Below are 144,179 nucleotides of genomic sequence, written 5' to 3' on the forward strand. Positions count from 1 at the left end.
GTTGTTAACAAAGACTTTTTTTCCACCTCTTTGAGAAAGCGGCCCGGGGGGTGAATGCTACGGCAGCGTGCGCCGGGTACCCTCCATGGCGGAGCCACCTCTCGGGGCTGCCCGTCCTGAGGAGCGCAGAGCTGGGCTCCGTCCGTCAGCGCCTCCTCCCACCGCTTATCGCTGGGGACGCCGCGGAGCGCGGTGGCCCGCTGCCGCCAGCGCTCCCGGGCAGGGTTTTGTTTATTTTAGATCCCCGTTATTAGCCGATTACACACGGTTATTAGCGCGCCAGCCCTGCGGGCCGTTCAACAAGCGGCTGGCTGTACCTGTGGGAAGCTGGGGCCGGGCTGCCCAGAGGGCCCGGCGCCCAGGGCCGCCGGGGAACCGCCGCCCTGCCTCTGGGAGGTGGGCGGTGCCGCCCCCTGCCCACGTGACCAACCCGCTGTGGAGAGGAGGGCACAGGGAGGTAAAATGGCCGCCGCTGCCGGGGGGAAGTGAAGAGCTGTTCGGGGCTGCTGCGTCTTTGTCAGTCTCCGGCTGGGCCCGGGGAGCCGAGTCCCCCTCCGATTGTGGGGTGAGTGGCGAGAGGAAAGGGGAGAGCGGAGACGACGCCGGCCGGGCACGGAAGGACAGGGGAAGGGCACGGCGGAGGAGGCGCTCCCGCCTGCCAAACAAAGGGAGCCGCGGAGCCCCTCGTCGCCGCCGCGCCCGGCGCCCCCTTGCAGCGGCGGGGTCCCAGCGGACTGGCCGGCGGAGGGGGATTAACGGTCGCGGCGGGCTCGGGGACCTGGTTCCCTTTCCGCCCCGGACCGGGCTGGAGGGCGGCGGGGCTGGGAGCAGCGGCGGCGCCCGGGCCGCTCCGCCCTGGCTAGCCCCCGGGGCACCGGCAGCGCTGTGTGCGACGGGCGGGAGGGGCCCTCTTTTGTGGGTGGCGAGGACACCTTACAGGAGACAAAACGGCCCGTGAGGTGCCGCGGGCACGGTCTAGTGTCGCTGTCAGCCCCGACCCCGGGGGCGGGGGAGCCCGTTGTGGTACTGTTTTTCTCTCCTTTTGTTAACTCGGAGAGATGGGTGCAAGCTCGACACGTCAGGAAAGTTTGGCATCTAGTTTCTAAGGTGAAGAATCACAGACTGGTTGAGGCAGGGAAGGATCTCCGCATGTCATCTGGACCAACCCACCCCCTTTAAGCAGGGCTACCAAGAGTAGGTTGCCCAGACGACTTTTGAGTATCTCCAAGAATGGAGATGCCGCAACCCCCTCTGGGCAACCTGTGCCAGCGCTGGCTCACCCTCGCGGTGACAGAGTGTTGCCTGATGTTCAGAAGACATCTCCTGTGTTTCAGTTTGTGCCCATTGTGCTTCTGGTCCTATCACTGGGCACCACTGAAGCAGTTGACTTTGAACAGCAAAATCCCTGAAGGACAGGGCTTTGCTAATTCTTATACATGCTTAAAAAATTACCGGGGAAAGTGCTTTCCCATCAGTAACTTTTGATGAAAGAGTGATGCTAGAGTAATACAGTAATATGTTTTTTTGTTGGAAAAGTGTTTGAGTCATGGGAGTAATTATCTGACACCCACCACCCCCGCATTGTCAAATAATAAAGAAATTGAAAGATCAAAAGGCGTTTTTTATCGGGTCAGAATGCATAAGAAAACCCATGTATTTGTCTGTCAAATGGACGTTTGTTCTGTGTTCTGCAGTAGTGGTTATTTAAAGTAACTTGGTTATCAAGAAATTAAAATCTACTTGAAATAATGTGTGACCACAGCTTCTGAAATGTGGCTATATTAATTTTAAAATCTCTTTAACAAAAAAAACTTAATCGCAACCGACTTATTCCTTAAGTGAAAATACTCTAAAAGTTAGATTTTGTCGTAGACCTTGTGGCTGTGACTAACAAACCCTTGATCTTATGATACAGAGAATGCGTTGCTTTTGTGAGACAGTATAAGATCATATTGTAGACTTTCTTCCTGAACTCATGTGTTTTTTACAGGTTTTGACAGAATTAATTTATATTGGTTGGTATAATTTTTTGAAAAACTTAATATTGATAACCTGTTTGTGTTTACTTCTTTTTAAGTATTTGAAACCTCAAATAGTATTTTGTATGATCTTAGTGTTTTGTATTTTGTACATGAGTTGAATTTTCTCTTGCAATTCAGATGTGCTTAGCAAAACTCTATTGTTTGTTGACCACACTTAAATTCAGTCTTAAAGGTAGACTAGCCTCTCTGATAAGGTTTAAATTCCATTACCAGTTACTTCACAAAACCGTTATTTTAACCAATCTTTTTAACCAGGACAGAACATAGACATATTTGATAGTTGCTATCAGATGACAGTGGTGACTTTTTGTTTAAATATCTCTTTGTGTCTTTCCAGTACTTTGGATGTAATCTCTAGTTTTGATTTATTAAAAAAAAAAAAAATTCCCTCACTACAATATTTAGAAATGGCTGTTGCCTAAGATGGAAAAGAATTACTTGCGTGTCTCCAGTTTTCTGTTATTTTTTAGTGTACTGTAATAATGGTTACAACCATCTTTTGTGCAAACCTTTTTTAATTCTATTTGTTATGGGTTTCAAAATAAGAATGTCTGTGTCTCTATCTATAGTTACCTTTTTGTGTCTTTCAATATTTTCTAGTTACACTACTTGTTCTTTGATGTAGAGTGACGAAAACACAAGGTACTCTATTCAAATGTTTCTCATCTGGATAACAGGGGTGTGGCTAAGAGAAGTAATATAAATGTTCCTAGATGAATAAGGAAAAGCTGAAAATCATCATAAAGTCATTAATCATACTGGATCTTCAGGCATTGGAGAAGAGGTGTGGGTGTAGACTACATATAAAAACTTAGATTTGTTATTGTCTTCTGCCTTCGAATACCAGGAATTAATATTTTAGAGACTTATTTCAACTGTTTTGAAAGTTTGTTTTTTAAACAGAATTCTGTTTGACTCAGTCCCTATAGAAAGACTAATTAAAAATATTTACCATTTCGTGTGATGCCTGACTCTTAAAGTTTATGAAGTATGTCCATTTAGCAAGTATTGCAGTAAGGTGTCATAAATGACAGGTAATGCTTATATTAGCAAGATTCTCTGCAGCATGAGTAAAGGTGATGTTCCAACTTGTTTTTCATTTTTCATGCCATCATAAAGCATAAATATATGTGAGAGTATGAAACTGACTTATGTTAGTCTTTTGTAATAAATTTTATTTGTGTAATTCTTCTGCATTCCATATTTCTTCAAATTCTGCTTTGGAAGGATGGCATTTCCAGTTCTTAAGGGCACAATACTGCGTGTTTCTCTATCTGATTTGTACATGCCCAGATTTCAGCAGCACTGTAATTATTTCCTTTTACAGTTAACCGAAAGATCTGCCACAGCGTTGCATGTTGGGAAGGTAGCTTTAGTATCTGGAAATAGAAGGAAACATTAGAAAGAAGGCAACAGTTTTTTTCATCTTATGATGAAAGGAATGAATTTTATTGAAGTCACTATGATCTTTACCTATTGAAAACAAAATAAGAAAAGAAAGTCTTCTCAATAATGCTAGTGTTTGACCAATTTTGATATTTATTCATAAATTATCACAGGTCCCACAGTTAAAAAAATGGGGCAGAGCTATGAAAAAGATGGTGATACTTGGAAAATTTAGTGTGTAGTAATACTTTTTTTTATGTAATTAGAAACTGATACAAGATTCGAAGAGTATATTAAATATCTGCAGATTTGAGTTACCGGGACCTCTGCAGTCAGTATTGGTGCAGTTGAGAGAAACGAGATGTTGTAAATGAAAGAATTTTTGCAGTTTTTCCAAAACAGTGATAACGTCTGCTTCAGCTCAGGATGTGAGCGCCTTACAAAACCAGGTTAATCCTTGTGCAAACATTACCTTCGCCTGAGCATTTGTGCCCTTAATATATCTTTTCATAGTTCTTGGTGTGTTGTTAGTCTCCTAAAACACTGGGATTTGCTACCCGAGGGCATTGTGAGATTTCCAACCTTGGAAGTTTGTGTTGTGAATGAAGAGCTGGTTTGTGGGTTGGGAATGGGCTGGCTTTGGTGAGAGGAAAAAAAAAACCAGCAGCATTAATCCTTATTGGAAAGGGGATCCATTTCCAAATGGGTTTAAATTGAAAGTTTTGTTATATGTTGTGAAAATACTTCTGTTGTGTCAAGGAACAAAGTAAATACTGTTAATTGAGCAATTAAGGACTGTATATGTATTTGATGCTCTTGAAGGGTACTGGTTTTGCACTAGATCTATGAAATTTGGCAGGGATTAAGTTCTTGTTCTTTATTTTGGTAAAGGATAAACTATTGAGGTTTTTGTTCTAGGGTTGTTTGTTTTGAAAAAGTGTATAAATACGTGTTTCAAGAGGTTTTCCATTGGAGGGGCCAGAATAGAGTTACTCATCTAGCTAGAGACTGTACCTCAGAGTCTTGGTTTGAAGCACTTAGGGTAATTTAAAATAAATGTTAAGCACTGGAATAAATCGTGCCTTAGTGTCCAGCACCCATATGGACTTTGAGTACAGTGCTTAATTTTTATAACATAGTAACATAAATCTTATTTAATGAAAAGTTGGATTGTGGCTGTGCTCAATTTATATTGACTTGCTGTTATAAGTGAAAATATCATGAATGAACTACAGCCTAATTTCAGGCATGTTTATTGTTCTTGGGGAGGAAAGGGGAAAAGTAAAGCATCCAAAAAACTTAACACCAACCTTTTTTATGTATTTTTGTTGGCAGGGTGGTGTGGGTTTTTGGGGGTTTTTTGCTTGTTTGTTGGGGGGGTGTGCACTTTTTTTTTTTTTTTTTGCTTTATTTAGCTGGGTTTATTTAAGGATGAGAACACTGACACATAGATTAATATGGTGCATTCAGGTTGTATTTTAAATGGAAATTTCTGTTACTGACTCCCTAAACAGTGTTTTCCCATCCACCAGTGATGTTAATCTTTTGGATGCTCTAAGAAGCTTGCCTGAAAAGTGGCAAATGAAAGCATGAGAATATAAAATCCATAATTATAATATTAGATGTTGTTGCTCTTGTTTTTATAAAAGAGATTTAATAATTCTAAGAGAGTATTACATTACACTGAAGCATAGGTGACAAAGAGTATTAACATACTTGGAGATGGTTCACCCCTACAAAGCTTTTACCATTTAAAAAAAAGTAGCATTAACATGGAGTTTGTAAAAAGAGCTCTATATGTGTTCTTCAGCATCAGGTATTGTGCTGTTAGTCAAAGGTTTAAGTTGCCTCTAAGGATTCAGACTACATTAAGGCAGAAGCTGCGCTGTCTTGGTAACTGGGACTTCCAAGTAATGATTTCTGAAGCAGGATACTTATCTACAGTGCAGCAGGGCTGCCTTTGCCTTTTTGAAGTATGACAGTAGGGAACATCAAGGGAGGAATCTTACTCTGAGGAAGAAGCAATGCTGAATGCCTTTTTTTCTTTTTAGCACCAGCTAAAAATTAATTGGTGAAATTTTGATAGCACCTGCAGAGTATAATTCTCTTGGTGAGACATTGTAGTCATGTTTTGCTGATGATTTTTAGTATAGTTTTCAATTTCATATTTGAAATGTACTGTGTAGTATGGAAAATAACGTTGGTATTTAAGGCGCAGCTACAGGAGACAAACTGGAACGTTGCACAGGGAAATCAGAAAATATCTGTGGTAGCAGTGGAGCTACTGACAAGTCATGTTTCATGAATTTTTGTTGAAATAAGTAAAAAATGATGGGAGGCATTCACGTGCCTGCATGTGAATATGTAACATCATTTTAGGTGCCCAAGAACATCTGGGCAATCTGTAATAGGGCTATAAGATACCAGTGCAGGTTGTAAGGGAGGTGAACTGTTCTGGACTGGCAGCTGGATGCCAGGCAAGATGCTGACTTTTCTGCTATTTTTGTATCTGAAATGCCTGTGTGTGGGCACAAAGTCACTTCAGTTACTGTTTCTTTTCAACCTTTCATTTTTGGTACGGTTTAGTGGTTTGGTGGTGGGTTTTTTTTTTTTGTTGTGGGTGGTGGTGGTTGTTTTTTTTTTTTGGTGTGTGTTTTGTTTTTTTGTTTTTAGTTTGCAACCTCTCAATTAGCTCTTCCTCCTACTTAAAAAAATAAAGACAATTATATGATACCACTGTTGTACTGCTCAGCCCCCTTTGCATGATGGTTCTTCAGCTGTACAGTAAACATGACAGACCTTTTGTTCTTAGTTTATTTATAGCTTTCTTGTGGGAAAGATTGGCTATTTGTGCAGTGCCTAGTAGAACTTTTGCTGGGCTTTGTGTGTCAAATCTAGATTTTAAAATTTTTTTTAACTGATTTTAGGTTTGGGTTTTAAATGATGCCTGAATGATAGGATTTGACTTGTGTATTTTTACATCGTGTGTGGACATTTGGAGTATGGACAGTTCAGATGCCTAACTCCTCTTTGGAATTTGTCCTTTAAACTGCAACCTGAATTTTAAGCCCAAATTTAATAGTGGGAGTCACAGTCCCTCCTTTGCCTCGTTTTTCTTGGGTTCTTCTGCTTGCATACCAAAATGTACGTAGTTTATAGTTTCTTTAGTCACTAGACATTTGTGTGTGCATAAAGTTCTTCTCCATGTACCCAGAGCTGCTGTTGTCTTAACTGAAGTGGGCATGTTGGCTTCTTTGCTGGCTTTTTTATATTTCTGTATGTTGGTCATCTGATGGCTGTGGTGCTGTAGGTGAGCTTAGGTTGTGTCTAACGTATCCCGACAAGACTGTGTTTGTCTATATATACTTACTTGATAAAGCAGAAAGGATGGTTTGATACTTGTTACTATGTAAGCAATTTAAAGCGGTGCTACATTGTTTGATTTAAATCTCTAAACTAACTTCTTTGCCCTAAGGGTAGTGAAGGTCGGCTGGTTTCCTCTCGTTCTAACTTCCACCCTCACATAAAAGCAACCAGTGAGTTTTTCTGCACCCCAAAATGAAGTGGAACATTAGCCAAAAAGAGACATTTGCCTGGGAAAGCCACTGGTCTTTTGTTTTCTGCCTGGTAGAGAATAACTTAACCAATGGGCTTTAGCTATCACTAAACTGGAGTTTTTCCTCTGCTGTTACACTGCTGTCACATGAGAAAAAGCCAGAGAGAGCAATCGTGTCATCTACTGGTGAGGAGGAAGATGGCGGGCTGTGTGTGGAGTATTGTCGTTAGCCCCACGACTTGTTCTGCGTACGATGAAACTTAATTTAGGTGCAATGAATAATTCAGCTTCAGGAGCAGTATGCGTACAAATTTGGCACAGTAGTACTACTGGTTCTCTGAACTTACTAGACCACAACTTTTTAGGAGGTCTTAAATGGTTCTTAATGGTGTGCCTTAACCAAGAAAAACCTTTCCTGTCTTAGAAGTTAAAAACATATAATCAGTCAACAGAAGCTGTGTTTGACTAGCAAGTTAACAACGTGCCATCACATGCAGGCATGTCGGGATAAAGATGGTAATAACTGATTTGATAAATGGTGTTTCTCAGAGTTCTGTATGGCTGCAATTTAGATATCACTGTGTTTCATAATGCTGAATAGTCTCGATATTCTGCTTATGTACATCAAGGATAAGGGTTATATTGTAACTAACTAGTATATATAAAGTATGTAACATATACAGGTATTCCTATAATGTTATATATGCAGAAAAATTTATGCAAATGAAAGATTACTATGCATTCCACTCAAAATACATATTTAGACAATACCTAAAAATTAGAATAATTCATCTTCTGTAAAATTGACTTTTCATTGAAATGTAGTGTATTTCAAAGCACGTGTCTTCACAGTGTTTTATTGAGGAGAATGGTGTGTGTTCGTACACAACCAATAACTTATTGGCATATACAATTCGTGCTTTTTAATATCAAAGTTAAATCTCATAGCCTTTGCTTACACTTTGCTTTTTTTCCTTTCCTGAAATACAGATAAGCTTTGTTATAGAAGCATTTTAAATACTGTGTGAAGATGGCAAGTCTGATGAGTCAGAGTCTGTTGACCTACGTAGAAGAAGGAAATGTTCCCGCTCTGAAAGCGCTTCTTGAGAAATGCAGGGATGTAGATGAGAGAAATGAGGTAAGATGATTTTTTGAAAGGTCAGTTTCATATTGCAGCTTACTAGCTACAGAATGAATAATTAGTGAGATCACACTGGTTATTTAACATGCAAATTTCAGTTTTATTTTCAAGTGATTGCTTACCTTTGCAGAGACTAACACACAGTATTCAGTGTCTGTTATCACCTCGGCATCTTTTGTTGTATTTGTTTTCTGAGTGCTCTTCTGAGCTGGAAAATGCAGCTCCATCCTTACTTTTTGAATTGAAACTATACCTGTATTTCTGTGGCCAGGAATTGTTTCGCAATTCACAGATCCAGCTGCATGTGCATTCTTACCCTGTCTGTTTTGGGGTGAAAGCTGGGATGATAACAACTCTTCCCCTGCATCCTCGTTTCCAGGCAAGAGAAACTTTGTTATATGATCCAAATAGGAGCAATTTACTCTGAGCACATGTGCATCTGGCTTAAAAGATATGTATCCAAAAAGTAAGTCTAGGTGTAACCAGAAGGATTAAATGACTTGACCAGGATTACAAAGGAGGTCTTGATACGCAACAGGGAGTTTAAATGTGGATTATTCGGAATCCTGGCATAGTGTGATAATTGTTAGCATCTGCTTTGTCATCTGATTTAGTCTGATTTGAGCATATCACCACCAGCAATTCAAGCAAATGTGCTGTGGCTTCATTATACTGCACTAAAGATTCCTGAGAGTTTCTTTTGAGGTTTGATTCATGCAGATGTTGCTAGTGATGTTTTACATTGTTTTGCACAATATTTAAAATTCAGCTTATTTTGATACGCTATTAAGTCTTCTGTGTATTTTACAAATAAGTTTAGATGATTTGACTAATTTGTTTTATCTCCTGTAGTAGATTTTCTGTTTTGTAAGTGTCTGGACTTTACTTTCATCTGGATGTACAGTTTGTATCATCTATTTTTATTTTAGCTCTGATTTCCTAAATAGCGTTGTAGAACTGAAACCGTGTTGACTTATGTAGTATATTCAGAGAATCTGATTCATAGAAAAATTCAGCATAGAAAGGACCACTGGAAGTCATTAGATTCAGTCTCCTCCTAATAGCAGGACTAATTTCATTGTTACGTCATATTGCTCAGGGACTTAACAAGCAAGATTTGAAAGTCCTCAAAAGGACGGAGAACCTGCAGCCTCTCTGGGCAGCGCTCCAGTGTTTAACCACTCTTTGTTTAAAAACATCTTCCTTACGTTTTATTGGAATATCCTTTGTTGCATCTTGTGACTGTTGCTTCTTGTCTTCTTGCATGTCTCGGAGAAGAATCTGCCTTTGTCTTCTAAGATTCCTTTTCTGTCGAGGTAGTATAAGGCTGATGTTGATGCCCCCTTACTCTTCTGTTTTCCAGACTGAACAAATCCAGCTCTCGGTTTCTGCTTGCATGTCTTATGCTCCAGTCTCATAAATGATTGAGTGACCCCATTGCTGGACTCTGCAGTTTGTTGATGTCTCTGTTTTTGGGAATCTCTCTGTTGGGAGCCCAAAATGGGTCATTGCGTTCTGGATTCAGCCTCACCAGTGTTGCATAGAGGGCTAGTTGTGCTCTTGTTAATGCAGCCCAGTATTTGATTTGCCTTTGTTGCTGCAGGGGCGCACTGCTGACTCATGGCCCTCGTGTTCATCAGGACCCAATGCCCACTTCAGGCAGGCAGTCCCTAGCCAGTACGGTTGCATGGGTCAGTCTGTTCCAGTCTCCGTGTTTGCCTCTGTTGAACTGCGGGGGAGTTCTCAGCCCATTTCTCCAGCCTTTTGGAATTTCCTCTGAAGGGCATCCCTGCCCTCTGGCACAGCAGCTGTTCTCCGTAGCTTGGGCCAGTCCATAAACTTACTTTCTGTTTTATGGTTCTGGGTGTTGATGAAGATGCTACAACGTTAGCCCCCAATCAAACCCTTCCAACTGGTCACCAGTTACTGTGAACAGTTGACCATTACCCATTGAGTCTGATAGTCCAGGCAGTTTTTTTACTCACCTTGTAGTGTATGAAAGACTGGCTTTCCAATTTGTTTTTTTTTTTTTCTTTTTTTTTAAGCAAGTCTTGGAAAACGCATGTTCTGTTGCGTTATTTTTTTAAATATGCATAAGATGGAAAGAATATTTTTGGAAAGAAGTCAAATGGTATATATTACTCAAAATGAAAAAGCATCATGCAAATGTGAAAACAATGTACAGAATTTAGCCTCACTGTAATTATTAGGTCTGGTTCCAATTAAAATAGTTCTCATTTATTGTTGACACGTTCATTTTATGCTGTGTATGCGCATATGCTGTGGTATTTGAGATGGGAGAATTTTTACATTTTGGAGCATACACATGAACCTCACCACCTGGCATGATGTGTATTGGTAAAAAGGAATAGTCTGTTCCCTCTGCTGGTAATTCCTCTCAACAACATGGCTGAAATCAGACTGATAGTCTGTCTTTATCAACAGTGTCAGTGCCTTCACCTTCTTTTCTAAATTTTTATTCTTTTCTTGATGGGACTGAGTACACTCCTGGGTTTCAGTGACTGCCTTTTTTGCAGAGATCATTTCCCTGATACCTAATTTTTTCAGCCTTCTCATATATTGCATTGGAGAAGGTAATTTCTGGAGACATGTATGGTTTGCATCAGTTTTAAACCCATGATATGAACACATGATATGAACAGCGGCGCTGTTCATACATATCAATGATAGGAGTTTTGTTTAAGTGCTAGCTCTTCATTGGAATTCAGTGGCATTGAGTGCAGTTCTGTTTCCGGTTTTGGACCTGCCAAGACATCTGTTCTTGGGTGAAAACAAAATACCAAAACGGGAGTGCCAGCAGAGTAGGTCTAAAAAGATTGCTGGCAAGTCAAGGTTTGCTAGTGCCAGGACCTCCCAGGCTGCAGTGTCTTGTCCAATGGTAGGATCACCCAGATTGTTAGCAACCCGTTGTATCACTGACTGTGATCAGTTGCCAGAAAAACTAGGATGTTCCAGTCAGTTTGTGTATGGATGATTTTGTTGGGTTAACATCAGCAGTTTCAGTTAAGTGGAGCAAGTCTCAGTCTCTCTGCCTTTTCCCTGCACGTCCTTTCCCCTGTGTGCACTCTTTTCTCATAGCAGACACATTGATTACTTAACAGCTAATGATAGATGCTTGCCTTGTGTGACACACTTCAATCCTAACAGCCTCCAGTTTCTTTTGATGTGCCTTCCTTTCTGCTCTTGATACTGAAGTACCTTATGCATCTTCAATTCTGAATCTTCTGTTCTCTCACGGACTGTGAGAGAGAACTAATCTGTGAGGTAACATCACTGAATGATTTCGCTAAAAAGGTACAGGGGTCTCCCTTTATAATTTGGATATTCCAATGTTTAGACTGACGTACAGATGTACGGTACTTGAGGTGCTTGTGAGAAATATGAGCATTTAGTTGTTGTGGAGTGTCTAGACTCTGGGAAAACTTTTGAGAATTAATCTGGATGTCACAGGCATAGTAGTTAGCTTTTGTTTCTGTGTTGGTGAAATCTTCATGATGTGCTAAAACATTGAACCTGTGCTTGAAACTCTCCTAGCAAAAAGGGACGGATGTTTTCAGTACACCCTTAGAAAAGCTTTAGATATGTCTAAGAAAGAACTCATGAAATATTTTTATTAATCTGTTAACTGTTTTCATAGAATAGTGTACAATGAGCAGGGATATCTTCAGCTAGATCAGGTTGCTCAGAGCCCCGTCCAACCTGACCTGGGATGTTTCCAGGGGTGGGGCATCTATCACCTCTCTGGGCAATCTGGGCTACTGTTTCACCACCCTCACTGTGAAAAATTTCTTCCTTCTCTCTAGTCGAAATCTACCCTCTTTTAGTTTAAAACCATTACCTTTTGTCCTATTGCAACAGGCCCTGCTAGAAAGTCTGTCTCCATCTTTCTTAGAAGCCCCCTTTAAGTACTGGAAGGCTGCAAGAAGGTCTCCCTGGAGCCTTCTCTTCTCCAAGCTGAACAACCCCAACTCTCTCAGCCTGTCCTCACAGCAGAGCTGTTCCATCCCTCTGATCATTGCTGTGGCCTCCTCTGGATGCTCTCCAACAGGTCCATGTCTTTCCTGTGCTGAGAGCTCCAGAGCTGGACACAGGGCTCCAGGTGGGGTCTCACCAGAGCAGAGTAGAGGGGCAGAAAGGCAGAATCCTCTCCCTCATCCTGCTGGCCATGCTGCTTTGGATGCAGCCCAGGACACAGTTGGCCTTCTGGGCTGTGAGCGCACATTGCCAGCTCATGTCCAGTTCTTCATCCACCAGTACCTCCAAGTCCTTCTTGGCAGGACTGCTCTCAAAGCAGAGATAGACAACATCAGTACCTCTTCCCTTGTCCACTGATGCAGTCGCTCCATCATAGAAGGCCACTAGGTTGGTCAGGCAGGACTTGCCCTTGCTGAAGCCATGCTGGCTGTCGCGAATCACCTCTCTGTCCTCCATGTGCCTTAACATAGCTTCTAGGAGGATCTGCTTCATGATCTTCACAGGCACAGAGGTGAGGCTGACAGGTCAGTATTCACCAGGGTCCTCCTTTCTACCCTTATTAAAGATGAATGCAGTGTTACCTTTTACCAGTCACCTGGGACTTCACGTGACTGCTGGAACAGATATTATGGAGAGTGTCTTGGCAACTGCATCAGCCAATTCGCTCAGGACTCTGGGATGCATCTTTGTCACGTTCCATGGACTTGTGCACGTTTAGGTTCCTCAGGTGGTCTTGAAGATGATCTTCTCTTACAGTGGGAGGGACTTTTCTCCTCTAGTCCAGTCGTGCAGGCCGTCCACTCGAGAGATGTGGCAAGAGAGATTGCCAGTGAAGACTGAGGCAAAGAAGTCATTGAGCACCTCAGCTTTCTTCTTATTCATTGTTACCAGTTTCCCAGTCTTGCTTATCAAGGGGTGTACACTTTCTTTGACCTTCCTTTTCTGGCTGACATACCTGTAGGAGCAGGTTGTTATTCGTTTCATCGCTTCTTAAGTTCAGCTCCAGCTGTGCCTTGGCCCTCCTGACCTCATCCCTATACAAGCGGGCAGCCTCCCTCTACTCCTCCCAGGATACCTGTCCCTGCTTCCACTGCCTGTGCATTTCCTTATTACCCTTTAGTTTGACCAGCAGGTCTCCACTCAACCATGCTGGTCTCCTGCCTTCCTTTCATGATTTCTTACACCTGGGGATCGAGAGCTCTTGTGCTTTGTGGAAAGAGTCTTTAAAGATCTGCCAGGTCTGTTCTGCTTTACTAATGAAGATTAGTGATTTTACTGTATTCTGAGTCTGCATTAATTTTTATTCTTTTCAGGGAAATCGCTGGTGTGTAACTCCTAACATGTAGCTTTTGCCTTAGTTAGAGACTAGATAATTTGAGTTTTTTACATGATACAGAGAAAAGGCAGAAGAGCAGTCAGAAAAAATTCTCTTCCTTTATTAAGGTTGTTGAAATTAACAAATTTACTGTCAAATTTAGCAAGTTTTACTTTTTATCATGCAGAATAGTTGTATCTCAGAAGTTTGCTGATACAGAAATAGGACGATGGAAGGTTGACAGATTGTAACTGACTTCTAAAACATCCTTGAAGGCAAATAAACCAGCTTTTCTATCTTTCGTCTTTCCTGAGATGAGGCGCTCTAAGAACCCGTGTTGGACAGGACAGGAATGATACCTGTATTTAGTATACTGTCAGGATGAAAGTATGGTATATAATGACTATTTTTCCTAAGACTTCAGCAAGGCTGTTACTCTGAATCGGTGTGCATGTTTTAATGGCTATTGTGGTTCCTAGGCTAGTTTTATGTATTTATTAATTTCTAAACAATGTGACTGAGTTACTTCAAGATGTAAAGATGTAACAGGCTGTATTAGAGGTGTCTTCAGTGGGCAAATAATTCAGAAAGGAAGTTATTTAACAATGTAATTTTTTTGGTAGCCATTTTTAATGTCTGAAATGTTTTGGGATTTTTTCTTTGGTTTGGGGTTTTTAATCTCTTGTGGGACAGGGTTTAATATTATGTTCTCAAGTTTACTGCATGGTTTGCAAACAAGTCCTTCTCACTTGCTTCTCACTGGCAATTAAAAACTGGAAATAACATTTCTCTGTAGTTTCTGGCCTTTTGTTGTTGGTCTATGTGCATCATTTGCTTCGCTTTCCAATGCATCACTTTTCCTATCATTCTGATTTCAGAATGGCCAGACTCCACTCATGTTGGCTGCTGAGCAAGGCAATTTAGAAATTGTCCAGGAGCTTCTCAAGAAGGGAGCTAATTGCAACTTGGAAGATGCAGTAAGTATTAGTGCTTTATGTGATAGTACCTAACAGTAGAGGAAGAAGAAATTTCAAGAGGCAGATGAAGAAAAGGAATTTAGGTTAGTGTTGAGGGAAGGAAAAAAAAAGGTGGAAAATTATGACATATAAGAGAAATTTAATCCAAAATTGCTTGGCACTCTATTCCTCTGATTTGATTCCTCAAAGAATAGGGTTATCTAAGATATTTTAAATGTCTGAGAGTATCTGCTGAATGCTGCTGCTGTTTGTTTTGGAAGATTAGTACTTGGAAGTGGTAATAATAGGATTGTCAGTAGTGGGTAGGAGCTACAGAGAAATACAGTAGCAAAGATGAGGTCCATGTGATTTTGCTTATCTCAGTGAAGTTGTGGTATGTTGGGATTTTTTAATTCTTTTTTTTTTTTTTTTTTGCTTGCTTTTGGTGTTTTTCAATAAATACTGAGGGAGAATTTAGGTTAAAGGATTATTTCAGGTGAAAGCCAGAACAATGGCAGAGAAGGGTTTCATATTTATGAATTGTCTTCCTGCCTTTGCGGAAGAGGTTGACTCTAGGTGAAAGATGCCTAGAAAGTGTGAATAGGACAGAGGTGGTGTTAGAAAGTTTTGAAAGGTCTGTATATTCCAATGAAGAGTGATAAACAGTAAAAGGATGTTTCTTGTGGGTTTTTTTTTTCGTTTGAACTTCGTTTAATTGTAGCAGTGTAGACATCCAGGAGAGGTCTGTCATTTGCTTTAATGTTACAGTTCCTATACTTACAGGAAGAACAGTTACTATATAAACTGTTGCTATATTTATATGTGTATAGCACATAAACAGTAGTCCACACCTGGACATGGCTTGAGCAGCAGATGGAAGGTACGTGGAATGCAAGAGGAAACGTGTCTCTGAAGTGATCACAAATCTAAGGAGCTGTATTGGTCCTGGCTGAGATGGAGTTAATTTTCCCCATAGCAGCCCTCATAGTGCTGTGCTTTGTATTGGCAGCTAGAAGGGTGGTGGTGTATAACACACCAGTGTTTTGGCTGTTGCTGGGCAGTGCAGGCACAGTATCAAGGCTGTCTCTCCAGCATTCGCCCTATACCAGTAGGCTGGGGGTGAGCAAGATCTTGGGAGGGGACATTGCCAGAACAGCTGATCCAAACTGTCCAAAGGGATATTCCACATCCTATAATGTCAGCTCAGCAATAAAAGCGAAGAGAAAGGCGGGGGGGGAGGGCATTCATTTTTGTCTTGCGGAGCAACTGCTCTAAGTCCTGCTTCCTGGGAAGTGGCTGGACATCGCCTGCTATTGGGAAGTAGAGAATAAAAGGTTTTTTTTCCTTTGCTTCTGCACATGGCCTTTGCTTTTGCTTTATTAAATTGCCTTTATTTTGACCCATGAGGGTTTTTTCCATCTATTTTCTCCCCTGCCATCCTGCTGAGGAGGGGAGTGATAGAGTGGCTTGGTGGGCACCTGGCATCCGGGCCAGGTCAACCCACCGCAGAAGCTGTGATCAAAATTCCCCTGCATATTAGCCCTTTGGGTGCTGTTACCCACTGTATGTGGAGACAGACCGCCACCATTTTCTGGGGTCTTGGTAACCATCTTGACCCCACCCACCAGTTCTCAATGTCTTGACCTCATGCTCTAATCCTTTGTAGGTGTTGCTTCCTCCATAAATTTTTTTAAGAAGTTAATCTGCAGTGAACTGAGGAGTAGACAGTGATAGGTATTGGGTAGGAGAGGGGATAATTAAAGGGAAGATTGGAGCAGTTGCTGGTCTGTACTTTCATGAGTATACCTGGAAAATAGTCTAGGAGTTTATTACTTTTTTTTTTTTCCCCCCCCCAAAGGACAGCTTTTTTTAAGGGGTTGTGGATTTTATATTGTAGGTTAAACACTTGAAAAACAAGGTAATTGTATTGAAATATTGAATATCGCTTAAAAATGTTTTTTCCTTTTTCTAGGATAACTGGACAGCTCTTATTTCAGCAGCTAAAGAAGGACATGCAGCTATTGTAGCAGAGCTACTCAGTTACAATGTCAGTTTGGAGCATCGGGATTTGGTAGGTATTGTCCTAGTGTAAAAATAAAATAGTTTTTAGTAAGAAGAACAATTTTGAGAGTTGGAGATTTTCAGTATTGTAAAACAAATCAAAGGTCTTTTATTCTTAAATTATGTATTCAGTGTTATTAAAAAGGAAAGGATTATATATTTAAAGATTGTTTTTACAGCAGCAAAATAGTTGTGTTAGTGTTAATAAAGGCAACTTGTTTTCTAAGACTACTTTTTTCCTCTAATTTGCTTTGGAAAAAAGCTAAACTGAAGAACAATTTGATTTTTGTGTGTGTTTTGTGTGGGTGGGGTTTTTGGCGGGATAGGGGGATTGGTTTGTTGAGTGGGGTTTCTTTTGGTGGTGATGGCTTTTTTAAAGTGTTCTGGTAAAATAAATGTTATCTTTTCCCAGAGATGTCTGTCCATATTTACTTTTTCTCTGGACAACCGTGATTATTCATACAGCAGTCCTTGTTCTCAATATTCTGGAACTTGCTTTTATTAATCTTGCCAAATTTTTTGTATAGGAAAGTGGGCACTATAGTCAAGTCCACCCAAAGAATTACAGAAGTTGCTTATGTGATTAGAAGTTTAGATGCCTCTGAAGAGCTATAGACTTGTCTCCATTGATTGAGGAGGGAATTAGGTACCTGCAAGGACTAGTTTTGTTCTGCTTAAGTTAAAGTATGAAAAACCACTAGGGAAGAGTTCAAGTGCTTCCTTTAATTGAAGTTCCACTCTGTCTGAAGGCTGAGGCATCTTGCCATGTCCTACTAATATAGCTTTTTCGTAAGTGTAGTGTTAAGCACATCCACATTGCCAGTGGTTGATTTCTAGGCCTGTCAGTCAGTGGAATCTTTTACCTCCCAAAAAGTGTATTATAAAGAAACAAATAAAAATTGTTCTTACAGTTGTCAGAGGCATACTGTTGTTCTAAAATTAATTTTCATTACCTGACCTGTCAAATGCCTTAGGTAATGAAACCTCATTGTATCCTAGTTTACAAACTCAAATGAACACACCAATGCAGTTTGAGGTTAATTGGTCTTATTACTTCCTTAAGAGGACACATGTTTTGCTTTTGCATGCAGAAGTTAATGATTACATAGTTACTTTATGAAAGCCAGCTGTCTGTTACACAAATCCAAGGTAAACCCTCCCTGTTAATTGATTTAGATTCTAGACTTTTGGTTTAAGAAAGTGCTTTCTTTTTGGTTTGTTTATCTAGTGATCAGATTTGTATGCACTTGAAGTCTGAATTGAGTGTTTACAGCAAATTCAGGATACTATATTCTCCCAAGTTTTGCATACGGCGGGAAATTAGTGCTTTCATATGTGTGCTTATTATTTACCCTACATAAGTAGGATTACAAGGTTGTGTAGTCAATCCTTACTATGTTTTGGGCTTGCGAAACAGTCTTAGGACAAATACAGAATGAAATAAAAGTCACTAATTAGGTTTCTAAAGATACTTTTCAGTTTTTATATTTCTTTGAATTGTGCTTGCCAGGGGGGATGGACTGCCCTTATGTGGGCATCATATAAAGGCCGTACCGAAGTAGCTAAACTGCTGCTTGAGAAAGGAGCAAATCCAAACATCACAGGAATGGTAAGTTTTAGTCTTAAACACCCCCTTCTCCCAAATGTTTAAAGTCCTGACTTGTAGACTCATCTTATCTTGAGTAAACATTTTGCATTTTTTTGCCATATAACATTAATGACTATCTTTATAAAGGGATTGCTTTAATAACTTGTATGACGGCCACTGTTTCTTTGATTAATTTAGATCTTCTTTAATTAAAGCAAATGAGTGTATAGCTCTTTTTAAGATTTAAATTAGCAGGAGAGGAAATAGTAAAAGATAAGTAGTATATCTAATGCTACTTGTATAACAACTGTAATTTTTCTGCATCTGTAGATGTTAATGGAGTAACTAATACATGCAATGTAGAAACAATAATTGTTTCATAATAGTTACAAAATGGGCTAGGTTATATAAATATGTACCATACATGTGAGACACAATTGAAGAAGAGATTTATTTCATTTTGTAAGCTTTTTCTATAAAAGTACAGGCATGTTGAAACTTGAATGAACAATTTGTTTAGACTGTCAGTTTTGTGGTCTTTGACGCAACAGTGAACAATCAAAGAACAACACTAGTAACTTACCTTTCTGATCATCCATTTCATCTGGTTTGCATATGCAGCTTCTGCATGCATGATATGATTGATTTGTAGTCCTGATTACTTACAAAATTGATTCAAAACAGTAGAAATCTTCCTAGATATCATCTAGACAATGTACTAGGCAATAGTTATTGATATGTAGTTAGATTTATTTTTGTGTATTCCTTCTTCTGTGGGTTTATTGTTTCTTGGAGCATTGTGATCAATATTGTTCATGAAAGATAATTAAGACTGATTTTATTTCATATGAGGTTTTTTGGTTTGTTTTTTTTTTCCTAAGCAATACAGTGTTTATCCAATTATTTGGGCAGCAGGACGGGGCCACTCGGATATAGTACATCTCTTACTGCAATATGGAGCTAAAGTGAACTGCTCTGACAAAGTAAGCTATATTTATATAATACTTAATTTCTTTAATGCTTGATACATTTCTTGCAAAAGTAAGTTGTTTTAAAAAAGTGAAAATCTATGAGTTTTATTGGAAAAATGCCTGCTGTTATATTTTGCCTGTGAGATTGGAATTAGTGTGCTAGAGTAAGTCATTATACATGCAAGAGGTTTTTCCATAATATGCTGAAGATGATTGTGAACATTTATTTCAGTGGAGCATATTTCTGTTTTCTAAGCTATTATAAACCTTGCTCTTCTAGGTTGCATAGGAAAATAATTCTTATAGCTATCATCTACAAAGAAAAACTTAAAATGGCTTTTCAAATGCTTGTGTTAATTCACAAGACCAAATTACATCTTTGTAAAAAACTAAAGCAGTATAGCATAGGATGAATACTAGATTGTGGGGGATACTAAAGACAGGGAGCAATATGATAAAATGTTATAAATGGTTTTTGCAGTATGGAACCACCCCACTGGTTTGGGCAGCAAGGAAAGGTCATTTGGAGTGTGTGAAATACTTGTTGCAGATGGGAGCTGATGTTGATCAAGAAGGAGCTGTAAGTAACTGTTCGTATGTAGATCTGTGTGTCCTTTTTTATACAAATACCAAGAAATACATGAAACAAGATTAAACATTGATGTTGGAGTATGTTACTTTCCAGCTATTTGCAAACTACGTGAGGATTATTTAAACTTCTTTGTGCCTTTTAATAAAAATATTATGTAACTAGGGAGTTGTATTGATAGTTGACACACTGTTACGTAAAGTGTAAATTTTAATGAACAGAAGTGAATTTAGATTATTGTTCTCTGCAGGTTAACACTATTCTGTGTTAATAGAATTAATTCTGTACCCAAGCCTGATACATCAAACAACTTATTCCTCAGTGCAATTTGAAAAGTAAATCAAACACAAAGCATCTTTTGAAAATAATAATGACTGTTGTGCCTTTTCAGAAGTTGGAAATTTTTTAGACCTTTTCAGCTGCATATTGTTTTTTAAATGAAACAGATTTTATTTCTTACTGTATAAGACACTTCAAATGCTTGTAAAAAAAAATCAGTGAATGTTAAGTGGAAAATTAGGACAACTTTTTGGTATTCATATGATTATTTCTGAAGTTCTTCAAAAAAACTCCTTGTGAGCAGTATTGGCAGGCATGGGTGCTCTGAGTATTCTGTGTTCCCATAACACAAGAAAATTATTTTACCGTGTGTATGGCATTCAGGAGTTAGAATAAACTGATCTCAGCTTTACTGTTTGCATTTGAAGTGTTTTCTACTATATTACTGAGTGTTTTTTTTTAAAAAAAGCATAGCAAAGTGCACTTCAAAACGTAAAACATTTGGATGGTTAAGAAAGTCATGTCAGTGAGTGTTCTTTTGTTATTTAAACTACTGGTATAATGATGATTTTTATATTCACTGTACAATAAAATCTGTTTTTGTTTAAAGAATTCTATGACTGCACTTATTGTAGCAGTGAAGGGTGGCTATACTGACTCAGTAAAAGAAATACTGAAAAGGAACCCAAATGTAAACTTAACAGATAAAGATGGGAATACAGCTTTGATGATTGCATCAAAGGAGGGACATACTGAAATTGTGCAGGATCTTCTTGATGCTGGAACTTACGTGAACATTCCTGATAGAGTGAGTAAATTTTCATCATAATTCTGGTTTATATATATGTAATAATAACAATAATACATATTGAAATACCAATGTATGCAAATTTGTGGGTACATGATTTTTCTGGCTTTCTAATTTTTCTGCCACCTAGGGGTATTTTTATGTATTGCTATTTTACAAGTATGTCATGGCAAATGTTGCTGTGTGAAGGTAAAGCATAGATATAATAAAATTCTTTTTGAGATTCTTGAGATTCTTGAATTGTGAGTTTCCATAGGGCATGGAAATGATTTATGGTTGTATATTTGTTGTATCTGTAACATAAGGCTAATACTAAGCAAACTTTCAGGTTTGGGGTGGGGTTTTTGTGTGTTAATACATGTGGTAGTGCTGTTAAAATTGTAAAGCAATGGATGTTATAAGAAAGAATATATTTCATTCAGTGTCTACCTTTATCTTTTACAGTTAAACTTTTTACTAGGAAACTTGCATGTATTAGAGGAAGACCAGCTCTGGGTTAAGACATGTAAATGTAACTGTTGAAAGATGCGGTGCGTACCTGAGCTGCGATTGCATCGTTCAGTCTGGGCAGTGACCAGCGTGTGAATCTGCTTGCTAGCAGCTCAGGGATTTACGTGGTTGCTCATATAGGTGCTTCGGTGTGTCTGCAGTGTCCTCTTGACAGTCAGGTTTTTCTGAAGTGTCAGAGGCAGGCCAAGCACTGCACCCTTGGGGCTATAGGTGGTTAGATACCTAAAATTAAGTGCCTCTGTCAAGGTCACTGTTTTAGTTCAGAGCAGTAATACCATTTTGGGACTAATATACATTTTTGGATTGTAATTCCCAATCCCTAATTACATTGCTTGGGGTTGCAGAGAAGAGAAGAAAGCCTCCTAATACTTGGCACATAATTTTAAAAGGATTTTTGGATGCGTTTTTGTGTATTTCAAGTGTCAGCTTAGTATATCTTTTAGATGGCTATATACTGAGCTGCAGTGTTGCATGTGGCAACAAATTTTATCTCGGGCACATATCAAAGCAAAATCTTAAATATTTAAGAAAATACGTTGCAATCTGCCTTCCCACCTCTTCTGTAACGGATTTCTACAACTGTCTGCATTCCTGTGCTTTTAGGAAGGATAAGTTACAGCTTTCAGTACAGCTGACTGTATTCCAAAAATACATCAAACAATGAATAGTCTTAGTTTCAGATGCTAGAGTAGGTTTTGATAAGGAAAATTTCTTGGTTTGCAGCCAGGTATGTACTGATGGCGACTGATGGGGATCTACTACTCCTGAGCTTTCTAGCTGAATTCCACGCCTCAGATTTAATTATACTTTTATTTATTTTTCCTGTTTCATGATAAAAGAACTATTAGGTAGTTTCAAGGTTTCATTTTCTGAAATTCTGACATATCCTTAAGTGTTATAATCAGAAGCCTTAAGCCGAATTATAATTTTGTTTTATGTATTTACCACAGTAAAATAACATTTTTCTTTTGATCAATTTGAGATAAAATCGGCCTTTTGCTTCTTTTCTTTGTAACAGCATAGTGTATGTAAGCAGGATAGCAGTCAAATCTGCACAAAAAAAGGGATAAAATTCTTTAAAATTCTTGAAGATCTTTTGTCAGCTGTGAAACATCTAAAGGAGACAGCCAACATTCTTGTCTGATTGTAAAGAGGTTATTACTGTGAGTAATTACTTGTCTGATTGTAAAGAGGTTATTCCTGTGAGTGGTTGGTCTTCCTATGAACGTAGAGGACAGCTGGATTTTTTTCATATTCATAATTTGTGCTGTTATTTTTTAGGCTACTGGTTTAAGTTGGACCTATTTTTGAGGTGTTTGTTTTGCCATAAATGTATAATACCGCATGTGTTTGCAAAAAAATAGAAAAAATTGAGTCCAGAATTTTTTCTTTTATATACCTGTTTTTTGCAGAGCTAGAACTATTTTTTTGTATCGTTCTTTAAAATGAGTGCAGATTTCTTAATGTAAACAGGCATAGTGTATATTTTTGAGGCTATAATTCATTCTGTGGTGCATTTCTTTTTGCTAAATAGTATTAATTAATCTTCAATATACTTTCACAATTTTTCTAGAGTGGTGACACAGTGCTGATTGGGGCTGTTAGAGGAGGTCATGTTGAAATTGTGAGGGCCCTGCTCCATAAATATGCTGATATAGATATCAGAGGTCAGGTAAGTACAACAATGTAAATGTTAGAGTAGTTCTTAAATAGGAGGTGAATTTGAATATGAAACAATTATACCATGTTTCTGAAAACTGGTCTTTAAAAACTTGTTCAGTCTACTCTGTAGGAAACTCAGATTCTCATTAAACATTAAAAATACATCATGTTGCTATGCGGCTTTTAAGATATAAGACATATGTAGTTGTAATGACTTGCTAAGCAGCATTTTTTTTCAATTAATTTGTACAACAGTTGAAAAACAAAAGATGTAAATTGAACTTATTTCATCCGCACTACTGGACAGGTTTAAAATAACTGAATACTTCAAAAAAACTTTAATATTCCTATTTTAATACTTAATGTTTTAAATATCAATATATTAAAATACAATACACTTTAAATTATATCTGTTGTCAGTGCAGTCCTATCACTATGCCTGGTTGGTTCTTGTCTCTTAACTTCCTTTCTCACGTTAAGCGGTGTTGTTGGCGATTTTCCATGTTTTCTACCTACCCCATCTGTCTGTCTTGTCCTTTGATTAAGGTATTGTTTTTATTCTTCTACCAAAAGCTCTCTTACTCAGCGTGGCACTTGTTTTTATTGTTACATTCAACTTGCTTTCTTTTGCTTGAAGCTATTCAAATCGCTTCACTTGCAGGCACATATGTTCTGCCAAGTTTGAACACAAAACTAACTAGGCACTGAGAGCTGCAAAGATTCAGTGCGTGCTATTGATGTAGAGCCTCTTTGAGAAGCCAAGAAGCTTTCAGTTTGGAGAAAGAGTAGTGTTTGGATCTCTTCCCCTAACCTGCCATTTGAAACCTGGAATTGTGTGTCTCGGCTTCTTGCTGACATGGATCTGAAAATCTGGGGCTTTTCAACATCATGATATGACCAAGGCAATACAGAAACAGTGAGAGGATCCAGCCTCTTCAGGGGCGGGGAAGCTTGTGACTTCTGGCAGTGATTAATCTAGGGAATACTTTTGTGGCCTTGTTGACACAGCAGGAGTGAGTGCCATCAAAGCAATGTTGTGGCTGTGTGCTTCAGATCTTCAGATTAGGACCAGCAGTATCAAAATGAGTGATGAGCACTCCTGTTTAGCAGCTCCCCTGCTGTTCGGCACCGCAGCACCTGTCTGCCAGCCAGAACTGTTCTGGGGAGACTTGCTGCCTGCCGAAATCTGTGATGTTCCAGAAAGATTGCTGGGTCTTGTCCAGCCTTCCAGCAACTGTGTTCCTTGCTGCTCATTCATTCATATGGACACTAGTCAGAGGAGACCTTGAGCAGATAAAATGTGACTATAGGGCTCTAGGAGCAAGTGTTGGGGTAGTGGAGGGCTCAGGTGGTGTTCTTCTCAGCCTTTCTAGTAAGGGGGAAATGCCCAGCTGTGTGCATCTGGCAGAGCAGTGCCTGGCTGTGCAGGTGATACTGCTGGCGAGGAGTCAGCTTCCTCAGGCTGGTATCTTGTTGGAAGCCACCTGACTGAAGGACAGGGTATGTGAAACCCGGGTGACCAGAAAGGAAGAAAATCTTAGAGACCGGGCTTGTTAAACTGGTGAGAAAGGCTTTAAACTCAGTTTTCTGTGAAGACCACGAGTGGGAAAGGAGGAGCTGCAAATGAAAGAAGCAAGCAAGGGAGAAGTCTGCAAGGGAGACTTTGACATTTCTGCTTAGAAGGAGATGTGTGTTCAGAGGCTTTTCTTAAAAGTATCTACACAAGTGTGCATCAGAGTCATGCTGCAGTTACTAGGCTACAAAAAGATTGCAGACATGGTGACTTCCTGAGATAGCACAGATCACTGGAGAAAAAAAAGATGACACAAGCAGATTTGCAACTTTCAACCATTCACCCTGTTTCAGTGATACAGTATATAGCTGATGTGCATTCTGGTACTTTGTGTTGACTTTCATGTCCATCTACTTCTATAGCTTTCCAGCTTACATGGCCTGTTTTTAGGGCAGCCAACCAGTTCCCCAGTACAACATTTTTATTAGGCTGTGCTGTAAAGTTGAGAAGAAAATGGAACTTTTTTTCAAAGGCCTGGAAGTGATTAGTACCTCCATGTTCTAATAGGAGAGAATTAAAAATTTTTTTTTAAAGCAGCAGAGAAACATGACTATTACATAATAGGTGTTACGAAGTCAACAGTGTGTTGTTTCATTAGAGAACATACATACTTGAGTTAGAACTGAATACCCCTGTATAGTTTTGGAAGCTGTTTCAAGACAGGTTGAATCTGCTTGGATTGCCGCAGCTGTTAAAAAATTTTGCACAGGTTTTTAAAACAGATTTGTATTCTATAGCCAGATTTCCACCCCTTCTAAGTTCTATTGGTGTACAGATTAAATTTGGTAGCATTTCCCTTTGCCCTGAATGGTGCTAAAATTTGCTGTGTTATGTGCTGTGTTCAATATAGCGGCTGTATTTTATGTACAGTATTTTAAATTAATCCAACTGAATGAAAGTACTGTTAACATTTAATACTCTCTTTTTTCCAGGATAATAAAACTGCTTTGTATTGGGCAGTTGAGAAAGGAAATGCTACAATGGTGAGGGATATCTTGCAATGCAACCCTGATACTGAAACATGTACGAAGGTAATTATTATAATTTTAGTTGATATAATTTGCTTTGTTTAACATCTGTATGTGATGTTAAGATCAAAATACCAAATTCAGCTTTTCTGAAATGTGGATACTGTAAAAACAAACAAAAATATAAAGGGGGGAAAAAAAACCCCCACAACAACAACAAACAAAACAAAATAGCCACCACAACAAAACAACAAATGCTGCCAAAAAACCCCACTAAAAAAAACCCTCAGACTTCTTTTTTTCCTGAAACACAAAATTTACTTTCAGAAATAGTAATGTCCCTTTTGTTGGTAAGCATCACCTACTACTAAAATTTAGTAGTAGGGAACGCGTGAGTATTCTACCTCAGCAACATTGACATGACCAGCAATAAGGAGTAGAGAGTGAGTTCTACGGGAGAGTGAGGGAAGAGGCTTCTGATATTGCTAAGCTTGAAATTTCAGACCTCCATTTATTGCATGTGCAGGAATAAAAAAAAAAAAAAAAAATAGAGCAAGTAGTATGTACAGCAGTGAATTACCTTTTCCCCGGGTCTCTTCTCAAAATACTTTGCATTATATCTGAACCTTCTCTTTCTCTGTTTGGCACTGTTATTAACAGAAATATATTTTGCACTTGTATTTTGTTCTGTGATTCTAATCAATCTAGAATAAAGGGTCTGTGATACTTTTTCAAGAACCTGTGCAGTAACGTATTGTTACTTAAACAGAAATGAAAATTTGCTTATTATGCCTACTTTTCTCTTTTAGGATGGAGAAACACCACTTATAAAGGCAACCAAGATGAGAAACATTGAAATAGTAGAGCTTCTTTTGGACAAAGGAGCTAAGGTCTCTGCTGTAGACAAGGTAAAGAGTATTCTTTGTTTTCTGTAGTATATTTAATCATTTTACAGAATCACAGAATCAATAACATTGGAAAAGACCTTTAAAATCATCAAGTCCAACTGTCAACCCAATACCACCATGCCACTAAACTGTGTCCTGTTTTTTGAACGCCTCCGGTGATAGTGACTCCACCACCTTCCTGCGCAGCCTGTTCCAATGTTTGACCTCTCTCTCAGTAAAGAAATTTTTCCTAATATCCAGTCAAAACCTCCCCTGGCGCAACTTGAGGCCATTTCGTCTTGTTCTATTGCTAGTTACTTGGGAGAAGAGACCAACACCCACCTCACCACACCCCCCTTTCAGGTAGTTGTAGCGAGTGATGACGTCTCCTCTCAGACTCCTCTTCCTCAGACTGAACAACCTCAGTTCCCTCAGCCACTCTTCATGAACCTTGTTATCCAGAGCCCTCACAGCTTCGTTGCCCTTCTGGAGCATGTCCAAAGCACCTCAATGTCCTTCTTGTAGTGAGGGGCCCAAAACTGAACACAGTGTTTGAGGTGCAGCCTCACCAGTGCCGAGTACAGGGTACAATCACTTCCCTACTCCTGCTGGCCACGCTAGTTCTGATACAGGCCAGGACGCTGTTGGCCTTCTTGGCCACCTGGGCACACTGCCGGCTCATGCTCAGCCGGCTTTCAACCAGCACCCTCAGGTCCTTTTCTGCCAGGCAGCTCTCCAGCCACTCCTCCCCAAGCCTGTAGCGTTGCATGGGGTTGTTGTGACCCAAGTGCAGGACCCTGCACTTGGCCTTATTAAACCTCATACAGTTGACCTCAGCCCATCGATCCAGCCTGTCCAGATCCCTCTGCAGAGCCCTCCTACCCTCCAGCAGATCAACACTCCCACCCAACTTGGTGTCATCTGCAAACTTACTGAGGGAGCACTCAATCCCCTCATCCAGGTCATCAATAAAGATATTGAACAAGACCAGCCCCAAAACTGAGCCCTAGGGAACACCACTTGTGACGGCCGCCAACTAGATTTAACTCCGTTCACCACAACTCTCTGGGCTCGCCATCCAGCCAGTTCTTTATCCAGTGAAGAATACACCTGTCTAAGCCATGAGCTGCTAGTTTCTCCAGGAGAATGCGTGAGAGATAGTGTCAAAGGCTTTACTAAATTCCAGGTAGACAACATCCACAGCCTTCCCCTCATCCACTAGGCGGGTCACCTGGTCATAGAAGGAGATCAGGTTAGTCAAGCAGGACCTCCCTTTCATGAACCCTTGCTGGCTGGGCCTGATCCCTTGGTTGTCCTGCACGTGCCCTGTGAGCACCTTCAAGATGAACCTCTTCATAATCTTCCCCGGTGCCAAGGTCAGGCTGACAGGCCTGTGGTTCCTGGGATTCTCCTTCCAGCCCTTCTTGTAGATGGGTGTCACAATGGCAAGCCTGCAGTCTTCTGGGACCTCCTCTGTTAACCAGGACTGTTGATAAATGATGGAAAGTGGCTTGGCAAGCTCTTCTGCCAGCTCCCTCAGTACTCTTGGGTGGATCCTGTCTGGCCTCATAGACTTGTGGGTGTCCAGGTGGCATAGCAGGTCATTAAGTGCTTCCTGCTGGATCATGGGGAGTTTTTGTGCTCTCCATCCCTGTCTTAGGGCTCAGGGGGCTGAATACCCTGAGGATACCTCATCTGGCTATTAAAGACTGAGGCGAAGAAGGCATTAAGTACCTCAGCCTTGTCCTCATCCTTGGTGACAGTGTTCCCCTGGCATCCAATAAAGGATGGAGATTCTCCTTGCCTCTCTTTTTGTTGTTAATATATTTGTAAAATCATTTTTTGTTATCCCTTATGACTGTGGCCAGACTGAGTTCTAGCTGGGCTTTTGCCTTTCTAATTTTGTTTCTGTATGACCTAACAAGATCCTTGTACTCTTCTTGAATTGCCTTCCCCTTCTTCCAGAGGTGATAAACTCTCCTCTTTTCCCGGAGTCTGAGCAAAAGCTCCCTGTTCAGCCAGGCCAGTCGTCTTCCCTGCCAGCTCATCTTACAGTACAAGGGGACTGCCTGGTCCTGCGCCTTTAAGATTTCCTTTGTGAAGACTGTCCAGCCTTCCTGGACCCATTTGCTGTTCAGGACTATGTCCCAAGGGACTCTTTCAACCAGTGACCTGAACAGGCCAAAGTCTGCCCTCCGGAAGTCCGTGGTAGTGGTTTTGCTGACCCCTCTCCTTACTTCACCAAGAACTGAGAATTCTGTCATTTCATCATCACTAAGCCCAAGGCAGCCTCTGACCACCACATCTCCCACCAGTCCTTCTGTTCGTAAACAGCAGGTCAAGTGAGGTACCTCCCCTGATAGGCTCACTTACCAGCTGTGTCAGGAAATTATCCTCCACACACTCCAGGAACTTCCTAGACTATTTCCTCTCTGCTGTGTTGTATTTCCAGCAGATGTCTGGTAAGTTGAAGTCCCCTACAAGAACAGGGGCTAGTGATTGTGAGATTTCTGCCAGTCGCTTATAGAATGCTTTGTCTGCTGCTTCATCCTGGTTGGGTGGTCTATAACAGAACCCTGCAGGATATCTGCCTTGTTTGCTTTCCCCCTCATCCTTACCCATAAGCACTTCACTTTGTCATCACAGTCGTTGAGGTCTGTACAATCAAAACACTCCCTAACATACAGAGCCACCCCACCACCTCTCCTTCCTTGCCTATCCTTTCTGAAGAGCTTATAGCCATCTATTGCAGCACTCCAGGCATGCGAGTCATCCCACCATGTTTCTGTGATGGCAACTAAGTCATAGCTGTCCTGCTGCACAATGGCTTCCAGCTCCTCCTGTTTGGTGCCCATGCTGCGTGCATTGGTGTAGATGCACTTGAGCTGGGCTATCGGTTTCGCCCCCAAGTCTGGCATGCCATCCCTAGGCTCGTCTCTAGTGAGCCTGGTTTTGTCCTTTTCCTCCTTCGAATCTAGCTTAAAGCCCTCTCCATGAGGCCCGCCAACTCATAAGCAAGAATCCTTTTCTCCCTTGGGGATAGTTGCACTCCATCTGCTGCCAGCAGGCCTGGTGTTGTGTAAACTGCCTCATGGTCAACAAACCCAAAATTCTGCCGATGGCACCAGCCTCTGAGCCATGTGTTAACCAGGTGTGTTTCCTGTTCCTTTCGGTGTTCTTCCCTGCCACTGAAGGGATTGACGAAAACACTACCTGTGCTCCTGCTCCATTGATCAGTCGCCCCAGCGCTCTGAAGTCCCTTTTAATTGCTTTTAGACTTCTTTGTGCAACCTTGTCGCTGACAACCTGCATAACCAACAGTGGGTAGTAGTCGGTGTGCTGTACCAGACCAGGGAGTTTCCTGGTGACATATCTCACCTGGGCCCCAGGGAGGCAGCAGACTTCCCTGTGGGTTGGGTCTGGTCGGCATACTGGACCCTCTGTTCCCCTCAGAAGGGAATCACCTACGACAATTACCCTCCTTTTTTTCTTAACAGAGGTAGTCGTAATGCATGGGGCTGACTGACTCACCCTAGGCAACCCCATGGATGGGGTTTTGCAGCAGAATTTTGTAGTGAGCTGTCAAGGCTAAAACAGGAAGAGAGCTTCTTGTATGCTTAATAATTTCATAGATCAGAATACTTAAATGTAAGTTTATTCTCACCGTTAATATTTTGATTTTTTGTTTGTATTAGAGTGCTTTCAGTAACACTAAAAGAAAAAAATTCCAGGTCAGGAATAAAAATTTCACAGATAAGAATACTAATTCTTAATACACTTGAAAAAGAGTATAGAGCAGGGTTGTTATTTGTCACTGATGTTTGTTTTTGATTAATAGCCATTAAACTAAGAGATGCCAATGGCAAACCCAATGGTTTGTTTCTGTTCTCTTATTCGTTACCTGCTTTGATGATGAACCCTTTAAATACAGGAATATTTTCTTGATACTTTTTTTAGCCTTTTAGTATTGTACTTAGGGCAAATAAGTATAATGTTGAATTGATGTAATAAGGAAACTTTTACCAGAAACCTTTTTGGAGCATTCTGAGCCGATGTTGAAATAATTTTAACAAGGAGTATCTCTTGTTCCAAACAAGTCCCTGAATTTGCTAGTAGTCACTTGTTTCTAAATAGAGACTACAGCTTTCATGAACCTGAAAATAAATGTTCAAGAAAGAAGGTAGTGCCTTAGATTTAGCATTATAAGAACTGCCTTTTCACATGTGTTTTCTGAAACTTTTGTAATGCTCTTTGGGGGGAAAAGACACTTGCTCTAAGTGTTAATGCTGTTGAGAATACCTTAAGATGTATTTTAAGTAAATGGTGCATCTCCAATGATGTGCAATATACGGTCTGTTTATAATCTTTGGAATTCATGTTAGATATTACTATTTTGTCACTTAATTGCAGAAAGGAGATACTCCTCTTCATATTGCCATTCGTGGAAGAAGCCGTAAGCTTGCTGAGTTACTGTTAAGAAATCCAAAAGATGGTAGATTGCTTTATAGACCCAACAAAACAGGAGAAACACCTTATAATATTGATTGTAGCCACCAGAAAAGTATTTTAACACAGATATTTGGAGCCAGTAAGTATATGTTTTTCTCAGATCTAAACTTAGTCTGATGAAAACTGAGCTTTTTTTAATAACATGAATGATTAATTGAATAAACTCATATTGTTTTTTAATTACTTGTATATTGAAAATCCAGTTTATTCAATTCTGTACTGAAAAGTGGTAACTGTTTAGGTTTTTTAATGTTGTGACTAATGGGAAAGCTTTAAAAAGAAAAGTTGGCAAAAAATTTATCATTCTGAAATACTAGCAAAGGTCAAACATACCTTTTAGTTTTGGCCTTTACCCTTTGACATTGGATACTGTGCAACTTTTGTTGACTGTTTTTACTTAGATCTTGCTTATTGTAGGAATTATTTTCTTTGACTTGCTGTGATTTTGGATTTTGAGTCTTGTGGTAAGCTGTAGCAGTTTTGATAATTACCTAATATTTCTGTGGATGATTTACCTTTGAACAAGAATGTACCAATAATAACAACTATTAAATGGGAGGAATAAGTGTACAAATACAGCTGAACCTTCATGATTTTACGTATGAAAATTGTCATATTCAAAAGATTTCTTAAAGCAGTTCTGTAACATGAATACTGTGTTACAGGACACTTGTCTCCCACGGAATCTGATGGTGACATGCTGGGTTACGACCTGTACAGCAGTGCTTTGGCTGATATTCTGAGCGAACCAACCATGCAGCCACCTATCTGTGTAGGCTTATATGCACAATGGGGAAGTGGAAAATCTTTCCTGCTCAAGAAACTGGAAGGTAATATTTGATTTAGCCTTTTCTCAAGGTTCAAATCCACCTATGAAAAGCATCACATGGGAATTACTAGTTTTTGCGACATCTGTTAGTCCGTATAGTGTATCCAGTCTCTGTTTCTGTAACGAGAGGATTTAAACTTTTGCATGATCTGTTCATCCGTAGGTTGCTTTGTTCATTTATACAATGTCAAGACAATCTTTTTAAGTGTTGCTGTCTATTGTGGGTTTCCTGCAGCAGTGAATCTGCTGTTTAGCTACTTCTGAAAATATGGCTGCTGAAATATGCCTTGCTGGGGGTGTTTGTGTGTCAAATCAGGTTCAGCCCTCTTTTGCTGCAGTATAATTGTGCCTCCTACATGTCATCTTTTTTTTTTCTTTCTTCTTTTTTAAAGTGTAAGAACAGATTCTAGGCTATTAGGGTTTTTTTTTTGTCTGTAGTGCATTTTCCCTGTGCCTAGTTTTCTTCCCCTTTCCCCTTATTTACTTTGAGCTTTTTTAACTTTCTTAAATGACATAGGAAAGCAAATGCAGTATGTGAAGAGACTCCATATTTTTCACAGTGGAAACAGGCATCTTATTTACAGTTTTAGCTTTTTCTAACAAAGGATGTTTTCTGAGATGTTTCAGTATAATTCAAAATACTTTTACCTATCCTGATGTTTCTTACTTTCTGTGATTTCTTTCTTTCTGTGATTTCTATGTTTTTAAAAGCTGCACTAGTCAGAATGGGGTCTCTGCATTCCCTGTGTTCACCTTATGCCTCATGTCATAAACAAAAAGAGGTGTGCAGTTTTGACTGTGATATTTATTGTTGGTGAGCTCTTATGTTTTTAAAACACTTTTCCAGTATGTTTGAAGAAATCAAGCTTCGTTGTCTTTTTTGGATCAATAATAGGGAAAAGTTATACAGTCAAGTGAAAAAGTGTTTCTTTTCAAAGATGAGGATCATTATAATACCTTTTTTGCTTTCCGTTCTAGAATAATTTAACATGTTAACTGGCCTTTGTCTTTTCTTCTAGATGAAATGAAGACTTTTGCAGGACAGCAGATTGAACCTCTGTTTCAGTTTTCCTGGCTTATTGTATTCCTCACGCTTTTGCTGTGCGGAGGTCTGGGTTTATTGCTTGCTTTCACAGTGGATGCAAAGCTTGGAATAGCAGTGTCACTCAGCTTATTAGCAGTTCTCTACATTTTCTTTAGTAAGTCGTCTTATATTTGAAGTTTGTGAAGGTTTTTATCTGGTTTTGGAATTCAGTATTGTTTTGTAGACATGCTTTGTGATTCAGAAAAAAATACTAAATGTTTTCATAGAAAATAGGACCTCTTTGGACCCTTTCCGTCTGTTTTTCATGTAATTTGTGATAGGAAATTCTTGAAAACAAAGAAGAATTTTGTATATTAACTTCATTATGCTACTCTTGCCATTCTCATTTTTAGCCATAACTGTTAAAAATTCTCATTCACCTCCATGCCTCACCTGTTCAAACTTCATGGTTCTTTCAGTTGTGAGCATTGACTAAAATATAGCTGTAACATCTATTTTAATTTTTTAGCTGTAATTTACTTTGGTGGTCGAAGAGAAGGTGAGAGCTGGAACTGGGCCTGGGTGTTAAGTGCAAGGTTGGCAAGACATATTGGATATTTAGAGTTACTTCTCAAACTCATGTTTGTGAACCCACCAGAATTACCAGAGCAAACCACTAAAGCTTTACCTGTCAGGTTAGTTATTTCATTTATTTACTCCTGAATGAATAACTCGGGTTCACTCTGATACTTTTCAAACTGTGCGTATTAATGTGCATGTTAATCTCCCTATGAAAAAATGTTGAGTTTCTTGTTTGAAAAATGGTAGCCCTAGAAGATCATGGAGTTAAATTTTTCAGTGTGAAGAAGATGATAGTGTTTTCAAGAAAAGCTCTCTGCCACAGTCAGTGAAAGTTACTGCTTTTTAGTATTAGGGATTTTGACTATCATAGTAATAAAAATTTGTAAGACAAAATAAGAATTTAGTTTTCTGGTATAGCTTACTGTGTGTTACGTTTAATGCTTGTTTCACTCATTACTTCTGTTAAGGTCATTTTTGGGGTTTTTTGGTTGTCTTGTTCTCTCCCTGCCCCCTGTAAGTAGAGCATCAGACTGCTCAAAGCTTGTAGTTTACCAGAAAGCAAGAAAGTTTATGCCATGTGTATTGCAGTTTTCTTTACCCCTATTGTTTAGAGACTTGCATTTTAGCCCCATGGTGCTTTTATGTGACCTTATTCTTCTGTATTTTTTTAAAAATATTTTAAAATAGCTCAAAATGCAATTTTTAAAATACTCGTCAATACTGTGTTTCCTCAATGCAATTTTAGAAATACTAATCAATACTATGTTTTGGCATCATAAAGATATTTTTCTGTTTTTACTGCCATCTGAGGTGCGGTTAGTGATGTGATTGTTTTTATCTTTTTAAGAAATCAAGTTTTAGAATAGGAAGTGGGGCAAAAAAGAGGTTGATAACAGGATATGTAGAGTTTAAATTCCATGTAGAGTTTAAAAAAAGATAAGTATTTAAGTATTTTACATTTTGTGCTACTTGAAGAAACTTTCAGCTGCAGAGATGCAGGAAGATTTTTGTTTTGGTTGCCAAAAAATATTTAAAGCTTTGTAAAGTATACAAAATACACGTTTTTTCTTTCAGATTTTTGTTTACGGACTACAATAGACTGTCCAGTGTAGGTGGAGAAACTTCATTGGCTGAGATGATTGCTACCCTCTCTGATGCCTGTGAAAGGGAATTTGGTTTCTTAGCAACAAGGCTATTTCGAGTTTTCAAGACAGAAGATACACAAGGTTTTTATTACCTGAATGACATTTCTGATTATTCCATTTCAATGCACCGTTATCAGGAGTTCTGTTTTTCACATTATAAGCTCTTTTTAGAAACTGTTGTAGCCATGCAGAAATACATGCAGAAGAGGAAACTCTTTGTTTTGGAGAGAAAAATTACCTGTTTTCTTTGCTCATCTTGATTTTTATTAGTATCATAAAGGAATATCTTCTGTGAAGTACAGTTTTCAGGAGTGTCAATGGAAACGTGTATTTATATTACATCCTTTTAGATGCAGCATGATATTTTTCCATAGCAATTAAGTAATCGTGTCCAAGTTGGATAAAGGGAAAAGTATGCTTTTGTGTATTGCTAAGAGAGGTTTATGTTTAGTCTATTAGATGTTTATTCAGAGCTTTTGTGAGTGACCACTACTTAATCTTGGAAATAATACATGTGTAGAACATGTTGGTCCAAAGCCATAAATTGCTGTGATCGGTGCTGGTAAGATGGGATGAAATATTCCTACTTGATCCAAATGGAACAAACTTTTTTCTTCTGTTCCATCTGTAGATTTGTGAAAAAAACACACAGAACTGAGTATGATATTGTGAAGAAAGGGAGTTCTTGAGGGTAAATTTCAATTCATAGAGGGCTTATTTCTACTTTGAGTTCAGTTTCAGTCAGTAACTTCTCATTTAATTTTGACCTTGACCACAAGTTGAGAAATCTGTTAGATGCTGTCTCCTCTCACAAAGCGAGATGTTTAGACTCCTGTCTTGCAGAGGGTGGAAAAAAACCTGCTATGTGCTGAACACAACTTACTCTTCATTGTTATTTCTCAAATTCACTGAATGTTCTCTATAAAAGTGGTATGTGAAGTTTTTCACCCTTATTTCCATATTAGACATTCTGCAGTTCTCCTTAACCTCAATGAAACAGCTTTCATGATGCTGTGATTTCTCCCAAAATTGACTTGAGAATGGCTTCTTGTGATTATTTGCACTAATCATGCTTTCCCCTTAATTTCTGGAGCACAAGTCTTAGGAGGAGAGGCTGAGGGAACTGGGGTTGTTTAGTCTGGAGAAGAGGAGGCTGAGGGGAGACCTTATTGCTCTCTACAACTACCTGAAAGGGGGTTGTGGCGATGAGGGTGTTGGTCTCTTCTCCCAAGTAACTAGTGATAGGACGAGAGGAAATGGCCTCAAGTTGCGCCAGGGGAGGTTTAGATTGGATATTAGGAAAAATTTCTTCACTGAGAGGGTGGTCAGGCATTGGAACAGGCTGCCCAGGGAGGTGGTGGAGTCACCATCTCTGGAAGTGTTCAAAAAACGTGTGGATGTGGCGCTTCAGGACATGGTTTAGGGGACATGGTGGTTCTGGATTAATTGTTGGACTTGATGATCTTAAAGGTCCTTTCCAACCTAGTGATTCTGTGATTCTGTGATTAATTTGTAATCTTACATTTCTCTTGTATTCCTTGGCTCTGTTGCCTTCCTGTGCTTTTCCTAATTCTCTTATTTATTTATTTAATCTATTTGATGGTCTTGCACATCTCCCTGTCTCCAGATGTTCATAGGTCTAGGGTCATATGTTTCTTGTGTTTAGATGTTGGTAGAAATACCATATAGGCTTCTTTTTAGTCTCCTGTATCTTTCATTTTTGTTAGTCTGTAAACTCACAGGCAAACCTATTCAATTGCCATTTCATTGTTGATGATTCCTAAGTCTCTCCCGAATCCAGTTCTGTTTTTTTCTAGCTAGAGGAAGCTTATGTCCCTACTTCAAATGTCTAGAACTGAATGTAATTATAATTGAGCTGTTATTCTTCTCTTCTTGCCCCTCAATCCTGTCATTATGCATTTCTGTTGCTTTATTCTGCATCATAATCCTATTTGTCACATATGTCAGTAATGTGAAAGACCTTTCCAGCTCATAGCCTAGTCTAGAATATGGTACATGGGCTGTGTATAAACCTTGGATTTTCTTTCCACGTAGCATTTTTAAAATTTGATTTTTCCATTCCAATTCAAATATTGATTTTTAGGTATAATAATTTTGCATCAGATTATTCCTATGTTCTGTTCTTTGTTATCAACAACTTTGTACAGAAGATGTGAATCTTTTACATGTGTACACCACTAGATGTATACAGATCCTAAAGACAGAGGCTGCTACTTAGGAAAAAATATATTTCTTTGATATAATACTACTATTGCTTTAGCTGTACTAACCTGTAACCACAATATTTCCAAGTCTCTATCAATACAACTGAAGTCAGGAGGTCTGTATTCTCTTCTGAGGCCCTTGTGATCTGTCTAAACTGTACATACTACAGTCCTCCCTTGTTTGTCTGTGCTTTAGCATGCAAGAAAGGAGAGTCTCAGATTGTAGCTTGCAATTTTTATTTAGTTCTCCAATAGCACTATTAGATTACGTAAGTACCATGTTTCTGTTTAAAACCGAGTAGTTACCACGCTGTTTTCCTAGGTTTTACTTGCATAAATACATTTTACTGAGAGATGTCACAAGAGGGATGATACCACTGATATGAAATCTGTTTAATAAAGATCATTTCCATCCACTGTGGATTTCTTGAAACAATTGAAATAAACTGAGGATTAAAGGAATATTTCAGCATCATAATGTCCAAGAATTTTGGCAAATTTAGATGATTTTTTTCACACGTTTGTGACTGGATGGTAACACTGCAGTAACCTTTTGAGCAAGTTAGTGTTTTTTGAGAAGTATGCAAGTTAATAGATTTTGTACTCACCTCATTTTACATTCATTTTAAGAGCAAATACTTGTTTCCTAGGTAAAAAGAAATGGAAGAAAACTTGCTGTCTCCCATCTTTTGTGATTTTCTTGTTCATATTGTCTTGCGTTGTTTCTGCAATTGCCCTGCTGGCGATTTTTAATGTAGAATCGGCCAACGTGACAGTGAACGTTATTCTTATATCAGTTACCTGTGTTGTTGGTTTGGCCTTTATCTTGAATTGCCGCACGTGGTGGCAAGTGATGGATTCAGTTTTGAATTCGCAAAGAAAACGTCTTCACAATGCTGCTTCCAAGCTTCACAAGTTGAAAAGCGAGGGGTTCATGAAGGTAAGCGTTTATATGAATTTACCAATAAAAGAATTGAAACAAAACCCCAAACCCATAGCCTTCTTACGATGGGGTGCCATTTATTTAATCAGGCCAAGTCTCGCAACATTAGAAAGAGCCTTGGTGCGTTTTTGCTGAAGAAAACGCTTCTGTTCCAGTGGTGATTTTGCTTAGTGTACAAGATCTGTCTGCTCAACCAGGAATGTTAAATTTGGATTAAGTTTTCGGTTTCTAATTTTATTTTTGCTGGGAGGAAGGTACTAGGAAAACAAGCTTTTACTAAATACTGATCATTTAGAACAATTATTTTAGATCATTTTTGATGATTGTACATTTTAGGACTTTCACTTTAGGTATTTATAAGTGTTTATTTTTGTAATCTTACAGAAGTATTTTTGGTACAAGTATCAATCTGCAAAAGGAATTATATGCATTCTGGGAGTTTTAAGTATTTTAGAGACGTCTTTTCCTTCTTTGCTTTTCATTTTTATAGGTTTTGAAATGTGAAGTGGAACTGATGGCCAAAATGGCAAAAACCATTGATAGCTTCACGCAGCACCAGACAAGGCTTGTTGTAATTATTGATGGGTTGGATGCTTGTGAACAAGACAAAGTTTTACAGATGCTTGATACTGTGAGTTGGGTCATTTTATAAAGATTATATTTTCCATAGATGAGCTCAGATACTACAGTTATTATGTAGATTTCTGTATTTCTGTAGAAATTATTTCTGTAGAAAGAAGACATGTATAAAGATTCTGTGTGTTGTAGTCTTTTTAACATTTGCAGATAGGGGCATAACTAATACTAAGAACAGTGGGTTTTAAAAGTTGAAAATTAAATCCCAGTAGGACTCTACATGTTAATACTTGTGAAAAGTTTTGAAATAATCAGATGTAAATTATTGAAAATTAATATCCTGTTGAAACAAACTTACAATGTTTGGAGAGTTTTTCATACTTACTTCTGAAGTGCTTCAGATGAAAAGTACTTAAATGCTAAATATTTGGGGGGCCTAGGACATTACTGCATGATACCTTCTTGGTGATGACTTCCACTGTAACTACTACTGCTAATTTGTCAAGGATGCTTATTTTTAATTGTGGATAAGTTCCTAACATTAGTTTTCTCATACCGAAGAAAATGATACCTCTATACGTCTCTTGTCCTCTCAAGTTTATCACTCTAACAGAATGAATATAAAATGTTGAGTCAGACATTCAAATGTTCCACAGTTACTATTATTATTAACAAGGTATACTGTTTACTTTTTACAGGTGCGAGTCTTGTTTTCAAAAGGCCCATTTATTGCTATTTTTGCAAGTGACCCACACATTATTATAAAGGCTATTAACCAGAATCTCAACAGTGTTCTACGTGATTCAAACATAAATGGACATGATTACATGCGAAACATAGTCCACTTGCCCGTTTTTCTGAATAGCCGAGGGCTTAGTAATGCAAAAAAACTGATGGTAGCTTCAACAACAAATGGGGATATTCCTTATACAGATAATGCAGGTAAGGTTATGCAGGAGGATAATACAAAAGTTACAAAACCATTGTTCCAAAAATCTGTTTTTTGGAACAAACTATTTTAATAATTGGTAGATCATTAGTGCTGTTTTATAGATGAGTTAAATGTATATGAATAAGGAAAATGAATGCCTTTTGTTTTCCTTTCCATAGGATTGCATGAAGAGGTTGACAGGAGAGTTTCTCAGAACAGTCTTGGAGACATGACCAAGCTCGGTAGCAAAACTGCTCTCAATAGGCGGGTGAGAAAGATTTTTAGACTAAATACTGATAATACCTTTTTTCCCCTGTTATTTTCTTTTTTCTTTCACATTTTTTAATGATGTGAGCTTGGAAGACTTATCAAACCATTGTTATGAAATTAGTATAAATGATCCAGGTAGGAAAAGTACATTCTTAAATCAGTAGACTGATGCTCTATCAAAGAGGGAAAAGTTTGCTTGCTCACGAAAGTTCTTCTCACAAATACTTAAATTTCGGTCTCTGTGAATGCTGAGATGATACAGCATACTGGTAGTAGCGATGATCTATGTATATTTTGGATTTTTATGTATAAGCTGGATATCATTTGCTCACAGGATGTTGCAACAAAGGGCAGTAATTGTGCAAATCAAGGCATTTAGAATATTATAGTACTAGACTCTTACTGCAACATGTCCACCATACTTTCTTTACTGCTTTTTCTGTTCTGTTTTCCCATATTTATGTAAAATCGGGAAGTGGTTGAATAAAAGGTATCTAGGAAGTAGTGACAAGCAACACAGAGTCTGAGGATTTTGAGGTTTTTGAGCTGCCGTAGGTAGAGGCCTGGGGAGTTTTGCAGCAGAGGAACCTGATGTTCACTTTAATTTTAAAATATAATTAGTAAATGGATGGCATTAACTTTTTGTAGAGACAGTAGGAAATGATGATGGCAATGCTGAAATTAGTAACGTTTTTACAAAATATCTTACTGTGTCACTATTATGCCCTCTCAGAATTAGCATGGAAGTAAAATGTGTAACTCTTACCAGTTCTTGGCTTTACAGAAATCATGTTCAACGGTTACACAGATAAATCAGAATTAAATTCTGGTAAATACGGTATTTCATGTCAACCTCACAGACATATATTCACAAAGATTCTAACTTTATAATCACATAAAACTGAAGTATTTCAAATACATAAAAGCTTTCTATATTAATCAGTATTCCTTGCTTTTTTGTGTCATTATCAGGATACTTACCGAAGAAGACAGATGCAACGTACCATTACCCGCCAAATGTCTTTTGATTTGACCAAGCTGTTGGTTACAGAGGATTGGTTCAGTGATATCAGTCCTCAGACCATGAGAAGATTGCTAAATATTGTTTCAGTGACAGGTAAGTGTGACACGTTTGTGTACAGTAGCCAGTATTGTGTTTTGGTCGCTTGTAGTTACACTCAGACTTTTTAGTGTGTGAACTAAATTTACCAGTCAGTCCATGTGTTGGTTTTGAAAATCCTTCTGAAGACAACTCTTCTAGAGTGCAAGCAAAAAATATAAAACTATTATATGTAGAATTTTAAAAAATTAAATACTGTTTGTTTGTTGTTTCATTGACTTCATTTGGGAGGCAAATGATTCTAGTCTACATTTTTAGGAAGTTTTTTATTTTTTAATTTTGAAGTGGGATATTAAAATACTTTATTCAATTTTATGATACTTTAATGTGAACAAAGTTCATAGTGCTGGGATCTTAAAAGGTAAACTGTGAGGCAAAACCTGGTATGTATCCTTTACGTTTTTGCTATGGATATTTGGCGTCCTTTTTCCCTAAATGGTTGTCTGGGGCTGATGAAAGCATTTTATGACCTGTTTTCCTTCAACAAAACGCGATCAACTCATTGGTATCTTTGAGGTTTAAAAACTGGAAACAACTGGAAAAGGACTTACAGAAGTCTAATAAAATCATGTTTCATGTAGTAAGTGAATGGGGAATGATAATATATATTCCCTTAAGCAGGGAGGAGTTGGTCTAGATGACCTCCAGAAGTCCCTTCCAACCTCAGTCGTTCTGTGATTCTGTGAAGCAAATAATATTAACAGTTTCTAGGACTTGTTCAATATCTTTATAGATGATCTGGATGAGGGAATCGAGTGCTCCCTCAGTAAGTTTGCAGATGACACCAAGTTGGGTGGGAGTGTTGATCTGCTGGAGGGTAGGAGGGCTCTGCAGAGGGATCTGGACAGGCTGGATCAATGGGCTGAGGCCACCTGTATGAGGTTTAATAAGGCCAAGTGCAGGGTCCTGCACTTGGGTCACAACAACCCCATGCAACGCTACAGGCTTGGGGAGGAGTGGCTGGAGAGCAGCCCGGCGGAAAGGTTCGTGGGGGTGCTGGTTGACAGCCGGCTGAACATGAGCCGGCAGTGTGCCCAGGTGGCCAAGAAGGCCAACAGCATCCTGGCCTGTATCAGGAATAGCGTGGCCAGCAGGAGTAGGGAAGTGATTGTGCCCCTGTACTCGGCACTGGTGAGGCTGCAGCTTGAATACTGTGTTCAGTTTTGGGCCCCTCACTACAAGAAGGATGTTGAGGTGCTGGAGAGTGTCCAGAGAAGGGCAACGAAGCTGGTGAGGGGTCTGGAGCACAAGTCTTATGAGGAGTGGCTGAGGGAACTGGGGTTGTTTAGTCTGGAGAAGAGGAGGCTGAGAGGAGACCTTATTGCTCTCTACAACTACCTGAAAGGGGGTTGTGGCGACGAGGGTGTTGGCCTCTTCTCCCAAGTCACGAGTGATAGAACAAGAGGAAATGGCCTCAAGTTGTGCCAGGGGAGGTTTTGACTGGATATTAGGAAAAACTTCTTCACCGAGAGAGTGGTCAGGCATTGGAACAGGCTGCCCAGGGAGGTGGTGGAGTCACCATCTCTGGAAGTGTTCAAAAAACGTGTGGATGTGGCACTTCAGGACATGGTTTAGGGGACATGGTGGCACTGGATTAATGGTTGGACTTGATGATCTTGAAGGTCCTTTCCAACCTAGTGATTCTGTGATTCTGTGACTTAACTGCAAAATGTAAGGGATTCACAGATATGTCAAATGTATTGTTCTTAATGCTTAAAAATATTTTAATGCTAAAAATATTTAATTAAAAATTAAAGTACTATTTAGCATGCATATTTAGTATATTAAGTTAGGTTCATTAGATAAGATAGGATGCGAATAGGAAGGTTAATTCAGGAGAACTTCTTGCCACTGGTAAGTAAGGTTACTGGCTTATAAAAAAATGAGTACCGTAATGATTGAAGAGACAGTAAACAATTGTTCTTCTACCTACAGCTGAATTTAGGAAAGGACAAATAGTGCTTTTAGAATTTGAAATAGCTAGTTGAAAAATATGTTGTGCTTACTATACAGATATTTCTGCTTCCGTTTTGTTTCCTTTCTTTATATCTAGTCTTGCATGTAATTGTAGCTTTCCTATTGACCTATTAGGTATCAGTGGTGTCTTTAAGAAGAAGCGGTGCAACTTGGAGCTCTTCCCTAACAAATTGATCCTAGTTACAGCATCCTACGTTACACTTTAAGGAGGGTCTTGAAAGATGATATTAATCCTACACCTCCTGTGCTGTAGAACTCTTCCCCTGAATAAAATCAATTACTTGGTTTTTATGCTGCTTCAATTCTTTTAATCGGAGTTCTTGGTTTTCATGATAAATGAAAGTCTTTTTTCTAATGAAATGACATTAGACACTAAACGACAAGTAGTACTACACTGTACAAATGGAGATCAAATTGAATATTACTGTGCTTTGAAGGAGAAGAGTTCTGCGCTTGTTTTTTAGTTATTCCAACATTAATCAAATTATCACAAGCTCTGGGTTATGACAATGAAAATAGAATCTCTAAAATTTCTGATTTCAGGAAGTCTAATAAAATTTGATTGCTAGGAAGACTACAGTACAATTCTACCAATAATACTAGCAATAAAAGATTACATTAAATGACCTTTGTCATTTCTAGAAATATGACCTATGTCTTTCTACAACAACATTTAATGCTTAAGTAAAAAATCATCTTAATTTTCTAATGAGAGTTGGATCACTTGAGAGGGAGAATTTTAGGAGGAAGACTTTCACAGATACAGAAATACTACAGTTGCCTGCGGGCATATCAAGGATGAATTCAACAAATTTGGCATTAAGTTCTGTGTCGGGTCATTGTAGCCATATTGCCTACACTGGGTGCAGTTTAGAAATCAGCCAGTCTCTACTGCACAACATGTAGCTGGAGCTAAGAAACCTGCTGCAACCCTCTCAGGTCTCACTTAGGGTGTTTGCTTTATCAGGAGATGCACAGAGTAGTAATACAGGCCAAAACTGAACTGATTCCTGTTGCTCGATTTGGTTGCAGAAACGTGCTATAGTGCTAGTATCAGTGCTGCATCCACTGTCCAGCTTTTAATGTTGCATTTGGGATTACTTATTTCCAGCATGTCACAAGCAGATGGAACTGGTTCAGGTCTGGTACAGTGCCAAGGTGATCATCTCACTAGGAAGTATGATACAAGGACACAGTTGTATACCTGAGCTGAGGTTCAGCTCTCTCTCGAGCCAACCTGGGTAACACAGAGGGGTTGGCTGTCTCTCAAGTTCTATTTCCCAGTGCTTGCATAGTTTGGATTGTCCTGATTTACATTCACGCAGGTTATGAATAATTAAATGTAAATGCTGTTCTAAATTAAGTAAAATAACCTGTGACTTATTTTCTATTCCATTAACTGAATGCAGGTGTAATTAATAGAAGAGTGTTGATATGTCATTTTCCCCATTTTCCCCTCCTTTTTCCCTTTTTTAGTGATCATTCATATGTGACAACAGACCTAAAATTCTGAGCTAATCTTTTAAATACATGTGCAGTCTTTTAGCACTATCATTACACTTTGTAGCATGAAATGGCTGGTTTTGGCAAATTATGGTGCAGATGTGAAAGTATAACAAAATCACAAACTGTTAGTTGTAAAAACAAGCAAACCCTGCAAGAACACTTTTACCATACTATAATCTGTGGTCATATATGATGATTCCATGAACAGCTTCATGAGCAGAGCCTTCAGGCTGCAAGTTGCACGTTGTCACCAATACTAATAATGTGATTCTAGCAAACTTGCTAAAACTGGAAATGCATAAACTGTAGCATTAACTTTTTCTGTTGTTTAAAATTAACTTTATTTGTAACTCATACCTTGCCTTATTAACTAAAGCTATAAACAAAAGACTGTTTTTCATTTTACTTTATTGGCTATTGAAGATAGCAATTGCATGCTTAACTTGTTCTGACTGTATTTCATATGCCAGGACACAGTATTAGCATGATTTTTGTGTTTAGATTGAGAAACTAATGCTGTGTGAAATTCTCTATTGAGTTTTGTTAAAGTAACTTAAGGTTCACCTGTAACAGGATAATAGTAATTAGTGTTTAACCTGGGGCCGAAGTTGACAGTTTTGGAGAGTCTCGTGTTCTGACCAGTGTTTGCATGAATTTTTGTTAGGTTATCAAATGATGTTTTTAGATGCAGGTTGAGATGATTTTGAACTTACTGAGCCAAAAATATAATAGTTCACAGATTAGATTCAAGGACTTAGGTAGCTGTTACTTTGAGGAAAAAAAAATGATATATTTCAAAAGGGAAAAAAATCCCCCGTGTTTCTTCCCTCCTTCCCTGTTTTACTAGGTCGTTTGTTGAGAGCTAATCAGATCACATTCAACTGGGATAGACTGGCTAGTTGGATCAATCTTACAGAGCAATGGCCATATAGAACATCGTGGCTCATCCTGCATCTCGAAGAGACTGAAGGTGTTCCAGATCAGCTGACTTTAAAAACCATCTATGAGAGGTAGGTGTTATTCTGGTAATGGTATGCACTTTCAGTGGTTAAAATAGTGGTCATTATTAATGATTATTAGAATAACATGGCTTTCAAACAGCTAGCGAGTTGTAATCTAAAATTCAAACAATCTTACTGTCTTCGGTTAACTTTTGGAAACTTCTAAATTACTTTCTTTGCTATTTAATACACCACGTACGAATGTGTGCTTTGTATTAAAAACACGGAGACTTACACTGGAATTCTTTCACAGATAGCTAGCTGTGCTTCTGTCTCTTGATATAATTTTCATCTCTACCTTGGCCAAGCTAGAAGCTGGGGTTTTTTTTCCCTAGTTAGAAATCTGAACTAAGCTCTCCAAAAACTGCATTTACTGGTAAAGATCTCTGAAGGTTTGGTTATGGCTATGGCAGTGCCTTGTGCTGCAGTTAAGGAATATGAAAGTGAAGCATGACCATTGCTGCTGCAAGTTGCTGTCCAACAGAGCTGCCTTGGTATTGCGACTGAGAGCAAACAGTCCCTGTGTTGTGAGTGAACATGTCTCCCCAGAACCTGGCTGCTTTTAAAAAAGGATTTGTGGATTGTGGCAAGTGATCTGATGACAGCGGGAGGAATGGAAGAAAAAGAATGTGACTGGGAGTTGGGCCTATAGGAAAAAAGTGGAATCTGAGAATGAAAGTCAGCAAGAGGAAAGAAGGGTTTGACTTGTGTAAGAAATAACTGAGATCAAATGAAAAGAACAGCTGAGGTAAAGAGAGAAGACTGGGATTGATTGAACAAGTTGCCAGAAAATCTAGAGACTCTGCAGGGTCCAGGGGGAAAGAATGGAGAGGAGAATGAACTTGGACAGAAAATTTTGGGAAGGTGCCCTGCACTAAGAGTCAAGGAATGGGAGAATATGAACTGGATAAGGGTCTGGATGGGCTGGAAATGGTTGAAGTGTTGAGAATGGAATTAGGAGTGATTTGGAACGATGACTGGAGTGTGTTGTATTAGGAAGGGAAAGTCAAAGTGCCGTTAAGTTATGAACACAGAGAACCCAGAAGGTGGAGGGGCAAGCATTGACTGGGCATGACGAGGCTGAGTATTGAAGATAGACATAAGGGCAAGTAGTAGATTGGAGTGGCTTCAAGTTGCGGGGGTGTTGCTGAAATATCAAACTTCAGAGATAAATAAGTGTGTGATTAGAAGACACTTTCCTCTAGAGAATGGATCCAGTTTCTGGGTTTTGCATTTCCTCTCTGAGTTTAAGATACCTGTGAAATCATAGATAAAGTATTGGGAACCCACCTCCCAACTGTGGGTTCACACGGCTAGTGTCACAAATGTTTATGTGATCAGGTAAGTAGAATAATTCAAAATCATCACGGATTCTCTCTCGAGTCATGCTTTCCAGTACTCTTGCTGTAGATACTTCTAACTTATCTTTATTTAGATTTGCTGTATGGCATGTTTCATAATTTTATATTTTCAGTATTTATCCAACAAACTCATTACAGTCTTTTGGTTATAAGCATTGGCAGTAATGAATCGATTTGGAGTTATTGGAGTCCAGAGCTATCTTCAAGACATAACAGTGTTTGTTTTCTGATAAACCAAAGGCATTATTAGAGACCTGAATTGTTCTCGTAAATGGGTAGGAGTAATTCCAGTATAAACTAATGTTAAATCTCTAGTAAACCAATGGGAGGAGAAGGAAAGGACAGTCGCAATTGAATGCGCATTACTTACTTGGGTTCTGGTTTATTTGTTGTTAGTACAGGCACTTGAACTGTTGATATTCAGTGCCAACTGGAGTGTGTCAGGGTTTATTAGCTCAGGTGTGGAGGAGATTCATTACTCCTGCTATGCTGAATTTGCCTCTTGCTATGCAGGCTGTGTTTGGAAGTAATATAGCCACTTGAGTAGAGTGCTAATTCATAATTGACAGTTACAAGCATATAAATAAATTTATAGTTTATAAAACTAGGATCTGTAATGTGAAGAAACAGCAAAAGACCCTGTGCCATATATTGCAAAGGGGAAAGTGATGATCTCTTAAGTAAAGCTGTTTGTATTCTACCTGCAATACCAGGAAAACAAGGAAAAGGAAAAGAGGACCAACATTCAGGATTCTCTCTTTAGCAAAAAATACCAACAGGATTATTTGATATGAAAATGATAAAGCTACAAGACTGAGTTTCTTTGGCTATTTAACCATAAAAAAAGAGTTCATAATAACATTGCTGCATGCTCAGGAAGAGAGTTGATGTCTCTCTTAGCCACTTCTATTGAACCTCTGTAAGGAACTAAATACATAGCTCTACTCATGTAATGACAAAGCTGAGATCTCATTTGTCTGGTGATTTGTGTGATCATCTTTACCGTATGCTGAATATGAAAAGGTCTGTGAACTCTTCCCTGGGATTATCTAATGCTCTAAAAATCCTGTTTTATCCAAAATAATCCTTTCTATGTTGTTGTTACTCTTTTATCTAGAACTGTTTGAAGTCATTTGGCTTGAATATCTGTTTCTTTATCAGTTCCAAGTAGAGTGTTTACTTTAGTTCCTCTTTTAAAACTTCAGCTTCTGTTTTTTAAGGTTTTCTAGCTTATAAAGCAGCTTTCCCATTTGGAGTCTCATGAATAGATACCAGATTTTGATACTTCTATAGCTTCTGTTCCTATGCTGAATTTGTGTTGCTTCCTTGCTGCCTTTTATTCTGCAAGGATTTTTTTTAAAAATATTTTGGTGTTTTAGAACAGGAGCAAGAATATAATTTTCCTAGTATTGAATAGTTTGTGTCAAACTACTTTTTATTGTGACTGCAAATTTTTCTCTGTTTTTGCTGCATTTCTGAACTGTGTGTGGGGAGAGGGGTCTGCTTGGACATCCCCCTTGGATGAAAGGAATCTCGTAGGTTCTGTGGTAAGTGTAGGAGTTCCACACTTGATCACATTCTCCATATAAGGAGAATTCTTTGATATTATAGTTACCTTTCCAACTTTTAAAATATCATGTGTTAAAAAGCTTGTGAATCACCAGGATTGCATTGCAGTGAGAACTCTCCATCACCTTCCTCTTAGCTACTGACTATGCAGGGCAGAAGTTTAACACAAAACTGATTGATACCTTCACCTGAAGTGTTACAGTAGCTAATTTGTGTGTGCACTGAAGGTATGACAAGTGGTAATAAAACCTGTGTTGTTTGACTGCTGTATTTTTGGAGGCAGATTATAACCAGCTCTTTACTGTCAGTGCGGCTGATGCTGTAGGAAGAGTGGTGCGGTGTCGGCAGGTGGCACTAGCAGAATGACTGTCCCTCCAGTGTAGCTCTGACAGCTTCTGTTTGCCTGTTTCTCTTAGCGTATCCTGTATTCGTATTTAACGTTAGTGATCTTTTCACTAGATGCTGTGTTTTTCAGTATTTCAAATAATAAGCAATACTTTCATGGCATACAAAAAGTACAATAAGATGGAAATAATCAAGTAGTCAAGCATTAAGAAATGAAAGAATAAAAGTAGCCTGCAGTTAATTCCCTTCTATGTATGCATTATATTATATGATTTATATGATCATGTGCTATTTTGCCCCCATAAGATTCCTGTCTTGTAATGTCCAGGATTTGACTTTGCAAGCTGTATAGGCAGGCTGTGTAGTAAAGGGGAGGGACATTTTCTGTCACGTCTCAGTGCTATCTGTTGTGGTTGAAAAGAATGCAATAGGAAAACTAAACTAAGACAACTGAAAGCTGTTCTAGAACTCTTTGTCAGAGTTTGTGTCATGCTGGACTAGTCCCCTCTATTGTACCTTTCACTTGGACAGTGTTTGTGCCTCTGTTGGGAGGTGATATAGAGCTTATGGTTCTGTAGGCTGATACTAGTAAGCGCTCAGTGTTCAGAGCTGTATCTGAAGCTAGCAAGACCTCTGCTTTTAGTAGGTGGAGTACTCTGGAAAAAAATTTATAACTCAATTCGGTTACTAGATAAATATACCTATATCTCTGTGCTTCAATTTGTTATTAAAACAAGAAGCAGCTAACTAATATATTTTTATTGTGAAAGATTGTTGGGGAAGGTAAATTTGCAAGTGCTTTTCTGTAGATACTATGATGAATATGGAAGAGTATATTGATGAGTATGAAACCAGTTCTGTCAGGAGTAGTGTTATCTTCACTGTATCGTACTACATGGACATGGGAAAACTGATTGAATGTTATATTGGCAACATTTTCCCAGGGTCCTAAAAAAACCCAAACAAACCCCAAACCAAAATTAGGTTTCGATTTGTGGCACAGGCACACCTCTGCAAACAATCTTTATGGACTAGAGTGACTTAGACTTTCTCTGTTAGTAACTGGTAGAGACACTATGTTGTAATTCTTGTGTCAAATTTTGAAGATAGAAAGGCTGAATCTGCATTCTTGGCTTTCCTTCCAAATTCTGGAGAAAAATGTCTTTACTCTTTCTACTTCCTTAAACTGACTTGCTGTATCATCTCGCTTCTATCCTCTCACTTCCAGCCTCTCTTTGCTGGTCTAAATCTTTGCCTGGTTTAGCTTTCCAGTTGGTATACTTATTAGTAACAGTATTTACTCCTTTGGGTTTGTGTGTTGCCTTTTCAAGTCATTTCTTATCATCACGATTTTCCTGGTCTCTATCCTTGCCAGGTTAAGCTCCTAATTCTGATTTCTTGTCTATTGTGTTCTCTTTCCCCTTTTGTGTAGGTTGTTCTGGGCTTAAGCCCACTATTGTCATTACTGACCTCTTCATCCTGGTCTACTTCAATTATTTTTACCATTTTCTTTGTAATTGTGACATACAGGTAATATTCCTCTACATTTCTGTTGTGCTGCACTCTCCTCCATGTTGCTGTAAAGACTCTTCCTAATGTCAGTTTTGTGTAATGCCAAAATAGTTTGCAGAAGTTTCAAAAAGCAAATTTTTAAAGCCCTGAAGTGGAATAAAATACGTGGGCTTTCTGTAAATGAAGTTGTAAGAGAATTAAGTTGTCAGATTAAAGCAAGTTTCTGTTGAATGTTTGCAACTGATACTTCTCAGACTTGTAAATTAGCCAGCTATGGGAATATGCTCTCTTGTGAAGACTAAATGAAACATCTGTGACACTACAATGAATGTCAGTGCCAGATCTAAATAAGTGATATACTGGGAAAAGTCACTGTGGCTTTTGTAGAGAAAAGATATGTTTCAAGAAACTGAATTCTCAGCAGAGTCCCTGAATATGTGAAGAAGGTAATGTAAAATTTTGAAATTTAAGAAATTTTAAGCAAGATCTTGATCTCAGAACATTTAAATGTATTAAAATTTAAGGTAATAACAGGCAAGATTGCCTCAGTAAAACAAAAGAAGGAACCAAAGTTAGGAGTAAGAGTCTCACAAGAAACTTGCAGCTGAGGTTTCCGAAGATAATACTTGCACTGTTCGACATACCTGTAAATGGTCTGGCAGAGGGAGAAGATGCAATATGGGGATATAACCAGGACAACTGTTTCACAGAGGTTTGTGGCAGTAGCTATGGGTAAATTGCAGATCAAAGTAATTGTGGATATGGGCATCGTAACATACTGGGGAAAATAATCTCCTCTATAATCCTGCTAATGTAGTAATGGGCTGTAAATCTGCACCGAGGAAAGAAATTCACAAATCATTGCTAATTTCTCTGAAAAAAATATGTTCAGTGCTCAGCAACAGTCAGAAAATGAAACAGTGTCTTTAGGAGTTAAAAAAAGTTATAAAGGGAAGAAGGAAGGTATTGTATTATACAAATCTGTGATGTATCTAAATTCTAAACACTCTGAGATTCTAGTCATCACACTTCAAAAAGGTTGTACCAAAGTAGGGAAGATATTAAAGAGGATGAGGCGAGTCCTAATGTGAATTTTTACCCCTAAAGTTCCTGCAACTTCTACAGTTCTGCTAGTGTGACTGCCCAGAATTGCTAATGCAAAGCCTAAATTGAGTCTCATGGTGCTTATCTTGCATCTAGACCCTATTCAAGATCCTTGAGAGTCAGTAGCTGAAGCCTTTAAAAAACCTGGACAAATAAATGCGGTTTGAGCATGTTTGCAGCAGGAGGAAAAGATTAGGTTTAGCACTAAACACAGCAGCAAAGGCTACTTTAATTCAAAGATAGATGTGTTTAAATTAGTGTCCTGGTTTCAGCCGGGATAGAGCTGGTTTTCTTCACAGAAGCTAGCGTGAGGATATGTTTTGGATTTGGGATGAGAAAAAAACAGGACTATTAGTTATACCAAGTGCTGCAGCAGGCTGTATAACAAGTTGCAGGAACCTTCTAGTCCTGGTGAACATGTTGATCTTGGTCTTGTCCAGGCAGGCATGGGCACTGTAGTAAAGTTCCAGTTGACCTTTGAAAAGAAAATGGCAGGGAACATACTGCAGGCTACCAGAACAATTTAATGACCTACCTGTTATGGAGGGCTCCTTGGAAAAAAAAAAGTCAGTATAAAGTTGATAATAATCTGTGAGAATTTCCTCATGGTCATGGCTGGATACCACTGGGGTGGAGCATTCAACCAGGAATTTGGTGGATCCATGGTAAGTATTGTCCTTTCTCTCCTGGGGTTAGGATCTAGATTCCATATCTTTCTGAATATAACTGTAACCATTACCAGGCGAGACTATGAGAAATGTAAGGCTGGTGTGTCTAGGCAGACCTAAGAGAGACCATGACTTACTGTCTCAGTGCTTAAAGATGCTCACTGGGGAGAGGAGAGTGCTTGGCCCCAGAACTGAATTTTCATTTTGCTTGATGATACAGAATTCAGGTATTCACACAACCTCTGTTCAAGCACTTCCTACTGGCTGGTTTTGATGTTACTTGGCTTGTCATGCTTGATGTCATGAAGGACAGTCCTACCTGTCATTCTTTGCCCAGGCATTTCTCAAACTGGGATATTAAGACAGGGTTTATCAATTCTTTGTGAGGGTATCAGCAAATAGGTGCTAGCCCCTGAATTTCTGTGACATGACTATTACATATTCATTCAAAATATTAGAACATGAGAGCTTGGCTCAGGATAGAAGAAACTCTCGTGAGCCATCTGTTCAGATTAGGATCTCCACCCTTACTTAATCTCCTTGAAAACATGCTTTTTGTGAAGCTGAAGGAAACTGTGGAAATAAAGAACCTTAAATCTTTGATTTTGAAAAAAGATACATATCTTCTAGGATGAGAAGATGGTTGTGTTTTTCTCAGACTTGTAAGTAACTATTATTTAAAACTTAACAACATATAATTCATCCATCGCTTGGGATGAATTTAACCTCTGCAATAAAGTATTTGTGCACACGTGTATGCATGCCTACCTATGGTAGATGTCAAATTGGATGGCAAAATGATGTGCCAAAGCCCAAATTCAGAAGAATAACATAATAGCTTTCTTTTATTCAGGATTCTTTTTTGTGTGGTGGACTAAAGGATCTAAGCCAGCCATAACTTATTTATTACTTTCTTTAATGCTTTTGCAACTCTTATACCATTGTAAGGAATAATTAGTGGAAGACATCTGCTTGTCTGACTTATCAATAATGGAAAGTGTTGGTGTTTCTTTATTTCTTCGGTTTTAGATGTTGTCTTTCCAGTTTCAGCACTGGTACATGATTTTGCTTGCTTGCCGCGCCACCCCCCCACCCCCCCCCACCCCCCCCAGTCTTTTTACTGATTTTACCACTTTGTGGAAGCAACCACAGAAATGGTTATCTCTAGAAAAGGTAACCAGCAAAGTACTTAATTTCAGGTTACTGGACAACTCATCTTCTGTTTCTCTCTTTTTCCTTTTTTCTTCAGATTAAACTGGTAAAAACTAATTTAGTTATAAGTGGAACAGCAGTTGATTACTGTAGGTTTGGAGTTCTATAGTGTGATTTCATTGGTACTGTGTTTTACTGATAAGTTCAGATTTTTGTGTGACGTGCCCATGTGAATCAAATTAGGAAATCACTCAGGGAGGTTAAAACATTTTTCTGTGTCACATACAGTTGAATATTTCTACTTTTGTTGTTTACTACTTCAATTTAAGAAAGTGTATTTACAGTATTCTAAAAACAACACCAAGGTATACATGATCTGAAATTATTTTATTAAAGACATTTATTTCAGAAAAAAATCAGAAAATAGTGTTCTGTAGCACTAGTAGTAAAATTTATTTTTTCGCATATAAAGGCTCATTTATTTTTATAGCAATTTGATGACACATCTGCTTGCTTTATTCAGCTGAAAAGAAAATGTTGGTTCTTGGTGTTTTGTAAAATTGCTTTGTTAAATTATTTTCAAAATCGTTCAACTTTTAACAAATGACATTTGATACTAACATTGGAAAGCAATTTCAGCTAATTAAGTAGATCCTTCCATAAACCATTGGAACATTAAGATGACAAACTGTTCATTCAGGATTATTTTAATTGGTACAATTATTGTAATTTTGTTGCAATTATGTGTTGAGCTAAAAGCTTTTGTCTAAATCATTTGAGGTTTTTTTGTTAATATACATAAGTAAGAAGAAAAGAAGTAAAATAAAAACTGAAGATAAGCATTATCTGTCTACTTTTTCATTACAGTGCTTTAGACAAGTATCTATTAAATTATTCTTTTAAAAAAGTATGTTACATGTTTTCAGCAAATCTCTACCAATGTTAAAATTGAGCAAGATCATTTAAAATGTAACTTTTCTGGAAGGTTATGATAATTCCAGTTTTGACACTGTTTAAATACCTTCTAATAAAAAGGGTGAAATTAACTTTTGAGGGATTTGCAAGTTGTATAAAATCCATTGATGTATTAATTTAAGAAGTGTAGCTTTTTAGTGATTATAGAAATTAAAAATTAAAGAGCTATGGAAGGTGCCACATTCATCAGTCTGGCTATAATGCTCTCTGCAATCATCTTTTGCCCAGGCCAGGTTTAAATAAGTTACTTCCTTTAACTAGGCAATTTAGTATTCTTGTAGACCTCACAGTGAGGCATTATTTCTAAATATTTAACCTGCTCTTTGTTTTTCAGTTTTCTTTTATTGCCTCCTACTTAAAATGCAGGGCACATAAAGTTATTATATTTCTTACTGTGCTAATAGTGAGGTCTCAATGTTAAAAGGCAACATACCAGTTGAGTAGTAGGTGGTTGTTGCCCAGACTGTCTAGTGAATAGACCTACATGAGGCAAGGCATAAAAGAGGAGTAAAGAGAGTACCAGAGGACATGACAAGTAAGAAGGAAGTTCAGATGAAAAGGTAATAGGGAGAGAAAAAGGATTGGAGCAAAAGCTAATCGGAACAAGACAGAGGAGTATTTTTAGCTGTTTTAGTTACCTTTGTAATGTAGAGTAGTAAGTCGTATTTCTAAAATACTTTCCGGATAATTTTAAACGCTTACAGTATAGTTAATGTGCAGTAATGACATCTCTCAAAAATGCTCTTGTGTATATTTCAAATCCTTCCAAGCACCACTGATTGACACTTGTTTAGGGTAGAACACAGAAGCCTTAATTTTTTTTAGCAACACTATAAGAAATTTCAGGCAAGAAACCTTTTTTTTTTTAAACCTGTGTAAGTCAATTCATGAGACTTCTGTGCTTTTTGGGGAATTGATAAAGTTGGGAAACAAAGTTGGAGATTATGGCTTTTTGTGTCTGCTGATCATTTTTGTCAAAAGTAGAATATTCAAAACCTGAGAGCATGGGAAAACATTGTGAGGTAGGGTGATAAGCTGGAAATGCCTCTCTTTGTTACATACTGCTAGTGGCCCATATCCTGGCTCTTACCCCACAATAAATGTGATGTAGTCTATCTCTCAGGAAGACAAGAGGAGATGAAATACTTTCTTCATATTCAGAAAGGACTTGTGTCTTGTATTGCTGAAAAGGCCTACCACTGAGCAGTAGCATGGAATATCAAGTTCTGTGGAAGCTGATGCTCTAGTATTCCTTCTAACATCTTGCTGATATGCCTATACAATAAATTTGCCTCATTAGATCAACTCTGTCATCAGAAGCTGCTTCAGAAGGGCAAGATAAGGAACAGACCAGGTAATCCAAATGCCCTGTAAAGGAAGTAATGTCTTTGGTCCTGGTTGACTTGAATTTTGGTTATTAACATGTTAGTGTGGGATAGCAATTGTACCTTTTTGCCTTCTATTTCTGGATAGCGTTTGCAACGGATTGATGGATTAGCCTTTGACTTAACTCTGAGAAGTGGAACTCATACTTCTGTGAGTGAAGTGTTTGCCATGGACTTTTGGAGAGGGAGTGTCCTTTTGCCTGGTCCTGAGGTTTAACTGTATGCCATAACGGAGCCCCAGAACAGGATCTTGTGCTGGAGACTAGGATGAACCATGGCCATTTCTAATGCTAGAGGACCTGCAAATATTTGCTGAATTTCTGAAGTCCTACAGGTGGAGGTACTGAGTAAAAGAATCCATGCATAAAGCCATAAAGTAGCTTTGTAACTGATGTTCAGTAATGAAAATACCAAAACCAGATAAATACAGTATTCTTGTATTTCACTTCTGCGAGTGATCTTGTTGGAGTTGTCAGTTAGTGAGACATAATTACTTTTTTGTTTACTCTTAAATTCTTCTGTGCTACTCTGTTTGGCTACTTTTCCATCTGTATAGTAAATATATTGATTTTTTTTAAAATTATTTTGCCTTCTGTAATTTAAATAACACTGCAAAGCTGTGAATGAATCCAGGTATTTGTAACCATATTAACAATTTTTTAATTATGAAGAATGCCGGTGTAGGGTGTATTCTGGAAAGTTGTATTAAAAATAGACCTTTTCAATATGGCTCAGTGACAGTGCATGATACTGGGTGTGAGAGATTAGTTTAATAAATATCAATCTTTTAAGGATCAAAATGGTTTTTCTTTCTGAAATGATCAAAAGCAGGAACACTCAAAAGAGGTGCTATATCTACTGTTACTTGATTTGGATAGAGTCAGTTTTGCAAAGCAAGCTTTCCTGAATACCTACAGTAATAGGAGATTTTAAATAGCTATTGCATCTGTTCAGTGAAGTCTCTGTACTGCTTAATATGCACTTGAGGGATTTATAATTTTTGTCTAGATAGATATATCAAACTGTAGCTTTCTTCTTTTTTTGGTCTTTATTAAGATAAAACATTGATTCCCTCTATGTTTTAGTATTGAGTGTGCGATGACTTTTTATTGCTGCCTTTATACAAATAGATATATGAGCAAATGCAGTTTTTCAATGTCCAAATAACCTGTTGCAAATTTCATTTTGAAACAATATTTGCAGCACTATTCTCAATGTGTTGATGGTACTGCAAATTTTCTGGAGCATTTTAATCCAGAAGAAAATGCACCCTTAGGCATAAAGATACACTGAGTCACTATACCGACCACACATGAGAAGAACAGGATAAACAAGTTCAGAGCAAAGCATTGTATTACTAGTATTTTATTATTAGGTATTAGAGATCAGACCTCTAATCAGCATCAAAATTTTATATTGCATTCCAAAGATTTTCTAGTTTTCTGTTTCTCGGTATCAAACCTTAATTTGTGTCATTTTTAATGAGAAGTTGCTTCATTGTTTTAAGCAACATTTTTGTCTTAAACTATATTGAGAGAAAAATTTAAAAGGCACGTGATATATAAAACATGACATACCTTCACGCTCGTGCTTACTGTTGCTCTATTTATTATTTAATAATAATTAATTAGGTCTGTTGCTTTTTATGGCGTTCAAAAGTTAAATGACTCTTGTCCATGTAGTTACTTGCTCCTGTAAAACATGTGAGGAAAAAAAAAATGTAGGTGTGCAAAGAGTACCTTGTAGAATTTCTTTGTTTTCACCTTCAGAGAGAGGTTTGGAAAGCGTGGGGAGAATGGCCTTTCTGGGTACAAGGGCTTGCAGAGAAGTCAACCTTACACCTGTCTGGGAGCAGCAGGGCAGGCTGCTCCATGAGGGAAGGCAAGCTGGGAGCTGAGGAGGACAGCAAGGCAGGCAGGGCATTGTCCTCATGAGCAAGGGGTGCAGTCTCACAGTAGCCAAACAGGAAGATCAGAGCAGGTTCAGTGACAGTAATCAGGGACAGCAAACAGCCCAGTCTGTACCTAACGAGCCACATTTTGGGTCAAGCCAGGAAGTTGAGTCAGTGAGTCAAGGTTATGACCACTAAGGTATATAGATGTAGCTCAGGCAAGAACCAAGGGCAAAGGCCTGGGCTTGAAGGCTCTTCTCCAATCAAGCAAAAGAGGTCTCCAATGAGGCTTCTCGCAGCTCTTATCACAGCAGTCCAATCCTAGGTCACTCCACCGCACTCTATCGGAGCTGGTCTTTAGCACAGGCAGCAAAACCCCTGGCCAGGGGACGAGGTGATAGAGCCTGTTGGTATACTCCAGGATCTGACATAACCAACCAGACAGGGAATGTGGGCACAGCACAGCCTTCAGTGTGGATGAAGGTAGTTGGTGCTGCTGCCATTTTACCACCATCTGGTTGGATGGTGAAGGACCACATTCTGTGGTGGCAACCATCTCTCGCAGTAGGTGGTGAACTGGTAGGCTGTGTCATGTATAGCCTGACAGCCTAGCATCTAAGCTAGCTGGCAGCGTTCAATGCTGGACCCACTGTTGAACTATGGTGATTATTTTCCAAGTCAGTCGTGGAAGTACAAGGTGAACGTTACCTAGAAAGAATTTGGAGCAAATTCACAGTCTCTTGAATGGAAGACAAGATGATGTACCTATAGATATACTTGTAGTAAATTATTTTTATTTGAGGAAAAAGCCAGAAATAATCCATCATTGTTGGAATATAGCTTAATCCACACTGAAAGCAGTTTTTAGTTGTAGCAGCGAATGGAAAGGACACGTGCAGAATAGTAGAATGAATTTTTAAGGTTCTCTTCTGTCAATGCAATGTTCTGTTTTGGGCTCATTCCTTTTAAGTTCAAGTAGTTTCTCATGGAAACAGTCACTGTAACACTGACAGTTTTTGATGTTTCTGATTTAAAGAATAATTCTTCTGCTTCAGGAAAATCTAGCCCCAAAACAAGAATAGGATGTTCACAGTGCTTTATTTTTAGATCTGTGTGCTTATATTTTAGAAAAAGTAACTCCTAAAGTGCTTTACATGCTAACCTTTTATTTTTTATCGGAGAAGTACAGGCACATGCGATTTTTGTGGCTTTTTGCCAGAAGATTATAATTTACATAAATATTTCTTTCAGAGGCGTAGTTTAAGACATTGAGCTCAGGAGGTTAGAATAGAGACTTCAATCTGCACACCAGCAGTGGGCTATTGGCTTCAGAACAGTAGCTTTGTTCATCTTATTCAGAACACTGTTCGCATTCAGACTTAAGTAGAGCTGGCATTAAAATTCAGCTAATTTATTTCATGTGATTCATCAGCTGTGTGTTTTATTTAAATCTATGTCACATTCTCTTTTGGCTTTTTATTTTGTAGATTTAAGTGTTGAAGTAGGCCATTTGTTAACTCTTCAGTCCCTGACTTAAAAAGTGACTTAATTTTCTTTTTGCCAGTGTTGAACTCTTCTCTAGAATATTCACAGTAAATATAACTAAAATGTGCATTGGTGGTTTTAGTTTTTTTACATTTCTGATGTTTGAATAAAAACATATACATTTACACTCAGTTTAGCCGTAGTTTTATATAAGGCAAAAAAGAATAACCTAAGGTAGTAGCTAAATATTAGTGTAAAATATACACCTCTCAGATTCTGTTGAGTATACAAGTTTTACTTTGATACAGCCAATGTTTTTGGGGTTTTTTTTCCGTTCTTTGAAACAGTAACCTACTTCTGGGTGTCAAATTTCTGTTCCTACAGAAGCACCACCTTTCATTCTTTTAAGGCTGGAGCCTGTGAAGCCTTACATGCATCGAACTTCCCTAAGTGGATAATCCCACTGCCATCCAAATGACTGTTCATCATGATTTACAGGATCAGAACCTTGTTAGAATAAGCTACGCTTGCTTTTATGCTATATATTTGTTACGTTTTCCTATGCTGTAGAAGTAACATCTCACTGTGAATAAAGTTATTGATCGATACTGCTTATGACAGCATGGTATGGCAGTATCCTCCATCTGTTAGGTACATGGTCCATTCAGATGTTTTCTGGTAAAATGTATATGAATTTGTTAAAATTCTACTTTTAGTATAGGGCAAGACTGTCCTAAAAGATGAGATTGAAAGATTAACACACAGTTAAAATACATTTTTAATGTAAAAGAGTTGCACTTCCTTCAAGCATCTAGCATTTATCATCAATTCTTTTAGTTGTCTTAACATTACATGCCAACTATTCTGTGTAAATCTGCCACTGTTGTCTCTGGAATAATCTCATGGTACATAAATTCCTACTTTTTATGGAGGATCTAAAAAAAAAAAAAAAGCTAAAAGAAGATCATTGCTTTTAAAAAGCTAATAAATTGTGAAATAAGGTAAGATCGTTTAGCTAATGATAGATTTAGTTCATTAGCTGTATTAAAAATACAACAAGATTTTTTTTTAAAGTTCTTTTCTGTTCATAGACACGTGAATGTGTATTTATTTAATGTGGGAGATTCTTGGTTGCACTTTGATGGGTCACTGAGTGTACATGAGGGCTCCTTCTTCCCTTTCCATCCATGCATCAGTGTGCTCCTTTCCCCCATGACAGCAGTGGCAGTTGTCTTAGCTGCTTTAATTGTCCAGTAATCAGAGAAAACTGTTACTCTTTCTTTGTGCTATGCTAACTTCTTTTTAGCACGCTACAGCAGTTCACAGAGCAGTCAACATGTCTATGCTAAGTCATCCCTTTTCATGGGACTGCAATCATAATATGTCTTTGGAAAAAGCTATTAACTAGTGAGGTGCATCATTCATTTTATATTTATATAAAGTTTTTTACTTCTATATATTATTTTTTTCTCAGAACTTTTTTCTATTTTTTACTTTAAATACAGTGTGGTTACTTCACTGTTATCCATAGAGGATGCTCTCACAGTCGCTTTATAGTCATTACTATAACCATGTCAACCATTTTCAGTGCATTCTTTCACTGTTTCCATTTTTATTATACTGGGTGTGAGAAACATTTTTTCATTTTAGTAATCTTTAATTTAAATTGTCATTTCTCATTTGGTATCAGATGAGATACCAGTCATGATACTATGGGATGAGATGTCAAATTAGATATGCCCATCTGACCCATCATGTCAGTCTCCATCACTTGCTTGCATTTGGTAGGAGCTTTCCATCAACTTCCACAAGCCTAACATTTAATCCTATTCCTTGTTCCCACTTAAAACTGTCTTTATACTAGTGTTTACACAAAAACCCAAAACCCAGTATTGCTTGGCAGTAGTCATAATGCATCAACGGGCCCTTATATTGATCATGTCTCATTGTTGTGTTCTGTTTGTGGCTTCTTGTCTTAGAAGGTGAATTACTTGAAAGCAGGCAGTTGTTTTTCCACTTTTTGCCATGAAATCATGCACAGTTGGGTTTTGATCAACGTCTAAGATGCCTGAGTGTTCCAGTTACAAGAAATATTAGTTTAAAAATTAGGTTTTTAACCATGGAATTTCTGATTGGGTTATCAGAATTTAAATGGATGTTTGAGGTTAACATTGACAAATGTTAACTTCCCCTTACTTTGGATTTGATGTTACTGATCTATGAATTCCTGATCTGATTTTAGTCTTCTTTATGGCTTCTTTGACATTTCTCTGAAGCATACAATTAGATCAGATTACTTAGCAGTTTGACATTTTTTGCGTATTAGAAAATGTTAAATTGTCCTTCCTGCAGACAGTGCAGCTCTTTATGGGTTCTCTTCGTTTTCTGGAGAACAGGGAGAATGGATGCAAGTGTACTACTACTTCACCCTAGAATATTACTGTGCAAATGGAATTCATACTGTAATAAACATGGTTTATGATTTATCTAATTTTTGTCCCGCAGAATTTCAAAGAATATTCCTACAACTAAAGATGTTGAACCTCTTCTTGAAATTGATGGAGATATACGAAACTTTGAAGTATTTTTATCTTCGCGAACACCTGTTCTTGTTGCACGTGATGTAAGAACCTTTCTGCCATGTACTGTAAACTTGGATCCCAAGCTCCGAGAAATCATTGCAGGTGAGTATGCTTTCAAATAAACGGAAAATGACAATTGTATTATTTCTTTTCATTTTAGGTAGAGCTACTTTGCATGTTACGCAGAATCCTGATTTGTTCATCAAATCAAACCTTCAGATTGTCTGATTTGACTTCAGTAACAGGCCATTCAGTTTCACTTAGTAGTTTTGCTGTAAAGGCCAGATCATACTAGACTGAAGCATCTCTTTTGGAGGGGGGAATCCACTCTTCTTGATTTGAAGACTGCTTTAGCAGATGGAGGAAACCAATACACACAACGGTATTTTAGTAGTAGAGATGGAAGTTGACTTCCGGATCCTTGTTAACAATTTTGAATAGCATCAGTAAGATCCTGTAGAACTGAAGCCAGTGAAACAAAGTGGAATGTCTCCATTTGATGTATACCCCTCTAGATACCTGTGCAGCTGGTATCCATGAGTTACTTTTTAGTCTGCTATAGTATGATACTTAAATTCATCCTAGGGCAAGTGTACTTTACTTGCTTGTAGTCTCAAAAAATGCAGTCAGGTTCAGGTATGATCTGGTCTGCAAAAACACTTTGTTCAGCATTAAATGTTCTGACTGCTTACTGCTGCTGTGGATTGATGTGGTGCGTGGTATGGCTCTTCTTGTCCAGTCTTAGGGATTGCTATTAGCTCTGAAGTAAGGCTAAGGCATCCTAACATTTCCACCTGTTAAGAGATGTTAAAGCTTTGAAGAGAACCAGAACTTTAAAGTAGAATCCTTATGAGACTTTGGTATGACAGTCAGTATTTTAGGTGGGAAGTAAATTCAGATATTAGTTGTTCTCTTTGCCTGTCTTTTTTGTCGTGACACATTTCTTCAGTCCTCGACTGGAACCCTTTTTGTTCTTATTTTTTTCCTTCTCTGCATTTGATAGCTGCAGTAGAATGGTCTAACTTTGTTCACAAGCTCTGTCTTGTTAATCTCTTCAGAAACAGTACAGGTCTGACTATCACATCAGATATACTTGCCATCAGAGGCATACTTGGCGTGACGTATTCCTGCATTTCTTCCCATTTGGGCTGGGACTTGTAACTTGTTCTATCGAAGAGAGAATATTTAGAGGCATTTAATATGCTACATAAATTTATGCAATAAATTGTCCTGACTCTTCTAAAGACTCCTGTGTATGTGTGATCCTCAAGACAAATCAACCAAATGGAGCTGAAAGTGACATTTGATGTTCTACTTGATGAGTTCTGATTGGAGTTAAATAGACAAAAATGTACTATAATGAATTGGCAAACAAATCAAAACTTTTTTTAAATATTTCAAGCAAAATCTCATTCTTTTTTACCTTTTTATTTTTCAGACGTTCGTGCTGCAAGAGACCAAATGAATATTGGAGGACTTCCTTATCCCACGTTGCCTTTACATGAGGCACCTGCTAGAGCAACATCTCTGTTCAGTCAGCCTTCATCAGCTTGCTCTTCTACAACCTCTTTCAATGGACCTTTCAATAGCGGAGTTTTATCACCGCAACCTCATAGCAGTTACTATAGTGGTATGACGGGACCTCAGCATCCATTTTACAATCGGGTAAATAATTGAGAACCAATTAACATTCTTCTGCTTTAATCTGGTAATATTGTAGATGTCATCTATAAAATATGAAAAGACCCATGCAGGTTACATTTAGGAATGGAGAAAAGTCTGAAAGTTGGTACAGTTCACAGTAATGTTTGGTCACTGTACTCTGGGGAGAAATGTGGTAAATTGCACTAGAAAAACAGATTATATGAGGGGAAAAAAGGTCAAATAATTTTGAGACACTACTGAATTGTAGGATCTTGCAGGGTTTTTTAATTTTTGTGAGGTAAACTGAGCTCCATCGTTCACATACTTGCTTACAGACATTGGAAGGGATCCCAGCTTTTTCCTGGTGACTTTGGTTAAAACATACAGAAACTCAAGTGGGGAGCTACATCACAAGAATGTATGCTTGTCTTCCCTTTTGTATCTTTTTAAAGTTATTCTGGGATCTTTTCCCTAAACTGACGTTGCACTAGTTTAAAGGAATTAACTTAAATTGCATAAAACATACATATTTGAGCTATTTGTGGGCCTCAGACAACATAGTCCTGGGCATGGCTCACTTGAAAATTTAATAAAGTATTTTTCTATATAGTCAGATCGAGTCTAAACTTTCTATTTTTATGGGATGTATTCAGTATTTTTAAACTTTATTTTTTACTTTTTTTTCTGCAGTACTATCAGGGAAAAAAAAGTAGAAAGCTGATGTAAGTCATAGCTTACTTCTGTATACAGGAAATGGCCTCAACTTTAAGTAGATTTGACTGTAGGTAAATGTTTAAGCCAATAAGCTGGAAAGAAAATTGAGTTATTCCTAAATCAGTGTTTGTTAACCAAGACAGAAAAGAGTACATGTAACACAGAAGTTTTTCATTTACCTGTTCTAAAATTATTCTTATATACCCTCAATACAGTGACAATATCCTGTTCTGTTGAAAATAACTTAAAATGACATATACTTTGGAGTAGTCCAACACTGATAAGTGTTTGCCACATGAATCTTTGTCCTGATATGAGCTCAGCTTTGTTAAAGTAGATTTTTAACTGGAAGCCCTGTTTTTGTGTCTGTGTTACTGTACATGACAAGGTTTAAAGTACGGGGTGATATAGAGTTGAAATGTTTATGGTTTTTTGGCTCTAATAAGAGTTACAAAAGCAATTATCGGTGAGTCATAAGCTGTTCTTACAATCCGTTTATGTGTTCATTTGTATTAAGTGCATACGCAGACTTACAGGCATGCTTACTTTTTTGCCTGCTGAAGACGAAAACACTTTGGTTTTGGCCTTTCTCTCTGGAATTTTGTACTGCCCTTCTGAGGTATTGGTTTTAGTGTTTCACGCTTTCAAATATTGACAAAGAGCTATATTCATTACTTTGGAGTCATACAGGTACTGTCATGAACACCACATACTGAGGTAAGTGATGACAACCTTATAATAATAGAAAATTTCGACTGAAAGGCTGTTCCCTTCAGCATTTTCAATCATATTTCACTTCTCAGGTTTTTGTAAGAATGGTGTTTGAAAAATGAAAAGCAACTGAAGAATAGGCTCTCCCTCTCTCAGAAACTTCTGCAGGGTCTTAGGTACCTGCATGACACAACACAACAGGTTCAAATGCTTCTATGGAAATGTCGGAATTTTATGCAAAAACGCCCTAAGTTCTGGCAATAGATGCCTTATTCAGACCAGTAAACGTTTCCTGTCCTGTTGTCTTTGAGCATTCATTTATGCTTAAGAAAAAGGCCTTTGAGCTGTTGCGGAAAAAATTCTGGGGTTTTTTTATTACATATGTTTCTGTTTTGTTCTTTAGATGCTCTTGTGTTACGGACCTTGAACTTCCAGTGACATAATCTATTCATTTTTGGTTTAAAACCCCATTCTCCCTCTCTATAACTGTAAAGGAAAGAGTGTAGTGCCATTTAGCAGGTCTTCAACTTGGCACTTTTGCTCTCAGTATAGGACTATGCTGGTTGTGTGCATTTTGCCACCATCTAATGGCCTGGCTACAAGTTGGGTTCAAGTTCAGCTTCTCAAAATCACTGCTATCGTGGATCATTGTGCAGATTGTATTTCTTATGGGGAAAGTCAGAACAGTAGGCAAGTCTAATTGGGATTTCCTGGGTGGGAACTAGAAATTAGGGTATGTGAAGACTTTTTTTGCAAGAGGAGCAAATTCTTTGATATCTTGGAATAATAATAAACACCACACTTATGCTTTATAGGCTGTCTGCAACTTGGAGAACAGTTCTACACTGGTTTATGTCCAACGTGTATTTATATTGATCTCATGTTTTCACGATAACTGTATTATCATACTTCAAATGAAGATTGAGTCTGTAGAGTTCGGGCCTATAATGGAGAATTAATCCCACAGCTGGGAAGCAGTGGAGTAGCTGAAGTAGGCTCAAGGCATAACTAGAAATTATGAAAGATTTGTGGGATAATTGCCTTACTGGACAAATTTTGTTCATTGCTTTGTGGTTTGATGACTCGCAACCAACAAACAGGTGCTCACTCTGTGTTTCAGAGGAGAGTCTTTGCAGTGAGAGCTAGGCACTTGAATGTGGTATGATCATTAAGCATTTCATGCTTGGGGGTTTTCTACGTGGTTTAAGCTGTTAGTGGTAAACTAAGGCATTTAATTACTCCAGAAATAATGAACTTTTTTTGAAAATAGTTTGATTTCCATAAAATACCATAGAATCTCTGCCTTATGACGGTGAAATAGTTTTAGATCAGGGAATTTTCTGAGTCATCCTACACTAACCAATAAATGTAAGGCAAAGGCTAGGTATTGCTTCTCCTATCTATTTCAAACAAAATAAACTTCCACATTTAGACTAATGGTTACAATGCATATCATGTCACTTCAGATGCTGGAAGAGCATATGAACTTCTTGTGGTAATCGTGTGAAAGCGCATGCAAAGACTACCTCTAGCAGCTAAGAATATGGAACCATTTGTATTTTCCAGAAATCACTCAAAATTGTAGCATTTGCTATCTAATTAATTGATGTATACAGGAATTAAACTTTAATTTCTCAATTTATTTACAGCTGCTTCTGAATGCAGAGTTTTTTTAGTCCTTATAGACAAATCCAAAGTGGAATAGTTAAACAAATTTTACTCCTCCCTCATATATTTGCCGTCGGGTCATAAAATTACTTACTCTGTGCTGAATTTGGTGCAGAAGACTACTTGGAATCTTGTCATGTGCAGAAACACAAACCAAATAGTATGTTCTGTTTTGTTAAATAGCTGGGTAATAACTTTTTTTATATGAATTGAAAGCATGAGCACTGCTTTCCTAAAGTCTAAAGGCTCTGTTGCTTTCCATTACATTGCCTTAAATGGAATGATAAGGAGATGAAAATCTTTATTTCAAAGCCTAACTCAAATTCATAGATAGGTGAAAACAAAATTTCACAATATTAGAAAAGCAGTTTGTACTTCTTAATTTACATTGCCAGTTGTAAGGTTCATAATTCTTAAATGCATGCTTGTGCATAGACACACACACAGGTTTTGTTGTATGCCGGTGGGTAGCACGTGAATTTCAGGGAACGTGTTTTTACAGTTGATTTTAAAACTGGAAATATTGGAGCATATGGAGTCCTCTGTTGGAAATATATTTGTAATTTTGATATCTCTGTATCTTCCAGAAGTGACTCTATTAAAGGCCTGAGTTCTCATTTAGACTCTTTACACTGATGTGCTGATAAGACTTTTGGAAACTTATATAGTGTTTATTTTCTCGCAATTTGTTAATAAAAAGGGATAAAAAGGAACCTGATTATAAAAATCATTATTAGAGTTAACTGATATTTGTGGAGGGGAAAAAAATTATTTCTATTTTCAAAAAATGTTTCTAATATTAGTTTTATGATAATTAACATTGTCCTTTAAGATGGTATTTGTATTGAACAACATGCATTAACGTATTTGCAACAAAACAAAGCTCAAATAATGTCTGCTGGAAAAATCTATTTATAGATTTATAAACTCTAGTATTTGTGGAAGCCTTCAGATTGGTTACCGCAAATATGGGAAGTTCTAGTGATGCTCTTGTGCATCACTTTTTTTTTTTTTTTGGTACAGTTGTCTTCAGTATTATGAAACATTGTAAGTTTTACTGAGCATCTAATTTTGGGTTTAGCAGGTCTAAGAGAGTGAAATTATCAGAATTATCCTTAAATTATCCTTTTCCCATACTCAGAACAGATGTTAGAGTGTAGCTACCAAAACCACTCCAACTCTGTTCGTCCAGAATACCATGCGAGAGTACCCATTGGCACTGAGGGATTTTGAAGAACTCACTCCAGAGATTTGGACTAAATTCTGTTCAATGCAAAAAGTAAAGAAAGTTACTAATAATTGCTATTTTTCACTTTAATAAACTCAATTAGAGGCTGTGTTTTGTTGAAATAAGTTTTATTTTATTATTACATTTTGATTTGTGTAATTGTTTGTCCCTTTTTTGTTACATTTTTTTTTTTTCCATAGCCATTCTTTGCCCCATATCTTTACATGCCAAGGTATTACCCTGGCAGTTCTCATCTCATCTCACGTCCACCACTAAAAACGAGTTTGTCCAGAGATCAGAACAATGGCCTAGTAAGTATTTTGAAGGATAATTCAAATACTAACCTAGACAATAAATATAGTGAGTAATGAAAATGAAGGTTATTAATGGTGATTCACTGTTAGACAAGTACAAGCTCTATATTACGAATAGTTTAAGCAAAAATGTTATTAACATGTAATGTAAAATGTATTTTGTTTTAACTTTAGAAATTACTTAGAGAGGAAAACCAATTCTAACATCCAGGTATCAAGATAAGAGGAGTATGACCTGTAATATTCTCAGGAAAATATTTTAATGCAAATGTCAGCTGCACTGCAGTAAAGAAATTGATACAGTGTAATATTGTAAGAAAAAAAGTACTACTTGTAAATATATATTCAAATTTTGTAAGATAAAATGACATCCTTTAATGTTGTAGAAAATACTAGAAATTGAAAGGCCAAAGCAAAAAGTTTAAATGAATGTTTTAAATAAAACAAAATACATTTTATCTTAAGTATGCATTGGTTGTAGCTTGGTTTTGTAAGTACATACAATTCAACTTTATTTACCTATTGAAAAGGAAAACTGAGCAGACTTTTCTAGCTTCCTATAAAATAATAAAATTCCCATTTAACAGTATTTATTTTACTGACAGCTGTTCAAACGGAATTAAGAACTAAGGAAAGCTAAAAAAGTAATAGCCTGACATGTTAATCAGTTTATTTGTAGGATATTGGTACAATGGGCAAAGCTATTAAAAGGTGGTAAAATCTTTAATCGCTTAAGGAAAACAAATGTGTTTCTGTTGAATTATGTTTTGGTATGAGATCATTCTCATTCTCTGTTTACTTCATATTTTTTTGTTGAGCCCTTGATCATTTTACCCAAACCATAATATTTTGTTGTTGTTAGGATGTTATCAAGGAGGATGCTGATGAGGGGCTTCCTTCACCCACAGACCTCTCAATGGTAAATGAGTAGTCATGTGGTGTGGAAATTTTAGCATCTCATTGCTTTTTCAGCAGTAATGAGTCTGCATTAATCATAACTGCAGTTCACTAACACTGCATCAGTGGCTTTGGTGGGCAAATAGAGTAGTTGAAAACTAATGTAGTTCGTGAATGAATTTAAGAGCTAATATTTCACTTATAAGATGTATTATATTTTTCCCCTGTAGTTTTCCCCTTGCCTTTCTCAGTAGCTATGGTGAGCTTTCAGTAAAGAGTGTTGTGGTAGCTGAACAGTGAAGAATGACAGCTGGTCATTCGGTGCTTAGATTTTAGAATGAAATAACTGTGTTTCTTCTGCTTTAGTCAGCTCTCTCACCTGATCCATACTTCTTTAGTTGGTGACATAAAGCTATTGCAGTTAACACAGTGTCCTGGTTTCCCCATGACATACAGTATAAAGCAACTTTTGATAGAAATTAAAAAAAAAATAATTGCTGGACATAAGCTTATCTTGAGTCAGAATGGTAACATCTACCTTTTCCATGACTTGTTATTGTTTTATTCTAAGTATTCACACAAAAATGTCTTCTTTATGGGTATCTGGTTTAACTCTAACCTTGGGTATCTATGGTAAATCATGATTTATTAGCAAAGCAAATGTCATCATTCTCTTAATACTTGCTGTCAATAATTGTTGGCAACAGTTACAGTTATTTTTTCTTCTAGTAAATCATTGCAGAAATGTCTTTCCATTGTTGTGCAATGAAAAAAAAACCCCAACAAATTCCAGAACTGTATTTAACTGCACATAACCTTCACTAAGCACCCATGTATAGGTGACGCAATGGAAAACGTACCCTAAAGTTCTCTCTTACAGGTCATTTGCTACCTTGTGTGAAGGAATGACTTTGGAGTAAGTTTTTCTGGTAGTGTATTTCTGGAGATGCTGATGCCTTGCCTGTGTTTGATTCCTTATCTCAGTATCCCATTCTCTTCCCAGTCCTTTGCAGCTTGTCAGTGCAAGGAGAAAAAGTAAGGACTTTTGAGAAAGTAGTAGACTGATGGCTGAAGTATGTGCGTATCCATAAGTGTGAGAAGGGCCACAGGACCGGAAAAGTGGGATTTAGTCTCAAGGCAAAGTAGTGACTGAGTTCCAGCAGCAGACCTGGACGCTCTCCTGCTTGCTGCTCTGAGTGTGTATCTTAAGAACACCTAGGCTGCAGTTTCAAGCAGCAATTTAAGAGACTTGTGTAAGTTATGTAGTCTATTGGCTCTAGGTAAGAAAATATAGAAGTTAGAACATTAAAAAGAAACTTTTTTTGAAATAACAATAATGGAGGATTTTATTATGGGTTTATTTAATGGTTTTGAGTTTAATTTATACTACTGTGAATCTGTGTTGTACCACACATCGGATCATATGTTTTTTCTAATATTTAGCAATATTTAACCTACAGTGTAAATCTAAAATTTTGAATTTTTTTAAATCTCTTGTGTAGTTTGCGAGAATGTTGTTTGTCAGGGTATGGTATTAGAATAGAATAGATTATTTCAGTTGGAAGGTACCTACAACGATCATCTGGTCCAACTGCCTGACCACTTCAGGGCTGACTAAAAGTTAAGGTGTGTTATTAAGGGCATTGCCCAAATGCCTCTTAAGCACTGCCAGGCTTGTGGCATGAACTGCCTCTCGCTCTCCACTTCTTTTGTAGACTTTATTGAAATTTCTTTGAAAGGAAACTTGTATTATACTTGTTTTAGGTACTGCTATTATCCAGAGGTGATGGGTACAATAATTTCATCCACCTATTTTGGTAGATCTTAATTGATGGATCATTGCCATTATATAAATGATACAGCTTTTAGTTATTAAATGGGTTGGTGCGTGCGAAGTAATGAAATAGACTAAAAAACTGTACCAGTAGTTAATGAACACCAAGATGTGTAACTAGTTTAATGATTGAAAACAAGAGGAGCGTATAGAATCAAAATCTTCTTTCATGCAAATCTGGCAGGGAGCCAGAAATGTTGCAATTTTATATCTCTGTAAAATAGAGACTAGTCATTCCTTTGAATGTTCTAAATCTTACAGAGCAAAAGCCAGTTTCTTCGGGAGTATCAATTTTTCGTACACAGATCATGGTTGCATGAGTTAGCGGAGCTGTTGAGGACATTACGTGATCTAGTTAAGGCCCTGCCATTGTTGTCAGTCTGACACTGGAGTTGACAGAGTTCTGAAATCAGTCTTGTAAAATCAGTGTAAGTCTAGGTTAGCGTAGTGGAAATCAGAAATATTTTGAGAGCAATCATCCTGTATCAGTAATTTGACTTCTGCTATCTTCTGTATTTGGATTCTGTTGCTGATGATGAAACTTGTCTATCTCAGACTGTAGTTTACTGTTCTTTACTGAATGGATCAAAATACAGATGTCAAACTGGTAAGTTTACCCATACCATCTATGTAGTTGTATGAAGATGAAGGTGCATTGCAAATTTTAGGGTATCGGCTTAAATCACTAATGGAAATAGGCTTGACTTAAGATGTCAACCTTTGCACATCTGTGATGGAGGCAAATGTACATTTCTGCTGACCTTACTATACAGATGGTTATTTCTGACAGGAACTGCAAAAGCTTCTAGAGCACTTTTCTGAAGAGTTTATCGCTGGATTGTAGCATTACTGATACCTGTTCATGATATCCACTTGTTATGTTAGAAGTCAAACTAGCGTTAGCAGTGGTCATCTGCCATTAACTTAATTGTGTGCTTTAGTTTGCATCATTAATTACAACTTGTTAAGATGCATCTTGTTGCAATAGAATTACTTTGTTTAAATACATTTTTCATACAGCATTGAATATCTAATACCTTAAGATGTAATATGTGTGCTTTCAATGAGAACTAACATGGCCCAGAGCATGTAATGTAGATAAACATACAATACTCTCTAAGAAACTGGAAGTGCTTTTCAAAAGTTGCAGCATGAATGAAAGTGTGTGGCATGGGGGTTTTGTTACATGGCTTTTCCTGGTGATTTTATGTAGCATTTTTGTGCTTTGAATATTTGTTCTTAAAAGAAATACCTTTTCAGTTCTATGGTGGTTTGGTGTTTGGTTTTTTTTGGGGGGGTGGAGGGGGTTGAGTGTGTGCTTAGATACAAGTTTCAAAGTTGTTTTGAGATACATTGGTGGTATAATGTGATCTTGAAACAGCAGGACAATGTTTGGTTAAAAGCAGGATTTTCCATCAGAAACATAATGTAAAACTTCTATGCAAACAAAATACAGCAAGTCTCACTTTATTACAAGTGCAAAACAGAGTAGTCTGCTCATAGGAAAACAATATTTGTATAGCATATACTAAATGTGTATTCTGAAGGTCTATCTTAAAAGTTTCATCGCATTATGAAAATGTCCTGTTTCTGTCCTAACACTGATTTCCTACATTTACTTCAAAGCATGTCATCTGTATGTTCAGCCTTTCTGATGTCACTTTAAGCTGTTGTTTCTTTACATTCTGTTTTGTCCTTTTCTCAAAGCTGTGTAAGTCGGGGTTAAACAGAAACAGACAGGTACAGCCACTTTCTGTGAATTATCATTCACTTATTTCGGAGTCATTTCAGAAGCTATCATACTGGCGCTTCATGCTGGGCTGTCTGTATACTAATGCTCATTACTAGCCTTGAGGTTTGTTTTGACAAGCTGCTTTTAGCTTTTGCATGGCAAATACTTTTCAGACTAATGTTCTCTAAGCATCTCTAACAAAACCACTAAGGCTGAAAAATGTGTCAGTTTAAGTACAGTTTTATTTTACTTACATGATGACAATATCCCTAAAGCTATTCCATTACTTATTCTTTGGAGAGTGCTTTTTACAAAGAATGATTTGGATTAATGTGCATCTATTTCAAACAGTTCGCACTTTAACAAAAATAGTCTAAATATTTTGGCGCTTTTCTGTATTTTTTTTATACACAGAAAGAAGAGTTTCTAAACTAAGTCTTAATGCATGCAGAAAGAGTGACTTGTTCTTGATTGTTAAAAAAATATTTTGATCTGAAGTAGAACTGTTACATTAGAAATGTTTAAAACATTTCTTCACTTATTTATAGGTATTGATAGATAATGTATTTAATAGATTCAGAGAACAAAGGTGATTGCTTACACACGTTGCTTAGGGATCATTTATTTAGTAATGCTACAATGTAATTTTGGCTGTAACAGTTTAATTGATAAGCTTTCTTTCAAAAAATAATTAAGATTTTAATTAACTTAATACCTTTTCTTTATTGATGTATTATATGACTCATATGGCAAATAGTGTGTTTATGTGGAAATAATAGATAAAACTGGTATTCTGAAGAAAAACTCAGTGATTTTTTCTTTATTTTAAAAGACGAAAAATTGAGATGTACATAAAAGAAGTAGACAATAAGTAGTTTATGGATGAAGCTTCTTCCTGTCATCTTCATCATTTTGATGGCATGATAAAGATTTTAGCTGTGCTAAAATCAGGCTAGATTAAGACATAAATTTCCTCCTTTAGGTGCTCAATATGATAACTAATTAGATATTGTAGGCACCTAATTATGGAGACATTGCAGAATCTGAAAAGTAACTGCCTTGTCCTGAGAAGGAATACCAAGCCCCTAAGTTAGGTGCCTAGACTGGAGTGGAATTATAATGCTTAATTTTTATGCAATAATTTAGGTAGACTACCTACCCAGAAAACGGGGTATATGTTTTCTTTGTTTAGTGTCCAGTTGACATTGCCTAAGAAAGTATAAATGGTCAAAGGAACAAAGATTAGTGCCCCACTAAGGTTAGTTCTGTTTTCAGGCAAGTGTGTGAACTGCTAAGTTTAGATTCCCCACAGTCTCCTGTGGTGTTCTTGAGTGAAGTTGATAGTTTGCCAGTTCAAGTCCATTTCAAGCATATCTGGCATGGAACTTTGGGGGAACTACATGTAATAGCATCTGAACTTTGAAACTCAGAGTAGCTTAGGTGGGGAGCGTGACTGCTTCCCCAGATCGGGATATCTCTGATAACAGTAAGTTAGAAATAACTCTGAGGTTAAATGGTAATAGGTAATGGGGTTTTGAATTACTGTCTTGGAATTAATAGTTGAATAAATTCTTCTTAAATATCCTGGTTTAGATAACTTAGATACGGTTAATGCCATTCTGTGTGATAAAGCTTGGTTTTCATAAGCAATATAGTTGAATCTATTAATTTCTATTACTTTTGAAAAATTAAATAATTTTGAAGTAACTAAAAGTGAAAAAAAAGTGTTGCAACTATAAAAACAATCCTCATGGTAATTTGAGGAATATAGTCAAACTCGATTAACTGAACTCTGGATAGTCAAAATGCACTTTTACATCCCAGGGTTTACGCATGTGATGAGCTCTGATGCTTTAGAAGCTCTTTTGCATCCTCCCAAAATGAGCTTTGTTTGGTGCATGGTCTACAGTGCTGAACCCAAAACTTCACATTCAGAAAAAGGGGAATGTACAACCTTCCTCCCAGGAGGAGAGCGTGCAAGTATTTTATAGGTGATATAGAGATGGTTCTGGTTTTACTTTTAGGAATTTGGAATCACTAGCCTAACTATTAAGAGCTTTGCACTTTGCTCCTACTTAATGCACCAGGTCCCCATCCAGGGAGAATTCTGAGAATTCTCAAAATTCTGAGAATTTTGAGAATATATTCTCTTAGTATACTGACTACCTGCAGATGCATTTGTTTTGTTTTTCCACACTTTCTTTGAAATTCTCAGAAGCTAGCAACATTAACAGGACAACTGCTATGTTACACATCTGAATTGTGAATAATTTCTACCTAAATCTTGTCAAAGCTCAAGACATATGAAGCTTTCTCATAGTATCTTGGAGGGCAGTGGCAGTGCCGCTCTATGTTCCTGTACTGTGGTACACAGCCCCTTGGCTGATCTTGCTTGAGAAGGGGGCTGAAGGAACCTCTGGAAAATGGACATATGTTGCTAAAATTACCTAATGAATACAAGTAATTGAGGAGTTATGTTTTAGGTCATCTTTGATACTAAATGAGGAATTTTTTAAGACAGGAATATCTAAGTTATGTCTGTATTTAAAAAAAAAAAAAGGGCAACCCAAAACCAAACTAACTACTAGAATCAGGGGGATACTGAGTAAAGATGCCTTTGAAACTGATTAACCCTTACTTAATATTTCTGATTATTATGTTGTTTTTCCTAAATAACATTATTTAAGAGAGTTATTTTCTCACATAGGCAGGACTCAAGATGCTGGTTTTTTAATCATATAAATATCTATAATGAAAGTTTCTCAATATATAGATATTCTAATAGTAATTTAAAACACCTGTGCATTCTTATTGTCATCTCTTAATTTTAAAATGTAGTTGAACGCAGCTTGATTTTGTTAGTGTATATTGTGAAATTCTGGGTGTACTGTGTTTTTGAACAAATCTTATGTGCACGTTTTCTCACTTCTTACAGGGAGCAGGAGCAGGCACAGGATCGACTACAGGAGTGTCACATGTGTCTCTGAGCACAATGAGTGTGGAAGCTGTGTGTGAGAAGCTAAAGCAGATAGATGGTCTGGACCAGAGCATGCTACCTCAGTACTCTGCAACTATAAGAAAGGTATCAGCTGAATTTCATTAATATATTTAGTACCTAAACATGGAGATACACAAAGAAAAGGAAATATTTAGTTGCCTCTTTTCTTGAAAGTGTTTATTGAAATACATCAAATGTCAGAACAACATCCTAACTTCTATGTGTGCTAAGTTTGGAGAACATTTTAATACAAGCATATATTTTGCAGAGAAAATGTCTCTCAAAAAGGAAGAACGGGCTTGGAGATATAAATGCTGATGAGACTGGTTATTTTGAGAAAAGAAGCAAGGAAAATGTTTTCAGAATTGCCATGTGTAGATAAGTAGGGTTGCAAATGTGTTCTATATCCAAGTAGCAACATCCTCCCCCCCCATCCCTTGAGAAATTGGCACATCTCTTCTGTTGTAAACAACTGGTGAAGATTGTTCCATTTCTCTCTTATCACATTTCACATCTATTTGCTTCAGAGAAAGGCCGCTGTACATTTTTGCTGTTACTGCTCTTTAATCTGAGACATTAGCACAGAATTAGCACAGATGTCTATTACTTTTTCTTCACCGTTCTGTGTGCTCCTTTTACAAAGAAAGGAGAGGAAAAATATGAATGTTGTCATTAGTGAGTGTTTTTGCTGAGCTCGCTTTGTCCCAGTACCTATCATATCTTAAAAAATACAGGGAGGATGTTGATTCAGGGATTAAGAGACAAGTTTATCATAGGAAGCTTCAGCAGCGTTGCTTAAAGCAAGAAGAAGGATGTCGGATTGCAGCTCACTTAGTGTAGCTGCAAAAAATTCCAGTCCCTTCAGTGGCTCTAGAGTGCTAAAAGAATGTGCTCATCAGTTATCCCTAATGAGATTCCTCTTATTTGTATTCTTGCATTTCTTACTAAAAGTGATACCATGTAAAAAGGAAGAATGAAAATGGCTCAGCCTGGTTTTTTTCCTCGTTTGATTAAGACCATCTGCTGGGATATGGAAATAAAACCACTGAGATCTGTCAGATTGAGCAGAGCTCTCAACTTGGGTCTTCCATTTTCTGGCTACTCTCCCAGACATGGTTTCTCTTTTACGCTCTGTCCATCCACTGATACGTGGTATAAAGACAAATAACTTCTCATTGTTATATAATGAAAAGGGTTCTGATTGAATTTGGTGCTGTTGGAAGTTAAGCACTGTATAAACGTGTAACATAAGGAATCACCTTCTTGGAATATAGATGGTGTTTGGGCACTCCTGTGTTGACCTCTGAATGGTGATGAAAATTAGGAAGAAGTCTAGTCTTCTATCCCAGGGTGTTTCTGATGATGGGAGACATGGAAGCCCGTATTTATGCAGGGGGGGAACTTGATGGAGGTAGTACTTGATCTTTCTTAGATGCCTCAAGCCAGGGGTCAGATGATGCCTGGCACTTAGTTGATTATCTTCAGATACTTGGGCGTCTGCAGTCTGTTTGTGTTCTGAGTCTGAGAAGTCTAGGCAGATGAATGTGGTTTATTGTCTGTGAAATTTTCTACCACTGATGTGTTGTTTCCTTATGTCTGTTTATAGAACATAATCATATTGCCTTTCATATATGCATTTTTGATGGGTTTAATATTTTCACTTTTTAATGACACATAGGTACTTTTTGTCCATGAGCAATCATCAATAAATATTCTTTTATTAAAACATGTATTTATTGTATAGGATTGGACTTAAGAGTGATGTTAGGGAATTTCACTAGTAGTCCCCGTCAACATACCCAACTTTAATTACCTTTTTCGTCTATTACTGCCATGCCGTAAGTCTTGTGTTGGTAATTTACATTATTTAGTTTTATTGTTTTAGGCAAATATAAATGGTCGTGTCTTGGCTCAGTGCAACACTGATGAACTGAAAAAAGAAATGAATATGAATTTTGGTGACTGGCACCTGTTCAGGAGCATGGTAAGACTTTCTCTTCAGTATTCAGGTCATCACAAATTAGTCTTTTTCATTATGAACTTTATCTTTTTTTCTTTTGTGTTGCTTTCTTCTTATCGTCTTTTAAGTTGATAGGTATAGTCTTAAAACGTGCATGCTTTTGTTGTTTTGTCTTTTTGTCTTGAGCACTTTAATGGAGAACCAGTTGCTTATGGATTTGCATCTTAATTGATTGTGAACTCTGAAGTTTTGCCTCCTCTTTTTGTAAGATCTGTTTTTCCTGTATGGGTTCCCTCTTCCCTTTTTAAATTTGCCTATTTTAATGAAATTGTTAGAACTTAATTCTCTTTGAGGCCTCTGTTTTTCTGTTGAAAGTTAGGGAGTTCAAAGTATATTAGTGCAAGGAAGTGGACAGCCAGGCTGTTAAAGATGCATGGCACACAATTGCATAAGCATAATTTTCAAAGAAACTTAAGCTAAAAATCAAGACAATGAGATAAATGTACAATATTTGATTGACACATGCCTGTATAATGCAAGGACGCTGCATTGAATACTGCTGTTGAAGTATATATATGTAGATATCTAATTCCTTCCATTTCCCTCCTCCCTGTTTGAGAATAAATGGCAGTTTTACAGTGAGGGTTATGCATCACAGAGAACTGTGTTTTCTCTTAAGTATTTTTAGTATATTGCCAGTTTTCTTTCTGAAAATTACAGTATGTCTCTCAACTGCTAAATCAGTCTTGAAAACACTGAGAATTGCAAGATGAGATATTATTAGATTCAGGTTGATTAAGCTATAAAACGGAAATGTTTCATTTTGCTTTTAAATTTGTAATTTATCACTTACCTAGTTTTACAAGAACTTAAATGTTTTGTGGCATGAGTTCTTTTAAGGGTCTGAACAGTAATAAGGATAATTTGTAAATGCAAAAAAACTTAAATATTAAAATGTAATTTGCAGTGAAGACAATGAATGCACTAGATCTGTGAACAGATTTTTCTTCATACTTTTCCATGGTCACAACCCCACAGGCATGTATACTTTAACAGGTGTGAATTCCTTGTTCCTAGTTTTAATAGAGTTCTTCTTTAACATTTTTGAGAACTTTTTTTCTATTTATATAATTACATTTATCCTGTCTCTTTTTGTGTGTTAAGATACTTGAAATGAGAAATTCAGAAAATCAGGCTGTTCAGGAAGATCCTCGTGGAACGACTGAGCATGTTACCACTGCGATTCCTCACAGTGAACTTACTCGTCGTTCTGGGCATAACACTGAGTTGCCTCACACCGAGCTTACTGGTCTTTCTGGTCAAGCTCCCTATACACTTAACTTCAGCTTTGAAGAACTCAACACAATTGGTCTTGATGAAGCTCCCCCACGGCATAGTAACTTAAGTTGGCAGGTATTTAATAAAGAAATGTATTCTGCTTGCTTACTCATATGGTAAAGGGTTTTTTCCATTCTTGGATAAAGACAGGTCAAGAAATAAGTTTATTGTGATAGTTCAAGTACTTTCAGTTCTCAGTCTTGGCAGAGACCAGTTTTGCAGGGATGTAAACTCTAACCACACTCTCTGAGTCAGTCTTCAATTTCTGCCATCTGAAAACTATTCATCTGCCCCAGTAATCACTCTTCATAAGAAAAAAATCCAAGTTACCGTGCTTTTCTCATCTTAGGGCGATGTCCTGCAAGATTTCTGTTTACCGTAATATTCAGACTTTGTGTATGAAATATTTTAGCTAGTGCTAGCCAGGTGTTATGCTATTCAAAGGATTACAGATACATTTATTAGTTTTTTTTTAAACAGGCAACTACAGCGCTCCATGTCGCCCGAGCCTTGTCCTTACAATGCATCATCTATTCATAGACTCCAGAGCTGATATCCTTCTCTATCTGTGGTTTCTGCCATAGGTTATAGTCAATTTTCTTTTGTATCTTATGAAATCATGCAAAGTGTGTGATTTTCTTTTTAAGAAATAATTCTTAAGAAATAAAACAAATCAATTGGTATCTAAATAGCAATTAGAATTAAAAAACAAAACTAAAGAAAAAAAACCCAAACCCCAACATTGGATGTTGGATGTTTCCCAACATTTAGCAGCTTTTTCATCTCTGCAAGTCTAAATTAGAGAATCTTGAAGGTGCATCAAAATAGGAAGACACCCCAAATGACTAGCTAAAGGTGATATTTTTTTAATAATCAAAGTTGTCACTGAACAGAGGTTTGGGATATATATCCCAGAGACAGATTTCTATCCGCATCTGTCTGTGTGTGTGCATGGGCACTTGTGTGTGTTGTAGGATTCTGATTACCCTTACTGCCTCTTTGCAGCAGCTAAGTATCAATGTTTTTTTTCCCAACCAAAATGGCATGATTCTCATTTGTTACGTTGTTTTTGTGTCAAAAGCACAGAAAGAAGTACAAGAAAATCTTTTTTAATGCATTCTTTAAAATGCAGGTTTAAATAAATAGTGCTTCTGATGCCCGTATAGTTATCTGAAGTTGAATCAAAAGAATGAGAAATGTAGTTTGTCCTTAAGAAAACATTAGAATTTACCTGTTGGAATTTTTAAAGTCAATACTGATTAAAAAAGAATATTGCTGCTTCTCTGTAAAAAGGAGGAGTGCTACTGGAAATGCACAACAAAGTAAAATATTTCTCTCTTTGGTGAGGAATCATAGCTGCTGTGAGTATGGATAAATAGTAGTGAATATGCATAAATAAACACATATTAGTATTTCTGAGATTCTTGCATTTTGTTTTGGGCATTGAATTGCTTAGAAGTCATGGCAGACAGAAGTAATTTAAACACTATTTTCCTTTAGTTAATCATGTTTAGCTGTTCCCCAATATTCTGGTGTATATACAACGTCACTGATCTTATGAAAAGCTGTCAATAATACTTAGTTAGTAATTTAGAGAGAATGATGAAATGGTAACCTGCAGATCTTATATATGTTGCTTGCTGGAGGGATTAGGAGCACCTTCTGAGAAGGAAAGAAACATGTTGGTTTGCATTGCATTCCAATGCAGAACAAGAAAAAGGAAAAGATGATGAACAGCAACAAGAAAGATAAGAAGGAGGCATGTAAGAGCAGGAAAAAGGTGGGGGGAAGGAGAAAAGAAAAATAGTTTTGAGAAAGAGAGAGATGGACCAAGAGGGTATATCTATACAGTTAAGTAATTCTGTTCTAAATCTTAGATACAGTCACAGTGTTTGAGTCCACACATCAATTTTCCTGTTTACATTTAGCTTCTTAAAATTAGCCAGGCCCTTTTAGGGTTTTTTAAAATAGTTTTTTCTAGTAGAAGGTAGGTTTTTGAAATGTGGTTCATTTTGAATGTTGCCCTAAATAACACATAATACCTCAACAGTCTTTCAAAATCTCATCTCTTGTGCACTGCAAAGTTGAGTAGGTTTCCTAAAGTACACACTGCTTAAGGCAATGTCTCAGCTCCAACGCATTGGGCACCGTACGTCTTTTACTTTGATGGTAGTGAGGAGCCCGTTATATGCATGACACAAAGCTGTATGTTCAGCCACGATCCGCCCCTTTACTTTGTTCAGCTCGGTGCTAGACCTTGGTTCTAGCATTTGATAGATGGCCTAGCATCCTATGCCTATGGAGTTGTCTGTGTGCACACTAAAAGAGAGGAGAGGTGGGAGCAAAGAAGAATATGTTTTTCTGAGAACTGATTTTTCTGAAATCAGCTAGATGCAATGGAATTTTTCCAGGATATATTGAAGTATGTAGGATGGGGGTCTTTTGAAAATGTTCTTGAGAGATGTTCAGCACTTAGATGAACTCTTGCTGTCTTTCTAATATAAAATGCCAATTTTGTAAATCTCTAAAAATATATTAGACAAGCCCAGCTTGACGTACAAAGTTACAGTTGTTATAATTATATACTTAAAAGAGTTAGCCTCAGTGCACTGGGTAAAATGCTTGTTTTATGGAAATATTCTGTCATGGGGACCAACAAAAAGAATACTTCGTAAGTTTAGTGAATGTGTGTGTGATTGCATATCTATGATTACAGTAAGCATATTTTAATTATAGCATTAACAATTTCACTTGCATAATCTATTCACAGCAACAAAAAAATCATTTAAGCACATACTTGATGTTTTGAGTTATTTAATTTAAAAAGATCAGTAGAAGTAAAAAGTTCATTTAACTGTTATCTATCTCTTTTCTTTCTTTTTTTTTTTTTTTTTCCCCCAGTCACAAACTCGTAGAACTCCAAGTCTTTCAAGTCTTAACTCTCAAGATTCTAGTATTGAAATATCAAAGCTTACTGACAAGGTACAGGCAGAATACAGAGATGCATATAGAGAGTATATTGCTCAAATGTCACAGTTAGAAGGAGGTGCCAGTTCTACTACAGTAAGTGGTAGGTCCTCCCCTCATAGCTCAAGTGCTTTCTATATGGGGCAGAGTACATCAGGGGGTTCCTTGCATTCCAGTGCAGAACAGGAAAAAGGAAAAGATGGTGAACAGAAACAAGATGATGGAAGAAAGCCCTTCTTGCTGAAGAGGAATGATGTTGTTGATTACAGTACTTCAGGTGTTTCTACTAATGATGCATCTCCTTTGGATCCTATTACTGAAGAAGATGAAAAATCTGATCAGTCTGGTTCCAAGCTTCTCCCAGGAAAGAAGTCTTTGGAAAGAACAAGTATTTTCCAGGCTGCAGACTTAAAGCTTAAGGGAGTTACTCTTCGGTATCAGAAACTTCCAAGTGATGAAGATGAGTCAGGAACTGAGGAATCCGATAATACTCCACTTCTTAAGGAAGGTAAAGATAAGAAAACAGATGTCAAAATAGAGAAGCAGCCCAAATCTCCAGAACATGGATCTGAACCTATTAGAACCTTCATCAAAGCAAAGGAGTATTTGACAGATGCCCTCTTGGATAAAAAAGATTCGTCTGACTCTGGTGTAAGATCCAATGAAAGTTCTCCAAATCATTCCCTCCATAATGAAGGAGCAGATGATTCACAACTTGAAAAGGCAAATCTCATTGAGCTTGAAGATGACAGTCACAGTGGAAAGAGAGGAATTCCACACAGCCTTAGTGGCCTTCAAGATCCAGCTGTGATTCGCATGTCTATTTGCTCAGAAGATAAGAAAAGTCCTTCTGAAAGCAGCTTGATAGCAAGTAGCCCAGAAGAGAACTGGCCAGCTTGCCAGAAAGTCTTTAATTTAAATAGAACCCCTAGTACAGTAACCTTAAATAATAACAGTGCTCCAAACAATCGAGCTAATCAAAATTTTGAAGAAATACAAGGTATCAGAGATTCACCTCAGATTATCCTGCACCCTGGCTCAGGTTCCAGTTCAACTGCGGTTCAGAATGAGAACCTGAAGAGCGTTGCTCACAAGCGGAGCCAGCGTTCAAGTTATACCAGGCTTTCAAAAGATTCATCAGAGCTCCACACTGTTACAGCCTCAGATGGGGCTGGTTTTGGAGAAGAAAGAGAAAGTATCCTGTAAAAAGCAGCCAGGTTAAAACAGAGTATGCCCATGAATTGTAGCTTGCTTGGAATTCTTTGTCAGTGTGTGGTTACACTAAGCTCTGTAGTTTAAGCTTTCAATATTGTAATAGAAGGTCTAGATTATTTTCAGCCATTTTCTTGGAGAAAAGAAGTAATTTTTTACAAGAAGCAAATTACTTCAGACTTTCCCCACATGTAAAAGCAGTAGTTGTCAGCATGAAAAATCACTTCTTTGTTAAGACACTGTGCTAAGGTTTGGTCAGGGGCAGATGTTACATAAGTAAGTATGATTTAATTGTTAAAATTATGATGTGATTTTACCTTTCTGTTGGGATATGTATCACTTATCCCTTCTAAACATTCCAGTTAAGTCTGCATACTTGCAAGTAAAGACTGTGCATCTTGCCATTTGATGTAAGGGATGCCAGAAGATTAAATATCACAACCTGTGACACCCTTATGAAACTTAACGTTAATTAGTGGATTAATGTGTGCAACATACATTACATATGTTGAAATTTGAGTGTTATGGTACCTGTTTGACTGTACTCTGTATGTTCAGTAATTGCTGTTGACTTTGTGAACTTTGGGTAGAGTGGTGATAAGGTTTGTAAGGAACGTTGTCTTGATGTGTCATTGAAATTGGCTGTTATTTATAAGGTAATACCTTATCATTGATTTAGTGGATCCATTATTTATTATAGGTACATAATTCTACAGTCACTGGTCTAAATAGATGCAACCACCTGAGCTACATTAAAATAGTGTAAGGATAAAGTATGAATATGAAGTCTGAACTTATGGAGTATCTGTTGCTGTGCGTAATCTTTCCTTGGTACAGTGTTTATTGTTTGATTATGGCAAGAAAAATAAGCAGTGTTTGCCATTTTAAAAATACTGCATACTTTTTGGAATCTTGTCAGAGCTGTATGCCAGCTTCTTTATTTCTGAAGTACCGTGTTTGAAGATTTTTATGTCATCTAAGTAATGTACCTGAATGTTATTGTAGCAAATACTTGTACTGTCCAGTGAAATCTGCATGTTTTTGAGGAAGAATTGTTCAAACTAGACTCTGGTAGTACAAAGAGAATAAAAAATAAATTGGCATGTTGGGTTTGTGTCCAAATTTCTATTTATTGTGGTATTTTGTTTCTTCACTTGTTAAAAATGTTACATCCGTGTTGTTTTGGTTAAAGTACTTCATGGATTTAATTAAAAAGAATGCATTAAAACAATATTATTATTAATACAGTACTAAATAAGCATCAAGTATAAAACTACATTTGATAAATGGAATTGCCAAAGCAGGCATTTCTAAAGGAAGTGCTGTGAGCTGCAGAGATGTGGCCACCTCCCACTAGTCCAAAGCAGTAATCCTGCTGTTTGTGGCAGTTAATGTGCTGACAGTTCTGCGCAGCTTGCTTTCTGTCCTAGTACATCTCCAACCAGATGCCTCCAGTGGGACCATGTGGTCATGACCTTTGTTATCCAAATCAAGAGGTTGCTTTTCTATGCCAGAGTCAACAGAGAAAAACTGGTTTTATCTAAGCTCTTTATTTTTTCATTCCATGGAAGTCTCGTACTTACAGGACTGGAGACGTGATCTGTACATTTTTGGATTCTGTTAAATTGGTGCGTTATTTGATTGAATTAAAATTTACTCATCAAAGTGTTACAGAAGTACTGGAAACTTGTGTGTACATATCTTTATCTATTAGAAAGATTATTACTTTACCCAAAAACCGGCTAAAAACAAACTAAGCAGCCTGTGTAGCTTCATGATATTTTGTTGAATCTTTGGGAACCATTTTTTGGTTTAGGTTCTTCCTATTAAAAAAAAAAGTACATCACTACTTTCTGAAATTTTTGACATGTGAAAGCTTTTTACAGAAAGGTACTTATAAGCATTGTTTTGTAAGACAAGACCTGTAGCCTTCTTCATTTAGACATAGTCACTGTATTGATGAAAGATACCAGTTATTTCAGATCATTTTGTGTGTTAAAGCCCTCAATCCAAATGGATGAATTTTAAATTTTCATATGGTTTTGAGATCTTTTTCTTTCTGAAAGTTGTATCCCTCCAGTCTTAATAAAATACCAAAATTGGGATGAAATAGGTAGTTGAGTGGAAAACTTTTTAGTGTTTCTATCTTGTATTTATTAATACCAGTGTAATTGCTTACTGTCACTTAGAAACAATAGTTACAAGCAAAGTGTCTGTGTGAGTTTGTACATGGCTTAACATAATACTCTCTTTGGGTGTGTAGATCCAAGCCCCACATGGGATGTGGGTACCTAAAATCATTTCAAACAGTGGTTCAGTCCTGCTTCCTTTAACTGAACTATGTAGTAATGCATGCTGTGGTTTATATAATCAGATGTGTTCATGAGCTTGATATTTAATGCCTTCCTAGCGAAGTTTCTAGAATCAGCAAAATATGAGTGCTTCATAGCCAATTCAAGAACAGTATGCTACAAACACTGTTAGTAGGACGGTAAATATAACTGACACTTCGAATCTACTTGCATAAAAATTACTAGACAGAGTGCATTTTTCTTCTCCATTGAAGCATCTTTTTAATTTTTTTATGCAGGTGTTTCATAAGCAAACAGAAGAATGTATAGTACTGTGATAAAAGGAGAGAGGAAAAGAGAGACAGAAGAGAGAAATTGAGTACTTAATACAGCACAGTAGTAAGAAGTGTCTCCAGTACATAATAGATGTATATGTTAGTTACTGTACATGCTTAAGGAATTTTTCACATGTAGAATATGAAGAAATAGCATTTGTAAGAATTAAAAATACACTGCAGTTTCATAGCTGAAACTTGTTTTTTCTGTACCACAGTTGTTATGGTTACTAGCCTGCTTAGTTTGTTGCACAATTCTTGGAGTTAAGAAACCATAAACAATTTCCAGTGTTGAAATATTAAATGTTAGCTCTGTGCCTTGTGGGAATCATGGAACTCAAGAGTTCCATGGAGAATGGAAATGAGTGAAGAATATAAAACAAAAAGACAACTGCAAACTTATTTCTGGTACTCACCACTTTCCAGAACTCTTGTAATGATCCACTCTAATTTTGGATGACTGAACGCTACAGGAACTTGAAACCATGACTTCGTTGCCTAATTGAATCTGAAGAGCACAGTTTGGCTTGTCCTCATGTTGTGATGCCTGGATATGTTTGCTGGTAGGGTGAAAATAAATCATTTTTGAAAGGAAAAACTGGATGCAAGTAACATACCAGGATTTATGTGAGAGACTTATGGCTATTTGCCACCTTTTCCAGGGTTGCAGTTTATGAGGATGGGGGAGAGGGAAATTATTACATCCCACTCGTAAAACCTGCAACAAAATAATGATCTAGTAAAATACTTGGAGATTCTGGAAAAACATTTCCATTTTGTGTCTGTCCTGGTCAATCTGGAATCTCTGATCACCCCGTATGACTTTGCCCATGCAGCAGAATATATATATTTTCAGTCATAGAATGGAATCGTAGAATCACAGAATGGTTTGTGTTGGAAGGAACCTTAAAGATCATCTGGTTTCAAGCCCTGCCATGGGCAGGGACACCTTCCACTAGACCAGGTTGCTCAAAGCCCCATCCAACCTGGCCTTGAGAACACTTCCAGGGATGGGGCATCTACCACCCCTCTGGGCAACCTGTTCTGGTGCCTCACCACCCTCATAGTGAGGAGTGTCTTTGTGATATCTAATCTAAATCTACCCTCTTTCAGTTTATGAGCCATTACCCCTTGTCCTAACGCTACATACCCTTGTAAAAAGTCCCCCCTCCAACTTTCTTGTAGGCCTCCTTCAGGTACTGCAAGGCTGCAATAAGGTCTCCCCAGAGCCTTTTCTTCTCCAGGCTGAAGGTGACCCCAACTCTCTCAGCCTGTCTTCATAGGAGAGGTGTTCCAGCCCTTAGCTTTCTTAAGTTTCCTTTTCAAATACGGTTCATTTTTTTGTTTCTTACGTTATTATTTCTCTATATAATCTTTGGGACACTTTCCTGGGACACACTTACCATGGGTTTAATAGTGTATGCTGAAAATAGGTGGTTTTTCTTGTGGTCTAGGGTTCAGCTGTTCACTTCTGTCCACAGAATCCATGAAACCTGTTTTTTACCTTTGCAACTCTCGTGGGAAGCTTTCTGGACCTCACAGTAAGAATATAGGAAGTTCTTTGTACAGCCACGAGACACGCAGGCAGAGGATCCCAATAGCATCTGTTATCCATAGTCCAGCATGTTGCACCCCGTGGTCTTGATGCTAGCTAGCTTTCTCATCTGATAGAGGTTTATTTAAGTTTCTAAATACCTTACTAAGAAATTGCCAAGGAAAATAATACCTGGATATTTGAGGTCTCTTAACTGAAAACTACAGCTGTGGTAAAATAGAAGCGTTAATACCTAGTAGTGAATGTTCAGGCAACATGAAAGAAATAAAGCGTGCTAATTAGTGTAAGGTAAAGCCTGCTGGTAGGATTTTGGTCTTTTCTGTGCCAAATAAAAGCTGTAGTGGGGAGAACTTTGAGCAAAATTCAAATTCTAGTTAAGCGGAGAAGACTGGAAAGACTCTGCTACCCTTACACACTGTTTTCTGTTAGCCTTGTGCATTACATTTTCTAGATTTTGGTTATCTTTATTAAGGCCCGTTTAATCAGTATAAAGGCAGGGTGGGGATAATTTTACTTAGAATCTTTCTCCATGGGAATACAGGATGGTTTCATGAGTTTGACATGTTCTCACAGGTTTCTGAATTTCAACAAAAAGGAGAAAAAAATAGGGCAGTGGGTGCTCAAAAATTTTAATAATGTAAAGTATAAATAATATCAAACCATGTTTCCAACAGAACTAGAATTTTCTAAAGACTAATTGGCACGTGGACACCTATCAAACAGTGCTAAAAGATTATTTTATCTATTTAACATACAGATGACTTTTTAATTAAAGAAGTCTATCATGCAAGCTGTGTATGCAGTATGTTCTGCCCTTTGGTTAACAAATGGAAGCAGGTTATAGAATTCAAAATGCAACTAAAAGCTGATTTTTTTGGCTGTAGTGTTTCTTTTACTTCATTGCTCTTACACGGAGGTTGTTTATGATTGCGTTGTTAAAGTCTTTACATGGAATTCTGCAATAGAGGTGTGTATTCATTGCAGCTTAGCACAGCTTCTGGCACTGAAATGATTCAGTTCTTTTGTGGTAAAGCATAAGACTAATGATAGAAGGGGGTTTCTTCCTTCATTGAGCTTTGAGTCCAACATTTGTATTTTTGTTTGCGGCTCTGACTCCTGTGGTGCACTTAGTATTTTAGATAAGTTTTGTTTCAGAAATGTATGCCCCGTTTTCCAGAAAGACAAAGCTACAGGTTTTTTAGGAATGTTTTCTCAGTCACAAGTGATTGTAGTTCCTTAGTAGGACTGATACTTGCAACACCAAATGTTAGGGCCTTAAGAAGCATTAAAAGGTGTTCTTTTTTTCCCCAAAGCATGCTTTGTTATGATAGTGACACTAGATAAACTGCTAAAAGAAATGCTGTTGGCCAGTTTCCTTCTCTTAGTTCATCATATCTTAGGGTCACCTTCTTCTGAGGTGGAAGGAAAAAAACCCTTGGAATATTTTAGAAGAACATGGTCTTCCAGAGGAAAAAAAATAGCTGAGAGGTTGTGTGAGGTTTTATGTAACAAAAGGTTGTATTTGAGAGTTAGTGTATATTTCTTTTGAAGATGGGATTCTAGCAACAGAGAATACTTTTTGTGATGTGCGTTCGTAGTGTTGCCACTACATAGGACAGCGTACAGGGTTCTTTCATGTGTCAAGTCTCCTTTCTGAGTACTGATACCACGTATCCTCGTTGCTTCTTACAAAAGTAACCTGCATTGCAGAATTATCTTTGTAAGTAAACCAGAGTGTCTGTATATCATTATTGCAGTACAACGTGTTTATGAAAGAGAAGGGGAGAAGTAAGTGGTCCTTTATAAGATTTTATGTGTGTCCAGGATTTCTCATGATAGAAAACAAAAGAACAAAGTTTGAATGGTTTGTATGTGTCCCTGGAATCTAGAAATAAAACCAGAGGCATAAAATATTGACTATGGGGAACAGTAAAACTAAAATGGAAATTCTGTGATGCCTTACTGCTTTTTCTTGCTAATTAAACTACAGGGAAGCAATCAGCAGAGATTTAACTTTTTTGGTTTAATATTTTTCTCTTCTGAAGTAATGTGATGGTTTGTGCTCGGCTTAAAGGCACTACATATTCTTGAATCTGTTTACATATCAGGACATCTTCAAATATTTCTGAATTTGTCATAGTACTTTTGAGAGGCAGCAATTTTCCTAGCCTCATTTTGGACACCAGAAAAATCCTTTCCCACCTCAGCCATTGTAGAATACAGAATTATACATATTTTCTAGGAGAGTCAAGACTTGAGTCCTGAGTTTTCATCTGCCAGTCAAATGGGACTTTTATTGATATCACAGGCCTCCTTTATTTTCCTTTCATTTAAACCATGAGAAGTCCTGAAATGTAAACTGAAGATTACTATGAAGTTACAGCTTTCTGTCATCACTCAGCAGTTTTGTTTTCCATCTTCTTTATGTTATGACTGTAAGCCTTGCAGCCTGTTCGTGGGCCTCTCCTTTTGGCAAAAAGTTAAAATGCTAACTTTGAATGTCTTTGGCATACCAGTTATCTGGGACTAAGTATATTTGCTTTCCCTGATTGTTACTGGACATGCTTATGTCCTGTCTTGCCCCCACTCACCATGTTCAGTGCATGAGTACATTATGTGGAATACCTGGAACTGTTTCAGTTCTGCCTCACCACCTAACTGGTAGTTGGGCCTTTGGTTGCTGACAGTGTAACTTACCTTCTCTTCACCTTTGTCATCCTAACCTCAGAACAACTGTACACTGCAATTTTTCCCACAACAGCAATGGCAGAAAATGCTGTTCTACTGCAGTGGTGGTGGTGGCATTTTCTGCTTGGATGGGGGTTGTTGTTTGGTGGGTTTTTCTTTACCCTAGGAAGGTTTTACAACCTAGGTAGGGTCTAGGTTCTACAATCAATTTTTTTCTCACTTCTCTCCATCCTCTTCCTCATGTCCCAGATAATTCACAGGATATAGATATTCACAGTCCACAAAACTGGTTTTAAAAATACGTTTTATCTGGTATCTTTGTTGTGGACAGTAATGGACACAAACAAAAAAAGTGCATTAGTTTATATCTGTCAATGCAAAGAACCTTCATACTTTATTTTGTGGGGGAAAAAACTGCTTCTTGGTTTCCTTACAGCTCTTCCTGATAAATGATCAGGCAATGCTTGCTCATAAGATAAACAAAGTTGTCAGCTCATCTGTATTGTAAGTATTCTGTTAAGATTCTAGAAGAACTTCAGGGCTGCACTCAGGAAGAGTTAATTTTCCTCATGGACCTCTGTAAGTTATGCTTGATGCTGCAGGTCTGAATGGCACTGCAAATAATCTAATGTACAGGACATTTTCGCTCTTGTTTTGAAGTAATCTGAAGAGAGACAAACTTTGAAGACTTATGTTCACGAGTGTTGATCTAGTATGCCAGGATTTATGAGGGTTCTACATTTGTTTAAAGACTCAAGAGCCAACCTTTGGTGTTCAGGTATTTTTAGTCTGAAAGATAAAAAGAAATCTTGATTTTTTTCGTTTTCTATAAAAGACAAATCCTCAAACCATAAGCCTATTTAACCTCAGGACATATTTACACCTTTAGAATATAAAGGAGGGTTTAGAGGTTTTGTTGTTCCTGGATGCCTTCTGGTCTTAATTTTCAACATCATCTTTTCAGTAGCTCCTTTCAAGGTGTGACGAGGAACCATGAATAATTTCCTCTGTTTTCACCATCTGTGCTACCTTCTGCCTCTCTTCCATCTGATGGCAGACTAGCCCAGCTTCATCAGATCTTTTTATATGCTAATATGAACCAGGCTCTTTAATTTTGTAGTCCATGGCTACAGTGTTCAATAATTGTATTTTCTTTTTTTTTGTTCCACAGTCTTCACATCAACTTTCAGGCCTCTCTGTAGAGTAATTTCTTTAAGCACCTGCTAGGTTCTTTGCAATACTGGGACCCATAGAATTTATTTTGCTGCAATTTACGGTACACACTGCAAGTACTTCCAAGCACAAAGTACAATGGTGATTCATCCTAGATTTGCAAAAGAAGGCATTTATGCTTAAAATTCAAGTTCAGGAAAGTAGTCCTGCTTCTGTTATTTTCCAGTATAGGAGGGGGACTGTTATTTTATTCTGATCTTTGAAAATATTTGGACTTTCAGAAAAAAATGCAAATTACTCTTGTTTGGACTATTTGTCTTTTAGCAAAGACCCAATAGTGATGACAGTTCATTTGAGATGGACCAGGGCTCCTTTGAATGACTGGCTTCCAAAAATATAAGACCAGTTTACTCATATTCTATAAACTATTTTATGGTTCTTCAAATTTGTTTTAATTTAAGGGACCGTAAACAAAAAAAATCACCTGTATTTAAATAGCCCCTGGAGTTCAAGAGAGGACAGGGAGGGAAGAAACCCTCCCTGTTTTCTTCTCAGGACTTATTTCAGGCTATGAAAAGTTGGATAAAGTAGTTGGACACTCATCCTACTACGATGAGCTCCTTTCTAGTCTTTCTGTAATACCTGGAAAAACAACCTTGGGGCTTTACCATTGTTCAGGAGATCAGGTGAAATCCGTGCTTAGGACTCTCTCTGCCACTTCCACTTTTTTGGATATAGCGTCCATGAAGTCATGTAGCTTCCCCTCTTCCCAAGTGATTCTAACTGGGGAATGTAATTTTCATGTAGCCTCCCGTACCTAGGCCATTCTTCCATGACCAGGATCTTAAGAGAGGGTGTTTTTGTCTTCACAGGATCAAGTGAGGATCAATAGCAAAGCTATCTGAAAAGGCTGATAAACAGGATATTGATGTATGACATGTCTACAGTGGAACCAGCTCAGTCATAGTGGCACAGTTCAGAACTCTGGCAACCCTTGAGGAGAGTCTCCACTGTAGATAGTTGTGAAGCTCTTCTCTGCTTAGATCAGAGACAGCAGACTTTGAGCCAACATTCAGCAAGAGTCATGCCATCACACAGGTATCTAGGAGTTAACACTAAGCTTGTAAGATTGTTCTATCAAGTCTTAATATGAGGACTTGGACACCCTTTCTCAGGTGACTGAGAGTAATGCATGGAGATGTTGAAATACACATTTTAAAATGGAGGAAAAAAAAATATTCATAGGCCACCCTGAAGGGTGAGTCTTTCTGAGAACTTGGAATTCTGTGGTAGAGCCAGGACTGAGATGACACAGCACCTATATCTCAAGTATGCGCTGAGGATGTGGTGTGAAGACACGCCATAAATAGTTGAAAAGGTTGAAAATTCTGAACTGCCTGGGAACGTGTGCAATTACAATATAAATATGTAAATGAACAACATGTCTAAGAAAGTAAATCACTGCTAAAGAAAAGAGATTTCAGGAAAAAAAATTACTGAAGGTAGTCATTAAAATCTTCCAAACTGATGCTATGTAGCACTGAAATTTATTCAATTCAGATATCTTAAAATTATTTGGATTTGAAAACACTCCTAAGAAAACATAATCAAAATGCATTCACATTTAGCTATTGTAAAGTTTTCTGTTTAACGCTCTCTGAAGAAAACCAGGCAGAAAGAGAAAAATTAATTCAAGATAAGTTGACTCCACATAACTGTTTGGCTTGTTTAATGACAGTGCCAACGGTTACCTTTGAATATATTTTTCTTTTCTCCAGTTATCTTACAAAGCTAAATTATGCAAGGGAATTGTGTAATCCTAAGAAATTAATAATTATTAAAAAATGAAAACTTCTGAGATGAGAAACAGGAGGTTTCTAATTTGTGATGGAAAAAAACAATATTCTGAAGGTAAAAGCTTTTTAATAAAGTAATGTCAGTATTACCTAAGGAAGTTACAGAATTTCATTCACTAGGAGTGCTTGAGAGTAATATAAGTGAACAAGAGAATCATAAGATGACCTCCTGCCACTCTGGTTTGCACTTTTTGGTTTGACGTAGCAAAATGCATGGAAATTTGTTTCAAGGAGCAGCTGCATTCACCACCAATGGGACTCCCAGAGGAAAAACAGCATGTGCCAAACCATTTGTTTTCCTGGGAAATTCGCTGATGGAGTAGGCCTGGGTGTAAATATCCGTGAAAGAGCACGAGTTGCAAAGTTCCCCATCAGAGGAGCAGAAATAGAAGTTCAAATGCAAAAGGTCACACTTTAAATCTATACTGTGAAATAGAAAGTGCCAGGGGACACAAAGCTGGTTGGAGGCAAAGAGGCAGTGGCAACAATAACAGGGGAAGCCCCAGACCATTCCAGTTGTATGGGATGCAGTGGTTGCCAGCTCAGAGGAGCAAACCAATATATTTTGCAAATAGGATTAATAGCTTCTCGTTCATGCCATTGATGGCCAGGTTTCCAGTCACAAGTTTGATTCCTGTATTTTGCACAGTGACTTACACCCAGCCTATCTTCATATTAGGTTTTTGCTTCCAGGTTACAGTGTTATTAGCATTGATATTTAAATGTCTGCATCTCAGAAGGATCCATGTAAAATGGTTTGCTGTTTGCTTTTTAACTTCTTAAGAAATTTTGCACTTTGGTGCCTGTCTCTCCTTTGTCACAGTATCATTCAGGCTTTTGTTTTAATTGTCTCTTTGCTGTTTACATTACATTGTTCAGTTCCTCGAGGGTCTGCTAAATTTAAATCATCTTTATACTATTATATAGTATATATTATATAATAGAATGGTAAGAAAGGAGAGAGAATGTGTATCTAATGGACTTGTGTAAGCAAAATGCAATTACATAAAATCATGGTGCCTGATCTACATTCAGGCCCAAAGAAATGGCTTTTTCCTTACACAGAGATGTGTGGATGTCCCGTGCTTATGCTTTCTCACTGGCTCTTTTTTACTTACTAACATAAGCAGAACTAGAGCCTGAATCTACATTAACACTTCCAACAGGATAGGACCATTCTTTGGCCTATTGCGATGGAATCTCTCCTGTTGATACTGTTACTCTCTTTTTAAAACATAATACCAAAAGCAGTGGCTACTCTGGAAGGGCTTCTAGGCCATGTAACTCCCAAGTCATGACTGGCAATTGTTTGAGCATGTGGCGTGTACAATTTCACATGATAAATGACCAATTCTAATGCCCAAGAATGTTGCTGCCACTGTTTACTATTGCAAAGGTGGCCTGGTATCATACCTTTTTGGACATGCTGGTTCATAAGAATTCCTGAAAGAGAGAACTAAATTTCTGATTTTTACAGATGCATAGAAACCTGAAAGAGTGAAATGACTTGCAGAGGTCACATACAGAGTCTGTGGGAAACTGGGGCTAAAAGCTGTGTCTCCTAACTCCCAGTTCAAAGTCTTAACCACAAGACTGTTATTTTCCCCCACATCAGTAAAGCCCTGTTTCATCACGTTCAACAGCTGATAAATTACTTGTTTGAGCTGCTTAAACACCAGAACTTTGAAAGAAAAGGTAAGAAGTGTTTGTATCTTTTAAGTGTTTTCATGGGCACCTTAAATCATTCACCAACTTCATAGGCATCAAATGAAATGGGCTTTCTTTCCTGACTTGTGATTAAGGGCTTAAGAAATGTGTGGGAGCCACCAGTTGATCAAAAAACTTAAAAATACATTTCAGCAATAGTTCAGAGACTAAAGAGTAGTAAATTAGTACTTTTAAAACTTGAAATTGATTACATTTATAAAGCTTTTTTTTCTCTCCAGGAAACTGAAGAATGTCTATAAATGCCTGTTTGGTGAAATACTCAGTTACTTAGAGGTGTCTCTATCTGAAGGTCTCTTTGCAAGTGTTCTTTTTAGAGACCTTTTTCTGTTATGACTCACATCAAATTGCCACACACTTATCTTACATTTACCTTTAGGTCCTACGTTTCAATGTGACAGTGTCTCAAAGATAAGGACAGATATCCAGTACTTGATTATGTGAAGTAATTGTTCCAAGTATATCTCCACTGAAGCCCTCCAGTGTTTGCTTTTGGGTACGTCTATACTGTAGTCTGATGGTGTTAGGTCAGTGCACGCAATATGAGTGTGACTGAACTAGGTGTCTGAAGCATCGAGAGCAGTCAGGTTGCAAAGATCTGGATGTCAGATCAGCCTCATATCTTTTCCACGGCTGTCTTCTACACTGAAGTCTGTACTGGACAATCTTACTTGGTGTTGGTACCCAGCCTAACAGGATGAAAGCTTGCTTAGGCTCATCTTCACATGCTGCAATCATGCTTCCCATTTGTACTACAGATGTATCATTTTTCAGGCTTGGAAAAATGCTGCATCTTCACGTCCACTCCCTCTCTGACCTTTGTAGCATGAATTAATGCCCCCCAAAACAGCATTTCTAGAGTTGGTTTTCCTTTGTAAACCTCAAAATTGTATATCAAAAGAACCTGCTGTTATTGTTTGTTAGTGAACAACTTTCATTGGCAAATCTGATTGATAGAGAAATTTAGATCACAGCATTCTTGGTTTTGGTGTCAGTCCTCCTTTCCTCTCTGTCATTTACTGAACTCTGCTCATCATGTCTCTTATTTTTTATATAATAATATTCCTTTTTATCCTTTGCTGCATATAGATCTGAAGGAACCCCCCCACACACACAGCACTTTTTATTCCTTATGTAAAAAATATTTTTAAAAATCTCCTGATTACTTAGTTACACATTTATTGGTAAACCCCTGACATCATATATGAGGTCATGTATGTTATAAATACATAGGATTTCATCAGAAATAACACTATTCAATGAACCTGGGTAGAGAATAGTAAAAAATAAGTCGTCAAAGTTGACCTATTTTTTCCTCTCCCTGTCTTAAGTGAATTACATGCTTCCTATGATAATATTTTGTTGTTACAGTATGCTTGGCAGGAATTGAGTTACTGAAGATGATTCATTCATAATTTTCTTAGCAAATGAACCTGCAAAAGGAAGTTTTTAAGGAATACTTTTTTAAAGGAAAAATAAGATAATTGTCTGTAAAATGTTAAATTGGGTCAATTATGGCAGGCATAAAAATCAAGGGCTAAAATCCCAGTTTATCTTCCATAGGTTATGCAGTATGAATAATCTACAAAATGGGAAGAAAAAACCCCACATTTACATTCTGATTGAAGTTCAAGGCCAGCTGGAACTAGCATTCTATATTTGTAAATACTATGGAATTACAACAGGTTCTTTTAGCTCTTTATTAAAATTCTTCAGTGAGGTTGAAGGATAAATGTGGCTATCCCTTTCCTTAGTACCCAGGACAAGTAAGTTTTCCATACCTTTGTTCTAATATCTTCGATTTATTTTTTTTCTTGTAGAATTTGTGAATTTCTACCTTGTAAAAATACTTTCTTCTGTTCTGCCTCTTTCTGATGTGGACAGTTCTTCTTTGTCTCATTCATTGTATTTTCCACTTTTTCATTACCTGTCATTCTTTGCATAAAACCTGCGTTTCTTCCCTTCCTCTGGCAGAATCATGGTGACTTTCTTTGGGGGCGGTTGCGGGCAGGATACGATATCACTCATTCTTTCTGTCCCATGTATCCCTCATGTCTTGTTCTTCCACTTGTAGTCACATGTCCATTGTTTTGTGACAGGTTGTTGCCACTTCACATTTCCCAGTGGAACTCCAATAAATCTTAAAGTACCGGCTTCATTTTCTCACTCTGATGCATGGCTTCTGAGTTTCTTTTTCCATTTGAAAAATTTCAGTCACTTTTAGCCTCATAACTCACAAATCGGCTTTCCTCCAGGTCTGTCGTAGGCCAGGTATATATTTTTGCTTTCGGATATCTCTCTATAAGTGCTTCCTTTCCCCTGGCAAGTCCCATTCATCCACCTTTCTTCTATCTTTTTGGACAATACTGCTGACCTCAGGGCCCCCTAAAATAGTAATAAAAGTAACAGTAAGTACTCAAAGCTGCCCAAAAATAACATACCATTCAGTATTAGTGACAATCTGTTTCAGATTATGAGAATTTTCACCACACTGTCAATAAACTGCTAATTGCATGTTGGATGTGGTGTGTACATAACATACACAGTTTTAATGTATATATTTATTACGAAGGTCCAAACTTGTAAACAATTGAGCTTTTTTTTCCTGTAAGCATGGCTTTTTTTCCTAGATTAAGACTTTGATTGGAAGGCTAGAGAGATCCTTAGGTAGGTGTAGGAGTCAAATGAATACAGTCAAAAAGTTCAATCTCCAAGGAACTCTTAAAATTGTTGAATGACAGAAGAAGCAGATTTACAAGTGGAAATTAGAAATTTAATTTTACAGGTACTGTGAACTTTTAACATTATGGAATCAGGTCCAACCAACACTTCCAGCTTCTTCTGTAAGTGGCAAGAGCAACGATAGGATAATCTGAGCAGAATGGGAACCAGTAAGGATTACTAAACAGCATGCGTGCATAGCACCTTACTTCATATATGTTGACTGGAAACACCTATGTGCAGTAAACCAGCTTTTTAACAAGAGCTAGACTGAGTTTATAGATTTGACATGTACTTTGCTCAGCCTTCTAACTGTTACATCTTTTGAAAAGTACCAATGGGAGGTTTACTTACTGTGTTTTACACAAACTTTTTAATTAAAAAAAAATGCAAGCCCCTAGCAGTGGCACATTTTTTTCTTATGCTGATGAGCAGAAATAAAAAAGCACAAGTGAGTTACTTTTCCAAGAAGTTGTGAAATTTAACTTAACCAGTTTTTCTGTAATAGCCTGCCCATCACTTTATTCCTGTATATTAACTCATATTGACGCTGAATCTGAACTTAAAAAAAATATTTACATGTTCATATTCTTGGTCTCTTTTCTTGCATACTCTTGCTCTGGGAGCAGATATCTCTTATCCTTAACAAATGGAAGACAGGTATCTTCTGTCATCTCCCATGTCTCTTGTAGTTAACATCCTGCATAACGATGTCCATGAGTAACATTTTCTCCCATTTCTCTCTCTCTCTTTCTAAAAGATCACATAGAGCTTATGGATAAACATTAGGTTTACAGAAAATATGGTTGAAGGACACTTCCAGAGGTTGTCCAGGACACTGCATTTCGCTGAGGTGCTGGTATCAGACGTAGCTAAACCAGCTCAGTTCTGTGGGGCATAACAAACTTTCTCCTTGAGTGAGATGGGTGGTCTGGGCAAGGAGGCTGGGCTCGTCCAGGTGAAAAAAACTTGCACGAGACTGAAAACACAACTCAAACTTCCACCTCACTGCTTTTTTAAGGCAAGACATGCTGCTTTGATCTTGCCCAGTCTAATATGTGGGAGATACTTAGTCTTACATTATCTCTGTCCTCTCCTTTCCTTCCTGCCCTCTCTCTTCTCCTTCAGAGCACTACACCTCTTCTCAGGATGAGAAAAAAATAAGATGATGGGTATAACTCAGGTAGGATATTCAAGTTCTCTGTTGACAAGCAGTACAGCAAAGTGAATCTACATGCCAAAATGTCAGGAACGCTGTTCTCAGCGAACATGAGATGCTGAGAGTATATGGAGGAAATATCACCTAAACACTGGTCTTTCTTACTCTCTTCCCTAGGCATCGGCTACTGCAGCCATCAGCGAGTGGGCTGCAGCAAGGCAATACTGCCTGGTCAAATGCAGGATGGTAAGTATCAAAATAATTTGTTCTCTTCCAAATGAAAGAGGAATTCAGCAGATTTACAGTCCAGTTCTGTTTTAAAAAAAAAAAAAAAAAAAGCTTTGTGTGAGGTTTTGAAGTTCTGCCATCAGTAGTAAAACTTAAGAGCTGGCTCAGGTTCTTAGTTTTAAGAACAAATACCTGATCTATTCATAAAACTGTTCGCCACAGACATGGTGTAATTTGTGAGGATATTTACTGGAAATTATAATGATGTACTCTTTTTGGCAAGTAATGTAGTTAGTTTAATTGTTTCAAATCTAGATAGGTCCTGTAACTTCATATAATGTCGTATTATCTATTTGTTCATCATGCTCTTGTGAGGATAGACGACAAGTAAATGGCAGCTAGCAGCAGTAAGTCCACTGCAGCACTTTCTGTGCAACTCATTTTTCTTGGTTTAGCCCTATTTACAGTCTTTGCCCCATGTCCCCTCATTTTTAATGTTTTTTCAAGGCAAGCAACCAACTGAAATATAAATTCCTCTCAGTTACTATGCTTGACTCCAAAAGTAATTGCAGTTGGTTGTTTCCTCCTTTGATTTACTTTACCCAGTGGCTCACACAGTCAGTGACTATTGCTGTGCAATATAAGCTTTGTTTTATTGAAATAGTGTTTGCATTTGGCTCTTACACTTTAGAATTATGATAAAACTCAGATAGCTGTTCTAGAGAGGCAAATGGTAACGTGGATAAAGCAAATTGGATTTTAAAGACCAAACACTTTTAATTTCTCTGTAGAATCAGAAAATACTGATCCTTTTGCAAAACAGTAGTTTTAAAGAGTGCGTTTTTGAAAAGCTTTTTCTGAACAAAATCAATACCAGTGTTGATGTAGTTTACTCAAACTTTTGTCACGCGACGGTTGCATTCCGTTATCCCTCTTCTTTATGGCTTCCAGTAAAAGCTGTGTAAATCCTTTCTTGTTGCATGTAAGTAAGCAACGACAGCGGTAAACAGGAAGGGATGTGCGGTAATTCTCATTAGTAAATTATTTTACCCCTTTTCCACATTGGATGACTCGATCCAGACTGCAAACTGGTGTATAGGAGGCTCCTTCGCATATACAAGGACGTTTAGAGAAGGCGTTTTACTTTCCAGAATCAAATACAAACCGATGCTTTCCCCATAACAGTGTAAGCAAAGTATTTACGATTTGGATGCAACTTTTTCTTAGATTTTTACGAACCCCTTTACTTCTTCGGCGCTAGCAGAGCTGGGAATTAGCTAAAACCATCGTTTCCCAGGTGCAGCTGTAAAACGTGACTCTAAATAACCCGCGGAAGACCTGTGCTCCGATTGTCACTCGGAAAAACGTCGGAGGCTCGAGCGGTTTTGCCCATTTACAACCAGGCCCTCGCTCCGCCGGCAGCAGGCCGCGGCGGGCCTGCTCTCCCCGCCCGGGCCGGAGGGTGGCAGTGGCCCTCCACGCGCCGCCGCGGCCCCGCTGAGGCGGCCCAGCCCGCCCAAAGGTACGTGCTGTTTTAGCGTGGAGTCACAGCCTGCTCGGTAGCGCTTGTGTCAAAATGTTGGCGCTGGTTCTTTAAGCGGCTTATGAATATTTTTGGTGCGGTAGACAACAACGCTGTTTTCTCGCGGGGAGAGTAAGCAAAGCCCCGCCGCCCGCTCTCTGCGTTTCCCTTACCTGGGGAGGCGGGAGGGACTCCTACCACCCGTGTGAGGCGGGCGGCTTCTGAACCGTTGTTAATACGCATCATTGGCGGCGCGTTACATGCTTCACAATACAAAGATGTTCCCTGAAAATCCAAAATTCAAATTTCAGTGCGCGTTCCCGGCCTGGGATGAGGTCAGGAGCTGCTCTGTGTGTTGTTACGGGCAATACACAAGCAAAGCCGGGTTTAGAAACCTCTCTTCTAAAGGGGAGAGTCCTTTTCCGTCTGTTGTTGGACCCTTTTTTTTTTTTCTTTCCCCCCTTATAGAAGTGTCTATAGGCGCATTTGCAGCTTTCATGCATGGCCTGCTCGAAAAGATTTTACAGCGTTTAAATGTGATGGTTGCCAAAACTGTTTCGCTATCACGTAGTTGAGTATAGGTCCTCTCGATCCACTGTCTTCTGCGAGTCAGTTACAGGACTGTTGGCAAGAACTGTGTTCACAGACAGAGTAGATGGGCCAGGGGAAGTGGGGAAAATTTCACAGATTTTCCAAATGGAGAGACAATGACAATGCTACAGAATAAAGAAATCTCCCATCTTCAAGGAAACTTCAAGAATTAATGTTAAGGCTTTGGGCACTCGGCTTTGACCTTGCTGTTTATTTTTGAAAGATCAAATCTTAAGAACAAAACCAAAGAGTGAGCCTCTAAGTAGAGCACCTAGCTTAAGCCCCTAGTTCTGATCATAGGAATGCATTGTTGAGACGATGAATTAGTTAATGCTGAAAGAGGAAAATTTTTTTCCTGTCTTAATTTACGTTTTTAAAAACATGTTTGTTTGTTTTCCTGCTCAGCTCCCCACGCCTTGTAAATTGTGAATTTCTCTTTTGGCTATGCATGATAAGAAATTGGTTTCATTCTGTAAGTGTGTTAATCATCCTGTAGCTTATCAAAGTGCAAATGCCTTAGTTTCTGAAGGGGTTGATCTTAAATAATTAGGATGATCTGACTGTTGCAGCTCTTTAATTTCATAAACTGAACTGTGGGTTTAATGTGACGCTTACTGTGGTCTCACCCTAAAGTGAACAATAAGGTGAAAAATTAGTTTTGAGGGAGAAATTGGGTGGTGATTATGTTATTGTTTCTCATTTGTAGGGACAAAGGTCTCAATACTGTGATTAAAACCGCAAACTGGCTACTGCTCAGGGCTAGGTAAAATATACACGAAAAGGAGCATTTTAGGGACCAAGATGTGCTGATTTGCAGCAATGAAATATTTTACGGCTGGGCCGTCAGGGTTGAACATTCATTGCACGAAGTTGGAACAAACCTGTGCACTCTGGGCGTGGAGACGGTAGCGAGGCTCGGCCCCAGGAGGCACAGCCAGCATGTGCTGCACGCAGAGCTCTCCCTGGGCTCTGCTGGGTCGGGGTGACAGATCAGCTCTGTTCCATGTGTTGTGTGTGGCCCCCCTTCCCCCTCCCAGCTTTCGCTAACCCTTCTTGTCTTCTGATTGCATTGATCCTCTGTGAGGCTGTGCTTCTGCTTGGGCAGGGCAGCTTCTGTATTAAGAGATCAGAGCTGGCTTTCTCCCAGCCTATGTGAGTGGATTTGGTGTCAAGGGCAAGGAAAGGCAGCTGCTGCTGGCCCAGGGCACCACCCACCCACCTGTTTGCTCGTGAAAGTGTTACTGGCCCCAGGTGAGGCTCCTGCCTTTCCTTCTAAGAGTCCCCAGAGCACAGAAACCCTAAACATGCTCCCTCAGGCCCAAAGTATAGTGCCTGCTGGAGAGCTGTACTCACCCGATGCATGAGGGAAGTGTCCTTCATTCCTGTTACGATTCCCTTCAATTTGTGTGTAGGACTCAAAACTCAACTTCCTATTTCAGGCAAGTTTATACATGAACTTAAATTAGAATGTCATCTGATAAGGCACAGTTCCCGCATCCACTGTCTTACGACAGCTAAACAGATCTAATGAGCAGTGATCATTATAGTGGGTACAGTGAGTGGCCCTTGACTAAGCAAAGGATAGGGCATAGCTTCTGAGGGCAAAAAGAGAAAGAAAACAAACCTGTTACTGGCTTTCAGGAATTTAGACTCCTCTTTCAAACTTAATTTAATTCTTCTGGAGAAAGAGTCCCTTTAGGAGCAGCCAAAGTTTAATCAGTAACACAACAGCGATTTAGCTCTGTTCTCAGTATCTTAGTCATATGGGGAAGCTGCTGCAACTGATTAGAAACCCCATTTCATTGAAATATTGCATGGAAGCATGAAAATTCCAGTGTGGAAAGGCAACAGTCATTTCATCATTTTAGATCCCATGTTAACGCATCACCAACTCTCACATTCAAAGCCTTTTTAGAGAAATTTAATAGTTGGGCGACTAATAACCACCCACAACCCTTAATTCTGAGTGATTATTCTGAACACAAAATTAACAGATCTAGGCCATTACTACCGAGAACTGAGTCATCCATAAGGGTGGGAGGAAAAAAAAAAGGAACACTCCATGGGAATGTCTGAGGATTAACTGCTTTTGTGTAGGTTTTCAAACACTCCATCAATAGCATCTCCTCTGTAATAAATAACTTTCCTGGTTTCTTTCACACTGTTTACAGGCAGATCACTTAGAAGTTTGGAATATACACTCAAATAAGATTTTCCAAGTTACAAGAATCATTATTCACTTCAGGTCATTTTATTCTTTATATTCTCTACATACTTGAATCTTTTACTTGGTAAAGTTGTAACATAATGTAGAAGTACTTAAAAAAACAAAACCACAACACAAATCAAAGCCTGCAAACAATTGGTCCCCAAAGAATAAAGCAAGCAATCAGTTCAATAAACACACTTGATTTATTTTGTATAAAAAGGGTTACGTTTACAACTAAACTTTTATAAAAAGTTTAGCATGATTAAGTACATCATTACACTTTTTGCAGAAATGTAAATTTCTGCCACTATACAAGAAAACTCTAATTAAAGAGTTCACAAGGTTTCACTCATATATATATTTATATATAAATATATACACAGCATTCAGCCCTAGGTTTGTGTCAAAAAGGTAACTTCTGACCACAGACTCTCCTAAAAAAACTGAACACTGGATCCTTCTGGTACTCACGCTCCACCTTTGGAAAAAAAGGCAAAGTCTGCTTTAAAATGGGCAACTCCCTGTGAGATTTTTGTTTCGCTCCCCACGTTGGGAATAGTATATAAAGGAAGCCTTCCAACTAGGGAAAGGGTATTTAAGAGTCTCTTCATAAATAACTAGGTTCAGTCCAAGTTGAAGAATGGGGTGGGGATAAAGATCTTTTTTTTTTTCTTCTTTATTAACTTCAAAAAGGTCCATTTTAGTTAGATGTGGATTTTCCCCTCCAGATACAGCTGAAAAAGAAATTCAGCACCGCAAAAAAAAATCCTGTAGACATTTTCTTGTGCAAAAAAAAAAATCTCATCAGTGGAACACCTGCAAGAGATTGAAGAGAGGCATATTTAGGAGAATGCTAACAGGGCAGAGATCCGGACAGACTGGCGCCAGAGAGGAAGCCACAGTTTGAACATTTAACCAAACACTCAGAGATTGGGCAAACCCTGGCGTCCAGATGCAACACATACACGCTCACACACTCGCTCTCAAGAGCGCAAATTGAACATTAAAATAACATACACTCAAGGGAAAGGGTAGAAAGAGGGTTCTCAGTCCAATCTCGATTTAGATCTCCGTAAACGCAATGCTGTAAGAGGCAGACTGGCGCCTCTGAGCCATTATTTGATTAAAAGCAGTCATTTATTTAACAGATAGCGCCGACAATCCCACATCACAGAATTTAAGGAATTGTGCCAAGATTCCCAACTTAATCAGTCACTTTGGCCCGGGAAGTTAAGACTACAAGAACAGATAACGAGAGAACTTGCATTAAGCAGCGAGTGGTATCAGGGCAGCCTGGGCTACCTAATGAGCCTTGGCAACAAACACCGCTTTGGACTTCAAGACTCGGTCCAACTTAATTTCTTACAGACTATGAAGTCATCTCCGAATCAACGTCTAGGACCGATTTTTAGAAATGCCCACGGCATTTCCTTTCCTGAGGGAGGCACTTTTTACCTGAAGTTTAGGAAAAAAAGTACAAAGATGCGCTGCACTCACCGTTTGGTTCAGCCACAAAGTGCTTTGCTGTCGGTTGACATGAGCTCCGAGGGAAACTCGGACGCCTGCGGGGAGAAAGAGAAACACCACAAGGGTAAGGGGCAGCACAGAACTCCCCCGGGTCTCGAAACGCGGGCTACAGCCCCCCGCCCTGTCACCTCGGGCCGTCCCCTCAGCGACCACCGCGCTCCGCCCCGAGGAGGCTGCTAGCGGCGACTGAAACGCCCCAATCTAGGTCAGCGAGAAGCCGGGCGGCAGAGGGGCCGCGGGGGAAGGCGTTTACCTGTAGCGAGAGAATGCTGATGTCTGTGTTTAGGGTGGTCAGAGGAGTTCTGGAGGAAGGGTTTTGCCCGGGTCTCTGGTGGTGGAGGCTGACGATGCTGGGGTGCGAGTCCAAGGCGATCTGCAGGTCCAGGATGTAGTCGATAACGTGCTGCAGAATTTCCATCTTGCTCACTTTCTTGTTCTGCGGGATGCTGGGCACCAGCTCTTTCAGCTTGGAGTAGCAGTCGTTCATGTTGTACAGCAAGCTCATAGGGTCATCCACGGGGGTTTTGCTCCGGGAGATGCCCAGGTTGTGCTCCGAGAGACCGTTTTTCCTGACGGACCGCACCGGGCTGAACGCTTTCATGCTGGAAGGCGAGCGGAAAGCTCGGGTTACACCGGACGGACGGACTGACGGACAGCCGAGAAGCTTGCGGAGCGCTCGCACTGCCCTCCCGCTCTGGGCTCTGCCGGAGCTCGCACTGAAGAACAGCGCTGCGCGGCCTCCTCTTATACCGCCGCCGCCGAGCCCAGCCCGCGCTTGCTGCCATTGGCGGCTGCCGGCACGTCCATCACCCCGCGGCGCCCTCACTGGTGTGGCGGGCAGCGCGGGTGTTGCGCGGGCCTTCCGCCTAGAGAGCCAATCCCGGGAGGGGGCGTGGCCATACTGCACAGCTGAGGGAGTAAATAGTGCACGGCCCGCTGGCGCCGGGCCGGGCAGCGCGGTGCTAAGGCCTCAGCACCGGCCGCGGCGCCCCGTCCCCTGCTCCCTCCCTCCGGGGTGGTGGGCGTCCGCCCGCCTTTCCTCTCTTCGCCGCGGGTTGAATAGGCGGGCACCGAGGCGGGAGTGAGCGGGCAGCAGCTGTGAGGGCCGAGGGTGCCAGAGCGAGGGGCGCGGAGTATGGGACAGGCAGCTGACGCGGTAGCCAGGGGCTGGCGGCGGCGCGGCGGGGCCTTCCCGGAGGTCACTCGAGCATCCTACCCAGCACACCGCGTGCATGTACCTAGCACGCGGCCCCCTGAAAACGGGCGGTCAGGTCGGCAGCAGCGCGCTGCAGATGCAAGCATCAAGAATAAAGGTGAACCTCTAAAAGCAGTTGCAACTTTCTGCCCTGATGAGAACGGGACGGCGGGAGCCCCGACGCGCGGTTCGCTCCCGGCTTCGGGAGGACGGGGCTATTTTAGATGATGCTGTTAATCGGAGATCGTTAAGCAAATGTGCATATTGGAAGTGCATTTACATGCATTACCCTTGAAAGGCGGCTCATCTGCACCCTATCAGTGCTTGTGACACGGTACTGCCGTTAATTATGCATAGATTGTTTCTGGTGACAAATGCAAATACTACACGCTGTACTTTTTGCAGCTTTTGCTTGCAGCCAATGAAACATTTCCAGAAACATTCCAGAGGAAAAAGTTTAGGGTTTTTTTTTGTTTGTTTAGCTGGAGAAGTGACTTTGGTTTTTTTTTAACGTTTACCTCCATTGTATTTCTCTGTATTTGGCTTATACTAACAGCTGTACAACATACCGACGTAGCTTCCACCCGCCTTTTTCACATATTACCTGAGGGATGTTAAACTTAGGAAAGCGTGGACGTGCAGACACAACGTAAATGAAATTCTACACAAAACGCAGCCATTCCGCAGTAACTACCCGAACGTTTACAGTACGGTAGCGTTCCTTGCAAAGAAAAACGTAGCCATGGCACACGTATAGAAATCGGTGAGGGTTGTGCTGTCAATCACAACTACGAACAGCAGACAAATACCGGATTTATCCGTGCCGTTGTCGCACGGCTACACTAAAGGAGTTGGGGCCCGGGGACATTCGGGACACTTGGAGACAAAGCTGCGGAGAGCCGGGTCCGTGATTTTTTTCCCCCAATTAAGGCGGCGTTCCCGAGCTGGCGGGTGGCTGCTCTCTATCAGGACATTTTGGCGACCGTCGCCCCGGGGCGCTTGCCCCGGAGCTTTGCGCTGAGGGTGGGCTGTAGGCGGTGCCGAGGCTGGCAGGAACACAAGCCACTCGCGTTTTGAAATGCGGAGGGTGAAAGTGAATCTCGACATCCCGTCCGGTGGGAAGACAACTACATTGTCCAAGTGCAGTTAAGAGTAAAATACTAATAAAAAGCGCCCTGTCAGCTAACGGCTCGATTAAAACCACCACTTAGAGCGACCCAAGTCCTTTACAGGGCTAAAACCTCAATTTTGAGCCTGTCGGGCACTCGGTCTGCGCCTGCAAGTGTTAAGTTTTCCGCCGCGCGTGTGCCTCTGCCTCACGGATGGGTGCACCAGCGGCAGAAGAGCGGGCGCTACGTCCGCTGTTACCACTAGCCAACGTCAACTACCTTCGCGCTTCTCCCGTCATTATTTGTCGTTCCTGGACAGCGCGGCGGTGCGACAGTAACGTCCGGTCCGGGCTCTGCCGAGGACCCCTTTCTCTGCAAAGGGTTTCGGTTCTCCCTATGCAGGCGTTTCAAAACGCCGCCGAGTTGTGCGGGAGAGCCTAACCTGGGTGTTTTCTCCGTCATCAAGTGACCGTCACGGGCGCGCTATGCACGGAAGCATGGGGCTCCACCGCCCCCCGGCAGCGGCCGAAACCGCTTCCCGTAACGTGTCGTTCACTCAATTCTGCTCTTCAGCCCCGAAAGCGTTGGCCGCGGCTCCCCGCTCGCTTAACACGGGTCACGCGAACGGCCCCGCTGCCCATGGCCGGGCGGGACACAGCCCCCCCTTCCACACACACCCTTCTCCGAAATGGTCATCGGCGCTGCGAGCTGCTCCCCGGGGGCTCTTCCCCGGGAGCTGACGGCCGACCCCGCGTGGCGGCTGATGACACGGGGAGCCGCCCCCGCCTCTCGTTTCCAACCGGTGTTTTTTACAGCCGGTTCCCAACGCCACCGCGCCGCTGCAAACCGCCGGTAGGAAACGGCCGCCGCTCGCCACGCACAAACCGCCGCTTTCCCCTCCCCGGCCCCGCCGCCGCCGGCAGCTACAGGCCCGGGGCTCCGCTCCGGTGGGGGGGGGGAGAGTGCGGGCCGCCCCGCCGTGGGGGGCCCCCGCCGACCGGCGCCAGCCAGCGGCGGCACCGGGGTGCGCGGCCACCCCCGGGGGCGCCCGCCGCCGCCACCGCCCCTCCTCCGCCCCCCCTCCTCCCCCGGGCGCCGCGCCCCGCCCCGCCCCGCGCCCGGGGCCGTCCCGGACTGCGCGGCGCCAGCCCCGTGACATCAGCCCTCGCCGCTGCCCCCCCCCACCCGCGCCGCCCGGGCCCGGCGGCGCCGCTCAGGCGGCTGCCATGGCGACCGGGGCTGCGCCCGCGGCGGCGGCGGCAGGCGGCGGCCCGGCCCCGCTTCCCCCTCCCGGGCGCACCTGCAGCGGGGGCCGCCGTCGGACGCCCCGCCATGCCGCGGGGCGGGGGGGGGGCGGGGGGGGGAAAGGCGCAGAACGGGGAGAGAACAGAGTAAAACGGGCAAAATCCCGCAGGGATGGACGGACGGACGGGGGAGGGCGCGTTGGCCGGGCCGGGCGGGAAGGAGTGGCCGGGTTGCCCCGGCTGCCGTGCGGGTGGCGGGGGAACGAGGGGGCAACTTCTGCCCTGCCCCCGCCCCCCCCCCAAAAGTATTTTCTATGAGGAAAAGTCGCGCTTTTTGTGAAAGCTGGCCGTGCTCTCGCGTCTTGGGGTCCCCTAAGACCAGCCCCGGTGTCACGGCAGCCCCTGGGGCCGAGGCTCCCGCTGTGTGACCGGGAGGGGGGCGCGGCGGCGGTGCCGGCGAGCTCCGGGGCGCGCCCTGTCTCCGGCCCCTAATGCAATTTATTTTTCTAAAACATCTAGTAATAATGTAAATGCTTTTAATTGCTGCGTATTTAAGCCATCAAAACAGACTGAAAAAAGTGTTAAAGTTGGCCCGTTTCCAAGTCATTGACACCATCCAACCCATCCATGCGGGGTGTCCGAATATGTTTTGATACAGGAGTTTTCAATGTACCTGGTGAAATACGCCGCTGAGCTCGGCTGCTTTAACTACCCGGTCCCTTTTGTTTGCCTCGGGTTTTCAATTCATTCAAAGAAAAAAAGTTTTAGAAGTTTGGGGGGAAAGGTTTGGCTTTTTTTTTTTACCTGCTTGCTTTCTTTTGAGCGGGAGGGAGAGAGTAATGCATGCAAAATATTTAGTTACAACTTCTGCGAAAGGCACCGATCTGTAACAGCATTTTCTACTTTCACAAAGGATTTTCCTGTTACTTTTGTTCCGGTCACAAAATTAAAAAAAAAAAAAAAAGCGAAAGAAAAAAAAAAAACTTGGGGGAGAGATAAGGTCTGGAAAACAATCTGGAATTGCCAGGCTGTTGGTGGGAGCTCTGCGGGGCTGGCGTCAGGAAGTCTGCGCCGCCTTCTATTACTGTTGATCCAGCTTTGTGCAGCTGCACTCAGTACAATTAGCTTGTAGAAACAATCCTGCTGTAGGCAGCCTCTTCCCTTCAAAGTGCTTTTCTATACTGATCCCCTCACATCATGATGCTGGAAATCAAGTCACAAGCCGACCACTGTTTGGCCAACATCATCTGTGGGAATTCATTAACCTCCATCCCAGAGATGCAACAAGAGATTGTTTGTCCAGAACTAAACTTACAGCTTAATATGATGTAGCCCATACAGGAAAAAACCTGTGTCCCCATTTTTTTTTTTTTTGTCCATAACAAGAAACACATTGTGCAGCTTTTTCTTTCTCTTTTTTTTCTTTTTTTCTTTAGGGGGTGGGGAATGTAGCTGAAACCAGGCGTGAGCCGACTCCTGCTAAAACTTTGCCATCAAACTGTTTTTTGGTTCATCGGGCTGCAGTTTCCATAGAAGCAACTTATCCCCACGATCATCTTGTTGGGTGCACTTTGCAAGCTCATTTCCCGTCTGAGTTTGCTCCGCTGCTCTCAGATGCTGCAGCTGACACATTTCCTCCCCGTGCACTTTGCACCCACCTCATCCTTGCCCAGATGCTCAGGGCTGATTGTGCCTAAAAGGGGGTTTCATCACACTCTGCAGCTGCCTTGGGGGAAGGGACTTTTTTTTTTTTTTTTTTAAATTTTATTTCTACTTTCTCCAGCCTCAGTGCTCAGCTTCGTGCCATGCAAGCAGCAGGCCCTCTTAGTTGCCCCTGTCCCCACTACTGCAGTACCGGCTGGCTTGGATGCGGCTGCGGCCTCAAGCCCTCTGCCACGCTCCCGTCGTGCGCTGCCGTGCGCAAACGCTGCCGGTGGCTCGGCCAGTGCCGGTGGAGTGAGTGGAGCTGCCCGTGGGACACCGCTGTTGTGCACCACCGGCTGGGAAGCGGAGCCCTGGCGCACCCCACCTGCGTGGGCAGCCCCAGCGCGGCAGCAGGGTGGCATCTCCCTGCTCCTGGGGCGGTTTGCGGACAACCGCGCTGCTGGGAGCATGAGTTCTGCTTCCTGGCCCCCCCACGCTGCCCATGGCAGGGCTCTTCACATCCCGCCGGCAGCGCCTCTCGGGGCAGCGGGGCTGGCGTCACCGCTCCCCCTCGCTTCCAGGTACCTCACTTGGCCGGGAGCTTCCACCCACCCCACTGAACCCCCCTGTGTTCTTCTTCAAGGAACATATGCATGCACTTTCTCAGAGTCCCATTTCCAAACTCCATTCTATTCTGGGCCATATTTGCAAATGCCACAGATCCGCCAACTAAGATCTCTTTTCCTTTCCCCCCAACTATGCTTTTGAATAATATTGCTTTTGTACAATATCGTTCCCTTCATCCCACTTCAGAACATCCCTCTGCTGCTGCTGCTACATTCCCAAGCTGTGTGCTGTTGGAGGCTTGGGAAGTACTGTAACAAAACATAAGTATTCTCTCATTTTTCCTAGACATCTGCTTTTTGGCCAAAAGTGTTGGGCTAGAGGATGGACAAGCCTTTGCTCTGATTCAGTTTTGACATGCTTATCATTGTATGACCACACTCCCAAACTGTGCTCTTCTGCAGGAATGCCTTTTACTCAAACTATATTTTCTAGCACCACCCTGCAAGGAGGGGTGTTTCTACATGAACTGTGTGGTTTTGCCGGGACATTTGTATCAAGTCCAAATTCAGACACTTCAGTTCTAACGTTCTCTTCTGTTTTGTAGGGTTTGTCATTTCTGTAAGTAGGAGCAATGTCCTGAAGGCATTTCTACATAAACTGCCACCTGCAAAGGGCTGTTGCTTACCTGATGCTACTTGAAGAATACTGCCATGAAATCTTTCTGAAAGCAGCATCTCTCTGGCATAGTAAGTGTTACTGGTGTGAGGTGTGTTAAATCCATGTATTAACTCTTACCTCTTTGCTGAAAAGCAAATACATTTCTTTTAAAAAATCTTCAACTATTTTACTAATGTAATGTCTGTGTTTTTATTAAGTTACATAGCATGTCTTCTAGAAGTGCTTGTAGTAAACCAGTTCAGTGGCTGTCTAACTTACGTGGTTGTGCTAAATCTGGGATCAAACAAGTTCCCTTCTTAGTGCATGGCTTACGTAGCAGATGGTTTTCATCTGCTGTAGCTTTTCTAGTGATACCTTTAAATTAGTATAGGTCTAAAATTTAGCAAATTTTGCACTCATCTCCCCCTCCCAACAATTCTCTGGCAAATCCATTTAGAATAGGAAAGGGAGAGTGGCCAGGCAGGAGGTTGACAGTACCTCATGTGCGGTAAAGAGTAAGCCAAGGAATAAAAAATGGGCGTGTTCTTTCTTTTGTTAGTTATCTGGCTGGCTGGTCCAGCTCCCCTCGGCCTCTCATTTTGGTCTGACTTTGATTTTTAGATACAGGCCTGTGGGAATATGATCACAAAATGCTTGGCTTAGTTTCACTGAAAAAGGAGGGACTGGGAACTGGATTGGTGGGAGCAAACTTTGAAAATCTGTTCCAGGTATGGTTTTAAACATGCCCCCCAGGCCTTCAAATTGTAAAATTATGATAATTTCAAGTATAGAAGTGTTTGTATGGTATGCTCTGTGTGTCTGTTCTTGCTTAGTAATAATGTTTCATGAACACAGCAGAGAAATGGAGTCTGTACCGCGACTGTCATCTAATTGTTGGTGAATCCATAATCTCGCCTGCTGACTTCAGGCAGAATACCTCAGCTACACAATGGAAAGCCTTCTAGTAGGCAGTACTAATCTAGTGCTTTACCAAAGCTATCGTTATTGGTTGTTAGGACAGGACCCACAGAATTCTCAGTCCTTTCTAATTAACAAATTTTTCTGTGGTCTGGCGAGCCTAAATTCCACTCAGGGTTCAGATACTGGAAGTGCAACTTGGCAAACTGTGTGCACCCCATCCCAAATGCAAATGCACCCTCACAAGTCTTGGTGAACCACGTGAGTTCCAGTGAAGTTTCCCAGGCTGTTAAAACTTTGCTTCTTTATAGGCCCAGAATGAGCGTTATCTAGGTTAAGCTGACTTTCTTAGTGACTGTTGCCTGCATAAACCCACCCGGGAATCACAAAATAGGTATGTGTCTAAATCTCTTGAGAGGCCTGGTCCAGGAGGTGTGCTCAGATCATGCTTAAATGCACATTGACAGCATGGAGCTTAGCACAAAGCGCAGCAGCTGTAGCTGCCGGAAAGTTTTGGGGGGAGAGAAGGAAAAGAACTGCTTGCTTTTTTATAAGCAATTTTTCTCATGAGAGCACTTGCCCTGGAAGTGAGAGACTGGGATTCAATGTTCTTCTCATCAGAGGTGGTATAAACTCGCTCCTGCGTGCAAAGCACCCCTAACAACCAGTGTAGAGATATGGCTAAGGTGGAGGACACCCACCCATCCTGTTCAAGCTTGCCATGGTAAAGAAACAGATGCAAATTTCAAAGGGCCAGAGGGATTATAAACAAGAGGGAGCCTGACACTGTAGCTCAGGGGTGAAGGCATCTCCTGGATGGCAAGCAGCCTGCACGCTGGGCCTGGCCTGGCAGACTCGCCCATTCTTGAGGGTGAGGTTCATCTCACCTTATCTTAGCTATTTAGAGGTTTGGTGTCTCGTCTCTCTATAGTCAGTGGGAAGAGAGAACAAGAGACACCTGCAGAGAGTGATTCATTCTGTGCCTGTTCAACACCTCTCTCCGGATGGAACGAATCTCCTCGCTGGGGGCCGTCGCTCCCCATCAGTTCTCGGCAGAAGCTAGACAACCAATTTTGACCAGAAGCCTGACTTATAGATGCTAAGTGAGGTGAATTCCACTGTAGATGACTAATTTTTGTCATTCATCATACCTGATTTTAGCCTTTAAAAATTGGGTATGTAATCAAAGTTAGTAATTTTGAGTTCTGGCTCTGTACAATGGTTATTCCTTCCATTGGGAGACTGGAGATGGATAACTGGGGATGAAACGTCCTGGGATGATGTGTAGCTTTCTCTGAGCCTGTAGAGCCTAAAGGTCATGTGTGGCCCAAGTTTGCACTCGTGAATCCTTGCACTGGGTGTCTGAAGTGTGGAACTATTAAATGTTATTGTGCAAACTTCTTTTGTGGGCAGTCTAAGTGACTAGAGGCACTACATACTATTTTTAAGAGAGCAGCCAGTTGCATAAAAATATGCATAGAAAACATCAGTTTCCCAGCTACAGCTGGGATTTTCAGAAAGGTGAAAGGCTCCTTATTTAAGTCAAAAAAAGGTAAGTACTATGGATGGATAATATCACTAAGTGTATATGGCATTTTATGTGCTTGCATACCCAGAAAAAACTGTCTCTAACTTCTAAAACTGGAGGTCGTATGCCTTTAAAAATGTTAGCTTTAATCCTAGCCATGAAGAGATGAGCATGTAATTCTCAGTTTCGAAAAGCTGTAGTTTTTCATTTTTGATAATGTGGAGTAATGCTGAGGTGTACGACAGGATGAATTCCAAATATGTACCTCATTGTTTCATCAGAGATCAGTAAAAGGTCACCCAGTCTTCTTATCAGGTTACCAGGAGTGCAAGTGTTTTTTTGTGCTAGTCTAAGTTTGGTGCACATGTATTCTCTGCAAATGAGCGATTGCAGGAAAAGACAAGCTATGTGGTTTTATGATTTAATACTTGTCAAAGGTCATCAAAGGGTTATGTCCAGTCATTTTGCAAAATTTAGATTGTAGAGGCAGTGGTGGACAATAAGTGTCCAGTTCGGCAAAATTAAAGTCAGATGTTCTCTTGATGGGTTTTTAGCTACAAATACAGTTGGAGATGATTCCACCACATTGTTCATGTCAATTGCTCCATAAGGCTGAATGCCTTCAATGATTACAAAACACATGCTTGAGAAACCCTTTTACTTCTTTTATCAAAATACTGAAGCTGTATGTGCACCCAAGATGTTTAAATTTGGCAACATAAAAGTGATTGGGAATGGACTCAAAATTAAATTACTTAAGGCCTCAAACTGTTGTTTCCAGCAGAGACAAGAGGTCTGAAAACATTAAAAGGATGTGCAAACTTTTTAGAATATTTTGGGCCAGAACAAAACAGCTGGTTTATACCTAGCTGAGGATCTCAGTTGTTCTCCGCTGAACAGTCAGAGTTTGGAGTTTTTGCAGTTTCTTCATTTCCTGCCTTCTCACTCTGCTTTGTTTTCACTTCAGTAGCAATAGTTTTGTGCTCCTTCTTCTCTTTCACAGCTGTACAGGTCTCTTGGCTCTGGAGATGGGATTCACCTCACTTGACTTAAGGCATGTGTCTGGTTGATGTCTACATCTAAGCCTGTCTTTCAAAACTCCATTTACAGACAATTGAGAGCTTCTGTGGTGACTTATTTCTTCCTAATACAGAAGTCTAAAAGACTCTAACTCTACCCTGGTGCTCCCTTGACTTCTGAGTCCAGCTGTCCTTAGCTCAGCCAGCATATGATTTAGACACCTGGTCTTGATGTGGATAGTCTCTGCCAGGGTTGGTTCTCAGGCTTTCTCGACAATTCTCCGATTTTTTTGTGTGTGTGTGTGACTTGACCCATTTTAATTAAAACACTTGACAACAGTGAGAAAATGAGCAGTGACTAATACACTTTCACCAAGAAGTTGTTCTGGCTGTGGTCTTGTGGGGTACTGGGGATTTACAGGCCACGGTGTGTAACGTCTAGGCTAGATGCTTGTAGCTGTAAGCTTTGTGCATTTCTGCACCATAGTTCAGCCTGTTGTTAGCTGTGGTAATCTTTGATTGCGGGACTGCTAATTTGTTTGCTGCATGGATGTGACTTACATAGTGAGGGAGGTTGCTTTCTGTGGGAGCCCTGCCACAGTTATTGTAGAAGGTATGCAAAGGGTTGTGAAAGATGCAAGACGCTCCCATAAAACAGCTGAATTCTGCTGTGGAGGACTTAATTCAATCCATGCCTCTGCCACAAAGTTTTTTGTGAGATGATGGACAAGTCATTTAAAGCAGACTTTTGTCAGGAGACTGTTTACCACATGGGAAGTCAATGGGAGTTGTTCTTAAATGTCTAAAGTGTAATGAAAATGCCAAGCACTCTGAAGCAACAGGTCCCATCTATCATAAGCTTGGCAGCCAGAACTAGAGTTATTAACCAGTACATTTTCTGGTCAGCTGCTTCACAAATGACCAGGAGTTTAAAGTTAACAGCTTTTTTTTTTTTTTCCTTGAAAAGGGAATATCCCTTTTGAGGGTAGGACACAGTATATTCTAGTAAGTGTGAGAAATGATTCTGGGTGGCAGAAGTTCATTGTAATAAGGGACATTCCGGCTTCCTTTCCAGTAAGCTTTTCAGGGCCCATAGATTGCTTTTAGCTCCTGAGTTCCAGCGGGGAACTCGCAAGGTGGTGCAGAGCCAACAAGGTGGCTGTCAGGGACCAGGTGATGCTGACTGAGAGTGGGAGAAGAAAGACAATGCTGGGTTGGTTGGCTTGAGCATGATGGGGCTGGAGGACCAGAGAAAGTACCAGTCACAGCTGGATGAGGGCTTGGAGCCGGAACAAGGAAGTCTAAGAATTAAAGGAGAACAGAGGAGAGGGAGAATTCAGGTTTCAGATCTCTATTAATTTCTTTAGGTTTCTTTCATTTGAAATGACAAGCCAAAATAAGCAACACTATCCAGAAAGCGAATGCTTCTGAAGAACTTTCCTGTATTTCTGTCTCCTGTTATAGACAGGACAACTTGGGAAGTAAACGGCGGTGATTTTAGCCCTAGTTAGCTAAATTTCCTAGCTTATGGGAGATACAGGTTCAAGAGGTCCTCATAACCCTCACATAAGAGACACTCCAGAAGTGGTGATTTGGGACATTCACCTGGTGCAATAGAAATTCTGAGCTGTGGTCTGAACTGGGAAGAATGGGATATGAAGCCTTGGTTTTTGATAGGCCTTTTGAACATCAGACCACTTTGAGAATTTCCTGAGGAAATATTCAGAAGAATACTCTTGGTTTTCTTCTGAAGCATGATAGTATGACTACTGAAATCCTCAAAAGTTTCACACGACGGGAAAAAGAATTCTTCCCGTATCCATTCAGTATCATTTGGGGTACAGGATCTTTCTGTAGGAACCAGCATCACTTAAAAGACATATCTGATGTTAAAATTCTGATGAATATTATGGGGTATTTGACTATGTTTGCAAAAATTATTCAGTACAGAGTGGAGAGTGGCCATGTTCTGCTTCAATGGTTTTATCTTTTATTTATGCGAGCTTCTGCTTTGTTTTCAATAGTGTTTGTATAGATTCTATCAAGGAAAAACAAATGAGGTGGGAAAGTTTTAGGTAATTTTTTTGTTGTCTGGGTGTTTTTTGCTGTAATGCATATGTTCCTTTTTTAAACCTGGCAAAAGCATTGCTGTTTGGGGAGATGATACTCTCTGCTCTGTACTGAGAGCAGCAACATACCTTGCAGATTGTCTTAGGGAGCAATCTGCAGTATGCCAATTGCTCTCTTTTCTATTATTTTGATAGTGTTTTGTGGAGTTAAGTGCATGTGTATAAGCTGCAAATGTACATTCCTGTATAGAATAAGGAGGCTGTCTGTCTGGATCAGCTGTTTCGGGGGTGGCTGTGGGTAAGACATGAAACAGGCCATGGAAGCTCTTTTGATGGACACTCAGTAGTCTTGATGCTTTTCGCGCATGGGGCCTGATGCAAAGCCAGCGAAACCCAGGAAGACTCTCCCTGTCAGCTTCACAGCTTTGGATCCAGCTTCAGGTATGTTTGTGAATGTATATGAGGGATGTAGTGGGTATTTGGCTAGTACAGCAGTTGCTGGTGAGAGTGGAGAGGGAATTTTTTTCACTGCTAAGGGTTGGCAAGTGAATTTTATCTGAAGCTTTCTGCTTGCACGTAACCAGCCTGCTCAGGTTCTAAATGGATTCTGCCCTCAGACTGTAAAGAACAAGATAATCACTTTATGTTATGTACTTGAGAGCTAAATTATTTTAAAAGTCCGAAATTAGCAGATGAGGAGGAATTTATTTGCCAAATACATTCAGAAGCAGCTTGGGAAACCTGTCAGAGCCCAGCTTTAACTGCTTAACTAGTGGTTGTTCGACTTAATAGCTCTCAAGCATACTTACAGTATGAGGGAGACCAACACAAATCCCAGGATGCATGAGGTTTTCTTCCAGGCAGCAATCAGTTCACAAACCAGATAAGTTAAAGAGGAAAACCTGCACCTACAGCTACTAACCTCACATTACGTCCTCTGTGCTGCAGGCAAAAACGAACCTTACTCTTTTTTTCAGCCTCTCTTTATCCATTCTATCCAGCTCTATTAACTTAGCGCATTGCTGAACATGACCTTTGCTCTGCTGGCGGTGCTGGCCTTTACCATGCACTGGTCCTTCTCCCACCCAGATATCTTCGTGCTTTCCTGCATCCTATCCTTGATGTGTGGAACAAAGGTCTGGAAAATTCTCGCCAGCTGTTCTCCTTCAAATCACTCCTTGAGGTGCACTTCGACCCTGATGCCTATGGGGCATTGCTGATAACAGCTAGGCAGACTGGAAGTTAAATTGTTTTCTAGGCAGCCTATGTGAAAACATGCTCACATGATTTCTATTGTGGTTTTACTATCAACCCCTTTCCTGCTGGGGAGGACAAGGCCATGATGCTGTCTTAGTAATCAGCAGCTGTCATTGGAAGCTGACAGATAATCATAGAATCATTTCGGGTGGAAAAGACCTTTAAGATCATCAAGTCCAACCGTTAACCTAAAGATAAGAGTAGCTCTCAGCTCTGCTGGTTGTTACCTTCCCTCTCCCTTAGCCACAACTCTACCAGTTTGCTTTTAGCCACCATCCTTCATTCTTCATGACTCTCGCACATCTGTGAATTTAGCGCGCTCTCCTTGCCGAGGGACTGATGCAGAGCACACCCTTTCAGCGTATGCTAACGCATCTTGGTTCCAAGCATCAAAGGCCTGGTTTGGGGGGGGGGGTGTGTGTCTTTCTTGCATATGGAGCCACAGGTCTTAGCCCTTCAGAGTGACACAGAGTGGCAGAAAGACTTCCTTCCCAGTTGCTATTCCTTGCCTAACTGCGTATGGCAGTTAGGGCAGGCATCCTGGCTAATCAGAGCTTCAGACAGGCAATTCTTCAAATTGTTTTAGGGTTTTTAATTAAAGCTGTAGGCTCCAGCATCATGTGGCAGAGAGCCAGTATCAGTCATCTGACAATAGCCTTCACCATCCACCAACAATAAGGGAATTCCTCAGCGTATGCTCCGGAGGCTTCTGAAACGCTGTGAACGGGCGAGATCACTGTTTGCAAAGCACCCTGCAACATTCAGCCTTGCAGGTCTGCTGATTTTTAAATTGTATAAACAAAACCCTATAAGCCCCACATAGCACAAAGATACTGACTTCTGTTTATACTGTCCGGATCACAGATGCTGAGCATGAATGCATGAACAGTCCTTTTGTATGGTGTTTGACACTTTCTGCGGCTGTCTGCACTGTTTTTTAATATACAGAATCCCTGATTCTCCACTGCCTTGCACCCTGTCTATTCATTCTCACCCCTGTGAAGTGAGGGTAAAACACTATCAAAACAAAATGGTACCATTTTGCATGTTTTCCACTCAGTTTGTACAGGTGTAAATGACTACAGAAAGAACGGGGCAGAGCAGAACCTGACCCGCAGTCTGTCTCTCAATGCGTCAGGGGTCTTGAAGTGGGGGGATGACAGAACAAACACAAGCTGTTACCTTGCCATTTTTGCTAATGTTTTAAAATCAGGCAGCTTGCGAGGATGACAGATGCAGAAGTCAGGCAGTACTTAGCTCCTGTAGTCCTCACGTGATGTCTTCTCCTAGAGCAATAAAAGTGCTACCCGCGGCATGGCTAGGTGCTTGTGATAGCTGGTATGGGAGCAGAGTTATCAATGACAGTCATCGTTCTGAGTTGTTTAGCTGTTTCACTTAGTACCAGAGCAAGAAAAATCCTTTGTTCTTTCTTTTGTTACATTACCTTAGCTTTTGTAAGCCGTTGTAATGGAGAGTGAGCTCTTCAAGCTGTGTTAAGCCTGCTGCTTTGTCTACTGGGTCCTGGACATGAACAGCATTCAACTTTTAAATTTTATATTTTATTTTTGTCATTATAGCAACAGAAGACTGTACTCAACTCATTTTCAGTCATCCTCTAATGACACAGCTCCTGACACAACCCTGCAAGTAAGCACCCAAGCCTTCTTCGAAAAAAATGTAGCTCTTTCCCCTTCCTGTCTTTCTCTTTGCACAAAGCTGAGCTCTCTGACACCTTCCTTACTTTCCTGAGCAGCACATTTGACCATCCTAGCCCAAGTGCCTGTTTTAACCATGGCACAGAATTTGAGTTTATGTCTCGCTGATAAGCTATTACCCTTTTGCCGCATGTCCTTCATAAATATATGTCCTGTCCACTCTGGGCCCCAGACTGCCCCAGCTTTCTCTTTGCTCATATGATTTTTTTACTTCCAGAAATCCTGTCCAGTTACTCCTTCAGCTGACACCATTACCCGCTCTGAATGCTAGTTTCAGGCTGCCAATGTGCTTGTTTTTTCACCTTAGTAGTTCCTGCAGATAGGAGGTAAATCTTCAAGAGAAGGGCCCTGTCTCTGCAGTGTCTTCTGTAGTCAGTGGGTTAGCACTGCTCTCTGCTCTACTTCTGATAACCTTCAAGATGTTGCATAGTGCTGTTTTTAAGCATTTTCTTTAGAAGGGAGGATAAGAAAGTCAGCAGATATTGTGGCCACAAAATAGCAAGTGATAGAGATAGAATAAACTTCATCATTAGTGCAAGAAAAACAATGTTGGATTCAGAGCTCTGTATAGATAAATACTGGCAAGATCTGAATTGAATGCATGTTACATAGGCTGTTGTAGTAGGTAGTAATAATGGGCAGAAGTTAGTCTCTTCCGAAATCAGAACAGTAAATATTTTTGCTTATCTTCAATTGAAATCTCAACCTTACCATTGCATTAACATATCCACTCATTTTTAGAAACTATGTGAATTTTCATGACTCATTTGAGTGCTCTGTAACGATTTGTATGCAAATGTGACTCATTAATCATTCTCACAGTCACACACTTTACCCTCCCATTGAAGTTCATGCACAAACAGGAGTGGTGATGTTCCTTCTCCTTAAAAACCTTACCTTTCCTAAACACAGTCCTGTGCCTTTTTCACATTTATGATAATATTTGAAGAAATACTTATGCTTATAATTTCAGAGTTGCTTTAAAATGGAAGGACTCAAAAACAGAAATAAAAAAGCACTTTGCATCAAAAAGCATTTTTGTTAAAATGCTGCGTTCTCACATCTGAGAGGTTTGAAAAGGACTATACATTTTCTTCTAACTTTTAGAAAAAAAAGTAAGTTCTGGCCTGAGAACAAGCATGAGAATGTTCAGCTGAAAGGTAATGTATCCATCAATGCATGCAGAGACTTAGAATGAAATTGCCATCTCAACCATAGCTAGAACAAACACAGCTGATGAATAAATGTATATTGTCTAGAATAAATACAAAGTGTAATGCCAGATGTGGACAGCGCAGAATGAAGAAAGGCAGTAAACTGAGTAAACATCAAATGAAGGATTAGCCTTAATTGTGAGGAATCAATTCCAATGAGAAACAGAACTGAGGATCTCTTTTGCCCAAAAGCAGTTGAGTTGCCTTTCTAGCTAGAAGAGAAGCTGCCTGATCTATCACTGCTATCCCATTTGAAGCTCATCAGCAACAACCTGCTGCATATAACATGCAGTTCAAAGGCTGCCTTTACTTCTGAATATCTCTGGCAGGGTTGTCAGCTTTACAGCCCAGAAAATTTGGTTTGCAGCTTTTGTCTGATTTTCCAGAAGGTACCTTTCTGTTTTCCATAAACATCCGTAAGACCTTCTGCAGCAACATCCCCTGCAATGCAGTCACACAGGGTGTCTCTTTCTGAGTGGTAGGAAGTTATGTTTTTATATTTCAGTCTCTCACAAAGTCCAAATTACTATAATGGAGTCTTCCAGAGTTACTTGTTCAGAAGCAATGGGCAATGAAGTTGGTGAAGGGCCTAGAGTACAAGGATTATGAGGAGCGGCTGAGGGAACTGGGATTGTTTATTCTGGAGAAGAGGAGGCTGAGGGGAGACCTTATCGCTTGCTACAACTACCTGAAAGGAGGTTGTGGAGAGGTGGATTTTGGTCTCTTCTCCCAAGTAACTAGTGTTAGGACAAGAGGAAATGGCCTCAAGTTGCACTAGGGGAGGTTTAGATTGGATATTAGGAAAAATTTCTTTACTGAAAGAGCGGTCAAACGTTGGAACCAGGGAAGTGGTGGAGTCACCATCACTGGAGGTGTTCAAAAAACGTGTGGACACGGCACTTCAGGTCATGGTTTAGTGGGCTTGGTGGTGTCGGGTTGACAGTTGGACTTGATGTTCTTAGAGGTCTTTTCCAACCTTAATGATTCTATGATTCTATGGAGTTTACATGAGACACTTCACACAGATGTGTCAAGTCCCTGTGTTTGTGTACTTCTCAAAGTGTTTAGGCTTTCCAGATTCTTTTAAAAAGGTACTTCCAGTTCTTTTCCTACTAAAGTGACCTTTGAAAATTTAAAACAATACAAAGCTTCAGTTTGCATTGGACATACATCTCCCTCAAACTCATCAAAACTGTGGTGACTCTTCTGCTTTCTCTCAGAGGTCTACTGTGTCCTCTGAAACTTATTTAGAGAAATGCGCCCTAAAATCTTCTTATATATTTTATTGTAAGTAAGTGTGCGGTTCACCCCACAGATTAAGACACCGATGTTCAGAGGCTTGGTTTAGTTGCCCACATGGAGGAATCCAGCAGTATTTGAAGTGCTCAAGTCTCCCATCTGGACTCCAGCTGCTGCTCTGTATTGGTAAAGAAGTCCCGTATGTGGTGTGCCATCAGTGCCAGCTCTGCGTGGATTTCTTGGACACCCAATTGCACCTCAAATCACACTGAATGTAGTCAGTGGACATCTAATCAGTACACTCGGACGAGTCTCCAGGGACTGTCCAACCCGCTGCCCAAACGTACGTGTCTACTTTTGAGTCAGGTGAACGGCTCTGTAGCCTTTGACCACTAAGTCACAAATTGACACCTATGGATAGACACTAAACTTATTTATCTTGTTCCAGGAGGTAATTTCCACCCTACATGTCATGTATTTCCTATACCATGCCTTTCCGGAATGGCCTGCACACCCAACACAGGGAGAAAATGCTGAACTGAACAGAAGGTCTGTTACGTTGGTCTACAGACAGAACAGTGCACACCCAACTGTGCACCCGCTCCTGTGCTATGTGACACCCTGCTGGTTCTCAGATGTTTTGCTTATTTGGAACATTTTGTCTGTTTATCTGCTTCTGGTGTTGCTGCCATTTGTAAGCAGCCCTGGCACAGGTACCCTGCCTCTGCTATGGTTGCAGTTAACGTGGCTAAATCAGCTACATGGGAGTGAACTCAACTATCTTCTCAGTGACACGCCTGACTGTGATCTGAGTGATCTGTTGGAGACCAACTAAAGTGTCTAAGGTGACACGAAATTAAGCAAGTTGCAAAAGTCGTAAACAAACTGTAGAGAGAAGGTAGGGGCTTGGTGCCTGATCCATCTGCAAGTTCCAGACCTGCCAACATGAAGATCACTGCAGGATCAGGTCTTTTAAAGGAAGCACTCCCTCTTCTCTTAATGACAGCATCATTAGTAGTGCAGGTGTATAGATCTCTTAAATTAATAGTGCAACAGATTGTTCCTGCTGCACTTAACAAGCAGTTCAATATAACAGCCACCAGGTGAAATATTCGCAAGTTTGTGAACTTCAAAGCAAACTTTGCTTCTTCCTAAAGAGAATTACAAACAACTAAGCATATTTTCTCCCCCCTCATCTTTAAAAAAATTACAAAAGAATATATACAGCAGGCTTGAAATTCCTGCCAGTCCTTCATCTTGATTTTCTTGGCATATTGGTAAGGAATCTGGATGCTGAAATTTACTGTTAATGAGTACCTTATTTTATGGACGTGTTCTTGTTCTGTGCATTAATGCTTATCTGAACTGTTTGTGCTTTTATGGAGGGACAAAAAATACACCTAGAAGATAAATGCTGAAGTAACCAGTGAAATATTTTACTATTTTTTTTTTTTTTTTTAGTTTGGAAAGTATGGGTGGTCATTGATTGAACTAAATTTCTTTATTGATTTATGTATCAGTTGATTATAATTCTACAAATTATCTGCAATCTTCATTTCAAGGGCTAGACAATCGAGGGAAAAACAGGTCTCCTGTGGCTTGTGGTGGATTTAATGTAGAGACAGCAAATATTAGGGAAGTGTTGGTGAGTGCAAACATAAGCTGCAGGTAGTAGTTGGATTCGAAATAATGATGTGGATGAAGTGTACTTAAACACAAACATCCAATGGAAAGCAAGAATGTAAAGAAGTGGCAAAGATAGCAACTCCAGAATGGGACAGATGAGGGGAAGCTGAAAACACTTGCCTAGAAATGAAAAAAACCCACCAGCAGTAGGCAGGAAGGATTAAAAGAAGCGAGATAAAAAATAGAAATGCTGTATACTTACTGCTGATTTCCAAGAATCACTAAGTGACTGTTGTTGAAAGCTGGACTAAAAGCAAGGGAGGTGAAAAGTTGGACAACTTTTTGAGGGGAGAGTAAAAGAATGTCTGCCCTTTGAAAGACAAAGGAAAAGATATCTACTGGTTTCATCAAAGCAGAATTGAACCCTCTGTGAGCTATGGAGAAAAAAATCAATGTTTTTGTCTTGTTGTGCTCCTAAATTTACACATGTAATTCATATGATGTTTTACATTCTGTAAACTGAGTGTTCATACTTAGGAAAATTTTCAGGACTGAAGACCCTGCAATGTCTTTCCTTGTTCCTTCACCGATAACAGCAGCATAGTCTCCTCCATACTTTGTGCTTTTGTGCCTCAAACCCCAGCCACTTCTAGCTGGGAGAATGTTCCAGCCTCTATGTCTGTTAGCTCATGTCCTCTTCTGAGGGGCTAGCAAAGCTGTTCTTCACGTTGGAGATTTTTTCCCAGCTCATTAGTAAAACTGGCATTAACTGAGTAACGTGCTGCACCAAATCCCTGAGTAGATGTGAAGTAGACGTGCTTTCACCCAGGGTGGGATGCTCTCAGCAAGGCTGTAAAGGATTCTGCCTTCCTTTACAAACTCTTGGGAGTCTGATTCCAACCAAAATTAATTTTTAATTTGTTTTCATTCATCACAACTCTGGTAAGTGTGATAGAGGAGCAAAGTGCCTCTAACTCCTGGGAGAAGGGGGAGGGAATTTTTTCCCTGTCTCATGTAGTATCACTAAATCAAACAGCCCATACTCCGAGTATAGAAGTTGCAGTGAAAGCGCTGTTACTTACAGGAATGCAAGAAGGAGCTGGAATACAGGTTTCCACTGCAAGTATGGGTCTGGTTGGCTGAGGAGACAGATTTACCTCTTTAGTTCCTCCTCACCATCTCGCGGTTAGAGCAGCGCTACGTGCGGGCAGGGCTGAGCAGCTCTGACCCAGGAATAAACACCGTGCTGACGAGGTGCCAACATCCCATTTCAAACCAGCAGTCTTTTCCCTCCATCAGCGTTACCTTTCGCATACATCTCCGAGGGTTTATAGCTCGCTGTCAGACTGGGAGAGGCTACATTGCAATCTCAGAATATGAGGTGTAGTGATTTTGTAAATACTTTGTATGAGCTGTTCACAGAGGTGAATGTTTGTATGCTGGGTTAAAAGACTTTCAAGCACGATGGCATTGTTCTTCATATGAGCCTATAGGAAGAAGCAAGCAGGGGAGATGCATAATACCTAGATAATAGATAAGCAATCTCTTTGCAAATATTGGGGAAGCAATTGCAACACAATGCCATACATCCATGCCCCAGGCTGCATTTAAACAGCTATTCTGCCTGAGCTGGGAATAAAGAGGTCTGAAGTGCATTGAATAGTTAAAAAGCTTTTTCCGAGAAAGGATGAGATCAGTTGTCAGTAGGTGTCCCAGGCGCAGAGAATGCCCAACTTCTTTAGCATCTATCCTCAGAGACTCAAGCAAGTGCGTCTTCCTCACCAGCACTGAGGATTTGTCTGCCCTCCCCTCTGCCCTCCGCTGCTCTCCAAGGGGCAATTCAACATCTCAGGTCTTTGCTATGCAGGAGAACTTGGTTTTATAACCAACCTGGAAACTGCTGCCTGGAGAGGAGAGGACATACTGTGCCACGGAGATGGTATGTGTGATTTCTTGAGAATGGTAATCACATTTCCTCTTCATAACTGCCAAAGGCCATGCAGAAAACCTTGGTAGAAACCATCAATTTGGTGTGTGAGGCTGCCACAGCGGCCTGCCACAGCAGGAGTTACTAACCAGGGCTTGAAACTTGCCTGTGCTTTGCTCTCAGTTCCACATTTTTGCTGCAGCAGTTGTGTCAAGGCCCAGTATCACTTCACAGGATGGGATCCTGTCTGAATTCAGAAGGACCAGAGAGGCCTGTAGGTAGCGTGGTATTTGTCTTTGCTCCGTATGTCCTGCTTGAACAGTTAACGTCGTGTTGGGTGGTAGAAACTTTAGTTAACTTGAAACTTAAAGAGTGGACAAATGGAGTGGGCTGATTCTAACTGACTCAGCAGCTGTTTCTCATGGATAGGTAAAACAAAGTCATTGCGGGAAGGGTATTCTTTTGCATAATCTACTATAGAAGTTCCAGATGTTTTTTCTTTGCAACGTTTTTTTGTGGATGTTATTTCTTCTTGCATTTCTTTCTATTTCTATACAAACAGAAAGAATTTTTTTCCCCCAAATTGCTGTATTTTAAGGACATTGTACATACTCATCAAGTGCTCCTTTATTCTTCATGGGACTGTTGTCATGCATCCCAGGACAGGTTTGGATGCACCTATGGGAATGTTTCCGAATGTGCTGATGGAGCTGTCACTGTGCCTTACAGCTCTCTAGCCCTCTGGAATGAAAAGTATAGAAGGAATATCCTCAGACTTGGACCTTTTTGTGTCCTTAAATATGACAAAGTTAAAGATGTGAGCATTAAAGACAAGTTTGTTTGACTAGTGCCACTAATAATGGATACTTCTGAGTTAATTCAGCCATGAAAAGCACATGAATCCTACCGCTGTTTTTTGTTGCTCCTTTTCCAAATGAGTAACAAATACATCTCAAGATATCTTGACAATGCACCTTTACTACACTAAGCACAGACAAGAACACTTTTTTCCAGGAACTGTTCCAGCACAGATGCTGTCACCTAATTATACTGCAGGATCTAGTTGAGGTATCAGTGACTATATGTGGTCCCACATCTCCCAGGGGGTTGCCTCATACCCAGTTGGAGCATCCCGTAAGAAAACCATAAACTATTGCTCACTTCTACAGTGTGTCTTCTATTACTGGCAACACTATGAAATATTTGTGTCAGATGAGAAGCAGAAATCTCACAGTTTCTGGTCTAAAGCTGTTCCTGATTCTCTGTGACATGGTCTTATGCTCCATCTACCTTTAGACAGCTTTACTTTGAACAGCAGGTCTGTGTTTGATGCCAGTTTTGGCAGAGCAGTCCTGCAGGCATTGTTTAAGTAGAGCGAACACTGAGGTCTAGGATCTGAGTGATGGATGAGTGACATTCACAGGATGTAAAAAAGAACTTGGGAATGGCACTGTCCGTGTCAGACCAATGTCCAGCTGCCCAGGTGTTCTGTCTCCAAAAGCAAAACAGGAGATGTTATTTAGGAAGGCCCTACTAGCCTGGCCACTTTCTGCAGTCCATTCCCCTTGACTTCCGTAGCACCCAGAACAGTTTTATTAGGGAACTTAGACTGTAGCCCTGCTTAGCCCTTTCCGTATTTGCTTATGCACTCTTGCTCCATCAAGTTATCTCATTTTTTTTATGGTCCTACAGATGCAGTCTCCCACCACAGCCTTCTGCATCACCAAGTTCCAGAAGTTCAGTAGGTGCTGTGTAAAGAAGTACTTTTACCTCTTTTAAATCAATATCCTACTGCTTTCATCAAGTGACCCCTAGTTCTATTATTGCAAAAGTTGTTGAAGAGTTCTGCTTTCAGCTTTTCTATCACCTTTGTGATTCTATAAATTTTACTTATATTTCCTCTCTGTACTGGGTTTGCATGGCAAGGTTTTGGTAGCGGGGGGCTGCAGGGGTGGCTTCTGAGAGAAGCTGCCAGAAGCTTCCCCCATGTCTGACACAGCCAACGCCAGCCGGCTCCAAGAGGGACCCGCCGCCGGCCAAGGCCGAGCCCATCAGCCACGGTGGCAGCACCTCTGGGGAACGGAGTGAAGAAGGGGGGAAACAGCAACAGCAACTGCAGCCGGAGAGAGGAGTGAGACCATGGGGGAGAACAGCCCTGCAGCCCCCAGCCCAGAGCAGCAGGAGGGGCAGGAGGGGCTCCAGGCGCCGGAGCAGAGGGTCCCCGGCAGCCCCTGGGGAAGCCCCCGGGGAGGCCGGCTGTGCCCCTGCGGCCATGGAGCTCCCCGGGGGAGCAGATCTGCACCCGCCCCCGGGGAGGGCCCCACGCCAGAGCAGGGGGATGCCCGAAGGAGGCCGTGACCCCGTGGGCAGCCCGCGCTGGGGCCGGCTGCTGGCAGGGCCTGTGGCCCCGTGGGGAGAGAGAGGAGCCCCGGCTGGAGCAGGGTTGCTGGCAGCACTTGTGACCCCATGGAGGGGCCCAGGCTGGAGCCGTCTGTCCCTGAAGGACGGCACCCGTGGGGGGACCCAGGCTGGAGCAGTTGGTGAAGAACTGCAGCCCGTGGGAAGGACTCACGCTGGAGAAGTTGGTGGAGGACTGTCTCCCGTGGGAGGGAACCCCAGGTTGGAGCAGGGCAGAGGTTGAGGAGTCCTCCTCCTGAGGAGGAAGGAGCGGCAGAGACCAGGTGTGATGAACTGACCACAACCCCCATTCCGTGTCCCCCTGCGCCGCTGGAGAGAAATCGGGAGTGAAGTTGAGCCCAGAAAGGTGGGTTGAGCCCAGGAGGGGTGGGGGGAAGATGTTTTAAGATTTAGTTTTATTTCTTATTACCCTACTCTGATTTGATTGGTAATAAATTAATTTCTCCCTATGATGAGTCCGTTTTGCCCGTGACGGTAACTGGTGACTGATCTCTCCCTGCCCTGATCTCGACCCACCAGTCTCTCGTTACATTTTCTCTCCCCTGTCCAGCTGAGGAGGAGAGCGATAGAGCAGCTTTGGTGGGCACCTGGTGTCCAGCCAGGGTCAACCCACCACAGTCTCTCAGCTACCTCCTCTTCAGACTGGACCCCTAATCTTTTTTAGTTGCATGTTCCTTTTTAGAGCAACTGCTCTATCCCTTCAGTTGTTTCAGTTGCCATGCTCTGGACATGCAATAACTCTACTACATCTGTCTTGAGATGCCGGGACCAGCACTGTGAAGAATACTCAAGATTTAAGAGGGGTACCACAGACAGTTTCTCCAAGAAGACTCTTTAGTCACTTGCCCCATAAAGCCACTGTAACTCTGATCCTGAGCCGTTGTCCGTTTGTAAGCCACACTGCGTCCCTCTAAGTTATGGAGTTGGGTGGATATTATGCTAGGGTGCAGGAGGGGGATCGTGTGTGCCGTATCTTTCTGCTTTCTAGTCCTAAATGCCAGAGTCTACCAGGACACAGTGTTGACTCATACGAAAGATGGTATTGGGATACATGCAGACTAGAAGTGAAATACATCTTGACTAACCATCTCCAAAACCCACACTAACTGTAAATAAGTATTCTCTTCTGTTCTCTTTAGTCAGTATATGGTTAACCTTGGGCATACCATCTATAATGATACCTCTTTTTATAGATCATATTTGTTCAAGCACGTTATTATTATGAGAAATACGTAGTCTTCCAATAAAGCTACCACGTGTTGTCATATCAAGGCAGTATCTACATGTTCATTACAGACGGCTTATTACAGAAATAAACTTTCTCATGTTTGTTCTTTAACAAATATTGAACCATTGCCATTAAAGCAAAGTTCAGATCCATGCGTCTGATGAACTGGAGGAAACTTACAACATAGTTACCATTAACAAAGTCTCTCTAGCAATTTTTTCATATTGATGGACTTATTATTTTGAGGTTAAACAATTTTTTGTCTGGGAATATTTCTAAAACCACTTTCTGAGAGAAATCAGAAAAATTGAAGTTCATCTCGTGCATCACTACTTTGGACAGCTCTATCTGGAGAAAAATAAATATAGCAGATATAAATTAAAACAAAAGAGGACAAACCAATCATCTAAGCTGCAAAGAGGAGAGCGCGAGTTTATTTTATTTCCTTGGTTGTGTAGGAGTCTTGTTAACCAGTATGTAATGCATAGTCATGTAATAAAACATGCTAGACATTAAAAGGCAAAAACCCAGTTCACAGATGTTGTAACGTTATGAGATAATTTTAGGGAGTGAATGGGGTGAAAAGGCTGGATTTGTTAGAGAGGAAAATACCTATGGAGGCCTTTTCTGTGAGCAATACCATGACTTCATTACCATGTCAATTCTGGGAAAAGGCTCTGATTTAACACAGCAGTTGGCTGGATCCATATGGAGCTGATGAACCTCTGAATGAATAGTGAATGGAAAAACTGCTGGAATCTGCCTTCAGCTTTGTTCCCAGGATGACCAATGTAAAAGGCCTAAGAGCAATACTGCACAGATGGTGTAAAGAGGTAAGAAATCTGCAGGGTTTAGTTTACTTTTTCTTATCCTACACTGTTTGGGGTTTTATTTTTTTAACCATATTTCAGTTTCTCCAACTCTATTTGCTGAAATGTCTTTACTCACAAAGAAAGTGTAAAAGAAGAAAAGCTTTTGGGAAATGAAATGAAATTCAAAAACATATGTAGCAGTAAACATTTACATAAAAATACAATTTAAAATGTTGAATTTTGTATGGCATAGAAGTAATTGAAAGCATAATTATGAAATCCTGGAAAAAAAGCTGGTTAAAAGTTTAACAAAGAACTTTGGAATTACTTCTTCAATTCACTCTATGTTGTGGGAATATGCAGATGTTCACATTTACACAGTCATGTATGTCCACTAGGGTTACATGCTTTTATAGTCTGAAGCATCATCACAAGTGCCAATACAGTAAATCAAAAGACTCTCTGGCATTATCTAGTTTCCTTTCTGGCTTTAAAAGTTAGAACAGATGTCACAAGAGAGGACAAAATGGATTTTACCCACCGAGAGGAGCTTTTCTTGCCATCATTAATAGGAGGCTCCTTGAAATGCTAATGTACACAGTTTGTGTTGCCGGGTTTGCATAGAGATGGTGGGAAACAGCTCTGATCCCAACAAAACCTTTTGTTATTAATCAAGAAAATCTGCTCTTCTGAAACAGCAAAGCACTGAAATGGTGTGGCTACTTGCAATGCAGAGATCTCTATAGCAATCTCCAATGAACAAAAATGTAATAAAAACTGTTCAGCAGTCTACGAGATACGGCACATGTAGCAATTTATTTGCAGTGATTTTGCATACACCTTCTACTTTTCTTTGTCATTTCAGCATGGATATTTACAGTGGAAAGATTACACTGGTTCTGTATTTTTTCTGAATCTCCACTCTTTAAAATCTTGTTTCATTTCATAGCAAATCTAAAAAGGAAGCTTGGGGCAGAAAGAACTTGGAAAAGCAAGCTTTGCTTCTGGGAAAAAATCTATCAGGGAGCATGAGTTTCTCTTTGATTTGATGTTAATACCATGTAAGATATTTTTGCTTCGTTAGAATATAGGATTATGAGATCTTGTGAGCCGTATGTCAGTACAAACGTACTCTGCAATATTAGGACTAGTATGCTCCTCCTGTTGTAAATGGGACTTATTTTTTTAGTAGTCTTTAAGAGACAAGATTCAGACCCCGATGTTGCTTGGTGACATATGACCTCTTATTTTTAAGAAATACCAATGCAATTGAATCACAAAGTACTAACTGCTGTCAGACATTCATTGCCTTGTATAGGATGCCTCAGCAGAAGCCTTCTTTCCCAAAAGTATTCAGAGTATGAATTAAAGCCAAAAATTGAAGGAAAGCCTGAATTAAAATGTAAATTCTTTGCCTGGTATTACTCATGACTGAAATCTCTGGGCCAGTCTCTGATCAGGGTTACATTAAATACCCTATCAATTTATTGTATCCACAACACACTAATGTGTCCTTTCACAGATTCTCAGTGAATTCTCACAGTCTCAGTGCTGAGACTTCAATATATGGGCACAAGAGAGTGAATTAGGGATAAAGCATTAGCTCAGAGTTTAAGCCTCTTTTAATTTCCTTGCCTCTGTGGATCTAAAGGAAATACTTTACATTTTGAATTTCCATAGATTATTGCACTTTAATTTCTACTGTGTTTTTTTTTTTAATGATGGTAATAAGCAGGTAGTAAAAATAACTAAAAATAACTTGTTATAGTTCATGGAAGATGTTTGAGATGACCATTGTATAGGTTCAGGATAATACAGTATACGTAGTAAATTTTAAAAGAGGAAATTTATTCATTCATAGCTTTGTCTGTTACACATTTGGTAAAGGCAGCAGAAAAGAAGGGAATGGGATAAAAGGGCATGGGGTGCTTATGTGAAAAAAAACCAAACAAGTGAAACATCACTGATTCCATCACTACTCAGTAGTAGGAAATACTGTAACAGGCAAGCAGAGAAAAAAAAGGCTATAAGAACAACTTTGAAGCCCGAAGTGCCTTTGGCATTGTAAGAGGTCTATAGATGAAATGACCAAGCCTTTCTCTAGATACTTCCTACAAAAGAATTATCCATTCCTAAGTTTTGATGTGTAGAATTTTTCCTACCCTCCCTTTTGCTTTCAAATTTACAGTTAAACTTCTGATTTCATGAAAGCTGCATTTCACAGGGGACCAAAGTACCTGTACGCCCCTACCAAAGCATCTCCACCACCTCTGCTGCTGAACACAGGACCTTGCTGCTCTTGTGAGTGTGGCCAGATTAACTCATATGAGGTTGCACTGAAAATCCCAGTTTGCAAGGAGGAGATACTCTTCATCCAAAATAACAAGCAACAACCACAAAAAATCCTACCGAGCATGCTTAGTGGGACCTGCTAAGGCTTTTGTCAGGAACTAACTGTGACCTCACTGTCCAATCCCTCAGCGTAGAGGTAAGGATGACGACTGTTCTTGGGAAAAATCTTGATTAAGAGGGCTGAACTGTCCTGTGTCAACAAAATACCCTACAAACCCCTTGTCTCAATAGCACTGACAAAGTAAAGCCACTGAGCACAAACATATTTAAGGCATATTGTCCTCTGTAAGACTTTTGTCCACCTATAAAGTTTCAGTGGTTTAACAAAAGGCTCTTTTTTTCAGAAGTACCATACTTAAAACTGCTTCCAAACTTTGCAGAAGCTCAAATGTATAGATTTCAACCAGGCTGGAAAAACACAGTTTAGCTTGTGTAGCTACATTATGAGATAAACTGATATATCAGTAGTTTGAAATACATCCATGAAGGGGTTTTCAGATAAGTTGTTTTTTAAACCAGTGTAAATTCTTTGTACGGCACTAGACCTGAGGATTTTCACCAAGGATTAAATGTTAACTGACTACTTCCCTGTACAGTCCTTGCCAAATTTTATTCTCACTTCCTCTGGTCCTGAGTAACTTCATTGCATTTGAAGTGGTTATTCTAAATTTGTCCCAGTGCAACAGATCAAAATTTAGCTTTATGAGTCCCTTGGAGCAGCATTGTCTGTGGTCGGTGTGTTTATAGATTTTTGATTGAGAATCTGGAATAGGTGAACAGTCCAATTCAGGTGTGAACCCTCTCCCTACACTGCCTTGTAGGGAAATCTCCTTGTCTCGGTTTTTATATACCTGAAAAATGGGTGTGAACTGATATCAAATCAGATCTTTTCAATTGTTCCTTTGGTCACCTCTTATGGCCAGCTTAAATAGGCAAGGTGCAAGAAATCAGCTCCCATTTCCCACATGGGAATTACTGTTCCTGGCAGTAAGTGTTTATAAGATCAAATTCCTTTTTGTGGAGTAAAAATAATACTTGCAGAAGTCAGGTTGTATATGTAAATTATTTAGGGCTAGATCGTCAGCTGTGTTTCTGAAATGAATCAACTATTTACGATATGAAGGCCTTCAGGCTTCAGAGGACCGTATATGGGCAAGCGGCAACAAAGGTCAATCTTCCTGTGTATTTAAATCAGTCTCCAAATTATTTTGAGTCTCATATCATTTCTGCTTTCTCTGTGTCTTTTTCTTTAAACTTCCATAGTCAGGTAGCACTGTGCAAGCTGTGTTGAATCCAACACCTAAGATAGCCTTATAAACCCTGCGGACATCAAACTACTGGAAAACAGATTGGGTTGGTAAAAATAAGTGTGCATGTTCTCACAGAACCTGAGAAAATCACACCTTCACTTTGTTAAAAAAAATCTGTTTGTGCCACTCCAGTAATCACTTCATAACTGGTGGGAGAGCAGAACATATGTCTCAGAAGTGGTGGAATATAAAAGCCTCTACCTCTAATCCTATTTTCTTTAAGAGAAAAAAAAAAGCAACAAAACCCCCCAACCTTTTCAGTATGTCATCTGTAAAATCGGTGCCAAGGGTTTTCTGCTTAAAAATCACAAATGAAATGTAAATTGCTCATGAAAGCAAAATGAAACAGAGTTGTTGCTGTTGTTGTTTTTTTTTTTTAATGAGGTGTGTAATGTAGTAGGATCATGCACTAAAACGCTTGCTTGAAGCAGGAACAGAGGATATAAAGAGGAGCCCAATCCTGGCCTCCTCACTCAGGCACACTCTGCGTGTGTAGACGGCTTTTACAAAATGCTTTAGCATTACTGCAGTGATGTGCTGAATAACCCCTAGTCTGAAAAGGGGGAACCCTCTGAAAGTTGGGGTGTAAGGCTCATCCCTGGCACTTACGGGTTACAGGGCGCGTCCAGCTATTGCAAAGGTTCTTCTCTGCTCGGTTCTGGCGAGGCATCCTGGTTAGAGCAATTACCCCTGCATCTGCCTGCCTTTGGAAGAAATGTAGTTTAAAAACATTACCACAGGAGGATAAATACAAACTGTATTTTAGCAGAGCTAGTTTTACTCTGCTACTTGGACGTAGAAGGCTGCAGCAGCTGTCACGATATCAAAACTGCTATTCCAGAAGCCTTTTGGTACCTTACCTACCAAGTGGCAGCTATGGCGTCCTGCTCCCTGCTTAGAAGAACAAGGTAGCATCAGGAATCTGTGATCTGGGAGGGATGATTTATTTTAATTATGTGGATATTAATTTCCATTACTCCTTTGTAATTTTTCTATGGAGGTTTTGAATTAAATTCCATGTTATCAATTCATTTGTTGCCATGAATTTGTTCTGCCTTCTGCCCCTTTCTTCTTTTTTGAGAAGAAACTTTGTGTGCTCCAGATAGCTGGTGATTTGAATAGGAATTTGACTGCGTCAGGGCAGTAAGAGTAGGGTTATAAATGCTAAGGCATTTTGTGGCAATTTCTGTGAACCTCCTTGGTTAATCCTTTCGCAGTTTTATTAGCAAGCAGAGTCCTGAAGAAGTAAAGCAGTGTCAACAAGGGTGTTGTGAAGGGCTTTTGTAGCCCTGCTACAGCTAACGAATCCTACGTGCCTGCTGTGTTCCTGAAGCACTTCTTGCTTAGTTGTTTATGAGGGCTGAAATCACCTCTTTTCAAATTTACCTTTCAGACTCTGCACTAGTGTGGTAAATATTAGGTAACGGGGTATTTACAGAGGTGTCATTTCAATAGGGAATGGATGGGACCTGAACATTGATCGGCTAGGGAGGGGAGGGAAAAAGAAAAAGGCTGCTTCTCTTTCAGGGGGTTGGGTGGTTAAATGGCCAGTAGCTTGAATGCTCTAATGTGTGCCAAGGCTGCTGCTTGAAATAAATGCCGAAAAGTAATCTCAGTCTAATGCTGCAAACATAAAGAGGAGATGATGGCAATTTAAAATGTAATCAACAGGACAAATGTGTCCCACTTTCACACTGTTGAAATCAATGTGGTGACAGGTTGTGCCTGGGAGACTTTGGTCCAGCAGCGTCCAAATTAAATGTGAAAATACAAACTAACTGCTGACATTAAACACAGGAGTCTCGGCAAGGTTGTTTTTGTCGGGATTCAGTTGCTCTTTCATCTTCCTTACGAACCCCTTCCATTCCTCCCTTCTCCCGTCTTGCCAGCCAGCGAGGTCAGACGACTGGAGATCCAGCCAAGCCTATGCTAAGCCCCCAGGGCTGTTCAGTGGTGGGTGGGTTCCCCCCATTGCCGCCTTTCGTTCCCAGCCGTGACCTCGTCTTTCTGCTGGTTTCATGTAGGTTGACACCAGGCTGTACATCTCCACCAAGAGGCAGCACCTCTGGCCGTATCTTGTCCTTGGCACTGTGGGGCCTCAGGTGTGACTCAGGTGGATAAATGCCGCTGGAGTGACTTGTGCCGCAAACCACAGCACCCACTTTTTGTCTGCTTTCCAGCTCCAGACCTCGCTTTCTGATACAGGACAACAAACAGTCCAAGGATCCAAAAAGTACTTACCTTTAAAATCATGTTCTGCTGAATAAATCTCTTGCAATTGATACAGGGCGCATCGCTCTCTGATAACTTACATTGCGCAGCGGGTGTTAATGGATGTATATTATGGGGAAATGAAAGCATGCACATTACTGGGTGTATTCATCATTGCTAGGGAGTTATTTATTCAGGTAAATAAGATTTTGCTAAGCAGTACTCAGCTATGCTTAGTCTCTATTAATAAAAGTAATACTTGGTGTGGTACAATTTCTTAGAATCAAGCCAAAATAGCAGCGAAAAGAGTAGGTATAATAGATGTTGTCATGAGGATTATAGCATTTACATTCTGGTGATGATTATATATTCTAGAAGCCAAATCAGATTGTATTCTAAAATTCTAAATTAAGAAAATATTGTCCCTAGTGCTATGTGCTATTATTTTAAAGCAGATCTCTATGAAAAATACTGGCTTTTTTTGCTTTACAATAGCTATTATACAGCCTTGAGCTCTGATCTTTTCTGCTTCTTTCACTTTGCCTTTGTTCTTACTCAGAACACAAGAAATAAGTCACCGATTTCTGCACACCTTGCATACGAAGAGGACCGATTCCATATTTATCAGAGTGCTATACAGCCCTTCTTCCACCTCTCCCTCCTTTTCAGGTAAATTCTACTTAACAGTTCATTTCTGTTTAACCTTGATGGTTCACAGTACCCTGGGAATCCTCATTAAATGCTAGTGAATAACTTAAAAAAAAAGGAAAGCAAAGCTGTTTATCTTGCGCTGTCTTTAAATCTGACCTTTATTGTTTAAGTTGCATTTGAAAAAAAAAAAAAGCGTCAAGTTGTTGAAAGATGAGTGCGCTCCATTATGCTGTGCTGAAGGCACTGAGAAAATCCCATTGAGGCAGTAACTCCAGCCAGTGCTCACAATGCTACCTTTTAAATGCATATTGGAAAAACAATGATAACAAAATGAATTTCCTGCATTTAACAGTGATATAGTTAAGAAAGCATAATTCCACCAAATGCCAGGATTTCTTTTCAACAGCAACCTAGTTGGCCAGTGGTTGCGATGAATCACGTTGTGGCTTGAGAATGGAAATTCGCTTGGGCTGTGCGCTGCCCGAGTCCCTCCGGGCACCTGGGTCCAAGCGCAGATGTGGGTGGAAGAGGGGCTTTGGAGGAACGCGGCTACCTACTCTTGTCTCACCTCTTCTGCGTTTCCTCTGACTCACGCTGTGGTTTTGAGGTGGATTTCCTCTCTGCTCCCCACCTAGTATATATTCGGAAGTTCAAACGTATATATGCTCACTTTTCTTCGCTTCAGGCTTCTTGGCGAAGGGAGAGATTGTTTAAAGCCCAGTACCGCAGCTGAATACTGGGCTTGCAGTCAAAGCAAGTCAGGCCTGTAATAGTGGCGGTGGTACTGGAAAAAGAGGTTATTTTGCTAGAGTAAAGGGAAGATAGAAACAAGAGGATCTCAAATAATGAAGGGAAGCTTAGCATGCTTGAAAACCTGGCACTTTTCTGAAAGACATACTGAGTCAACTGGAAACCAAGTTACTATAGGCTAGAGCTGTTTGAGTGACATTTGTGAATAGTATTTTTCTTCCATTAATTGCTGAATAAATGACTCTGAAGCATATTTGCCCTTCTTTGACCAGCTTTATGTATGGCTGAATACCCTTCTCCAAATAAATTATTCATAAATTTTGAGCAATCAGTGAATAATTTATTCAAAATACTTTTTTCATTATTCAGTCCTCCATCCCATGCACTGTGGGTGAAACTTTGACTGTGTTAAAGTTAGTGAAAAAATTTTGAATGACGTGACTGATGCCAGGACTTCACCCAATTAGAAGTCTTCTGAGAATTAAGTTTTTACTTATGGAACTTTGTTTTAAATATTAGTGGTAAACTTGCCTGTGAATTTGTTCATGTGTAGAAAAAAATGAGCAGGAATTACTTAATCTTTTATTAATGTGATTCATTTAAGTTATAACTTGAATCTGGATATGTGAATGCACAATTAAATTGCTTTTTTTTAGATTTCCACAACATTGATATTTCCTGTCATCTGAAGTCCCAGTTCACAATGAGTAAAATCCTATGACAATTGTTGAAGGTGGGGCTCAGGTCCTGGCTAGTTTCCAGTTTTGACTATTATTAAAGCTATCCAGGAATACACCTTTTTTTTTTGGTGTTTTTTTTTAAATTGTGGCAATCTTTGAAAGTACTTGGAGTTTGGGGTGTGTTTAACTGTTCTCTTCATTGACCAGGTAAAAATGGTTCAAATGTTTCCAAAATTCTGGCGAAAAGTGTCATTTTTAAATTGAGAATTTATTTGCATTTTACAACCAGTTCTAGTAATTATGATACACCAGCCTTAATTCTCTCTGGAAATACGATGTGAGTCTTCACTTCCTGTCTTAAATTTGTATTGTGTAACTCCATGCAATTAAGGCATGGCTGGCATTATGCCATTGTTCGTGGGTGAAATGATTCCTGTGTAAATACTTCATTTTGTACCGTTAATTGGCAAATAGTATAGAGTGCTTTGGGATCCATCTGGAGAAAAGTTACTGCATATGTGTATGGTCATTATAACTGCGTTATCTCATTTCTTTAAGATACACAACTGCTTTACTATTTGCTGAGCTCCAGGAGAGTGCTTGGTACTATACAGATATACAAGGAGAAAATACTGCTGCCCCATGGATCCTACAATAGACTTGACTGAGTGAGACAGTAGGTATTGAGCTGTGTGAAATATGTGGGTTGAATATTCACATTTCTTAAGGGAGGTTCGAAAATCTCTCCATAGCATTATGATTAAGATGCTTTGTAAGAGAAATGCGCTGCAAGTGAATGACAAATGAGGAGAAAAGTAACTTGGTGAGAAACAAAAGAGAGAGCAAAGCCTAGAAGAGGACAGAAGATGAAAATGGGAGGAGGATTCACATGGGGCATTTTAGAGATAGCTTGGAAGGAGGGAGGAGAGGTTGGGAAACTTGTGGCATTTGACAGATATGATAGAGGGATGGAAGGGAGTTGTAAAGCAAGATAAGCAGGTACAGAACAAAGCAGAGAAGTGATTTTAGCACTGTGATTTGTATTGGGAAATGTCCAGAGATTAGTGTGTTGCATAACTGGGGAAAATGGTGACTACTGATGTCTGGGGATGGAGAAAAGATGCAGAGGTGAAGATGAGTTGGTGAAGACTAAAATTCCATAAGGTGTAGTTTCAAAAGTCTATGTAATACATAGGAGTTTGTATATCCTTTTTGAGAAAAGAGAACTGTTTGAGATAACGGAAATTCAGGTGTTGATGTTGTGATATTGTAGGAACAGGAGATGTGAAATTTCACTGAAAGGGGAAGAACTGAGATAAAAGGCTGGGTCTGGATATGGGTAACTGAAAATGTGGCAACCATTTCAGAGGCTGCCAATTCATTAATTAACTAATTTATTAGTTGGCTTTAAACTCAGTCAGACCTTTCTCTAAAGCTGGAAGATCCAGCCAGGCCTTTTCCTCAGAAGTAAAGTAGGAAAAAAAAAATCTCCTACTGGGTTTTTTTTTTTTTTAAATTCTTGATGGAAATTTTTTTTTCCCCTCTGTTGCTCAAAGGTGTTGCTAAAATTGAAGCCCCAGATCAACAAGATATTGAGGATCCTGAACTTTTGCAAGCACATGGGGTAAGAAGGCATCTAAAAAGTAAGATACCAGACTGGAACTTGATAGAACTGAGAACCATTCCTCATCTTCCTTAGGTGTTTGTTGGGGTTTTGGACAAGTCACCATTTCTGTATCTCATTTCTTCATACTTGATGGTCATAATAGTTTTATTTCTTATTTCATTCATCTTTTAATGTGTTCAGGATATGAGCTCTGGGAGATTTTTGTCCTGGATTTGGCTTACCTCATCAAGAGATTGTCTGTTCCAGACTTGATTTAGATCTGAAGCAATTAGAGTGATGCTCTTGAGGTGTCTTGCCATTCTTATTGGCAAGACAGGGATCAAAGGGTGACTGTATTCCAACTAGATACCTCACAGAGGTGCCTACATTTTTATAGGGTCAGTTCAAGTCTCAATGTGTCTGTGCAATGCAAAGCAAAATGGGAATACAGTTCTGGAGTGCTTAAGTTCCACAACCCTAATTTAACTTCTCTTCATTGCCTGCATTTGGAGTCAGGTCTGAAAGCTCTGAATTATGGATGATCTGAAGGGGATGCTATTCTCTTGAATTTGGACACTACACTGGTTGTGATATCTAAGTTAGCCATATACAGGTTGCATATGATCCCACATCAAATCAAAATGATACTGATATAGTATGGTAATCTGAAGTTTCAAAATTAAAAAGGCGGCTATTGAAATAGTTATCAGATGTTGTGCCTGAAATACCTCCACTTTTCTCTAGAGGGGAAAAAGGGTTGGCTGTGGCAGTTGCATGGTATCAGTTGTCAAAAAACCTTTTAGCAGAAACCACTGTATAAAGTCTTTTTGTGATGTGAGTGTCCACACATAAGACTCTTTGTAAATATAGAAAACAACATTAATCTTAGTAGTAAACTGTATCTTGTGTAAGTAGGCTGTGTAGGTTGATGTGGAAGGCTTAAATAAATGAGAACTGTTTAAAGTATGCAGTCAAATTCACTTAGTATACTTTGATTAATGGTAGGTTTTTTTCATGTATCAGATCATTTTGTGCTAATTTAGTACAACTGTGTCTGCCTAATAACAATCAATAGTAAATGATTTCCTGCTTAAATATCAATTGAAAATCAATAATTTTCTGCTTCCAACCACACTTAGTGTCAATCATTGCACATGGTGCTGCTCAACACAAATAATTTGTCTACTAACCACTTAACATATATATATTTTTTAAAGTCTGGTTTCATGAGGCTAGACTCTGAGACATTACTCACCTTGAATCGTACATGACTAGTCTCAGTCCAGATGAAGATGCCATACTACTAGAGTGGGCATCTCTGGACCTCGCCCATGACTTGTTGGATCAATGATTAGAACAGCGCTGAAAGTGGGTTTTTTTACTCCTTAGTAGATGAATTAAGTGTATGAAACTCAAGTCTACTGTAATGGTTTCGTTCCATGTTTGAGGAATATCAAGCCTCTTACTGGAAAAGCTGACTGTGTCAAAAATGTGGCAGAGAGTTGCTGGTGGAAGGAAGGGTTGGAAGTATTTTTCATCACTGCTTTTTTTCTTGTGATGCTGTGTTATTTTGCTTCCAGTCCATTTCCTTTTGTGAAAGATGCACCAAAATGGCTGACAAAGTCATAGGCACAGGGCATACATGAGGTGGCATTCTGAGCTGGAAAACCGTCTTGCAGTGCTGCACAGTACATCATCCCTCTTTCCATATGTCTTTGCTTACTAGTGAGGATGAGTAGGTGTTGAAGTAGGAGGTACTACCTGAATCATCTGAGGAAGAAATAAAGTGCTCGGGTAGGCAATCGCCCATCGTCCTATCTGCAGGTAGACAGGTACCCTACTTTTGAAGAGCTCAGGCGGCCGTGTGTTGAGAAATGTATTTCTTCCGTCTGGCTTTGTTTTTAATTTCAGAACTCCCTCTCCTAGGTGATTACACTCCTTCGAGGAGATCTCTTTGTTAGTCTCAAGCGAGACAGATGCTTTGGCTTGAGCTGGTAATAGTCCTGTTTTGGGGGCTGACAAGCTGGGTGAATTTGCTGTGTGGTTGTATACATCCTCTTCAGTTACCACTGCTGTGTATTTAACTTCTCAATATGTTCCATCTGTGGTAGCTAACGTGGGTATGGAATTTATGACTGCAAAGACTATAACATACCACAATACAGGAGTGCCTCTTGAGCTGAAATGATGTTTTTAATCAGTACATTAAATGTTGTAGTTGATTGACAGATGGCTTTTTCTATTTTCTGGAATGAATGTACTCTAACTTAATTGTAGCAAGGATATCACATCTTGTATAACACCTTTCATGCTAACGGGTATTACAGAATTTTAAAATCCATGCGCAAGGAACACTTCATGCACCATGGAAATGCAACCACCTTGGGTAAAATGCAGAGAATTTAGGTAGAGAGAATGTAATTACCCATGCTGGAATTTGGCCAGCGCACTGAGATTAAAACCCCTAATCTTACAAAAAGTACCATGGGATCTCTAATGACCACAAATGGTCAGATCACAATTTTATGTCCCTGCCTATAATGCTTTACTACAACAAGGCCATTTTCAATTGTATAGTGCATTCCTTATAATTATACAGCTGATTTTATTCTCATTGTAATTTCCAATAATAAAGTTACAAAAGTGCCACTAAAATGTATGAACAAAACTGTATGACACAATATTATGTTAAATACATTTTTGGGGCATATTCTGCTCTCATTTATATTGGTATCTTTCTTTGAAGCCAATGGAATTCCTCCAGATTTGCACTGGAATAACTGACAACAGAAGTTGTCTTTCTAAGAGAGCATTTTTATGCACATAAATTGTGGATATGTTTGAAAAGTTTAATATTTATATTCTCCCCAGATATAGGAGAGTCTTTCTTCTTTTATTTTTAAAACCATAAAATTGTTAACAGACCCATGAAAAAAGAATATTATGGCTCTGTGTCTGTTGGTTAACCTTCACCACAAAAATTGATCTGTGGGAATTTCTCACAGTGTAACATACTGTATCCAATTCCATAGTTATTACTGTAAACCTATTAGTGCCACCTGGGTTTGCATATCCGCAGTGCTGTCCAAGTGAAGACAGATTAGCTCTATCACATGTTATGCCAGAGGGACAGCCTCACGAGGAGTCTGCCCTCGGGGAGAGAAAAAAGGGCTCAGACCTTTAATGAGAATACAGTGCTTTATAATAGCATTTGGTGGCCTAGAGATTTTCTGTCAAGTCATTTCAAATTAAATTGGCAGCCTTGCAGTGTTCGGCCCATATGAGTTTTTGTGCGGCGTATATTGTTAATGTTAAACCAATTCTCACAGAAGATCAACAGAACATACAGAGGCAATGTTTGCATCGGTCTCTCTTTTTAAAGTCTGGGCCTTTTTATGCTACTGAAAAATGCTTTTTCCAGAGCAAAATTTAACTTTGGGCTGAATTATTAAAGTGTAAATTCAGACAATTTATTTGTGAAATTATTTGTAAATAATTACACTTTTCTATATGGTGTAATAATGAAATTAGCACCAGTCTAGGAGTGAACGAAGTGACTTTGTCACCAATTAGTGTGACTCCACTCCCACTCCCTCAGGCTGACTCCCACTGAAGGGTGCAGAATTTGCCCCTGAGAACTCTATTTATTTCTGCTACTGCCAGGACTTTCCTTTTTTAAGATGTAAACTTATGTGATATTTTAGTCCTTCTAGTGTCTGAACATTTAAAAAGCAGATGATACTTGAAGATAAATTGCTATCATCATGCAGGAGGTTTTTTCCTGAAGGTTTCCCCACATTTTTCATTCAGGGCTCAGCCTGAAAAACACACATTGGTGTCCTCTTTCTGTGAGTATTGATGGATTATTTTGGGGGGGACTGGGGCCCACATCCTAGGTAGGTAAGCACCACGTTCAATGGACTTCAAGAAGAACTGGATAGCTATAGGGATCCCAGTTTGCATTTCCAGTTATTCAAAGTTCTAAGAATACCTGTGGGATTTTGAAAGTTCATAAGCTCTGTTACATTTAATGATAAAGGAAGTAGTTTTGCGATTTCTATATGTAGAACATTAGCTGTAACTAGGGCAAGATAATAGATGCAAGTTTGCTTTCTAGCTGAGCGATAGGTTTTGTAGAGAGGAAAGTCTAACGCACTGAAATGAGTGAAGAAAGTGGGTATTTCTGTGTTTCGGAGCTATAGGTTATCTTAGTCTGTTATTGTACTGGTATTAGATGATTAAGATGGTCACATAATAAAAGCAAAAACTGCTTTTATTATTAGGGATCATGTATTTTCCACATTTTTCCTGGAAGGCTACTAAGATCTTCCATCCACATTTGATATGTGCACATTTGTAAATCGGGCTTGAGTGATTACTTTTGTTAGAATTATCTAAGTAAAACTGAAGCACCATGGTCATGAAACAAGTTTGTATTTCCCTTTTTATTTAATATAATCCTTGTTTTGGGATACAGTCCAATACTGTGATTTCATAATAGCCCCTACCCTCTATATTCTGTTTTCTAATTGAAAGAAAAGTGATGACAGAAAATCTTCCTAATGTGATCACATTCTTATATGTAACTGTAAAAAGAAAAATCCAATTCTTGCTGCCTCAAATTAGAGGAGTAGGTCCACTGCACTTGGTAAGAGATTTACACTGCCAGAGCAAGCATGACTTGATCCTGTGTGATGCAAGCTAATTTTTTTCCTATCTATCTGCTAAATGTGTAGTCTTACTTCAGTGCACATACCTCGGGCAGAATTTAGCTCAATTTCTTAATTTGCAGCACTGAACCAAATTCATCTGTGTTGCAATTCTGTTGACCTCTTTGGAGTTACTAAATAATTGGATTTGCCCTAATACACTTTTCACTGAGTGCTATCTTGCTTTTCAGGGAGGTTAACACAATAACCATTTTCTATTTCTGCATAAGCATCCTTTTTTTTTTCTTTTAATTCCTGGTAGAGAAAAGAGAGAAGACAAAATGCTGCTGTAAATAGTGTGCAATAACTAAAGGGTATCCACAATTGCCATGAAACCTCACTTCATTCATTCATGTTGAAATCAATAATAAAATTTCTAGTGATGTTAGGATGGCAGGAATTTTCCCACTGTTGCACCTGGTTACGTTTATTACAGAAGGACAGAACTGTCCTTCTGTAAAAGTGGTGTTCAGATCACATGAAGATGATACCCTGAAGGGTCCTGTTTCTTTCCATTGGCAGTAGCGGAATCTTAGGTTATTAACTCCAAAATAGCTACAAATAGAGGAAAAAAAAACCCCAAGTTAAACGTTACACGACCTTGCTGCTATCTGTAGTGGTGCCTTTGAAGTTCAAAAGCTAGGACTCAAATTCTTCAGTGTGCCTTGAACCAGCTGCGTCTGACATGGGAAGGTGGATAAAGCCAGGTCTCTCTGAAGCTACATGAACTGGCTTAAGATGATTATTTTGGCCTGAACTCACCTGTCACTAT

General features: G+C 39.6%; 2 protein-coding genes across 7 annotated transcripts; one reads left to right on the plus strand and one right to left on the minus strand.

The window, feature by feature from the left end:
* Positions 1–8,014: 8,014 nt before the first annotated feature.
* Positions 8,015–82,166, plus strand: KIDINS220 (kinase D interacting substrate 220; the record flags this gene model as incomplete). 6 transcript variants are annotated; one of them, XM_081997311.1, is made up of 29 exons in its annotated part: positions 8,015–8,122; positions 14,315–14,413; positions 16,365–16,463; positions 17,964–18,062; positions 18,923–19,024; positions 19,494–19,592; positions 20,491–20,688; positions 22,772–22,870; positions 25,366–25,464; positions 26,211–26,309; positions 30,699–30,876; positions 31,463–31,627; positions 32,646–32,825; positions 33,180–33,345; positions 34,307–34,458; positions 37,253–37,542; positions 38,036–38,176; positions 38,820–39,063; positions 39,232–39,320; positions 40,295–40,439; positions 44,773–44,935; positions 60,879–61,057; positions 62,394–62,620; positions 67,121–67,231; positions 68,097–68,153; positions 74,633–74,779; positions 76,581–76,679; positions 77,820–78,068; positions 80,895–82,166. In XM_081997311.1, the coding sequence occupies 29 exons, from the start codon at positions 8,015–8,017 to the stop codon at positions 82,164–82,166; spliced, it is 5,355 nt and encodes a 1,784-aa protein (XP_081853437.1). The 6 variants fall into 6 exon arrangements, with proteins under 6 accessions (XP_081853437.1, XP_081853438.1, XP_081853439.1 ...); XM_081997312.1 differs by having other exon boundaries at positions 18,926–19,024; XM_081997313.1 differs by lacking the exon at positions 68,097–68,153.
* A 21,564-nt stretch (positions 82,167–103,730) lies between these two features.
* ID2 (inhibitor of DNA binding 2) lies at positions 103,731–104,353 on the minus strand (the record flags this gene model as incomplete). Its single annotated transcript, XM_081997831.1, has 2 exons — positions 103,731–103,787; positions 104,006–104,353. 2 exons carry the CDS (start codon positions 104,351–104,353, stop codon positions 103,731–103,733), a joined length of 405 nt encoding a protein of 134 aa, XP_081853957.1.
* Positions 104,354–144,179: the final 39,826 nt, after the last annotated feature.

This window comes from Phaethon aethereus (genome assembly GCF_964289735.1).
Source record: "Phaethon aethereus genome assembly, chromosome: 3".
Classification (NCBI taxonomy): domain Eukaryota; kingdom Metazoa; phylum Chordata; class Aves; order Phaethontiformes; family Phaethontidae; genus Phaethon; species Phaethon aethereus.